Raw genomic sequence first — 144,179 nt, 5'->3', positions numbered from 1 at the left:
ACCTCCTTAGTGGCAAAAACAATTTCTCTTAACACTGTCTCCTCAAGGAGGGGAGGCTGGGACACTTATCTCCAGGCTCACATCCTCCTGGGTGGAAGGCAACTGCTGGAAGCAGTAACTTCCCCTGCACTTCCTGATCCTGTGAGTGTGAACTAAGGAGACTTGTCAGCATGAGGAAGGGCCCGGGGCAGAAGCAGAAAGGGACAGGGTGTGTATCAGTGAGGTGTGAATCTGTTCTTGCTCACCGAACAGTCTACTGTAGCTGCAGCTAAAATTCATGGTGGCAGGAAGAAAGTTGATATTCACCAGAGCTGCCTGTTACAATAGTTTACCTGAGCTTTCTCTAATGAAATTTGAAAAGCATCTTGCTAAGTTTCATTCTTTTCATGTTCTTTCTCAGCCCTTTCTCAGAAGCTTCTCTTCCACACACATGAAGATTTAACAAATAAATATTGAGCATCCAATACATGTGAGATTTCACTGATGGTCCCTCTGATAGAGCAGAGATCAGATCTCACTCTTGCCCTCTACTGAGCTTCATCAGGTCCTGACCCAGTGCTACCAGAATCCAAAATGGCTTCAGAGCATGACTTAGGGCTTGAAATTTAGTTTCATAGAACACTGGGTGGCATAATGGAGACTAGGGACTCTTAATCTAACTCTTAACCTTGATCTTTCTTATCCATCCTATACCTGGGTTTCCTCCCATCTTAAATGGAAGTTATGCCACCTACCTTTCCCTCCTTCAGCACTATGCTGAGAGGGCAAAGGGAGGCAATGCCCGTGTAAGCAATACAGCCAATCTGAGTTAAAAGAAGCACTGTCAAAGCACTCTTTTTGAAAATATGAATAAACAGATGAAATAAAAAACAATTGAAATGTGTTATAATGTCTAAAACCTTCACTCTCCTCTCTCCAATTTCGAGACTTACAGGAAATAAAGTGTTATGAGGTGTCAATCTCCAACTACAAAACAAGGAAGTCCAGCTCAGGTTTAATGTGATGGAAACCAATCCCATAGACTAGACTCTATCCTTGAAGAATAAAAAAGAGAAGAAAGACTGCTTATTGAGCATCTGCTGTGCATGAGTGTGAAGTGTGTCCCAGGTAACTTCACACAGGTGATCTCCAGGCTAAGCTCTATGTGGGTGCATCTTGTCATTGGTGACTACTTTCTACCTATGATGTCCATGGAGCCTCTTATTGTTGCTCAGTCATGTTCAGCTCTTTGTGACCATGGGCTGCAGCATACCAGGCTTCCCTTCCTTCCCTGTCTCCTGGGGTTTGCTCAGACTCATGTCCATTGATTCGGTGATGCCATTGCATCCTCTGTTGCCCCTCCTGCCCTTCTAGGTGTTTCTTTTCCTTTAGCTCTTTCTCACCACTCAGTGCTCAGTGGATGCAAGACGTTGCACCTCCTGTGTTGCCACCTGCATCCCACACCTTCATACCCTGCAATGAGTCAGGCTCATCTGCTGACAGCTGTGTGCTGTGTGTGTGCTCAGTTACTCGCCGCGCCCGACTCTTTGCGACCCCATGGACTGTAGTGTAGCCCACCAAGCTCCTTTGTCCGTGGGATTCTCCAGGCAACAATTCTGAAATGCGTTGCCATTTTCTCCTCCAGGGGATCTTCCTGACCCAGGGATCAGACCTGTGTCTCTTGCATCTCCTGCATTAGCAGCTTGTGAAGGATACTGAGAATACAAGGACTTTCTATCTTAATTTAAATAGTGATTTCAAGGCTGAAGATTTCAGAGGGAGAGAAATTGGGAGGACACAATGGACATGTTGCTACTTCTCAAGAGACATCACCTGTAATACCTCTCCACGGGGCTAACCCTGCTTCCACCAGAATGTCAAGCAGCTTGTGTCATAGTTTGACTCTGTGGGGAAGGCAGAATTTCCATCATCATTATCAATTCTCTCGCGTCTGACTGCATAAGACAATGACCTTTTCAAGTGTTAAAATGGGGTATTAGCAAAAGTAAGAAGAGTAAGGGAGAGAAAAGGTCACCTGAAATCAACAACATTTTACTTATGAGTGCTCTAGGTTTGCAGGCAAGCGGAGATAGGCTCAATAATAGTAGCTTTTTTTTTTTTTCCCTGACTCTACTATTGGCTTTGGATTTCCAGTCTACCGAGGCAGTCTTCAGCAAAAGGGTAATGAATGATAATTCTGACCTCAAATATTGACAGTGCTATCCCTGTCTCAGAGTCATTCATTTAGTTTTCAAGAACGTTTTCTCTTTTAAAAGGATTTTAAAGCTGAATATTCCATTTCATCTATTGTGATTGTTCACATTTCAATTACAGTTATCACTACTGAAGTGTCTTTTGCATGTGTGTATAGCACAAGTTTCCACCTTTCTTCAAAACCACTGTGAAGACTGACAAGTGGAAAGAACTTTCCTATATGTTTAAGTTCTGGTTAAAACATGTTGCTGTAGGAAGTATTCATTTTTATCACCTGAAACTACATTCAAGTAATTTGTTTTCTGTTTCCACAACAGTGTCAAAGTACAACATCAACAGAATTTATTTGCTTTTTTTTTTTTTTTTTTAAGAACTCTTCCACCAGCTCAAACCTGGAGTTGAATTTTACAGTCAATCTTTTCTCCTAGACAGGGGCACATTTCTTAAAACTGCACTTTATGATTTTATAATTTAACATTTCTGATGAGGAACAGAACCTTAGGTGAAACACCAGCAGCTCTTAAGAAAACTTTTATTTGACTTTTATATGACAAAACAGGCTCAGAATCAGAAAAGATATAGAATCTGACACATTGCTAGGTACAAAGAAGTCAACTCAAAATGTGATTGATTGATCCAAAATGATTGGAGGAGAGAGTAAAATCAGCTTAGTTGAAACTCACATGACCACGTGGGATGGTATAGAATGCTGCTACTTCCAGGATAGGAGACTCAAATTTATATAAAGAAACTCAAGTGCAAGCAAGCGCTGCACATTTTTTTCTTCTCTTCTTCTAGCTTTTGCTTTGGTTGGACTTGGCAGGTGTAAGTAGAGAACAGTCACCAGGCAGCTCTTTTATCATGCCTTCCTAACCTGCCTCATCTTCCACATCCTCATGTACCAAACTCAATTATTCACTCACTTGGGGTATGTTTACCACTTTGTGTTCAGAGAGCAGAATTCAAACTGCCTCTTTGACATTGAATGCAGCTGATTTCCCTCTTACAGTTAAACTAGGGTAAGTGATCAAATGGATTTGGAAAACAAAGCAGCATTTTTCAACACATATTTCCTTAAACATTAGACCCATTAGATTATCTGCATCAAATACTGGTGATCAAATACAGGTGGCAAATGCTGTATGCACTGTGGCTCGAACTGTGATCCGTTAAATGATGCCTGTTTACAACTTGTTTCCTGTCCATCTGTTAAGAGACACGTACAAAAACCAAGACTAAACTTTTAGAAACTTGAGAAATTTGACTTCATTATTTTACATCTGTTAAATCTGTTCATAAAAATAGATTGTATCGTGTATTTATTTTTTTATTCCTGTTTTTCTAAGAAATCACTTTTATTATATTTTAGTAATGTACAGCTCCTCTGAATTGGGGAAAACCTGAAACCTGATCCTCCACCACAGGGAGAGAAATATCAACATACTGTTGCCCTTCCTTGCTGCTGCTGCTAAGTCGCTTCAGTCGTGTCCGACTCTGTGCGACCCTATAGACGGCAGCCCACCAGGCTCCTCTGTCCCTGGGATTCTCCAGGCAAGAGTACTGGAGTGGGTTGCCATCGCCTTCTCCAAAGATACAAACTGCTGCTGCTGCTGCTGCTAAGTCGCTTCAGTCGTGTCCGACTCTGCGACCCCATAGATGGCAGCCCACCAGGCTGCACTGTCCCTGGGATTCTCCAGGCAAGAACACTGGAGTGGATTTCCATTTCCTTCTCCAGTGCATGAAAGGGAAAAGTGAAAGTGAAGTCGCTCAGTCGTGTCCGACTCTTAGCGACCCCATGGACTACAGCCCACCAGGCTCCTCCGTCCATGGGATTTTCCAGGCAAGAGTACTGGAGTGGGGTGCCATTGCCTTCTCCGGTTGCCCTTCCTTAGAGATTCACAATATGTGTGTGTGTGTGTGAGTGTGTGTGTGTGCTCAGTCCTGTCTGACTCTTTGTGGCCCCATGGACTGTAGTGTACCCCACCAGACTCGTCTATCCATGGCATTCTCCAGACAAGAATACTGGAGTGGATTGCCATTTCCTACTCCAGGGGGTCTTTCCCACCCAGGGATTGAACCCATGTCTCTTTCCTCTCCTCCACTGGCAGGCAAATTCTTTACAAGTGTGCCACCTGGGAAGTCCTTTCACAATATATAATACATAATAAGTTGAAAGCTCTGAGAAACCCTGCAGGAGAGAGACCCACTGCACACATTGTTTCTAATATTTACTAGGCCTTAGAAACTGCATTTTTTCCCTTCTGGGGTCACTTCTATTAATATTCTATATAATGAATGTTCTACAGAACTCATTGCGGGAAATGTTGAATTATGATGAACAGTGTTTGTAAAGCACTTTATATTTTAAAGAGCACAATAATATATTACCTTATAAAAAACATATTTAAAATGGAATCAGTAGGCAAATACCACACTCTAACATGATCACATATTCCATATTCACAAATGTATGTTTTAATGATTTAATTGGGACATGAAACCTGGTAGCACCTGCTCATGTACCTTCAGGATATTTGAGAGAGTTAATCCATGTAGGGATAAACCAATTTTATTTAGACTAAGGAATAAGAAATGATGGTGATGGGAGAGGGAGATTTTGACTGTTTATTCATATCAAAAATAGAGGGACGCTGAGCCCAGTTTCCATGCCTGGTTTCCAGGTTGGAGCCAGTGATCACACTGTGAATTCCCATGATGTTCCTGTCCATGTCTTTAACTCTTTACAATTTGGATGGTATTTGGAGAACCTCAAAGCAGAGCCTAGAGATTTGGTTTACACAGCCAGGAGGCTAGGTTACTGACTTCTGAACTAACCTGTACAAGAAATCCGATTTCTCGGATTCCAAGTGACAAAGGGGATTATACTATTTTACTAAAGCAGCAAATAATCCGAACACAGTCAAATCAAAACTGCAACACGGAAAACAAGAGAATACTTAATTTCTCCAAGTGAGGAATTTAAAATCAAGGTGCATTGGATAGCGGTGTGTGGAAATGTTTTCTGGGAACCACGGGTTGGCAGCTCACCCAGTAGGGTGCTGTGTCATTGGGGAATTGTCTATGGTCCTGGGTTAGCTGTAGTCCTTTAGTGTTAGAGATATGATATTATTGGTGCTTCACAAATGACGGGTGTTAAGATGCTAATTAGTGATGTCAAAGCTCACAGCAATGCTTTGACTACACTCAGATTATTGGTAGCACAAGGATGAAGGCTACACACTCCAGATGTAAAAGTGTGTAAAGGATACACACTCCAGACTTATTCTTTTTTCTCCCTTAAGAATTGGTCATTCTTTCCAGATGTAGGTTTCCTAGGCTCACATCCTGGCTTCTCTACTAACAAGCTGTGTGACCTTGGGCAAGTGACTTAGCTCTCAGTCCAGTTGAGAGGACTGAACAACGTAATAGATGTAAAGTGCTTAGAACACTGTCTGGCATCCAGTAAGCAATGCATCGTGGTTAGCTGTTATGATTTGCATTGATCAATTCAATGTCGAGTGGACTATGTATTTAAATTGGCTTAATTAGCTTATTTCACCCTGTAGACAAACTACATAAGAAGCCAAATTATCAGCAGCTGCTTAGCAATTATGGCAGTGGAAGGAGTTACTTCTGTCTGTGTGCTTTATAGCAGTATATAGCCTATATAGCACTATACAGCTGATGACCACATGATGTATCCATTTCAGCGTCCTTAGAATCAGGAAGCAGAGACAGTCCTTGTCAAGTTCACGATGCAGCTGGCTATTTACTTCCAGTAGATTATGGACAAGAGTTGCTGTCCTGAGAGATAGTCTGGTTCTTTATGGTGACTGTATATGCTTATGTTTTGACCCCGTTTGCTAATTCTAAAGTGCATAGCTCAGAAGACAACCTTATTTCCATGCTTACACAGATCATTTTACGGTTTCCCTCCCACACATGCCTATGAGACACTCATGTATCCAGACTCAACGTGTGTCTGTGAATTGAACAGTAAAGACTAAGAATTTTTTTATTTAGCAAAACAGCCCATGCTTAAAAGAATCACTCAGATCACTTAAAAATTTGCAGAAACAAAGTCACAATTTCAGAACAGATTTATGGATTTCACGGAGTGCATTAAATTCCTGCTGTTGCCTATTAAATCAAAACCTTAGGATTTATCCAAATGATAAGTGTCTGCTTTTTCAATTTGGTCGAGTTTCTAAAGAAATGGATTGAAATGGAAGAAATTCATGCCCACCAAACAAGCAGTTTTAGAACAACCCTGAAAAGTTTGGGTCTTTTGTCCCACTCCAGCCAATTATTGAGTGTGAGGCTCCTGGAATTGGATGCTAGGAGCCCTTGTCAGTGATGTGAACCTGTGTGAGATAGGACTTGTGCACAACAATTCTCACTCATGGTTCATAAGCTGCTCTTTTTATAAATAAAGTGAAAAAGCTGGGATGGCTTTTGTTTTACTATTTAATATTGAAAGTCAATATCCATGATTGGCTGCTATGTGGCCGTGAAAAATCAGTAGATTCATTTGTGTCTGGATTGCTGCAGAGCCAAATATCAAGGAGGGTGAATATTTTTATTCTTAATTATCCCTATTTAACAGGCAGATAGATTTTGTGCATCATTCATGTCCCCTGAATCCTAAGATTAGACTATATGAAAATAAACTTTTAATTAGCAATCTAGTGAAGAAAATAGACTTATATTCAAATATTGCCTTATGTCTTTCTTCCCCCCTCTTCTATTGCCTTTTAAAAATAATCTCTATCATTTTTACTTGGCAATGAACCTCCAGCATCACACTCAAAATTAACTTATAGTTTTCATTAAGTGCAGTCTAGACTGTCTGTCTTTACCCCAATCCAAAGCACAAACAACTTGATTTGCCATTTAGCCCAAACTTCTTCCTGAAGAGAAAAAGCGAAAGTATGTATGATCGCTTTTAAACCTTAGATAGGGTAAGCACAGCGTTCAATAACTTCATCAAATCAGGTCTAAATTTTATGGTGCAAATGCCAGGCTTCACAGGTCAGTGAGCTTTTTCAAATGGTGCACAGGCTGCCTATATCAAATTTGTACAGAAGAATTGATTTTGGTGGTTGGAATAAGGCCATTTTCGTCTTGCTGCAAGCTTTCCAGAAATAATAGTGTTATGTTAGAAGATAAATTATAAATAGATGACCGTTTTTAAGTATTATTCAGAATGCTAACAACTACCTTAATGGACTTTCTATAGCAAAGCTAAATAGCAGGTGTCAGCTTAATTTCTAGGGCTTCCCTGGTGTCTCAGCGATAAAGAATCCACCTGCGAATGCAGGAAACACAGGTTCAATCCCTGGGTCAGGAAGATTTGCTGGAGGAGGGCATGGCAATGCACTCCAGTGTTCTTGCCTGGATAACCCCATGGACAGGGGAGCCTGATGGTCTACAGTCCATGGGGTCTCAAAGAGTCGGACAGGACTGAAGTGATTGAGCGTGCAAGTACAGCTTGATTTCTCGTCCTCTGGTACTTTTCAGGGGTTGTGTGGATTCATGAAGAAACAGTCATGTTTTATGTATAGCCTTGTTTTCTTTCTGATGTGCCAGTGTTACTGACAGGACAGTCAGAGGAGCAGGCAGGGTCTTTGGGACCCCGGCAGTTAGCACCCCTGGGAGGTGAGGAGAAATACGTTTCCAGAATGGGGGTTCTTGGTGTATTCTGCTCTTGTGTGAGGATTAACTGATGGAAAGATGTGATTGGTGGTGGCTTTTCAGGTGGCCCAGGGGTAAAGAATCCGCTTGTTAATGCAGGAGACGCAAGAGATGTGGATTAGAGCCCTGGGTCAGGAAGATCCCCTGGAGAAGGGAATGACAACCCACTCCAGGATTCTTGCCTGGAAAATCTCATGGACAGAGGAGCTGGTGGGCTACACTCCATGGGGTCACACAGAGTCGGACACAGCTCAGTGACTGAGCGCACGCAGTCGTGACTGATAACGCACCGTCCTCACCCTCCCCAATGGGTTATGTGCCCTGTGTCTCTTCTAAGAGGGCTCTCATCCTCTGCAGGGTTTAGGAACTGAAGGCGTGGGCTGCTGTGTGAAAACAGAGCTCTGTGGAAAGAAGCCTTCTCCAGGGGCTTCAAGCAAACTTAGCCATTTCTGACTCTGTCTCCCCATTGTCCTTTCAACAATCCTCTGATATTTGTTTGCATGTTTGTTTCTCTGACTAGGACAGGAATTTCTGCCATCTTTGTTTTCCTCCTGGTTTCTAGCATAGAGTTTGGCACATAATAGGTGGTTTTGCTTGTTAAATACCTCTCAACCCATGCACCTTGGAGCTGAGGATTAAAATCTGGCAAAATCTGATAAAATCTCAAGCATGGAATATCTGCTAATATGAACACAGAACTCAGATGAGTCCATCTAAGCTCCAGTTGAAAGCAATTCAGAAATGGTGTTTATTTTCATAAAAAAGTGAAACAAACTTTACTTCCATCCCTAATAAGAAAGACACTCATGGCTGATTAAAAGTTTATTTTCTGTTCCCACAGCATAAACTCTTGCTACTGACTTTTGCTTTATCAACGAGAGAGCTACATGGATCTCAATAATCCTTGAACCTTTGGCATATTCATTTATTTTGCTTTATTCTTTATATTTCAGAGTGTCCGTGTTTTTACTCTTCAGATACTCAACAATATAGATTCAAACTAGAAGGGGGTTAGTGCTATGAAACTTACAACAGATTTAAATTCCAACCAGGACACTACAGAAAAAACTTCCAAGCATCACCTTGTCTTCTCAGTGTCTGAGTAATAAAACATGTACAACTGGGACATCAATGACCACTGCATCTGAAATGTGAATAAGGATATTTAGGAGAATCATCTCATACTACCTCCCATCCCACTATTAAAATGATCTCTGTAGGTTCATGGTAGGTTATTTCATTGTTAGGTAGATACTGTTTCTTCTTTCTCAGGGCCCATCGTGCCTTCTCAGGGAGTTGTCTGACAGTCGGCTCTTAAGGATGGCATAAAATTCACTGGCCTCAGTTGAACCTCCACTGCAACCTTGAGGCTTCGTCTCATCACTTAGATAATAGCAGTTCTCAGATATTTAATACATCCCTCAGCATTGAGGTGTTCAGTGCCTCTGCAGGCAAGGCAGTCCCTTATTACAAAAGGGGGCTCAGACCCTTCCTCACACCACTCACGTGGCCAAGGGCTTCCTTTCTCCTGCTCATCTTCTTCTGTCCCACTTCCACTCCTTCGAGGAGCAAGTGTTCCTCTGCCTGATCTTTATTATAAAAATGTGGAGCCGAAAGGGACCTCAAAGATCATCTGTAAGTGGGAGGGAGGCTCAAGATGGAGGGGATATATGTATACGTATGGCTGATTCATGTTGAGGTTTGACAGAAAACAACAAAATTCTGTAAAACAGTTATCCTTCCATTAAAAGTAAAAAAAGATCATTTGTAAGTTGATGGATGAGAAAGCTGAGGCCTGGAGAGGTCACGTGACCTGCCTGAGGTCACGTAGCCAGTTAGAGGCAGGACTGGACTTGAACTGGACCAGGTCTTCCGACTTTCACACCAGGGACTTTTCCCTTCCACTGGGCTTAGGAAGACGCAGGGGCAGTAGAAGCATTGGACAGTCCATGTTGCATTTTACAATAGCAAGACTTTCCTTTAAGGTTTTTTGTCTCTTGTTTTAAAAAGGTGCTTGTTTAAATTTTCCCAGTTCTCCCACTTTTATACATGGAAGGCTAACCCGGTATCTTGTGCAGAAAACTGACAAACTATTTTCGACAAAATAAACGGTGTAAAGCAAGTAGCACAAGTATTTAGGGACATCCAAGGGTCCTTTGTGTTTCAAGCATCCAACAGCTCAGTGAACACGCTTGTCGTGATTGTCGAGGGAGAGGAAGATAAGGGGAGAGACCTGGGCACCAGAGGAGGAGCAACGTTGCAGTGAGCGCGTGAGTGAGGCTTGCTGTTGTGCTAGGCTTATTTTCCCTGGAAGTGTAAAAATGCAGAATCTCCATCCCTGACGCTCGGAGAGCCAGGCAGCCAGCAAGACTCATTTCTCTTCCTTTTTTGTTAAGTTTTTTTTTAATTAGAGGATACTTGCCTTATAAGGTTGTGTTAATTTCTGCCATACAACAATGTGAATCAGCTATGTGTGTGTGTGTGTGTGTGTGAATCAGCTATATATATATGTGAATCTGCCATATATATATATGTGTATATATATATATATATATATATGTTCTGTATGTCTGCATCTTTATCCCTGCTCTGAAAGTAGGTTCATCAGTGCCATTTTTCTAGATTCCATATATGTGTGCTAATATGTGATAATTGCTTTTCTCCTTCTGATTTACTTCACTCCATATGACAGACTCTAGGTTCATCCACACCACTACAAATGACCCAGTTTTGTTCCTTTTTACGACTAAGTAATATTCCATTGTATATATGTACTACATCTTCTTTAGCTATTCATCTGTTGATGGACATCTAGGTTGCCTCCATGTCCTGGCTATTGTCAATAGTGCTGCAGTGAGCATTGGGATACATGTGTTTTTTTGAGTTATGGTTTTCTCAGGGTATATGGCCCAGTAGTGGGATTCCTGGGTCATATGGTAGTTTTATTCCTAGTTTCTTAAGGACCATCCATATTGTTCTTCATAGTGATTGTATCAATTTACATTCCTATCACCAATGGAAGGGAGTTCCCTTTTCTCCATACCCTGCCCAGCATTTATTGCTTGTAGCTTTTTTTCTGATGGCCATTCTGACCAGTGTGAGATAGTATCTTGTTATAGTTTTGATTTTCATTTCTCTTCTAGAAAGAAATGACTTTGAGCGATGTTAAACATCTTTTCATGTGTTTGTGGGCTATCAGTATGTCTTCTTTGGAGAAATGTCTGTTTAGATCTTCCACCCATGTTTTGATTATGTTGTTTGTTTTTTGATATTGAGCTGCATGAACTGCTTGTATATTTTGGAGACGAACCCTTTGTCAACTGCTTCATTTGCAAACATTTTCTTCCTTTCAGAAGGTTGTCTCCACAACACTCATTTCTAAGCCTCCAAGTAAAATGTCAACAAGACCCTGCATGTCTCAGCAAAGATCCCAGAAGACAAGCCATGCGTCTCTTTGCTCCATGCAGACCCACGGGGAGTGGGACTCTGGGTCTTGGGTCTCACTATGGAAGGTCTAGTCCACACAGTGATGCTGCTGCCTATATGCCTGCTTGGAGGAGGCAGGTGGTGTGCAGCTTACTGGGGGGAACTACCTCACTTCTAAATGTCCAGATGTTGCGCTCTATAAGTAGGGAATTTGAGACTAAACCAGGCTCGATAGAAGGGAACACTGTTTCTCTTACCTTTGAACCTTGTCTCCTTCCCTTTTCTCTCTCTTTTCCCCTTTTTGCTACCTTTCCCACCTCCAAACCCTACAGACTGAAAGGCTGGCACAAACATCTCTTAGAAGCTCTGTTCTGACAGCTGTTGGGATGGGATTGTGCCAGTGATCCTCAGCCACATTGCAAGTATGAATTTCAGATCATTTAAAGGTGAAAACAGCTACCTGAGTAAAAGACCACAAAGACACTCTTCTCTTTTCCTTCTCACTTTGCAAAACTCCAGTCCTGCTTTTCTTCTGCTCAGCAATTCTCTGGTCTTTGGATGTGTCCTGATGTGCATGGAATGAATAAAGCCATTAATCTCTATTCAAGTCATTTCTTTTGACAGAGGGAGTAGTGATCATAAATTAAAGGTTTTTGTCTTTGACTTTTTAGGGTGAACCTGGAAAAGACACGTCTCAGGACACTATATGAAATGTTACAATGAGGCTGAGTTAGAAAGTGAGAAAGATAGGAGGTGTGATTCAGAGCCAGTAGAAGAACCAAGGGAAACTAGATTGAAACAACTACTTTCAGAAAGTGGGTTTGTATCCAGAGCCAGTCAACCTCAAAATGAGGACACAGTCCTGTCTGCTTCCAGGTATGCCTCGAGTCTGGGAGTCCCCCGGGCTACCCTCATTTTAGACCAGCTGGCTACAAATTTGGGGGTCCTTAGAGAATTACTGATGGGGAAGGAAATGGCAACCTACTCCAGCATTCTTACCTGGAGAATCCCAGGGACGGTGGAGCCTGGTGGGCTGCTGTCTATGGGCTCGCATAGAACCGGACACGACTGAAGCGACTTAGCAACAGCAGCAGCAGAGAATTACTGAAGTTTGATCCTTCACTAGGACAACTCCCAGAACTCAGGGAAGTGCTGTACATTTAACCCATGAACTGCACAGATTTGCTACGCAGATATTTTTTCAATAAATATATGGTTGGCCCTCTGTGTCTATGGGTTCTGCATCAATTAACCAAGCATAGGTCTTCTACTATGGTTATGATCTGCAGTTGGTTGAATCCATAAATGTGAAATCCAAGAATATGGAGGGTCATCTATGGGACTTGAGCATCCATGGATTTTGATATTTATGGCAGGTCCTATATCCAATCCCCCAGAGATACCAAGCGAGAACTATACTCACAGTTGCAGTTTTATTAAAGTAGGGGGATACAAATCAGAACGAGCCAAAGGAAAAGATGCCTAGGGTAAAATCTGAGACTGGTAGGGTTCCTAATATGAAACTCCAAGGTCCTCAGCAACACAGCATTTTCCTGATATCAGTGCATGGCAATATGCAGAGAATTTTCCACCTAGCAACGTCAGTTAGCTCTGATGTCCAGAGTTTTTACTGAAATTCATTACATAGGCATGATTGACTGAGAAATTGTCCATGTGACTGAACTTCGTTCTTCCCCAGGGGTCAGCTGATTTCATGTGACCCCAAAACTGCCACTCTAATCACAGGGTTGGTCTCTCTGGTACAGGCAGCCCCCACCCTAAGCCTATCCCCCGAATTGTGGTCTCACCTGACATCATTTTAGCATGTACTACTGGGTGTGCATCACAGGTCGCCTAGTTAGCATGCACTATTATGTGTGTTTAAGGGAGCCATCACCACCAACAGAGACACCCCTGTCACTCAGGAAATTCCAAGAGCTTAGAGGTTGCCTCCCCACAGCTGGGACGAGGCTAGACCTCTCCCTGAGGAAAGTTCATTCTTCACAGTGCAGCTTGGCAGCGGGGGTTGACCCAGGCTCCTACATGTGTAAACCTGCTGGGTTGTGAAAGGGTAGGGCACAGAGGGAAGGGGTGGGTGGTGGGACCACATTGCTGTCAAGAGACTCTCGTTCACCTGCCACGGCCCAGATCTGCGTGTGCTGAGCTGTGCTCACCATGAACCCTGGTGGAGATGCCATTTGAGTGGAAATGAAAGTATTAAGCGTATTTGGTCAAGATAGTCCAATCTGTGGGCTTGTCCTAGTTTTTATGATCAAGTAGGTCACCAGTGGCTGGGAACCCATAATCTAAGTTTTCATCCTCATGCAGATGAAAACAGAAATACCTAACAGTGTCTGAGTAAGAAATATTGTTAAAACTAACTCTCAAAACTCTCAGTGCTTTACAGTAAGGTTGAGAGAGGATGGGTTTGGAAACCTTGTCAGGTTATCTCCAGATAATTAGCATTTGTGTTTCCATGTGCTCTGAGGTTTGCGTTTGCTGAGACGCTCTCATTTGGGGAGTAGTCAGCAGTCTTGTTCTGCTTTTCCTTAAAAGTGGGAACAGGCAGTTTGTTTTTGAGACCAATGCAAAGCAAGAGGCCATGCTTGCTTTAGCCTCATTACCCCACCCGGTGATGGGGACCGGGTGAGTTACTGGGTTTCAAAGAGCTTTTCTTCCTGAGAAGTCAGTGCGGGGAGCTCACAGTCACCCTGAATAGGAAAACAAGTAGGCTCCACTTCCCTCAAATCACCTAGAGGGAAGGTGGGACGCAGATGCGTAGTGCGGAGTGTAGCAGGGTAAGGCCAGGACGCTCTGGGCGTTGTCTGTCCCCCGTTCCTTCTCAGGACTTACAGCCAGAGAGACTATAATACTAGATGATTAGTCTTCAGTTAACAAGCAACTGCTTTTAAACTATCTCTGGGATGGTTTAACACAATAAACACTGTGTATGAATTCAGAAGAGCCATTCAGAACACTGTCTCACTTCCTAGCTGTGTATCCTGACTCAATCCACTGACTTTTCTCTTTTTCTCTCATCTCTAAAATAGGAATAAACCTATCTACCTTACTTGGTTATGATTAGAATGAATGAGCCCATGCATATCAAATGTCGAGCACACAGTTTCTAAATGGTGGGTGTTCAGGAAGCATCTTTGCCTTGTCTCTGCTTCTTTTGACCCCAGCGTGTCGTGTTCTGAGATCTCTTGCTACTCAAAGGTTTCTGAGCAGCGTTTTTGACAGCCTCTTATATTCTGTATTGTCTCTAAAAATCTCATGCAGTCTTGCAAACCCAACTTCTGCTTAATTGCTTCCTCCTACCACAGCTTTTGGTAAGTTCTGTATAACTCAGTTTGAAGTTTAACCCTGTTTGCCCCTTTTCAAGGGAACTGTACTTGGTAGGGGGGTGGTGGGGGAGAGCTGTTCCTGAAGAATTGTGCAATTTAGGAAAATTAAGTTTCAGACCAGCCATGTGGCTTTGACAGCTTCAACTGCTCAGTACTTAGCAATAATGGAGAAAACGCCAGTAAAAATGACAAAACGACAGAGCCTTGACCCACCAGGTAATTGTATATTGAATATGTCTTGGCTCAAACGAGGGAGGATTTTGCTTAAATGAACTAAGGGCAAAACTGCATGTTGTAAGTCATACAAAACGAGACCGGTGCCCTTGATAATTAAAGATGCAAAAGAGCAGCTCAAGATGTTTGAAAATGGAAAGTGAATATCACTGGCTTTAAAGGGGCAAGCTGACGGTGATAGGAAGGGCAGACGGTTTTTGTTTAATGAATAGATTTCGGGCGTGTGTATGGGTACGAACAAAGACAGGCAGTCATTCAAGCCTAGCACTATTTTTTATATTGGGGGGAAAAGATGAGAGATGTTGGTTGTCCAGAGCCCACAATGGCTCTTATCATCCTCCAGATGCACAGAGGGGGTAAAGAAGGTAAAGAGTTTGAGGGCGATAAGTACAAAACCAGAGAGTGAATTTGTGCAGGAATGAGGATTAGAGCCTTAAGTGCTTTAGTCACTTGATCCTGCTAATCTTTGTTCTCTAATGTGAAAAATTCTTGGGCTTTAGGAAGAGACTACTGTAGGTTCTTATATGAAAGCAGGATTGACTGTCACTGTGTAATCTCCATATATTTGCACCCTATCTCTTCGCTAATCAAAAGGAGACAGCTGGAGAAGGCGGGCAGAGAGATTACCTCCCGTTTCACAGCACGCTGTGTTTTTGTGTTGTAGCATCTTTAATTACTGAGAAGTAATTCACTGAATAGCACCCAAGTGGCTTGAAAGAGTTAATGCAGTTTCCAGAAGTGTCTAACCTTCTCCCCGGGAGTAGCTTAAGTACAGAGCAAATCTCTCTCAATAAATACTAAACAATAAGAATCAACTGATAAGGGTCAAACTCCACAAAACAAAATTGAACTAGTGACCCATTTAATCCAGCACCTTTTCAATAAATCCTTTTTCAACATAAAAGTGCTATTGGCCGGCAATTTCCACGAACTGACGATCATTCTTCCTCACTCCTTTGAGGTTGGTCAGTATTCATTTATTCCCTTCACTCATTTCATTCACCATTAATCCATTCATCCACACCCCCACCCATCTATCCATCTTTTTTTTTCTTTGCTCTCACATATTTTTTTTTAAAGTTTCCTTTATTTAGATTTGCTTTTAAGAGAGACTTTTAATTTCAGAATAGATTTAGATTTACAGAAATGTAAAAATAGTACAGGGTTTCCATATGCTCCATATACTATAATTAAGAATATTTTTCCTATAATTAACATTGTACTCTTACATGATACGTTTGTCACAACTAATGATCAAATATTGATACATTGCTATTAACTAAAGTCCACATTGTATTCAGGTCTCCCTAGTGGGTTTTTTTTTTTTGGCATACCACAGGGCATATGAGATCTTGGTTTCCTAACTAGGGATCGATCGAGTGTCCCCTGCATTGGAAACACAATCTTAACCACTGGATGGCCAGAGGAGTCCCTTAGTTTTTAACCTACATCCTTTCCTCTGTTCCAGGATCCTATCCAGAATACATTACATTTTGTTGTCACGTTTCCTTGGGCTCCTGCATCCATTTTACTATGTCTATTAGGCAAAGTTTTGTGATAAATAAGACATAGTCCTTCTCGATCTCCCTCATTAGAAAGAGATGGTGTGAACTGAAAATCCATAACACATTCTAAGAGAAGTCTGTAGAGGGTCAATGCGCATCGTCTCTTCCAGAAGCCCTCACGGACCAACGTTCACCCGTGGCTTCATGTGCTCCCGCATGAAGGATCAGTTGAGTTCCAATTTTTGCCCAAACTAGGTTTTTCATAATTTGGCTTCATTTCCTGTGAATTTTTGGTACATTGTCATTGATAGCAAATGGGAAATAAACGACACAACATTCCAAACATCTTTGGTGAACTAAGTCCTTGTTTCTGATACTTCATTAAAATTTTGCAAACTAGGATGACCAGTTGCCCTGGTTTGCCTGGGACTGTCCCAGGTTCGATCCCTGGGTTGGGAAGATCCCCTGGAGGAGGGCATAGCAACCCACTCCAGTATTCTTGCTTGGAGAATCCCATGGACAGAGGAGCCTGGTGGGCTATAGCCCATGGGGTCGCAGAGTGGGACACGACCGAGCAACTTAGCACGTACCTATGTCCTGGTTTTTATACTTAAAGACCTAGTTCTTTGGAGAACCCTTGTTCCTGCCCTCAGCCCAGAAAGTGCTGCATGCCTGGGGAACCCCCTCAGCCGCCAGTGCTAACTGGGCCCACTGGGACAAGAATTCTCATGCCTTGCAAGCTGTCATTCCAGGACTCCTGCCCTACTTAGTTATAGAACCTCCAGCAGTACAGCAACTGCATGGAAAAATTACAAAAGGTGAAGTGTGAGGGGAGGGTCTCTGAGATCACACCAGCTTTCTGTAAAATGAGAAGACAGCGCAAGTCTGCTAAGTCATGTCAGTCGTGTCTGACTCTGTGCGACCCCATGAACTGTAGCCCACCAGGCTCCTCTGTCCATGGGATTCTCCAGGTGAGAATACTGGAGTGGTGTGCCATTGCCCTCCTTCAGGGGATCTTCCTGACCCGGAGATCAAACCTGCATCTCTTTCGTCTCCTACATTGGCAGGTGGGTACTTAACCTCTAGTACCACCTGGGGAGCCCTGAAGAGGTAGAGGTCTTGGCAGTATCTTCTCAGGAGCCTGGAGAGGTAACCGATGGAACAGAATGCAAACACAGGACTGAGCATCTGCAGAGCCCCCTCTTCTGGCAATTGTTAGGGGTGGAGTCCTGGCGCCGGGGTCTGGGGATAAGGGGTGGGTGGCTGGAAGACCTACCACCCCTTAGAGATGACTTGGGTTGGCTGTTTAACCTCTCTGTGCCTCAGTGTCTTCATCTGTAAAATGGATCAGAGCCTTTCCTATACACATCTCAGTGTTGTTGGACACTCAGTAGGCTAGTGTGTGAGAATCATTTGAAATCCAGGAATGGTCTGCAAATGTGACTGACTTCCAATATCCGGTAGCAATGTTATGTGAATACCGGCAGTAGTTTTCCACTAATGGTTATAGTTGGTAAGTTCTAGAAGTGTCTGCGCTTAGGCATATAAAAAAGACTTGTGCAGAAACAGCAAAGCAAATCTGCAAGTGCATGATGCATGGCTGCAATTCTTGGACACTCCTGGCTGTGACGAAAGGCCGACTGGTCATTACAAGCAATGTCTTCCTGTGATACCACCGGGGACCATCTCTTGTACAGAGCTGAATTGTGCAAATTACACAAGAGCAAACTGATCATTATTTTTTGTGACATTTGCCCAACTCGGCCTTAGACCACAGACAGCATGAGTTGAATTTTGAAAACTGTACCGAAATTTAACATCCACCTTTTTGCTACTTTAATGGGGTTGGGTTTTTTTTTTTTTTGGTGTTTTTGTTTGTTTGAGGAGCATGATGTTGCATTTCTATTTTGTTCTCTTTCTGCAAAATCACAGGGAAACTCTCAGTTCTGATACCTTTCTACTCTTATAGCCCTTTTGAAATCTAAGAATATAAAATACTTTTTGGATAGAACATAATATACTACCTTTTGCAGAAAATCTATGTCATGCCTTCCCACCACTTCCTCCCCCAGCAAACACTCGGTTACACTGTAATGTGTTTGCACCAAAGAAAATTACTGACCCCATGATCTGAACAACAAAATGTTCTCAGAATATATTACCTCATCTGTTAGGTTTGATTAAACCATTTATCAGCAAAAAATAAAAATTGCTTTTCTTTGCTTAGCATGTCTGGAGATTCAGGAGTACTTTGTGGCATTATTGTTATCTCAGCATTTGTAGGTGAACTGCATACTATTACTAGTTTATGAGAATATGGAGGCAAGCTTAAATTAGGAGGAAGATTGTCTTATTCTATTTGTACTGCTTGTCACATCTAAGTGTGATTCTGACTGCATTGTTGGCTAGACTAGATCATCTCTAAGCATTCAGTTGTAATGTTTATTTATGTATTTACTTCTATTAACAAAATCATATCATCCTTCCTCCACCCTGATATATAGGTATTGAATTCTTTTTCCAACCATGGAGATGAATGTATGGTGTGAGCTTTCTTACCTTAGTGAAATACTTGGCTAAAATTCAGAATGTGGCCAGACACTAAGCAGCAGACTTTTTTCCTGTCTAAAGCTCATTAATTCCGAAGGCCTCTGAATTGCTATCTTCATCTTTTTACCTCTATTCCCTACTCGTGGAGTTAGTTACTGCAGTGAATGTGAATTAGATGGTTGCACAGTTTGATCCGCTACAACTCTATCAAGGTTATGTGGACCTCACATGCGTGGTCAATTTTGATAAGTTTCTAGATGAAGTTGCATTTAGTGTAGGACGATTTGAGCAAATTGTTATTCAGCCCTCATAATAGACATAGTGCCTGAAGAGTGTTTGAGACCAATGGTACATTTTTTAAAAATTGAAGTGTAGCTGATTTATAATGTTGTGTTAGTTTCAAGTGTATAGCAAAGTGATTCAGTTTCATATATATATAATATATATATATACACACATACACATATATATTAATATGCATTTTCTGATTCTTTTCCTTAATAGGTTATTACAAAATATTGAGCACATTTCCTTGTGCCCTCCTCTGTTCATGGAATTCACCAGGCAAGACTACTAGAGTGAGTTGCCATTTCCATCTCCACGGGATCTTCCTGACCCAGGGATGGAACACATGTCTCCTGCATTGCAGGCAGATTCTTTACCATCTGAGACACCTAGGAAGACGATGCCATGTTGAGAGAGCCACCATACTGAACACTTGTTTGTTACTTGTTTGTTACTTCTGTTTGAAGTTTTTGGAGAGGGTCTATAGAACAGTTTGTTAATATTCATTTATTCTTCTAGCATTTATTGAGCATCTACAGTGTGGTGGGTACTATGTACATCCTGGAATGAGATCAAGAGACACAGTACCTGAAGGAGTTTACTATCTAAAGGGTGCTAGACTTGCAAATGAACACCAAGACAACTGCCCTAACTGAGTGTCTAAACTGCGGAGACCCCGTGGCTGCGGGACAACTGTAGTTTGCCTGGGGGTGTCAGGGGAGTTTTCTTAATGAGGATAGAATTTGAGTTGAGACTTGAAGGTTGATGAAAAGTTTAAACAAACAACAAAATAAAAATACTTCAAGGGTGTGTTGGGGGAAAATGGACTAAAGTCTGTCTGCAGGCAAGAGACAGCTTGGTTAGTTCCGTATTGCTGGGGATTGAAGTGTGTGTTTGTGTGTGTGTGGGGGGTATGGAAGGATTGTGTTTGGGGGAAGCTGTGGGCTGGGTGGGCACCAGGAGTCAGAGTGAGGCTGATCGCAATGGGCCTTGAATACTAAGCAATGGAACTTAGCTTATATTCTGTACAAGAGCCTTTTTCTGAATCGATGCAGAGGTTGCAACAAGCATGAGTGGGGAGGGTAGCAACTGTGTATCTCCAGCAGTCTAGCTGCCACCTCTTCTAAATGCATGGGCTTTCCAGGTGGTGCTGGAAGTAAAGAACCCACCTGCCAATGCCGGAGATGTAAGAGAGGCAGGATCGATCCCTGGGTTGGGAAGATCCCCTGGAGGGGGGCATGGCCGCCCACTTCAGTGTTGTTCCCTGGAGAATCCCGTGGACAGAGGCGCGTGGTGGGCTATAGTGACTGAGCGACTTGGCATGCACGCACCTCCCCTGAGTGACTATCAAAGCACAGTGTGCCCCTGAGAATACATCAGACAGGAGTGGAAGAGTGCTTAGCTGACCTGAGCCAGTCAGCAGCTGTGAACTATCGAACATGAACTGAGCAGGGACCTGGATTAGATTTCCATGCTCATTTTACTAACTAGGCTCAGAGAGGTTAAGCGATTTCCTCCCAGGGTAAAGATCTATTGATGTTGGAGGCAGGATCTATTCAGGGTGACTAAATCTCTGGTGTTGCTTTTTCTGTGTCACTGAAAGAGAAGACAGAAGAGGGACAGGGTAGGGAAGGAGCTGAGCACAGAGCCTAGAGTGAGACGCTGAGCGCCGGGTGCTTGGAAAGAGAGAAACTGGCAAGTTTGAAGGGAAGGCAAAGGACTCCCAAAAGGCTGGAGAAAATGAAAGGTGGTAGAAGGCCTCAGATTCCTGGTTAAAGAACCGAAGGAAGTTTCTAGAGACTTACTGCCAAGTTCAGAAGGGAGTGGTGATAGGGCTGTAACGTAGCACAGCAATGACAGTACCCTAGCCTGTGGATTTTTTTCCTTCAGATATCAACATGAATCAGCCATGTGCTGTTCTTAGTCACTCAGTCATGTCCAACTCTTTGCAACCCTAAGGACTGCAGCCCGCCAGGATCCTCCATTCATGGGGACTCTCCAGGCAAGAATACTGGCGTGGGTTGCATGCCCTCCTCTAGGGGATCTTCCCAACCCAGGGATCGAACCCAGGTCTCCCGCATTGTGGGTGGATTCTTTACCAGCATTGTAGGTGGATTCTTTACCATCTGAGCCACCAGGGAAGCCCATGAATCAGCCATGGGTATACATATATCCTCTCCTTCTTGAACCTCTCTCCCACCTCCGACACAATCTCACCCCTCTAGGCTCTCATAGACCGCCAGATTTGACACAGCACACAGGACACAGCACTCCTGTGACCTACAGTAAATTTCCTCTGGTTATCCAGTTTTACATATGATAATGCATATGTTTCAATATACTCTCTCAATTTATCCCACCCTCTCCAGCACCTGCGGATTTTAAACTGAGTGATCTAGTTGGGGGATTGGGAACCCAGACCCATTGTAGGGGAATTCAGTGTACCATAGTTCCTGCTTTTTCTCCAAACAATGGCATCAGTTACTAGAAACTTGAGAAGTCTCAAGGGTACAGACTCTGAGAAAGGTGCTGCTGTGTAGATGGGTCACAACTCAGTTATCTCACTCACTTGGATGCACAGTCCTTCGTAATTCATAAGTGATGCTGCTGTAAAATATGCAGAGAAAGATGCACGCTGCTATATGTGAAATAGATAAACAATAAGGACATACTGCATAGCACAGGGAACTATATTCCGCCTATAATGGAAAAGAATCTGAAAATATATATATATGCATGTCTGGTCTTTGACCTTCCATGTCATAGGAGCTTATGAACAAGTTTCATCATGACTGAAACCAAACAAAACGGAATAGCATTAACGATGAACATGTTAAAAGAATGGAGTAGTTGGGATCGTCAATATTTTAATATATAACTGAAACACTTTACACCTTAAACTAATACAACACTGTAAATCAACTGTATTTCAATACAAATGAATAAAACACGTAGAGGATATGGCCACAAAAGAGGAAATATTTCACAGTTAAAATAAAAGCTGGCTGAGGAGGACTGCAACTTCTTGTCCCCTGGGCTTTATCTTAGCCCTTTCTCACATGGCTTCCTTAATTCAGAAACGACTCTGACCCAGGAGGTTTGTGATCTTTTTTTTTTCCACTTTATTTTTTTAATTGAAGGATAATTGCTTTACAGAATTTTGTGGTTTTCTGTCAAACGTCAACAAGAATCAGCCATACGAACACCCACGTCCCCTTTGTCAATGGACTTATTCTTCATTGCGCTGATATTTTGACAAAGCTCTTACGGTGGCCTTCAGTTTTTAATCCTTGCCCCACACCTCAGCTTGACACACTCTAGAAACTTCTCCTTTCTATTCCTTGATATTCTTGAAGCCTCCAACGCACAAGAACCGGTATTAGGAGATACAACGTATCACTCCATTTATCACATGCCAAAAAGAGGAAAACAGTTTCTTTTACACAGTTTACTGAGATTTTTTTAGTGTTTGGCATATTAAGAATATGGGCTCTGCAGTGCCCTGTAGGTTAAAACATGTACTTCTTTTTTTGGTGTTTATATTAGTATTTTCCTTGGACGTGTTCTCTGCCTTAGACAGCATCTGTGAAGACTAACATCTTTTTACTTGACCTTTGAAATCACGAAGACATGGCCTAATGCTTGGCTAAAGTGCTCTGAGTTCTTGAAATCTTTGCCTAAAGATAAATGTGACAACCTCAGTGGAAGAGACTGGGCTTCCCAGGTTGCTCAGTGGTCAAGAATCCACCTGCAATGCAGGAGCCACAGGAGACACAGGTTTGATCCCTGGATTGGGAAGATTCTCTGGAAGAGGAAATGGCAAACGAACCCCTCCAGTATTCTTGCCTGGGAAGTCCCATGGACAGAGGAGCCTGGCAGGCTACAGTCTACGGGGTCGCAAAGAGCTGGACATGAGTGAGCATTCATGCAGGAAGAAGAGTCTCGTCTTTCACTGACTGTGTCATAGGAGCTTATGGGCAGGCTTCTTCATTATAACCCAAAACAGAACAGAACAGAGCATCATTAATGCTGATAACATGTTAGAAGAATGGAATAATTGGAATTACCACTATTTTAATTGCATTTTGCCATTTATATTTTCAAAGGAGGCAAACAGTACTCTGTTGCATCTTTTAAAAAAAAAATCTCTCTCATTTATTTTGATTTATTTTCTGAAAAACAATCTGGCTGTATAGCTTTGATTAGAGGTTAGGCATGCTTTAAATGCTGAGACAAGATATTAGAGCACAAGATAATGCCTGAAACCACACTTTTAACATTTAATTTCACCACTGTCCAGAACAACTATAAGACTGGGGAAAGGTGAGTAATAGCTTTGACAGCTGTACTCTAAAATGGACCTTATTAGTGAAACATAAATTATAAGCAGGCTTTTCCTATCAGCACCCTGCACAGTTAATGATAAGCAGTCAATGAGATTTATATACCCTTAGCATTTTTATAATGAGTCTGTTGCTTTGATGACAGTTTACTGTCAAACATTATGCTTAGAAATTTATAGCATTTGATTCAAATGAATAGACAGTTCAGCTTCACTGCAATTTGTTCTGATTTCCCCTTTGCATGAGGCTCCCACTTTTGCTTCTCTCTTTTTCTTTTCTTTTTTTCCTTCCTTAGACTAAGCTCTCAAATCCTCCCCTGGAAATGAAGTGGGCACACATTGACTAACTGAAAGTGTGTGTTAACTTCAAGGGATAGGTTTCAATGAATCACAAGAATAGGCAAGAGGAGTCTAAAGAGAAAGCATGTTAAGCTGAAGTATTACAGATTCACAGATGCACCAGGATGGGGGCTGCAGGGAAGTAGTGAAGTGTGATCAAAAGAGACTGGGTGTAGAGAAGGGCCTTTAAGTCTGAGAGGGGAGTGGCCGATCCACACTCTTGGAGGGGAGATATCACATTTCTTCTTGGAATGCGCCTAGTGTCTGAGCACCCATGCCTGGCGCTGCCTGCAGCCGGGAGGACAGGTGTCCAGTAAAGGCTGCTGACAGATTGACTTCAGCTGGAGAGGGCCACCGACCCCACCCAGAGGGGCGCTCTGCACAGGGCCAGTTCACCATGTAGTTCACGTGGACACAGCTGTTGCATCAGCTGGCTGTCCCTGCACAGCAGGGCGTGTGACTTCAGGTAGCAGGTGCCTGGTTTTCAGGAAATATAACTGCTGCTTGGAAAATGTGGTCCTTCAGATAGACCACCATTGAACACAGGTGTCTTCCAAAAGTGGTGTTCCTTGAATAATATTTATGCAGCATCTTCACAACAGCTCAGATGGGCCCAAAGCATTCCTCTCTCTTACATCCTAGGCTCTCTGTCCTGGTTCAGACCCTTTCCACCCACTTCACCTTCCCAAGAGGGCTTCTCTGGTGGCTCAGACGGTAAAGAATCTGCCTGCATTGTGGGAGACCAGGGGTTCAATTCCTGTGTCTGGAAGATCCCCTGGAGAAGGAACTGTCAAACCACTCCAGTATTCTTGCCTGAGAATTCCATGGACAAAGAAGCCTGGAGAGCTATAGTCCATGGTTGGAAAGAATCGGATATGACTGAGCGACTAACACACACACACACACACACACACACACACACACCCCTTCCCAAGAACCACGTGACCTCTGACTGAAAGAACACACCTGTGTTTGAGGTCCGGGGTGGCTGCCATCTGCTGCCCACCTTTTCTTGATCTGACCAACCTTGCATCTCAACTTGGACATCTTGGACCTAAAATTCCCTGAGCCTGGACTTTTGGACTCCGCATCAAATGATTACCTTGCTTTTTGAGTCCTGCCTTTTCTGAAGGAAATCGGAGTTGGCTTATCTCTTTGCTTCTTCATAGATCATGCTGTTTCTGGTCAGAACCCCTCTAGAGTTTCAGCCTCAGACTGTGCCAGTGACTGATTCACTGGTGGTTAACCCCAGGGCCCCAGCAAGGACCCGGGTTGATGTTCAGACACATGCCAGTATTTTTAGGAAAATAAAATTTTGCTTTCATAAAAATAAAAAATGAAACTTTAAAATTTATTTTTTATGACAACGAAACATAATTTTTTATGGTTAATAGTTTTGGGAGAGAATTAGCTTAAAATTCTTTCCCGACATAAATCATAAAGATATATATTTTCTTTTAAAATTAAAAAAATTTGATTTTCTAATTATCAGTGTTTAGTCTAATGGATCCAGTTTTGGTGCATGTATTAATTAGGGCCCCAATTTCCATTTTTTCCCTCAATGTGGCTAACCCAGTGCTGATAGACATGCTATTTTAATAATGATTTCAATTATAGTGACATCACTGCTTATTTAGGCCAGGCTCTGAGCTAGGTATGTTACATATGTTATTGTTTAGTGTGTACTACAGCTTTATGAGGTAGTAGTATTATCCACATTTTATAAATAATGGAACTGAGGTCCCTAAGATGTGTCAGAGCACAGATTTAAATGAAAAGTTCAAGATTCTTTCAGGAACATTAGAACCATCAGTGGGAGGTGATATAATTCAGAAAAACAAGGAACTCTGATTTCTCATCCATCCCCCCATTCTGTCTTGCTGTCTTGTTTTGAGGTCTCAGCTGGTAAATTTATCTTTCTCTTCCATTGGGACACCAGTTCATGCAATTATTCTTGCTTCCAACTTGATTGATGACAAGAGTTACATTTAAATAATGCCACGTTTAGGAAAGAAAGGGAGAGGGAGCTTTAGAATTCTCCAAGGCCTGAGTCAGGCGAAGCGGTAAACTAGATGCCAGGCTTAGAGGGCTATCCTTAAGGAAGAAGGAAGTTGGGAGTTTCGATGTATTCACAGGAAAAACGGCAGTGTAGCTCCTGTTAGGGAGAAGGGCGCTGACGGTGGCAGGCTCCGCGCTTAAATCAGAGCACCATGGTGGAGGCGGGCGCGGAAGAGGAGTGGTTGTCAGGGAGAATTCTGAAAGCAAGGGGGTGCCATGGTGACAGCTTCGGAAGACATGAAAGGGTCTTAAAGGGTCATGGGCAGAAGGCACCATTTGCCCAGCGTGCCCCAGATGTCCTGTAGCTGAAGGCCCACAACCCTGGTGACTGCGTGGGATGCTGAGCAGAGAGCTTGGAGCCAACAAGTGAGAGGCACATGTTCCGTCATCGAGAAGCTTAGGTGCAGGCGAGATGTGTGATCAAGTTGTTATTGTTCAGATTGGGCTAGAAACTCCTTTCTAGTCAAGGACCAATATCCTGTAATATAGCACAGTGTGCATGCTTGCCAGTTTTGGGGTTTTTTAAATCCAATATTACCAAAGTCACTGACATTTTACTTATAGAAGATGAAAAATAATGCATTGGTTTTCAAATGCTTTTTCATAAACATATCCATGCATCTCATACAGCCTTTCACCAAGGTTTCAAAAAATAAACAACTTTTCCTGAGAAAGTGAGTACATGGAATGGTTCTCAACGAAAATATTAATATTCACATTAGAGCTAAAGCTCACTAATTTGCATTAATAACTGGGAAATTGCAAATTGCCAAATTAGTGAGAAAGCCAACAACCAGGAATCCAAAAAAACCTAAAGATAGCACCAGAAAATGAACCTTTCCCCATAACTTCATTAGTGTTATTGAATTTTAACTACTAAGGGTAATTTCTTGCCTCTAGTTTGTCTATCTTGTAAATCTCTGTGCATTTAAAAAAAGCAGTATTGGGGTTATTAAACTAGAATTCATTTTTTTTTTACATATGATTTTGCTTAAGAAATGCATATAAGACAAATAAAACAAAAACGCTTAGAAAAAAGAAATGAGATTTGTCTAAAAGATTTTTGTTTTTTAATCATTTTCGATTTTAATGCAATACATAACTGGGCTCATTTCCCCTTTTAGTTATCAACCGGAATATACAAATGCTTAACAAAAATATTGCACAAAGACTCACAAGCATCAGTGACATCTCTCAACTAATCAAGGGTCTTATTTGTGAAAGAGGAAATTTTCCAAAGCACTATTACATGAGAAACTGAAGTGGGAGTAAGGAGAGGAGTGGCCATTTGTCTGAGGTGACAGCTGCAGAAGGGATCTGATGGATAGCACCTGAGACCAGTTAGGACCTAGCCACTGATATGCTGGGCATTTCCCTTATTTTTAAACATTCACTTTCATATCTGATTTTGTATCTGAAGTTTTGTATTCTTTTTCTTAACTGTATAAATTTCTGCCCTCATGATATCTGAGTTTTCCCTGGAAGTTTGAGCCAAGATGGTTACCAAGGAGGGTTAGTGGAGGGAGAAGAGAGTAGACCGAGATAGGATCTGAGACCATGAATGTTTAGAGAGGAAGAAGGCTCTGTAAAACATCGAAGGGATGAAAGTTGGCTTCAGAGACTTCCAAGGAGGCAACACTTCTTCTCATCCTCCCTGTCTCTCTTCCCTCTGCAGAGTTCTCCTCTTCTGGGAGGCAAGAGGGCCTCCACCTCCCTTGCCCTTGCAAAAGATCAGAGCTTCACCTGCCTGGATCTCATGGGGAATGAGCAGAAAATGGAGCCAAATGCATCATATCTCAATTTGTACTGGTTTTGTAATAGATACTCAGAACCGCTTGCGACACAGACCTTTGGAAGCAGCCCTCATCTTGTTTCACTCAAGAGTCTTGTGTCTCTTACTATGCAATGGTGAAGGGGAGGGAAACCTGGCAGGCTGCAGTCCAGGGGCTTGCAAAGACAGAGTGACTGAACAATGTTGGTTAAGCTTGGTTTTCTTACCTCACTCAGAAAGTCAGGTAAGGATGTACAAACCAGGGGCAATTAGTCAGCTGTGACTAGACCTGGAATTACACAGACTTGGCCAACTCTGTGAAATACAGAGGGCAACACAGCAGATGTTGGGAAATGCCGGATCTGGAGAACGTAGGCTAGGGTCTGCTCCACTTCCCCTGGCAACCTCTAGACTTCAATAGTAGGTTTAGAGAGTGCTCTCTCGCCTCACTGAACGGGGGTTATAAAGCAGGAGAGTGACTCTTGCAAATGAAGCTAGACTGAGGACTGGGAAGTCTAGAGAAAAGTCTACCAGATGTAACTACTCATCACATTGTTGTTGTTCAGTTGCTCAGTCCTGTCCGACTCTTTGTGACCCCATAAAGTGCACCACAGCAGGCCTCCCTGTCTATAACCAACTTCCAGAGCTCAACCAAACTCACATCCATTGAGTTGGTGATGCCATCCAACCATCTCATCCTCTGTCATCCCCTTCTCCTCCCACCTTCAATCTTTGCCAGCATCAGGGTCTTTTCTAATGAGTCAGTTTTTCACATCAGGTGGCCAAAGTATTGGAGCTTCAGCATCAGTCTTTCCAATGAATATTCAGGGTTGATTTCCTTTATGATTGACTGGGTTGATCTCTTTGCAGTCCAAGGAGATCTGGAGGAGACTCTCAAGAGTCTTCTCCAACACCACAGTTCAAAAGCATCGATTCTTTGGCACTCAGCCTCTTTTTGGTCCAACTCTCATATCCATATGTGACTACTGGAAGTGCCATAGCTTTGATGGACCTGTGGGCAGAGTAATGTCTCTGCTTTTTAATACACTGTCTAGGTTGGTCATAGCTTTTCTTTCAAGGAGTAAGTGTCTTTTAATTTCATGGCTGCAGTCACTGTCTGCAGTGATTTTGGAGCATATGACAGCTCGGGAGCAGAAGGAAAATGTACATTCCAGGTGTAGAGGTTGGGAATGGAGGTTTTGCATCACATATAAAGGTTTTCTATAAAATATCGTGACATTGTGTGATTTAGCCACAAAATTACACTCTATGATTTAGCCACACACTTTTGAAAGCTAAAACAGAACTAAGAAAGAGATGCAAATAATTATTATATTTAAAGAACTTCTGATAGAAGAATTATTTGTGTTCATGGCTAATTTTAACTTTACCTACACCTTAAAATGCACTGTTCTTGACAATTTTATGGAGACTATATTCTCTGAAGAAAATAGGAATAAGAATAATACTTTTCAAGGGAAATGGGCTGTTTTCAAATAAAATAAATCGGTAGAAAAGGAAATGAAGACTTTTTTGCTCATGACTATTTAAGCCAAATTGTATGAGCTTGTTATTTATTTTAAAACTCCAAGTATTTGAAGTGTTGATCTTGTTGGCAATGTCTTATGATTGCCTCCTCTACTTTTACAGCTTTGACAACTTCCTTGGGCTGTTTCCCTCGAGACCATGATGGTAATGGTCAGAACAGGTACACCTAGTCTTCATCACTCTTATAAGGATGCAGTTGGTGTGAGTGGGTAAAAACTTCTTGTAATGAAATCCCGTTCCAATTACTACCGTGTAGAACTTAAAGCATCAGCAGAATACAGTGGGAACAATTCAGCATCTTCTTTTTTTTCACTCAGCTCAGATATTATTACTTTTTAAACTTTTGTCTGCAGGAATCCATCAATGTCCTTTTTCAAACTCCCTAAAACACTCTCCAAAGAGGATTCAGAGATAGGTAATTTTCTCTTATCTGAGTTTTCATGGAATTTTAGTTCGAGTTTTATTGTATTTTTAAGAGCCCTCTAGATGCCCATACAGAGAGTCAAGTTAAGATACACATGCTACAATGCATTCATAACCTTAACATATTCTTTTCAAAGAATAATAGGAGTAATCATTCCTTTGTTCGGAAGAGAAGCAGCCCAGGCTCTTCTCAATACCTCTAAAGGTTTGGGGAAAAAAATGCCCTTAGCTTGTTACATGGTGTTTCAACAAAAGTCATTGCAAGTGTTTATAATATGCATTAACAAATAGACATGGTGAATTTTCTATGATGTTGACAATGGAACATCAGTTTTTTAAATCTGTCTGGAAAATTTAAATGGGAAGACAATGGAAACAGTGACAGACTTTATTTTCTTGGGCTCCAAAATCACTGTGAATGGTGACTGCAGGCATGAAATTAAAAGATGCTTGCTCCTTGGAAGAAAAGCCATGAGAAACCTAGACTGTATATTATAAAGCAGAGACATTACTTTGCCTGCAAATGTCCATATGGTCAAAGCTATGTTTTTTCTAGTTGTCATGTACAGATGTGAGAGCTGGACAATATAAAAGGATGAGTGCCGAAGAATTGATGCCTTTGAACTGTGGTGCTGGAGAAGACTCTTGAGAGTCCCTTGGACAGCAGGGAGATCAAACCAGTCAATCCTAAAGGAAATCAACCCTGAATATTCATTAGAAGGACTGATGTTGAAGCTGAAGCTCCAATACTTTGGCCACCTGATGTGAAAAACTGACTCATTGAAAAAGATCCTGATGCTGGGAACGATTGAAGGCAGGAGAAGGGGACGACAGAGGATGAGATGGTTGGATGGCATCACTGACTCAATGGACATGAGTTTGAGCAAACTCTGGGAGATAGTGAAGGATAGGGAAGCCTGGCGTGCCACAGTCCATAGGGTCGCAAAGAGTTGGACATGACTTAGTGACTGAACAACAACAACAAAATGCCTTGATTCTGTTAGGACAGTAAAAGGAAGGCTTTCTTTGTCTTTGTTGACTTGAAATGTCCTTTCATGAAGCAACACTCTGGCAGTCCAGTCACAGATTGAAGGAGAGAAGAGACCAATATTTGTTTCCAGAAATGTTTTCTGACATTTAGCAACTGAAGTTATTTGTTTCTTTATGCTTTATAGTCATTTTGGGAATCTTAAAGCCTGAGACAGCTTCCTCTTGTTTCTTCATTTTTCCCTTCTCATTTCCAGATATGTTTTTAAAATAAAGGCAAGAATGGTTTCTCTGCAGTTATATTTCATTGAAATACTTTGTTCAGCTTCCGTCTTCATCTTCTCCTCTTTCTCAACAGCTTTTCTAGAAAGCAATGACCGAAAATTTGTAACAATGAACAACGAAAGGAAAGTTCATCTGCACTTACTGTTTTCTTGATCATGAAATTTCCAAATTGAAAATAATTACCCTAATAAGGGTATTTCTTAATAGGTAAGGTAATTCTTAACTATCATGTTGAAAATTGTTTCCTACATTTTGTTTTTTACATGGTTCACTCAACGAAGATGAATTCTTTCACCTAGTGAAAGCATGATGTAGAATTTTGGCATGGATGCTACCATCAACATAAATTTATCTAGTTTGCTTATATGAATGCCATCTGCTTATAGGCAAGTTCACCTGCATAAAATCTAGAAAAAACACTTAGGGCCATTTAAACTCATTCCTTGAATCAAAATGTTGTTTAAGCACCTACAATATAGAAGATCGGATGTTATCCTTTTTAAGGACATGAAGATACGTTCGGCTCTGTTCTGCTTTTAAGCAATGTGTAGCAATTATTAAAGACAAATGATTGCAAGAGGCAGTAAGAAGATGTCAGTTCTGACAGTGTGAACTGCCAGAGGACAGAGAGCTCATGGAGCTCTGTTCAGAGAAGGCTTCCTCGGTTGCACTTGATAAATGAGGTATAAATAAGCTACCTCTGAATAGAGGTATGTACAGGTCTGGAAGAGATACATACGGGGTAGAAGGGAGGGTTCATGCTGCAGATGGAGAGCAGCACACAATTAAAAACTTCATCAGCAGAATGTTGCAAGGAGTATCTGGGTTGAGTGGGAAGGGTGGTGAACAGGTCAGTCAACCTGGAGGAGAGAGAGCCCAGACAGGAGACTACGGAAAAACACCCGAGGAATTCATTTAAATGCTATTCAAATGAGGATTTTCAGCTGTGACTTCAGCAAGTCAGAATAAATAAATTCCTCTCCAAGTGGAATTAACCCTGTTGTCTCAGTAACTGCTTCAAGTTTCTGTATCAAGACTGGATGGCTAAACAGTCCCAGCCGATGGGCTTTATTTTGTTTGCCATGCTTTTGACAACAGCAGGGAAACGCATATTTTCTTTTCAAGGTGTGTCTATCTATCAGCCGGGAGAAGGAAATGGAACCCACTCCAGTACTCTTGCCTGGAAAATCCCATGGACAGAGAAGCCTGGTAGGCTATAGTTCATGGGGTTGCACAGAGTCTGACACAAGTGAAGTGACTTAGCAGCAGCAGCTATCTATCAGCCAGTGTCAAGGTTCTCAGAGGGACCCCTCAGTGGAGGGGGAGCACGTGGCCTTACATGCGAGCCCCTTGATACACACCCACACATACGCAAATCCATTTGTATGGATCCCTTCTACCCTGTATCTATTTTGGACGGAATTTACATAGGGATTGCTGAACAGCCGGTGTATGGTAAATAGTCCTGGCTTCACCAGACCCAGGGGAAGGGTTTGCTTTGATCTGCATCTCTTCCTGTTATTTACAGGCATCTTTGATGATGACAATAAACGGATCAACCCTTCCGCAGTCTATTCATTTCTTACAAACGTGCATGGTCTTTGATCACAGCTCTAGGCTATAATCTATAATTAACCTATATTCAGAGACTGTCTGTGAAAACCACCCAGGTGTTTTTTTCTCCTGTTGTTTTTTTCAGGTGAACTCTGTGAGCAGGTGTCACTACACATCACCAACTTTTCTAAGACCAAAGTCAAGAGCACACATTAAAATAGTACTCCAGTAAATTGTTCTGCAAGGGTTCTTAATGTATAGTTAGAACAATGGCATACAATCTTGCTTTTCACAATGTACTCCCGAACAAAATTATTTAAAGTCATTTGTCTGGTAAATTACTGAACATTTCATAACAAATCATCCTTGCTAGAAAATAATTCATTGGGAGACATATTGATGATAGGTTTGGATTTTGGAAAATGGTAATTTATAGGATAGGCTCCGCTGTCTTGATGACCTTCTCTAGACTGTACTAGTAGTTTACTTATTCTTTCCTCTTCTTTGCTTTCCAACATATCAGAGAATAATTCATATCTTCGCTAACCTTTGCAAATGATTTCCCCAAAGGTTTTCCTTCATCAATATCAGTGAAAACTAACCCTTCGTCACCATCTTTTAAAAAGTAATTAGCCATGAATAATTGTTCCATCCTGACATCTGAATTGATTTTCTTTTTCTTTTTTTTTGAAGTTAAATCTGTGGATTGTGACTATGCGAGAATGCTGTCACCCTTTTATTTTTCTGTTTCTTATTCTGCTTTTCTGCGAAGGCTCTGGATTTGTTTTGTAGAGTTTAACACCATGCTGAACATTTTCCTAGTTTTATTATATGTTCCCTTCCAAAGTAGAAGGATGGATTTTCCTAACTAGCTTTATTAGGTTCAACTCTGGAATATTTTACTTAATGGGTTATTTTCCTGACAGTTCCTATGCAACATTTATATGGGAAAAGTGTGTTGCTTGATTAAAAATATCCCCATTAAGATATTTTTTCCCCCAGGATTTTTCTTGAAGTTACCTTCTGGCTGCATAAAAGTAAAATTCAAAAAATTACCTTTGTACAGGGAGTGAGCTGGTCACCCTGTAACAAACTCAAGACCCTTGAACACCGCCATGGAAGAGGGCCAGGACAGAGGATAAAGGAAAATTAAACAGACCCTGCCTGCTTAGCTCCTGTTTCTAACACTCAGCTGGGATTTAGTCTCTCTGCTCCACTAGAGAGCTACCCTGGAAAATTATTCAACAACTTTGGCTGTTACAGGCGCCAAGAGGTTAGTTATGCCTCTGCTTGCTGGTCTCCATTAGTCACTGATTTGCTTCTGGGCATAATTCGAGGGATTAATTTTTATCTACAAATCCCTGTAAGGTTGGGCCCTGGTTATCTTGGCAATAACGTTTCTACTCACTCCAAAGGCAACTAAGATTCATGAGGGAGATTCCTTGATAGAATTATATATGCCGAGCAGCCAGGGCTCTGTGCTTAAACAGGTAACCTTACTGTTGTGTGACTAGCATTGGCAGTAAACAGGTATTTTATGTTCTGCCAAGATTTTACTATCAGATACCCTCTCCTGTTAGCTCTTTAATGAGACAAGGTCTTTTCCCCCCATTTGCTATATTGGAGCCTTGCTTAGATTTATGTCTAATTCAGAAGCAGCTGTTCCCAGTGGCGTCCTGGTACTTAAAGCCTGAACCATGTCTGGTGTTAGCAATTTGAAAAGCCTTTGTAGCTCGGATACTGATCTTATATGATGCTGGTGGCTTGGTAAATACTCATGGAAGCAAACAGAAGTGAAAATAGTGCACAGCATTAACAGAGTGTTGAAAGCCTGGGATACACCTCAAATTTGAAGCCAACTCAGCCATCAAACCACTCTCTTTCTTGGCAAAGGTAATCTCTCTCTGTTTCAATTTCCAAAGTTAGAATATAGGGATTATACAATTTTCTAAACTTTAGCTTCTATGGAGAATGATAACGATTACTCATTGGAAGTGAGGTTGCAATTAGAAAGTTTGCAACCAGAACACGAAAGGAAGTAATACTAATTAAAACCATATATACAGAAGAGGGTCTATTTTCTAGTAATCTGAAAATCTCCTCAATAATACAAATGCAGCTGAATTTGACCTTTTGCTGTTTTGGTCACCTGGTTAAATGAGGTCGACTTTTCGCTGTCCTGGCAACTTTTAAGAAAATGAAACAAAATATGGATCTAGCAAACGCAGCCAAAAGAAGACAATTTTGCAAACTCTTTGCCTTGTCTGGGAGTTTCTAGGCCAATGGCTCTAACTTGTTACCTTCTGAAAAAAATTTGGCCACCTGATTAGAAGAGCCGACCCATTGGAAAAGACCCTGAGGCTGGGAAAGATTGAGGCCAAAAGGAGAAGCGGGCAGCAGATGATGAGATGGTTAGATGGCATCACTGACTCAATGGACATGAATCTGAGCAAACTCCAGGAGATAGTGAGGGACAGGAGAGCCTGGTGTGCTGCAGCCCATGAGGTCACAAAGGGTCAGACACAGCCTAGCAACTCAACAACAACAACAATAAGGAGAAAGGAGAAATAAAGAGAAAGCTGACATGTAGCTTCTTGATCTAAAAAAAAGTGACTTTTTTTCCTTTTGACCAAATCTGGTCCTTGGAGAAGGTCACTACCACCCAGCCCCGGTGCTTGCCTGAACCTTGGCACTTCTTGAGCTGTCTGGGTGGACTGATTTGCTAATGTGGTGAGTGCTTATCGAGGGGTGACCACCTGGGACTGTAGAAGCGGACAGATAGGACCCCCACTCTCACAGGTCTCAGATTCCTCATGAGGAGACCAACAAAATTCAGTAAAATGAAAAATAAAGAAAATGGCAGGCTACTCTAAGGCCAGGGAAAGAGACCATGAGGTGCTGAGGGAGATAATGGTGCGACTCTTCTTCCTAGGATATCTGCTCTGAGGAGGAGACATTTCAGCTGATGCTTAAAAACCAGAGAGGATCCTCCCTATGGAAGTTGCTGGAAAAGTGACTCAGGCAGAAGAAACAGCCTGTGAGAAAGCCTGAGGCCAGAACAAAGAGGGCCTGGGGCTGGAGGGTAGGGCATCTGAGAGGAGCCCGGCTTGCTGAAAAGGATTCTGGGATCATCCCAAGGGCAGCGGAAGCCTCTGAAGAGCTGTAAGTGGAGGGCTAACACGAGCTGACCCTCCAAATCTTGCTCCTTTGTGGAGGACGGGCCAAGATTTCCACCACTTGAGGAGCTCTTACACGCGCTCTCTGCCCTGCAGGGCCAAGGTCACCTCTCACCTCGCCAACCCAACAGCCTCTCGACTAGCGTCTCCAGTCCAGCCTTCCTCTGTTTAATCTACTCTCCACACTGCAGTCGGAGTGATCCCTGCACAGCACAGACGTGATGTTTCTCCACTCCAGCTTACGCACCTATGGCGGCTGCCCGTTGCTCATGGGAAGACCACACCTTCTCTGACCAATGCCTGCACCAGCCCGGCCCCCGCTGCCGCCTGGGGCAGGAGAGCTGAGCACTCCCTCCCGCCTTTCTGGACTCCAGCCACACAAGCGCTTCTGCTCGTTTCCTGAATGTGTGATCACGCGGCTCCTTGCTTCAGTGCCTTTGCACATTCTGTCACCCTAAACATCTATTCCCCTCACCTTTACAACTCCTAGTTCCCCTAGTTCAGGGGTTCTTTAATGTGCATCAGAATCAGCTTCTCCATTTCCAAAATAGGAAAAGAATACATATCTCTCTAGGGACATAGTGAGAAGTGTGTAGCCAGTTCCTAAAAAGTAGGAAAAAAAAAAATGCTCCTCAAGTCCACACCTCCTACCTCTGTTGCCATCAGGAAGTCTGGAGCTGGGATCTGGTACTCAGGCAATGAGTAGCATCTAAGCATGTGATGGGGCTTCCCTGGTTGCTCAGATGGTAAAGAAGTCTGCCTGCAACGCAGGAGACCTGGGTTTGATCCGTGTGTCAGGAAGATACCCTGGAGAAGCAAATGGCAACCCACTCCAGTATTCTTGCCTGGAGAATCCCATGGACAGAGGAGCCTGGCAGGCTACAGTCCTTGGCATCACAAAGAGTCGGACATGACTGAGTGACTTACACACACAAGCATATAATTCTGGAATTGTTGTTCAGTCACCAAGTCATGTCCAACTCTTCGAGACCCCAAGGACTATAGCACGCCAGGCTTCCCTGTCCCTCATCATCTCCTGGAGTTTGTTCAAGCTGGTGTCTGTTGAATTCGTGATGCCATCCAACCTCAGCTCAAAGCAGGGAAAAGGCTGCGTGCCCTTGGACTGGAAGGTTGGCCTGGAACTCGGTGCTGTGAGTAAATACCCCCCTCACTAGCGCCATCTCTCTGTGAGTCACTCTGCGACCCTGTGGACTGGAGCCCGCCAGGCTCCTCTCTCGTAGGATTCCCCAGGCAAGAAGAGTGGACTGGGTTGCCATGCCCTCCTCCAGGGGATCTTCCCGACCCAGGGATTGAACCCACCTCTCCTGCATTGCAGGTGGATTCTCTACTGCTGAGCCACCACCTACCTACTAACTGTGAGGATTCAGAGATAAAACATGTAAGTTGTATCAGCAGTGTCTGACACAGTATTCAGGGATGCTATTATTTTTTCATTATTCTGTTTTCTATCTCTTGTATGTGGCTCATTCAGAGAACTCAAATGACTCTGAAGAGTGGGCTCCCCTTTACCTTAATCTGTGGGGGTACAGCATGGAAAGACTGGGGCATCTCCAGAAGTACAGGTGACCCACTGGGATGTCGGGGTGACTGAAGTCAGGCCTGGGCATCTGGTCTGCCTGCGGTGTGTGGACCTCAGACTCCCAGGCCAGAATCCAGGCCCTGAGCTTGCCCTCCCTGCCTGGCTTTGAGAGAACTCATTTATCTCGGGAGGGGTGATACACGTGATGGCCATTGCCTTTCTCATCTCAGTGATTGTACACCTGTGCGTGTGCCATTTTTGTTTTGAGGCCACCGATTTTTCCTCCAAGACTAAGTCCAGTTGTCACCAACTCCAGGCAGCTTTCCGCACAGTTGAGTAACTGACGCCCCATGTGCTTCGTACTGCAACCCAGACTTCCTTCTATTGGAAGACTGATGGTTATCGGTTACAACTGTTGAGGGTACATTTCCATCTCCCTCACTAGACTACAGCCAATTTGAGAGGAGCAATCCTCCCTGTTCCCACTGCTTAGGACAGATTAGACATTTAAAATAAGCTCCGTGGAGTGTTTGAATGTATCAGAGCAGCTTTCTTCTGTGACCAGCTTTCTTCTGTGACTCAGGAAGTATCAGTTATCCCTCTGGAGCAGGAACCCAGAACACCAGAAACTAATAGAGAAAGAGGATTTAGAGCAGGAAGGTAAAACATGAGCCTTCTTTACAATTCTGCTTAGAGTCGGTATGTTTTGAAGAACTTTGTTGCCACACATTTTCAAGGAGGTACTCCGAGGATTCAAGTGGTTGACTTCAACACACTTAAATATTACACTGAGTTCTTAACAGGTGATGAACACACACTCTTAATTCTGCAGTGCATCTTTGTAGGTGTATGCAGAAACCTGCTTATGGGATCTTCTTGACAGGCCCTTTTCCCATATTTCACCCTTTACTTATGCAGCATATGCTGATCAAGTTCATATTTCAGACAGTGACAAACAAGAGAACCCCAGCAAAAAGGAACACATCTAGCAATGCAAGGAAAGCATTAACTCCCTGGTGTCTGCCTAGCAGAGTCGCGCATTCCCCCAGGTCCAAGAACTGAGAAGGAAATTTGTCCTACAAACATATGCAACCACAATCTGCCCTCAGATTGGCAGTTTTTCTCTGTATGAGAATACTGAACTTTTCTAAAGCTGTCACCACAGTAGTGAAAATAGGTAGCCTCTGTGGAGAGGTAAGATATAGAATAATGGACGATTCCATCAGCATCATACTGCAACCTGGGCTTCCTTCTTTTGGAAGTGTGATGGTTATGGGTTGTAACTGTAGAGTGTATAGTTCTATCACTCACACTAGACTACAGCCAACTTCAGAGGTGCCTGCCTTCCAGTGGCTGCTTAGCCATCTTTCTGCCTACTCGAATGGGGTGCTCATGAATCTTCTAGTCCCCCACGTTCCAGGCACAGGGCAGGATTGTACTTTTCCACTCTCTTCCAACAGCAGGCTTTGACTTGTGACTTGCTTTTGCCAATGGAATGTGGACAGAAGTGATATATGTGGCTTCCTTTTTCTGCTTTGGTGAGGTGTGGACTCTGCTCCCTTGGGTCCCTGACTGAATGCATCGGGCAGAGCCCTCACTGTTGGCTGACATCAGGCACAAGCACGAGTGAGAAATAAACTTTGCAGTGTAAGCCGCTGAGATTTGTGAGACTATCCTTTCCTGAATGGTATAATGGAAAAGAGCAAAGTCATTCAGTCTATAGATGTATACGTGAATCTATATTCTTTCTGCAAGCACAGCAAATTCTAAATTATTGTATTGGTTTTATGTTGTCATCACAAAGCTTCCCCCAAACAGAAAGACAAAAAAATTGTAAGATTTTCAAATTTTTATTTCTGGTACATTTTCACTGCTTCATTAAACATCACCATATAAAGCTGTTAGTTCAGTTCAGTTCAGTTCAGCTCAGTCACTCAGTCATGTCCGACTCTTTGCGACCCCATGAACCGCAGCACACCAGGCCTCCCTGTCCATCACCAACTCCCTGAGTCCACCCAAACCCATGTCCATCGAGTCGATGATACCATCGAGCCATCTCATCCTCTGTTGTCCCCTTCTCCTCCTGCCCTCAATCTTCCCAGCATCAGGGTCTTTTCCAATGAGTCAGCTCTTCGCATCAGGTGGCCAAAGTATTGGAGTTTCAGCTTCAGCATCAGTCCTTCCAATGAACACCCAGGACTGATCTCCTTTAGGATGGACTGGTTGGATCTCCTTGCAGTCCAAGGGCCTCTCAAGAGTCTTCTCCAACACCACCAATTTCAAAAGCAGAAATTCTTCAGTGTGCAGCTTTCTTTATAATCCAACTCTTACATCCATACATGACCACTGGAAAAACCATAGCCTTGACTAGACGGACCTTTGTTGGCAAAGCAATGTCTCTGCTTTTTAATATGCTGTCTAGGTTGGCCATAAGTTTCCTTCCAAAGAGTAAGTGTCTTTTAATTTCATGGCTGCAGTCAACATCTGCAGTGATTTTGGAGCCCAGAAAAATAAAGTCAGCCACTGTTTCCACTGTTTCCCCATCTATTTGCCATGAAGTGATGGGACCAGATGCATGATCTTAGTTTTCTGAATGTTGAGCTTTAAGTACTAATTATTTGTTAAAGTTTTAAAGTTATAATTATCACAATAACCATGACTAATGCACTAATAAGGATTTGGGGTTGCATTGCAGATGATTAAATTGGTACATTTTGTGAGCAGGTGACAGAGGATGATTAAAAAGAAATCCAGGGCTCCTGTACCAGAAAGAGCGATTTATTATCTTGTTTTGACAAGTGCAGTTTAGCTTTAATTGTAAGTGATAACAGTTCATAAGGGGAGTGGAAATGTTCTGGGATTCATTTGAGAAAGGTGATCCAAACACCTCCAGACTGCACACTGTTCTTAAGTCTGCTGAGAAATTAGGTGTGACATTGCCAAGTTTCCATGGGAAAATGATTATGTTTGTAGATTGAGAGAGAATGAACCTAAATCATTCTATTGTATATTCTGCTTGACGGACACACAGATTTGCCTAATCAAGGACGTGGAATGCCAATAATTGAATGTCTTCTATTTTCCAATTTTCAGAAAACTACTTGATAATTCAAGTTTCTTTGTCTCCCCCCAGCAAGAATCACTCACATGCCCTGTGTTCATTTACATTCTTCTGTTATGGTCTGGTGGTAATCCAAGGTTTTCTAATTGATTAGCTATGCACAGTTTGTTTCAAACCAGTGCAAACTCCCACCTTCTCCTGGTCTTCTTGCTTCTTTTTCATGTGCAATATTGGGAGATTTCTCAACTTCTGGAAATGTGATGGCTATTGTTTGAAAAACTCTAGTTGAGCTGTTCCAGAACCAAACTTGGGTCCACTTGCTGGCTAACAGTAAAGCCAATCTACTGACACCAGGCTGTGGTGGAGGAAAGTGCAGTGTTTATAGCAGGGCACCCAGCAAGGAGTCTAGGGAAGCTAGTGCTCAAAACACGCAAACTCCCTGATGGGTTTCAGGAAAGCAGTTTTTAAAAGCCAAGTGAGGGAAGGGCATTCTAGGGTGTGTGATTAGCTGTGCACAGTTCTCTGATTGGTTGATGATAACAGGACAGCATCACAGGGGTTAACATTATCTGTCCTTAGGCAATAGGAGGTCTGGGGACTACCTGCTTATGGTCAGCGAGTAGTTAATTTATTCTATTTGGTGGTGGTTTTAGCATCTGCAAAGAACCTCAGAAAATGTGCATCAGATACTATTAGCAGGGTTTGATCCCTGGGTTGGGAAGATCTCTTGGAGAAGGAAATGGCAACCCACTCCAGTATTCTTGCCTGGACAATCCCATAAACAGAGGAGCCTGGAAGGATACAGTCCATGGAGTTGCAAGAGTTGGACACGACTTAGCGATTAAAGCTAAGGTACTTCAGAGAGGTGCTAAAGCAGGGGATATGGGGAGGGGTCTGCCCCCATAGGATCCTATCTGTGTCTCTTATCTAGCCCAGGAAAAAAGAAAATATGCAAAATTAGAAACTGAAAACTGAATTATGCATTAACTATTTGATATCAAAACCTTTCCAAATGTCTTGAGACATTTTTGTTTAATCTTAGATTTTTTTTTTCTTTCTTAAACATAATCTCATCTATTTTTTTTTCCCAACACAAGTAGGCTTAATTGTTATTACAATAATATAAACATTTGCATATAAATTATACATCAGAATGAAAGATATCCCAGAAAGCAATTGGATATAGTTTCCTGCCTTCCCTTATTCTATTACTTTAAATTCAGGTGATATAATCTCTCTTTAAACTTCTCTCAGGATTACTTTGCATTACTCCTTATTTGGTCCTTGGAAAGCTTCTGCAGATGAAAGGTTATTTACTATAGCCCTTGCACTCGCTAAAACTTAATAGGAAAAATACTTATAAGCGGCACAGTGGTATCTGTCAGAAAAGCCATAATTTGGTTTCAGAAAGCTGTCTGATCCTTTTTATTTTCCTTAGACTCTGCCAACTGACACAAAATTGTGTATTGGTGACTGAAATGGACAAAAAGCAAATGTCTCCAGGAACGGGGAGCTCAGAGGTTCTCAGCTTTCTTTCTTCCTTTTATGGATGCATCCATCTCAGGCTAGAGAGTCCCACCTCAGAAGTGTGTGTTGGGGTCAGCCAGCATGTCAGCGATTCTGGGAGGTAGATGTGTGGTTGGAGTGGCTCCAGAGGTCATTTTGACACTTCCTTGTGGTGAAAAAGAGGTGTGGGGTGGGGGGCCCTTCACCCCTTGAAAATCCCTGTTCTGGTTTTGATGGAGAAAATATCTAGTGTGGAGGAGGAAATTAGCTAAACCCCTAAGTTCTCCTTAAACTGAAATATTTTAGGTGCATTTTGTCAAGTTATTGAGAATTTCAAATAACTTATTTTTTATAGCCATCTAAAGCTTCTGGATCACAAATACCAGAGTCAGGAAGGGACCCTTTATTCTGTCGATCTTAAATAAGTGGGCCCCCATCCTCCTGCTGTGCAGAGCAACTTCTGAGGAAATGGCAACATAAAATGGGCCTCCAAGGGTTCTGAGAAGGCTGTGGTAGTTCTTGATGGTTTCCAGGTACCCTGTGTGCGCTGTCTATGTGGTTTACCAGTTGCTCACTTGGTCCCTTTGGTTTCTGGATTTACTAAAGCAACAGCTAAGTCTGTGCATGAGCCTTTTCATTTTTTGTTATTTTTTTAAGGATTTTTCTTTTGATGTGGACCATTTTTTTTTAAGTCTTGATTGAACTTGTTACAATATTGCTTCTTTTTTATGTTTTGGATTTTTTTTGTCTGTGAGGCATTTGGGATCTTAACTCCCCAACCAGGAATCAAACTGGTACTCCCTGTGTTGGAAGGCAAAGTCTTAACCACTGAGCCACCAGGGAAGTCCCTTCAGTGTTCCTTTTTTTCTTAATATTTGTATTATCTGTGCCTCCCTCATCTAATACATCTTTCTCCCTCCCCCACAGCATTCCTGTCCCTAGCTATTTTAAGGCCTCAATAGAAGATTGACTTTTACAGCCTCAGGGCCTCTCAGCTTTCTGATGTGTTCACAGCCTTCCAGCCAAATGTTTCCTGAGGCTTTTGCTTCCAACCTTGATTCTGCCTTGTCTATGCTCCTCCCCTTGTCTGGAATGTGCTTCTGGCTTCCTCTGCACCTGTGATCATCAGTGTGTCCTGAGAGGCTTCCCAGCTCAGGGAATGGCATCACCTCCGCTGCGTTGCCTGAGACAAAAATACAGTAGGGGGCAGTCTTACTGCTTCTTTTCCCTCCTTCCACCACCTATCCGCCGGCAACCTCTGTCAATTCTATTACCAAATACATTCCCCACCTTCTAAGGACTCCTACCACCTCCCCAGTGATGAGTGTCTCCAAGTTACCACCTGCCCTGAATGACTACAGAAGATCCTTACCCAGTCTCCCTATTTCCATGAATGACTCACAGGAACCATTTTCCATTTAGCAGCCAAGATGATCTTTGCAAAGTATAAATCAGGTGATGCTATTATCATCTCCTGCTGAAACCTCCCTGGTGGCTTCCAATGGCTCTGGGTAGCTGGTCTTAGGTACCTCCTAACCTCCCTACCTGCTTCTCCGGTTTATTATGTTCTTGCTTCACAGGCCTTCCTTCTGTTCCTTAACAACGGAAACATCTTCTCCTCCAGGACTTGGTATTTGTGGTTCCATCTTCCTGGAATCTACTTAGCCCCACATCTTTGCTTCTTAAAATTCAAGTGTAAGCTCAAATGTCACCACCTCAGAGAGGATGTCCTCACTCACCCTGCAGAAAATAATCCCTCCTACCTAGTCTCTCTGTATCCCATTAGTGTGTTTTCTTTTCACTGACATTCTTATTTATAATCATTTGCTTATTGTCAAGCTCCCCTACACACAAAGAGGGATACTATTGCTATTAACCACTCAGTGGATTCCTTGTGCCCAGATCAAGGCCAGCCTATAAATATTGGCTGTCTGAGAGAAGACTTCTGAAATACTGCTTCCTTCACGAATGCCCAGGGTCTTTGCTCCTCTATGAGCATCTGCCCTGCATTTCTGTACTGGTTGCTCCTGTTAGAGTTGAAGCTTTTCAAAGGCCTGGGCTCTCTTCAGGCTTCCCAGCTGGCTCAGCTGGTAAAGAACCTGCCTGCCACTGTAGGAGATGTAAGAGCCACAGGTTCGATCCCTGGACCAGGAATATGCCCTGGCAGAAGGGGTGGCAACCCACTCCAGTATTCTTGCCTGGAGAATGCCATGGACAGAGGAGCCAGGCAGGCTACAGTCCATGGGGTTGCAGAGAGTCAGACACAACTGAGGTGACTTAGCACATGCTCTATTCAACTTTTTCTCCTCCAGAGTGCTTTTTGTGGGGTATACCTTTAATATATATTTACTGGATTCAATTATACTTTGTGTTGTTAAAGGAAATTGAGTCAAAACTTTAAGTAGCACTTTGTAGTGTCTGAGGGAAATAGGAAACAGTTAGCAACAGCCTCCAACAGTTACTACACAGTGTGTTCATTTCCAGATATTAATTCTCCAGTATGCCTTATTTCAGATTTTCCTATACAAGAGCTCTCACTACAGAACCTGCTACCAGTTGATTGGTTCTAAAGGGGAGGAAGCAAGACTGGTAAAGAGATGAGCAAAGGGAAATGCTTATGTCTTCAAAGGTTTCGCCAGTACTTACCATGTGTCCTGAATTTCTGACCATGTGTAGGCAGGGAGGTGGATTGGAGGTCATAGGAAGACAGATAACTGTCTATAAGCAGAGGCAAGAGAAACAAGCAGAAAAAAGGAATGATAAAAAGAAGCCTGATATTCAAACTTCAACTTTGGAGTCAGACTAGGGAGGATATGGGCTTCCCAGGTAGCTCAGCTTGTAAAGAATCCGCCTGCAATGTGGGAGACTCCAGTTCGATCCCTGGATTGGGCAGATCCCCTGGAGAAGGGATAGACTATCCACTCCAGTATTCTTGGGCTTCCCTGGTGGCTCAGATGGTAAAGAATCCACCTGCAATGTGAGAGACCTGGGTCTGATCCCTGGGTTGGGAAGATCCCCTGGAGGAGGGCGTGGCAAACCACTCCAGTATTCTTGCCTGGAGAATCCCAGGGACAGAGGGGCCTGGCGGGCTGCAATCCACGGGGTTGCAAAGAGTCAGACACGACTGAGCAGCTAAGCACAGCACCGCACAGGGGGGATATAGAAAAGGCTTCCTAAATATCTGCAGTGGCATTGGTTACTGAGCTCTCCATAGCAGGTAAAGAAAAGGCACTCTCAACCCTCCATAACGTGTAAATTGCTTTTAGTCACTCTCCCCAGGACAGCAAGGCATGTCAGCTTGCAAGTTGTTAGGCTGCCAATCCTATTGTCAGGCAACTCGGACATTTGAATTCAGATGTGCTGAAATTCCATTTGGGGGTTTTCTGCCACAAATCCCTAACATCTAAAGAGACCTCTGCCTAGAAAACGAGTAAGCTTCACACATCAAATCTCTTCAAATATATTTAAATAGCTCTGCTCAAAAGATCCTGGAAACAAGTTAAAAATTGAGGTATTCAACAAGGGTGAGGACAGGTGAGAGGAAGGGTAGGCGGTGATTGCAGGAAGAACATCAGTCATGCTTTCAGAGCAGAGCCGTTCTTCCATTTATATTCGTTTCACAAATATTGGTGGCAAGGCAGTGGATCACAATGCTTTAGAATTTAGGCTTGGAGTCAGAAGGCTTAGTTTAAATCCTGGCCATCTTGTCTATTGGGATAGTTCATCCTTTGTGTCCACTGGACTAGGCTAGGTTATTCAATCACACATGAAACTAGGTGTTGCAGTGAAGATATTTCACATATGTGGATAATTTTTATAGTCAGTCGACTTTACATAAAGGAGATTAACCTTGATAATCTGGGTGGGCCTCAGCTAATCAGCGGAAGGCCTTAAGAGCAAAACTGTGGTTTCCCTAAGGAAAAAGAAATTTCACCTGTGGACTCCACCATAACCTCCCGCCTGAGGGCTCCCAGTCTGGCGCCGGTCTGCCTTACAGATTACAGACTTCTCAGCCAGACTCCATAATTGCATAAGCCAGTTCCTAGAACTCTCTCTCCCATAACTATATCTATATCTGTATATATACACACATATACATGTATAGGGGACTTTCCTGGTGCCCCAGATGATAAAGAATCCACGTGCAATTCAGGAGAAATGGGTTTGATCCCTGGGTTGAGAAGATCCCCTGGAGAAGGGAATGGCTACCCACTCCAGTATTCTTGCCTGGAGAATTCTATGGACAGAGGAGCCTGGTGGGCTACAGTCCATGGGATTGCAGAGTCAAGTCAGACATAACTGGGGTGACTTAGCATGTACACACATGTACGCATACATATATATGTGTATTATATACACACACGGGTGTGTGTGTGCTAAGTCACTTCAGTCCTGTCTGACTCTTTGTGACCCCATGGACTGCAGTCCACCAGGCTCCTCTGTCCATGGGATTCTCCAGGCAAGAATACTAGGCGGGGTTGCCATGTCCTCTTCCAGGGGATCTTCCTGACCCAGGAATTGAACCTGCATCTCTTATATCTCCAGCATTGGCAGGCAGGTTTTTTATCACTAGCACCACCTGGGAAGCCCCTACACACTCTGGCAGTTTTCCACATAAGCTAGTAGGTTTATATATAAACTAGAATGTATGTGTGTGTGTATATATATACACATACATATATATATATATATCTGTATATAAAGTTTATTAGTTTCAGTGCTCTAGTAGAGCCCTGGCTGGTTCATCTAGTAACTGTGCCAACCTTGGGAAAGTTACCTTACCCTCTCTGTGTCTTAGTCTCTTCATCTATAAAATAAGGATATAAACAGTGCCCATCTCACACACCTGTGGAGCGGACTAGGTGACTGAACAAATGCAAGGTCCTTAGATTGGGGACCGACACACGGTAAGCACTCTTCTTAATTATTAAGCACCTGTTGTTTGCTTATGGTCTTGCTGGGACGAAGTAAGAATAAGGAAGAGGAGAGGCCTGACATTAAGAAGCAGGCCATTCCTCAGAGGGTGATAAGGCATGATCACAAGTACAATCAGTCAGAGTGTAACCCTAGCGCGTACTCCTAACTGGGGAAAGGTCGGCTTATAACGCTAATAATACTACTGATGAAGGTAGATAGTATCATCTACTGTGTGCTAAGGATGGCACAATTTCATTTGTTTTCTTCATTTTCCTTTACTTACGTGTTATTTCATCTAACAATCATTCACTGGGCTCTGATCACCGTTCAGTGACAATGACGTGCATGCTCTAGTTGTGTCTGACTCTTTGTGATCCCATGGACTGTAACCCGCCAGGCTCCTCTGTCCATGGGATTCTCCAGGCAGGAATACTGGAGCCAGTTGCCATTTCCTCCTCAAGGGTTAGATATCAATATAAACAGAATTCTAGATGCTAAGGATATAGTAAAAAATTAGATACAAGTGGTCCCTCTCTCCTTGTAATATATATTCTAGTAAAAACTACAAATACTACATAAGTAAAACAAATATATATTAATAATGCAGTTAAGTATGGATAAGTTCTATGAAGAAAGATGAAGCATGGTAAGCACGGTGAGGGGGCACCTGGGGACGTTTAACCTGAGACCCGGAATCATGAGAAGTGGCAGCTTTTGCAGATATCTTGGGGAAGATGATTTTAAGAGAGCCAGTGGAAGGGCCTTTAGATGAGAATAGTCTCGACACACTGGAGGGAAATAAAGAAGACCCTTGTGGCCACAGCAAAGCGAACAGTGGGGAGACAAGGAAGCAAATGAAGTAGGCAAGGGAATTAGAGCCTACATCTTATAGGGCCTGTAGGCAATGTCAAGTCATGTTACTTTGATAAGTATGATGGGAATATATTGCTGTGTCTGGAGTAGGGAAGGCCATCATTTCCTGTCAGTGCTGGGTTAAGTGGGGGCTGTGGTGGAGGGGGCCTTGGGGGCTAGTGCGGCAGGGAGACTGCTTGTGCGGCCAGCAGGGCAGAACAGGTGGGGGCGATGCTGGCTGTTACTCAGGGGGGAGAGATGGAGGAGATCACAAGGGGACGGTATTCGGGGTGGGTTTGGGCCTGAAATGAGGGTGCAGTTGCTGTCTTGCCATCTCCAAGCTTCGCAGAGCCCCGGAGGCCTATGTCTGAGTTCCCTCATTGCTGCCAGATATGCCCCCAGCGGCTGCTGCTGCTGCTAAGTCGTGTCCGACTCTGTGCGACCCCATAGATGGCAGCCCACCAGGCTCCCCCATCCCTGGGATTCTCCAGGCAAGAACACTGGAGTGGGCTGCCATTTCCTCCTCCAGTGCATGCATGCATGCTAAGTCTCTTCAGTCGTGTCCGACTCTGTGCGACCCTATGGACAGCAGCCCACCAGCCTCCTCTGTCCACAGGATTATCTAGGCAAGGATACTGGAGTGGACTGCCATTTTCTTCTCCATATATGCCCCCAACCCAGCAGCACAGGCTCCCTCTCTGGCCAGTTCCTGTAGCAATCAGACCAGTCCTCCACCGAGCAGGTTTCCCTGTCCTGCCAGCCTGTAAGATGCTTCAAACAGCCAGTCACTTAAGGGAAGGGCCACTGCACCCTCTCGGTGCTGCAAGCCTGTCCCCCATGCTCCCCTCTGCTTGTTCATTCCATCCCTGAGCGTGACCCCCCCGTGGCCCTGCATGGCAGGTGATGTACTGCCCTGGGCGGTTGAGTATCTGTACCAGGAATCTGCTGCTCACTTCCTCTGGCCGGTTGGGTATCCTGTGCTTGGCCATCTCTTCTGTTTAAGGCAAAGGGTCCATTCTTGCCAATGGAGTGAAGAGGAGACGATCAGAACAACTGATGTCAGAAACGGAACAGCCCAGCCGCGGCCAAGGGCCTCCATCAGCTTGCATAACTGCTCTCTGCCAGCAGACTGACTCCTGACGTGGCCAGAAGGTCTGCGCCGTGAGTCATTGAATTGAGATGGAACCTGAACACTGTGACTCTATGCAGCCAGAGAGCTCAAATGCTCTGTGGGAATTTGTACAGAGAGGAAAAAAAAAAAAAAAAAAAGAGGGAGGCAAGCACTGCAGGAAAAGGCAGGGCTTTAACAGAAGATGGTTGCCGTCCACTGGCTTCTGCGCTGTGGGCCCAGGTTCCGCTGCACCACTCACTGCCTCTGTCACAGCAGAGGGCCTAATTCTCAGGGTTATACAACAGAACAGAAAGACAAAGATACCCATGACACCCCTATGGCCTGGCAGAGGGCTTCCTTCAAACCTGATTGAAGCCCAGGGTTGTACAGTTAAGGAAAGTGAAAGTGCAAGTCGCTCAGTCGTGTCCGACTCTTTGTGGCCCCATGGACTATACAGTCCATGGAATTCTCCAGGCCAGAATACTGGAGTGGGTAGCCTTTCCCTTCTCCAGGGCATCTTCCCAACCAGGGATCGAACCCAGGTCTCCTGCATTGTGGGTGGATTCTTTACCAGCTGAGCCGCAAGGGAAGCCCACAGTTAAGGACACTGCCTTAATGGTTTCGAGCCTTAAGGGAGGGCCTTTAACATCTTCATCCTGGAGGAGGGCCCTCATGCTGGCCGAGAAAGAGGCTGTGAGGAGGCCATCTGCTGTCCTGAGTCCTGCCAGCTCCTCGAAGCAGGCTGATGTGGGGGGGGGGAAGAGAGGATGGCTGTCTGGCCCGGGTCTTCTCAGGGTGAGATGGCAACAGGAGCCACTTCCGGAAGGTGAGACATTGAGACATTTTTATAACAGTTTTTAATTTTTTTTCCACTTTTCCAATAAACATATCTAATTGGAATTACATGTAAACATTTAAATGGGTTTGTATTTATACACACATCGCTGTAACCTTAAAGCTGCGGATCCATGCACTTAGGTCTCCATACTCAACACTCAATATCATTCAGATTACTGACTTTGTCCCATCGGCCACCAGTAAGTATTATAGATTATAATATAATAGCAAAATCTTTGCTATTATGGATTTGGTTAATACGTTCTGTTCGGTGCCTTTGTCAAAGACTCTGAGTGGTAGGTTGTCTTCACCTCTGAAGGAATATGTTCACCTTTACCAGGCTGCCCAGGAGCACTTCAACTGCCTTCACTGTGCCATCTTTGCAGGGAAGCCCTCTTGTTTTTTGTTTTTAATATAATTGTTTTACACTGCTGTGTCCGTTTCTGCTGTATAGCAAAGTGAATCAGTCATACATATACACATGCTCCTCCTTTTGGATTTCCTTCCCCGTTTAGGTCACCACGGAGTACTGAGTTCCCTATGCTCTACAGTATGTCTGCAGTCAGTTGTCTATTTTATACGTGCATGTGTGTGTGCTAAGCCACTTCAGTCATGCCTGACTCTTTGTGATCCTGTGGACCATAGCCCACCAGGCTCCTCTGTCCATGGGATTCTCCAGGCAAGAATACTGTAGTGGAGGAAGATCTCCTCCAGGGATCTTCCCTATCCAGGGATTGAACCCGCATCTCTTACATTGCCTGCATTGGCAGGCAGGTTCTTTACCACTAGCACCACCTGGGAAGCCCCTGTTTTATACATAGTTATATGTCAATCCTTATCTCCCAATTCATCCCACCCACTCTCCTTGCTTTTTCCCCTTGGTTTCCATACATTTGTTCTCTACATCTGTGCCTCTATTTCTACTTTGCAGATAAGATTATCAATACAGTTTTTCTAGTTCTACATATACACATTAATGCATATATATGTTTTTCTTCTTCTGACTTAATTCACTCCATATGACAGTCTCTAGGTCCATCCACATCTCTGCAAATGATACAATCTTGCTCCTTTTTATGACTGAGTAATATTCCATTGTGTATATGTGCCACATCTTCTTTATCCATTCATCTGTCAATGGACATTTAGGTTGCTTCCATGTGCTGGCTATTGTAAATAGTATACCAGTGAAGACAGGAGTGTATGTATCCTTTTGAATTATGATTTTCTCTGAATAGAGGAAGGTCTTAGTTGCATCTGCCATTCTTAGAAACATGGGTTTGACATTATGTTGGTGACATTCTCCTCTGAAGACATTCATTTGACACATTAATTAAGGAATATACACACAACATAATGTACAAAAAGGTGATGGGCAATTGCCTTATACATAATGTAAGATGCTGTCACCTTGGTGAAATTTTTAAAAATTATTCAGTAAATCAAAAGATGATCCATTCTTAAGACGATCAAGAAACAGCTACTCAACTTTTTAGCACCCAAATGTTAACAGAAGCCCAACATCTTTTAGTCATTTGGGGCCTCTGAAGGTCACAGAGTTCACTTTCAAAAATGTTACTTAACCCATTTATGCTGTTACATGCAAATCTGTCCACCTTGAATGTGCCCCCTCCAACCAAAGGCTCTAGAATCTGTTCAGATTAAAATCAACAGGAGTTCCTATTAGTGCTCTCAGAAAGTTCCTTCACTGCAGAGGTTTTAGAAACCTCCTTTCAGGGCGTCTCTGGACTGCCTGTCATCATGGGCCGTAAGTTATCCCTGGGCTCTCATGCGAGAAACTGCCTTTCCTTGGCCCAGGGCTGAAAACCATCAGGATGGGATTCACTCGCCACTCATTGGGCTGTCTTGGAAATAGAAGCTCCAACAAACCCTGAGCCCATGACCCTCTGGGCTCATATACCAGTTGCTCACTGTGCCTTGGGTCATGAAAGCAGCAGCCCACAAGCTTAGCACCGCTACCGAGTCTGCCTTCCTGGAAGACAAAGCCAAATGTGGACCCTCTAGCACATTCCACTTGTAAGAGGAGATGGCCTTCCCTGTCATGAATCCCTTGCCCTATACCAGGGTGCTGGAGAAAGACAGCAATTCCCCAGATTCCTTGCCTACTTGAGGGCCCTTTGGGATTAATGGAGTTAGTAGCAATAGGACTTCATGGACTTTACAGATGAAATCACACCATCTATATGATGGAATTCAGTGGAATATTACTGTTTTCTACTTCCTAACCAGGATGTCCCTGATAAAGGCTGGGATCCAAGTCTCAGCACAACTGTCCAAATTTCTGGCAGTCGTCTTAGCAGTGGATGCCCCAGCCAAAAGATGACCTCATCTGCACCTTTTATAAATGCTTAGGCTGTTGCCTAAGGGTTGCCCCATTCTGAGAATCTCTTGCCTAATAGACACCCAAAACATACATCAAGATAGCAGATGTCCCTACCCATGCTAAAACCACCACATAAGGCTTCAGCAGACACTCCTTGCCCTCTTGGGAGTAGTTCCAGAAGTTATTGAGAGTGACCAGGGCAATTTTTTCACTTCAGAATACACAGTGCTTTGGAGAAAGTTCAATGGAATGTCTACCTTCCCATAGACTCAGGAAGCTGGTTTAATTGAAAGACCCAACTGGCTCCTCAAAAACTCCCATTTAAGTTAAAAACTGGCAAGTGACTTAATCCTGGGTCACCACCCTATCCACTGTTAGCCCACGGCTCAAGTGACCTTCAGTCTGCTCCCAGCTCTGTGTGGGATGTGACTCAGGTCTAGCTAGTCAGGGTATCAAGTTCAAGGTTGCTGCAGGAATACAACACCTGATCCACTCCCATCCACAGATGTCAGGCTGAAGTCAGCCCAGCGTAGTGATCAGGACCCAGACTCTGGGTCCTGACTTCTGCATCCAAATGCTGCCTCTGCCACTAATGAGATGAATGGCCTGGGCAACTTACCTCACTCCTCTGTGTCTGAAATAATGAGAAACTGTGGTATAATCAATGAGTTAACATAAGGAGAGGCCTTGATCAGGGTCTGGCTGGGAGTAACTTTGTCAGTTCTCATCATCTAGTGCGGAAAGAGAAGCACTCTTTCCTATTGAAATTGGAGCCAAGATGCTGTAGCCTTGGACCTGTTGATGGCCACCTGGCTGCCATTTGGAATCTGAGAATAAAGCCACCCGAGGAGAGGGGCAGATGGAGAGATACTGACTCTAGGAGACAGCTCTGATCGTTGTGAGTAAATCTGAGTTAATGCCTCCGTCAGTTGTAATGAAAGATTCACAGTCAGTACACCTTCTAGTAATGTTTCCCATCGGTTTGATGTGAATCTCTTATTTCCTTGCTTTAGGTCTATGACTTGTCTATGTCATTTCTCTTTGTTGTTGTCGTTGTTCAGTCGCTAACTCATGTCTGACTCTTGTGACCCCAAGGACCGCAGCACGCCAGGCTTCCCTGTGCTTCACTGTCTCCCGGAGCTTGCTCAAACTCATGTCCATTGATTTGGTGATACGACCCAACCATCTCACCCTCTGTCATCCCCTTCTCCTTCTGCCTTCAATCTTTCTTAGCATCAGGGTCTTTTCCAATGAGTCGGCTCGTCACATTAGGTGGCCAAAGTAGCTTCAGCTTCAGCGCCAGTCCTTCCAACGGATATTCAAGGTTGATTTCCTTTAAGATGGATTAGTTTAAGCGAATAACTGATGCTTTCAAACTGTGGTGCTGGAGAAGACTCTTGACTCTGGAGAGTCCCTCGGACAGCAAGGAGATCAAACCAGTCAAGTCATGTCCTTTATTATGTCACAATTGCTGCCAGCGCCAAGCAAGCCGCCTGGCTTGTTTCCCCGTTTTCGGTTCCTGCACTCCCCTACTTTTGCGATGGACGGGAGGGACCACCGAGTCCACACTCTCCCGGTCCTCCGCGTGAGAGGAGGTTAGGCCTTCAGCGCTCTGTCCCAGGCCTCCCTCTTGTTTTTCTATTTTATTGGCTTTCAGGCCGAAAACACAGCGCTGTATACACGTTATTGCGCGTCTCCTCACTCCCCGGCCAACTGCTGCTTCAGAAGGGGGGAGAAGACGGGATGGGAAAGCGTGAAACGGGTGTGTGTGGCCAAGAGACCGCGCAGCTCGGGAACAGGGCACCGAGCCCTCCACGCAGCTTCCTCCCAACGCGCCTTCCTTCTGTGCTTCCGTGTGAGCCGGAGCCACTGGCCCACGCGCTCTCCCGGGGCGGTGCCCTCTCAGCTCCGCACGGGGTGTGAACCTGCAGACACGCAGGCACGGCTTGGGGCGCGGGTTGACCAGCTCTTCCTCCCCGGCCCCGGGGACGAGGAAGCCGGGCTGAACGAACACACTCAGCCGTTGGGGAGGCGAGCGCCTTCTCTGAGAGTGAACGGAGGCTGGGACACGGGGAAGGCTGTGGAGCACGTGGGACGGGAAATGGGGAAGCATGTCAACTGGGGTCGTGAGCGGACTGACCGGCTGCAGGACGGCGCCTCCCGTGGAGACGTCCCCCCCGCACCAGCCGCCCGCCGACCTCCCCAGCTTCTTGGCGCCTCGCCTTCCTTCACGCTCCTGGTCCAGCCACGCTAGGTTTCTCGGGGCCAGGATTCACCCAGCCCTCTGACCTCTGCGCCTTCACAGCTCTTTCCTTTGTGCCTAGCAAACTCTTATGTCAAGTCCCAGCGTGGGTGTCGTTTCTGCTGGGACTCTCCGCCCACCTCAGGCCTTGGTTAACTCCCTGCCATTTGTACCTGGAACCCCCTCAACTGCCTGTCACAACACATGTGTGCGTGCTAAGTCGCTTCAGTCATGTCTGACTCTGTGTGACCCGATGGACTACAGCCCACCAGGCTCCTCTGTCCATGGGATTCTCCAGGCGAGAATACTGGGGTGGGTGTCTGTGCCCTCTTCCAGGGGGATTCGTGCCAACCCAGGGATTGAAACTGCATCTCTTGTTCTTTACCACTAGCACCACCTGGGAAGCCTCTCCATCACAACACACATCACACTTGATCTTTGTCATATATGAGGTCGTCTTGTCTTTCTCCACTGCTAGACTGTGTGCCCAGGAGGATGAGGATGGTGTTTATTCCACATGAATAACTGCTGTAGCCAAGGACCCAGCACACTTTCTAGCCATATTAGGCTCTCAGTAAATGTTTGTTGAATAACAAACTCTGGTGTGAGTCTTAAACTATTCTTAGGGCCCGAGACGATAGTTCTAGATCTTTCCTTTTGCATAGTTCTAGATCTTTCCTTTTGCAGTGAATTCTACCTGTTGAATCAGGTGACTTCTTCCCACCCTGACACGTAATGCCAGGTGAGGGCACTGGTCCATTTTTATATGGATGCACAGCATATCTGAACAAGGGCAATCAGCATAGAGTCACCCAAAGGGAATGCTGTCAATACAGAGTCTTGCCTTGTAACACAGACAATTGGGATAATAATCCATATAATCCGTCAAATGTAATATTTTTGTCTAATATTAAAAGATTTTTTTTTTTTTTTTACCTCCAAAGGGCAACTGCATTATCCAGAAAGTTACTTCAACCCCTGGCTTCACATTAGGTGATGCTGCCTGGACCTTTACCAGCCTCTCTTGAATGGATCCAGTGGCTGATTTTGAGGCAGCTACTCGATAATTCCTTACCTATCTTTTGAGCTGCCTAGTCTCAGAAATTCACTTCTTTTTAAAAAAATTTATTTATTTATTTTATTTTTGACTACACTGGGTCTTTATTGCTGTGTGTGGGCTTTCTCTCATTGTGGCAAGCAGGGACCACCCTTCATTGTCATTTATGAGGTCGCTGGTGGCTACTCTTTTGCTGAGCACAGGCTCTAGGGTGTTGCAGCTCATGGTCTCTAGAGCACAGGCTCAGTAGTTGTGGCACACGGGCTTGGTTGCTCTGCAGCATGTGGGATCGTCCTGGACTAGGGATCAAACTCGTGTCCATTGACATTGCATTGACATGTGGAGTCTTAACCACTGAGCCACCAGGGAAGTCCCAGAAATTCACTTTCTGTTAGAGTTGAGGCGCCGTGTTCTCTCTCCTTGACCTCTGCAGTCTCACTGAGAAGAGGCGTTGTTGTTGCTGTTCAGTTGCCAAGTTGTGTTCACGACCCCATGGACTGTAGCCCTCCAGGCTTCCCTGTCCCTCACCGTCTCCCAGAGTTTGCCCAAGTTCATGTCCTTGTCCTAAAGACTGAAGGAAGAAGGAGAAGAGGGTGGCAGGGGGATGAGATGATTGGAGGTGTCACCGATTCAATGGGAAGAGGAGAAGGGGTATCTATTGAAAGTCAAGTAAGTAAGCAGAGGGGAGAGAGGGACAGAGGCTTCTATAAAAGGAAGAAAGGGGCTTTACTGTGACAAGTTACACTGCATCAAAATGAAGCGTGTGTGCATGATGGCTTTCTTTCTCATCGCCTTCTGACACTTGGGAGTTTCCTTTTACATAGCCAACCATCTCCCCTAACCAAGACATTACAAGTGAAGCAGAGAGAAAATAGCAAGTGAGTAAGTGAGAGAGTTTCTGAGTTTGACAAGCCAAGGCGAAGTTAAAACAATGATGATTGGTGATTATATAACAGTCTTCAAAGTTGGCATGTGAGGTTTATGGTACTGTTGTTAATGAGATGTTTGAGTGGAGAAACAATAGCTTTCAAGTTAAGTTCAACCAAAGACTAAAAATACCTTTATAGCTTTTTGTTTTTCCCTTGTCTTCTCGAGACAGGCAAAGAGAAATCTGTTTCTTGTGGCAGTGCCTATGACAACAAACTCATTTCACTTTCTTATTTCTATGTACAGGATAGACAACAGCGAGGGAATTTTGATATCTTTTCTACCTACATAATTAAGCTCCTGGAGGCTGTCTCCCACTCCTGAAATGATTTGAACTCATGCTTGGGATGTAAGGGCGAGAGTGTGGGTGGGGACTGGACATAGTTAATAAACCAGAGACCGAGAAAGGGTCATGTTGGCTTAATCTTGGGTATCCCATCATCCATCTTCATGGACAGTAACTCTAGTCTTTGATGGGAGAAGCTGTGGATTCAGGAGGATGAATTCCAAGGGAAGCAAGAGAGGGTGAAGTTCTAAATGCAGAGGTGTTTTTTAGTGCTTGTCATAGTCAGGACAAGACTGGAGACGCTGGGAAGGAAGGAAAAAGATGGAAAAGGCACCTCGCTCTCCTTGTTGGCTGACATATGAGCATGGGTACCTGTGTGAATATAACTCAAGGCAGAATCTTGCCCTTATAGACTGTCGTAAAGTTAATTTCAGTCTCGGACACCCAAACTCAGCAGGAGAATCTCAGGGGAAACTCATTTAGGAAAAGTCCCATGCGATGAGCCTATACCTTTTAATTTTTATAACAAAAAATAGGTCAACTATTTTCATAGCTTAAGAGCTATTATTTTCAGTAATATTCTGGTTACCACATTGTCTAGGGGGACTTATTTTCCATCTTAAATACTTTGATTAATCAAGATGTTTTAGGATTCTAGACTTGTGTGTGTGTATTTGTTTTCAATTAAGTTTTGTGTGTTAGTCACTCAGTCATGTTCGACTCTTTTGTGACCCCATGGACTGTAGCCCATCAGGCTCCTTCGTCCATGGGATTCTCCAGACAAGAATGCTGGAATGGGTTGTCATTTCCTTCTACAATTAAGTGTTTAAAAGATCCTAAATAGTGAGGATATTTTCTAGCACTTCTACTCATTGGTCTGTGGAGACTCTGTCTCCACAGCTCTTAAAGCAATGACTTCTGAACTTGAATGACCAGTAGAACTGGGTGGATGACTTTATAAAACTACAGATTTGCAAGCCCAGTCCAGATCTATCAAGTAAAGATCTCTCGAAGGAGTTAAGCTCAGGTATGTATGTTTTTACAAATCTTCTCAGATAATTCTCATAATCAGCTGGCTTAAAATCTGCATTATACTCTATTACAGACTCTCTTGTGCAGTATTTTCAAAACTGGAAATACATGAGGGATAAGTATGTTCTTTATGATGTTGGTTAGATAGTACTGGGTTTGAATAGTAGTTTCCCCACATTTTAGCTGCAGTGTAGCTTTTAGACTATTTCTTATGGCCTCATCTGTAAGACGGAGTTAACACTACTATGTAAGGAATGGAATGGCTGTGCAGCTCAGTTGGTAAAATGAACGCAGCCCAATCACACCAAAGAATCGGACTCTTAATAAAAGTGAGTTATTATAAAAAGTGTTTGAATGAATGCTTGTTTTCATGTTCTATATTTGCATTGTGTAGTCTAAATATTTGTATTAAATGTCAATCTCTTATAAGCATAGCATATTCAAAATTTTCTGTGAATAACTTTTATCGAAATCTAACTGGAGGATAATTGCTTTACAATGTTGTGTTAGTTTCTGCTGTTCAACAGTGTGAATCAGCCATAAGCATACATTTGTCCCCTTCCTCTTAAGCCTCCCTCCCACTCAACCCACATCCCACCCATCTAGGTCATCACAGAGCACCAGGCTGGGCTCTGTGTGTAATACAGCAGCTTCCTCTAGCTATCTACTGTTTTACACACGGTGTATATTAACACATACATATGAAATCTATAAACTTGGTACCGTAAAGAACGTTTAAGGGCAGGTGTTACATCGTTCTCCATCATTTTCCATGATGTTGGCCTTGAGGATAGTTCATGGCACATACTGACTGCTCAACAAAGCGATCAGATCCATCTATTGAAAAATCTCCACATCTACACAAACATCCCAGATCTCGCAAGTGTTGGGCAGTGATGAAAGTTAAAGAGAACCTCTCAGAAGTCTGTTCCCAGCCTTCAGGGATGGCTTCTGAAGGATATGTAGGTACACCCACTTAGCCTGCCTCAGTTTGTAAGATAGAAACACTGGCTAAAAGAATCAGCTAGGAAACTAAGGAAGCAAAACGCTCTAATATTAGAGGAGTAATGAGGAGACAAACACTTAGGGAGCATTTGTTTCAGTGCAAGGTCACTGTTCATTAATACTCGTACAGATAGCTTATTAACCACCCAGAAAATTCACTTCAAGTTTTCAAGCTACATAATACTCAAAATCACTAGCTGAATATAGATTAGGAGATGCAGGCTTGCTGCACAGAGAGCTCAGACAGCGCTGGAAACCATAAGCTTCATCGATTCTGAAAGCAGAGATTATCCCATGTAAGATTTATCCTACTCTCCTGCCCTCCACCCCCACCCCAGGACATAAGCCTTCTTTCTCCAGCCTATTATGGAAGGCGTGGGTGAGGAATTGTGCACTCTGAACAGAGCTCTGCCTCAGCGGTGCGGGGTGGAGGATGAAGAAAAATGCCATCCCTCTGCAGCAGGAACCTTCACCCTGGGACCCATTGAACAGCAGTGACCTTCGGGCTTGGCCAGCCTTCCAGGTCTGCTCCTTTAGGCATCTTTCACCCCTTATAGAGCCCAGTGTGACATCTCCTTGCCGCCGTGTAACACTACGTGGAATGAATGAATGGAGTCACTCATTCTAATGCGAATTTTTTTTTTTTTTTTAATTTAAGTTACCTGCATCTCACCCCTAACTCATTATCTCATGGGGTATGTGTTTTGTGCTGCCAGTTGCTCCTCAACTTAGGGGCGATCCCCACTGGTCATGAGTCTCCGTGCCCTAGTTTCTGCCCTGACCCAGGCCTCTCCTGCTCCACAACTTTGCCCCACACTCCCATATGGCCCATGGGAGCATGTGGGGGGTTCCAAACGCTGGACTGTGCAGAATCAGGAGTGCTAAGTGCCACCCGTCCACCCAGACAGCCACCCTAGTCATTTCCACTTCTCCTCCCGTGCCATTGGGACCATAGTGCACTGGCCTCATGAGCAACTCAGGACTTCTCTCGAGGACTTGCAAGTTTCCAGAGATGTGGGAAGCAGTGCTTTTAAAGGGGAGTCTCACTGCATTCCTTCCTCTGAGGTTCAGTTTGGAGTTAGGGATGGTAGAATGTAAGACCGTTCTGATTCTTTTCTCCTCGCTTGTTTTCTCTTCCCTGTCTCTCTACATCAATTCAGCTCATTCCCGTGACTCTTGAGGGGTCCTCTCCCTGTTGCCAGCCTGACCAGAGGCATGGGGAAAAGGCTGTCAGGAAGGAACCTGGATGACTGTGTAGTTTGCTGGGGCTGCTGGAGTGAAGTACTTCAGGCTAAGAGGTTTAAACCATAGAAATATGTGGTCACACAATTCTAGAGGCAGAAATCTGCAATCGAGATGTTGGCTGGGCTGATACTATTTGAGGGTTGAGAGGGAGGATCTACCCCAGGCCTCTCTCCTTGGCTTACAGAGGGCCATTTTCTCCCCGTAACTTCACATCACCTTCCCTCTGTGTGTGTCTGCGCCCCAATTCCCTCCTCTTATTGGGATGCCTGTCCTGTTGCATTGAGGCCCACCTGAATGACCTCATTCTAACTTGATTACCTCTGTAAAGACCCAGTCTCCAGATAAGTTCACATTCTGAGATTCTAGGGATTAAGGTGTCAACAAATGAATTCAACCCCAAACAATTACCAAGGAGGGAAAATACACTGATACACTTTTCAAAATATTCCTGTTACCCCACCACTCTATACCAGTGTCCTAGGATGCTCTGTGGATGGCTCTTTTTTTATGGCTTTAAGTGAACTTGAAAGTTGCTTTATAGTTTCTTGCACTAAGGGGCATTTTACAGGAATAGCTCAATCAGTGAAATTTTGTACTGGGACTATAGAGATTCCTGAGTTTTTAGAGGATGAGAAAAAGTGAACAAAAGAGAAGTAGATGTTGCACTTTTCCTTGGAAGCCCTTGGCATCATATAAGAACCTACTCCATCATGGTATGAGACTAGATATGTCAAGAAGACAGTTTTGACAGCATTTACAGGTCCAGTTAAATATGGAAACTGAGGGAGAAGGGAGAGTCAGGGATGGCTCCTGTGATTTCCATTTGAGTAACTGGGATGGGGCTGGAGTGGTGATGGAGGAAAAGGAGCTGTGGGCTCACTTTGCACACATGTTGGGTCTTTATTGCCTGAGGAGCATTCAAGGAAAAGATGCCCTATGGGATAATCCATGGCTCTGTGCCTTAAACACAGCATGTTTAGTGCTTAACTGACAGTGCAAGCAGACATTATGATCTCCATTTTACAGATAAGGAGCTGAAATTCCCAGCAGTTAAGTAGTCTACTCAAGGTCAATGTAAGAACAATTCAGTTCCAAGTGGAAGGACCTAAGATGGTTCCAGTCACTTTCTCAAAGAAGCAAGACAAAAGCAGCCTGGGGAGCACTGCTTGGCTCTCAGGACACACATTCTCTGCTTTGACTTGCTTCCTCTGAGATCTGGAACCTCTGCACATTATGCCCTTAACATGGTGTTAATGTTTGAAATAACTCAGGAGCCCGGGGTTGCTACTTGTTAGTCATCCATTAGGAAATACACTCACAATTTAATACAATCTTAAATGTATTCTGAATGGCCATAATAATTAGGTTAGAATTCACCAGAATCTTGGAGAACTCTCTGCTTCAAGAGTGTTCCATTTGGCAAGGTTTGTTAAAATTCTTTTAAATTTGTTCCTATTTTCTGCTTGGAAGATAATCAACATATTACATGGCAAAAATGATATAATGTCAATTTTGTATAATTTAAATTATAGAAGAGCAAAGATAAATCTAGTGGCTTCAAACTCAAGCAGTTTCAAGTCAAGACAAGAAATTTTGTGGGCCACTATGGTGGCTCAGATGGTAAAGCATCTGCCCGCAATGCGGGAGACCCAGGTTTGATCCCTGGGTCAGGAAGATCTCCTGGAGAAGGAAATGGCAACCCACTCCAGTACTCTTGCCTGAAAAATTCCATGGACAGAGGAGCCTGTTGGGCTACAGTCCATGGGGTCGCAAAAAGTTGGACACGACTGAGAGACTTTATACTTACCTAGCTCCTGATGGACATTAGGACTCTGGCCATCTTTTTATAAAAGTGTAAACTGGCAAGATGCTGAGATTTAAACAATGATGCAGTTATCTCCAGTCTGTGTCCAGAGGCATTGTTTACAATGAATGACTTAATACAGGAATTCTAGGGAATGCTGAAACTCACCAGCTGCTTGTTGATGGAACCCAAGCTACTTGCCCTCTGAGGATGGGATACAAAATACAATGAAGGGCTGGCTCTAGATTTTGGCTGGAGCATTAATTTAGGAGGTTGGTACCACAATCTGGATGTTCCTTTGTAACAATAAATCTGAAAGAAAGAAAGGAATGAGAATAGACTCGTACAATGTTTTCTGCTTGAGGAAGTCAGGCAGTGAAACGCTTTCCCTGCAGACACAGATGTATGTGGGTGAGTGCAAAAGGCAGAAAAACAAAGAGATGGAATGACATCCTATCTGCAGCTGAAAGTGAGCAAAACTCCAAGTGGAGATTATTTGCTTCTAATTTGAGTTAGAGTTGAGTATTTTTTTTTAAATAGTTGGTTCTACGATGTATTTTGTTTTCGGAAAGACTACCCTAAAAATTCTTCCAATAACCATCTCCATGACCTTGGGCATATTTCTTAACTTTTCTGGGCCTGAATTTTCTCAACTTGTAAAATGGAAATATTGTTTATACCTACTTCAACGTTCTGTGACCATTGAATCCAATTATATTGGCAAGGTGCTTAGCCGAACATCTGGTCCATGACACACACTCGTTTGCATAAGCAATTAATATTCTTATCATTTGGGCAATGTAGTAAAATGCAGCAGACATTACATTCTGCCCTGCCTTCTGCTGGAAAGTCAGTGGTAGCTCCTGGGGTCTGGCTTACCCAGGAGTCCTACTTCATGAATAAATTTTTCCACTCAATCATTATATATTATAAACTTAAAAGTTGTTAATAAAGTAGATCTTAAATGCTATCACTGCTTGCATGCATGCACACACACACACACACACAGTAATTATATGAGGTGATGGAAGTGTTATCTAACCTTATTGTGGTGATCATTTTGCAGTATAAACTTGTATCCAATCATTACATCATACACTTTAAACTTACACATTTTATATGTCAGTAATATCTCAGGAAAGCTGGGGGAATGAAACAAAAACTAGGATGATGAAGCGTGCTTTTCTGGATTTGCATCTCAGCTGCAACACTTATTACCTGTGTGTCTGTGAGTAACAGTCTTAACCTCTGTAAACTCAGTGATCTCACCTGTGAAATGGGGATAATGTTAGTATTGGCCCTGCAGAATTATTGTAAGAATTAAGTAAATAATAGATGTAAATTATTTAACTGATTCATACTGAGGGCTCAATAATGTTGGCAGTTGTTCTATATATTTTGCTGTATAGATGCAACACAGAAGAGAGGCCACACTCCTTGGGCCTGTGAGGCAAATCTAAGAGAAAAATTATATTCTGACTCTCCATAGACTGTAAATACCCCCGTATAGTAGGTGGTGAATACTCCAGTACGGCTAAGTTCCATAATATGCCAAACAAGTGACTGAACAATGCTTTAAGTGATAGGATTTAGATAAACAGGAGAATGAAGGAGACAGGTCATTGGGGATTATTGCACAAACAGAGAGGCATGGATTCTGCCAGAAGATGCATGCCCATAACAGCAGCAATTTTCAGACCATTTCCTTAGAACACAATAAAATGGACCATAGGCTGAAGCCACCAAATCAACTTTTGCTTATTTTTGTAAAGTAACCATTTTTTGCTAAAGTGTCCATGGACCAAATTAAGTCCATGGTTAAAATTTTCTCAGCTTACAAGTTTTTATGCCAGTTTTTAATTTTTTAAACAGAGACTGGTCCCCACTGCTCTGTTAACAAATCCTAGCATGTGATGGAACCAAACAATGCTTAACCAATGAATTTTCAACAGAAAATTATGCGAACTGTAGCAGATCCTGTTATTTGGCTGGCAAAATCATGCTTCTTTTTTATTGTCTTTTGTGAAAAACAAGGTTAAAAGACAATCGCTCCTTGGAAGAAAAGCTATGACAAACCTAGACAGCATATTAAAAAGCAGAGACATCACTTTGCCAACAAAAGTCCATATAGTCAAAGCTATGGTTTTTTCAGTAGTCATATATGGATGTGAGAGTTGGATCATAAAGAAGGCTGAGCACCAAAGAACAGATGCTTTCAAACTGTGGTGTTAGAAAAGACTCTTCAAAGTCCCTTGGACTTCAAGGAGATCCAACTAGTCCATCCTAAAGGAGATCAGTCCTGAATATTCATTGGAAGGGTTAATGCTGAAGTTGAAGCTCTAACACTTTGGCCACCCGATGTGAAGAACTGACTCATTGGAAAAGACCCTGATGCTGGAAAAGATTGAAGGTGGGAGGAGAGGGGGACAACAGAGGATGAGGTGGTTGGATGGCATCACTGACTCAATGGACATGAGTTTGAGCAAGCTCTGGGAGATAGTGAAGGACAGGGAAGCCTGGTGTGCTGCAGTTCATGGGGTCGCAAAGAGTCAGACGTGACTTAGAAATTAAACAACACTGAAAGACCATAAACTAAATGTTTATATCAACTTCCGCTGACAAAGTCCTATAGGTGAAATTTTACTGGGGATTTTCTGAGAAAGCTGTTGCTCTCCTGCTGTGGATAGACGGGGCTTGTGAAAAATATATTCTCCTCCTCTTCCTACTGCCTTGAATGCAGACATACTGCCTGGAGCTGGAGCTGTAATCTTGGGACCAGGAGGGGAAGATCAAGAGAAATACAGAGATACTGGCACTGGCATCAGAGATCCACCCAAATAATGCCATCAACCAACAGATTAGAGAAAAAACAAAACAAAACAAAGCACCATCTTTCTCAATACTTATGTTTAGTATCAGTTGAGGTGTTATGTTTTGAAACAGACAACTTTTATACCATTTAAGATTTCCCTTATGCACTAAACAGTAAGTCAGGGACTTGGAGTCTTTTATCTAAATTATCTGTGTGACCTTGGCTAAGTTGCTTAACCTCTATTTTCTCATTTATAAGAAAACCATTATACCAACCTAACTTATAGGGATATCATGAGCTCTAGTAAATAAGTTTAAAGTGCTTCATAAATGCTTAACGATGATAATGATCAGGCAAGCAGAACCACTTCTGTAGGACACAGAAATGAGCTCCCCTGAAGAAGGTAACAACAAAACATAGATAGGAAATAGTATTCCTTTCAGAGAGAGAGTATGCATCTTCAGAAAGGTGATCATTTAAACCCTGAGCATCTAATTGAAGACTAAATGGAGAAGACGATGGTGTCATGATTGGGTTTATTCAGAGTGCAATTGAAGACTCATCTGCGAAAGAGGAGACTCATTTTATTCTCTCTTCAAATAACACAGCACAGGGAGTCATGGCCAGGGGAATGTGAACTTATTTATCTCTGCAATACAGTTCACCTTTTAACCTTCTTCTTCAAATTTTGCTAACCTTTTTTTTTTTTCTACAATAGAGAGAAAGAATTGAGAGGTAAGCAGGTAGAGATAGGATGAATGCATTAAAAAAAAAACCTGTAATTTCAGAAAGCATTTAAATTATGTCCTAAATCAGTTTCAAAATGTAGTTATGCCTGCTGAGAGTCTGTTTTGTTTTTGATGTGAATGCTTAGGCGTGGGATGGTGGATTATCCAGCAGGGGCTTTGCCGTGTAAATTCTCTAGAAAGTTGTCAACAGCCTGTTCTTCTTCAGTGGTGAGACTTGGATGAATTCAGGTAAAATTTTCAAATTCTCTAATTTCCTTTTGCCATTTTTTTTCCTTTTTCTTGTTAGCAGTAATCTTTTCCCCTGAGATATCCTCTTACCTATTTTAATATCTATTCCTGAGCAGAGAAGCCAAGGTATATGTTTCCACGAATCCTCAGAATTGTTCTGCTCATGTTACTTGCATTTCGTTGTCTTTGGGACTGGATATTTCAGTTGAATAGACATGAACCTAATGAAGCTGAGTGTATGGTTCGATCCTAGTTAATGAAGTAGCTGGATTTTCACCGAGAAGAATTCCACTCATTAGGTGAACACTGTGGTTTCAAATTGCTAGTATGTTCTGTTGATTCCCAAGAGTGAGTGAGTGTGTTTCCATCACTGAGGAGACAACTCACAGCAACGACTTCTACTGCAGGAAGGAAAGGATTAGCATCGACAATATCACCTTTAATTAAAGAAGAGTGAGCGTGAGAAGTGAAGATCACTGGAGTCTGGGCTTTAGTCCATCTTACCAAGCTTCCATCTGACCCTTCTCTTCATTTCTGACTTGTGAGGCAGTCTGGATTGACTTAGACTAATCATCCCTTTGGGACTCACTGCATTCAGTACCCTGAAAAAGAAAGTCTCCGTGATGAATTCAGGGTGGTTTGAAAAGCAGATGCCTCCTCTGGTGGGTGCCCTCGCTTCCCCCATCCCTTCCCCACTCTTTTCTCTAGCCCAGGCAGTGTTTAAGGGATCTGCTGACCCCATAGTTGGAGTTCCCTGCATTTCAGCTGGCTTACCCCTACTTTATTCCTTTCTCTCTGGATGTAGATAAGTCTCTTTTCTTTCTTTCTTTTTTTTAAAAAGATATATAGATAGATAGATAGATAGATAGATGTGGACCATTTTTAAAGTCTTTATTGAATTTATTACAATATTATTTCTGTTTAATGTTTTGGATTTTGGGCCAAAACATCATGGATCTTAGGTCCCTGACTAGGGACCGAACCAGCATCTCCTGCATTAGAAGATGAAATTTTAACCAGTGTACCTCCAGGGAAATCCCCAAAGGTCTTTTTTCTTTTCTTTGAAAACATATGACTGTCTTCTCACTATTAGTGACCCGAAGCTTTCTGGCCCATCAGAATAAATCCCCTGAGGAGGAATGTGGGACTCTCTAACAGTCTCAGAAATGCCTTTAGCAGACATACTATATGTATATTATAAAGGTATGTATATATATATATATGTATAAGGTATGTATATTATAAAGAATTGTCTTCCAGTATCAAATGGCAAACTTTCCCTCACTTCTACTTTTTTATGTCATTAAAAATTGTTAAAATGCTATATAAAGTACAGACAGGGTCCGTCCAACTTATGATTTTTCGTCTTTATAATGGTATGAAAATGATGTGCATTCAGTAGAAACTGTTCCTTGAATTTTAATCCTTCCCCAGCATAGTGGTATGTGATCTGATACTTATTCATGGTGCTGGACAGCGGTAGCCTCGCCTGGTCAGCCACACAATCTTGAGGGCGAACAGCTGACACAATTACCACCATTCTGCACCCATGCAACCAATTCTGTTTTCCACTTTTAGTTCAGTATTCAATAAAGTATGTGAGACATTCACCACTTTCTTGTAACATAGACTTGGTGTGTTTGCCAACTGTAGGCTAATGTAAGTGTTCTGAACATGTTTAGAAAGGCAAAGCTATGATGTTTGGGAGATTAGATGTATTCAATGCATCTTCAATTTATGGTTATTTCAGTTTATTATGGATTATTGAGATGTAGCTTCCCTGGTGGCTCACATGGTAGAGACCTGCTTAAAATGCAGGAGACCTGGGTTTGATCCCTGGGTCAGGAAGATCCCCTGGAGAAGGAAATGGCAACCCACTCCAGTGTTCTTGCCTGGAGAATTCCATGGACAGAGGAGCCTGGAGGTCTACGGTCCATGCGGTCACAGAGTTGGACCCGACTCAGTGTAAAAAAAGAACCACATTGTAGGTCAAGGAAGACTTGTATTTGTTTACTATTTATTTCTTTTTAATGTACAGCTAGTTCTATAAGTACATGAAGTAGCTTTGACTGTTCAGACTGTTTCCCTTTTCCTAGCTAAAACATGGATACACACACTCACACTTTTTTTTCTAACATTCATTTTTCCTTTAAATTAGCTTCTTAGGTGGGAGCCAGTGTTTAGAAATATTCAGCATATTGTTTGTTATGTTTTCACTAAAATAATTTTCTTGCTTATGTGAGTTCTTAAAAATGCAAGGGTAATGAATGTCAACATGTTTCATATTAACAATTCAGTGCTTCATAAAGTGATGGTGTACTTCTGTAAAGTCTTTAGACTTACACCTTAATGAGTTTCTTATTCTAATGGATCTGATTTTTGTAAAACATTATGCATCTTGAATGACATATTTAATACCTATCCTTTAAAAAGTTATTGGCAAGATTGTAAGTATAAGTATTAAAGGTCTTTCCTCACCTACTAGAAAAAAGAAAAAGGTAATGGAAGAACTGCATCAATTATCATGAAAAGAGGAGCAGATAATGTCCTTTTGCAAGAAACATTCTTAAAAGATAATGAACATGAAAAATTAATTAGATTTCAAGTTGGAAATATCTTTCTCTACTTGATGAATTTGATTATGCTGCTATTGCTACCTTAATGTATAAAAGAAAAAATGTCAAAATTAATAAGATAGTCAGGAATAAAGGGAGTGGAATGGTTATCTTTGAGGGGGCTGAGTACTCCTTAGAAATAATAGCTAATTGGTAGAAAGGTAACTTCGGAAGAGAATCAGGGGACATTGTTTCAGACATCTTAAATTGGCATGGTTTCCAAAAACTATCTAGTTTGCAGAGATTTAAATACATTGTAATGGAAATTGGATATCTCTGGACTGAGAAATTAGTATTTGTGTCTGGCTTGTAACTTATAAACATGTAGTTGAAAGATTTTTATTTCTTGGAGGAAATGAGCCAGGCATGCAGGATTCTCATGCTTTTCATATTCCAACTTGTTCTTTCATAAAATTAAAAAAAATTTATTTTGGAGTTCAAAAAAGATTTTTCAGGGGCAGATGTGTGAAGAAAACTAAATGAGAGTTTTTATTTTAACCTCCCACGTTCTACTCCTCAGTGATTCTTTGAAACCCATTTATGTCTGGTGATAAATAAAAGCTGGAAAGCTGTCATCTTGCAGCTTAATTAAAAAGTTTACAAAAGATATTTGATACCTTACTTGGAAGAGCCTAGACCAAATGGCCTCTTGAGGCCCCTTCCAATTTTCTGTTGTTTTTCTAGAAATACTTTGATTCCAGGATTAATATCCAAATGATTTAAACAATTTCACTGGCTCTCAACAGCCATGAACACTGACATGGAGCTGTAGTTTTTTATTACATGTCAAAAACACAATGAATGGTATATTGGTGATGTTTCTCAGTTATGTCCTGGACATAGGAGTCTTTTTTTTTTTTAATTTCTTTATTTTAAATTGAAGAATAATTGCTTTACATTATTGGTTTGATTTCTGCAGTACATCAACATGAATTTGCCATAGTTGTACAGATGTCTCCTCCCTCTTAAACCTCCCTCCCACCTGCCACCCTTTCCACCTCTCTAGGTGGTTACAGAGCCCCAGTGTAAGCTCCCTGAGTCATACAGCAAATTCCCGTCGGCTGCCTATTTTACATATGATGGTGTATATGCCTGGGCTTCCCAGTGGCACCAGTGGTGAAGAACCCGCCTGGCAGTGCAGGAGACATAAGAGACACGGGTTCAGTCCCTGGGTAGGGAAGATCCCCTGGAGGAGGGCATGTCAACCCACTCCAGTATTCTTTCCTGGAGGAACCCATGGACAGAGGAGCCTGGTGGCCTACAGTCCATGGGGTCACAAAGAGTCGGACACAACTGCAGTGACTTAGCACATGCATGGTGTGTCTGCTTCCACGCTACCCGCTACTCTGTCCGTTCACCTCACCCTCTGTTCACCCTCCTGTGCCCCTGCTCTTGTCCACAGGCCTGTTATCTACGTCTGCGTCTCCACTGCTGCCCTGCAAACTGGACATAAGCGTTTAGTTAATCCATGCAAAAAGGATCTACATCAAAATTAACTTTCGAAATATTGCGAAACATTGTTTAGAGAACATAGGTTTGTCTGGATCCAACTGCTTACATAGAGCCAAGCAAAATATCTGATTGAGTAGCAAGCACCATGTTATTAGAAAGCAATATCCTTCTGAATTTAGAGGAAACACAGTCTCACATAATCTGAAACACCATAAACCCAGACTACTTCCTTTAGAAAATGAAACAAAACAAGTCTCAAAGGTGAATTGAATTCAGAAATCCATGAGACCACTAAGTGCCAGGAACACAGGGCTCCCAGCTGGGAAAGTGTCTGCCCTCAAACGTCCCCTGTGACGGCCGCTCCCATGCTTCCTCTCACACTGCTGCCAGGCTAGCTGGAATCTGTGACTCTGTGCTCGGAGTTTCATCTGGATTTTATTTATTATTAGATTAGCTTAATTGTATTTCTAGATTATGAGCTTATTGTTTATTTTTTGAATAAAATAATGCATGCTTATGTTGACTATAGGCAAAAAAGTCAATGGTCTGTAACGGGATGTATAATAGCATGGCTAGAAAAATACCACTTTTTTGTTCTCCTCTCTTGTAACACAACCGTGGTGAGTGTTGCCAGCTGTTCAGTGCCTCCGCTCCGCATACTTTTTCAGGGATATGGCCTCACGTGTCTGCCATCTACAATACATGCTTTCTAAGTTGGCTCTGATCACCAGGCAGGAAAGAGAAGAAAGAAATCCAAGGTCATGCCAGGTGGAAGTTGAATGTTACTTCTGCTCACATTCTGCCTATGAGAACTTAGGTACATGGTTACGCGTAGTTGCAAGAGAGTTTGGCAAATGTAGTTTAGCTGTGGCTACAGACAGGAAATATGAAAACATTTTGATGGGCTCCCAGCAGTTCTACATATTGCTTGTTAAAAAATATGAATGAATAAAATACAAAGAGGAAATCAAGAATCAGCCTAAATTGAACCACCTAAAAATAATTTGGGGAATATCATTCTGAACATCTTTTTCTGGACATATACAATGTAGTTGGGCAAATAGGTGAATGCATAAATAAGAAATTTTTTTAAAATAATGCAATCTTCCTCTGTATAAAATACGGCATATAATTTTATTAAAATGTATTTTCATTTTAGAAGAAAGAGAAGCTAAAGTGAAACTTAAGGAATTGCCAGTGTTTCTAATCAATAAAAAATAATAAGTCTGATGTCATCCCACTAATGGTAGGAAAGCTTTTGTAAAATAGGAATCATAATCTTAAATTACATCTTTCAACTTTAAATAGTATTTGATGGGAAAAGACGAAGTGACAAGGACTCTTCTTGTTTTCATTTTCCCATCCTTCCCTCTACCTCCTGATCTTTGTTTCAAATTACTTTTCTTTGTCAGTGTTGTAGCATTACATCTTGTTCTGCAAACATGATTCCCTCTGTTAATCATTCTGAGTTCCCTGTTTAAATGGAAGCAGTGCTCGGCACTGGTTCTTTCACCATGACTTTTCCATTACTGAGTTTGCTTTTTAATTTATCACTTGGTTGGTTGGATTTTACTGTCATTTAGTTTTAAAATTTTTATTTACTTTATTTTTTAACAAAGGGATTATAAATTCCTCCTTCTCCGAGTTCTTTCGTATTCGAGAATACTGCCTGTTGCTTTCATGCCTGAGCCGCTTGGCTGGGTGTATGCTCCTGGTTACACACGTTTCTTCCTCCTGTGCTACAGACACTGTTCTGTCACCTTCTAGAATTAAATGTTACTGTGAAGAAGCGTGAAGACAGCCTGACTTCCCCCACTCTGGGTAACTTTTTCTGCTTTAATACCTGCATGAGTTTTTTTTCTCTTTATCTTTGAAGTTCCATAACTTAATTGGGGTGTGTCTTGATATTGCTGATAGTAACTGCCAATTAGTGTGGGCAGACCCGATTCTAAACACTTTGTGACTGTTAATATATTACACATATAATCTTTTACAACAGACATAAATAGCTGTGACAGAAACTGTGTGGCCCAAAGCTTAACATACTTACTACCAGACCTTTAACAGAAAAGTCTGAAGACCCCAACTCTGAGCGATTTATTTGATTTTTAATTATGAACACTTTCTTTTTTCCCTGTTTTTAATTTATGTACTACGATACTTCTAGTTTCATTTCGTGGTTGCTGTTTATCACTGTAGTTTGGGCTCTCATTTTACGGATGTTTTAGTACTTTTTAAACAATGCCTTTTTCCAGCAGCTCCTGATTTTAGTGCAATCTTTTTTTTCTTCTAGATTGCCAGTCTCACTTCTGATTTTGCCTTTGACCTTATAATCTCTTCTCCTTCTTTCTGTCCTTTTGACCCTAGTATGTTTGCGTTGTTACCAGCTCTTCCTGCCCACCCTACTTGTGTATACCTAATGGGCTCTACCCAGATCTTTTATTTATCCATCATCTCCTTCCCAGAACCAGTTACCTTCCATCAGCTCCAGTTTGCTGCCTGTGTGTTGCTTTTACACAGGCCTTGCCGTCTGAGGACACAGACAGGTAGAGGGTTCTTGTGGGACTAAGTGAAACCCCAAATGGGCTTTGTAACTCTTTTTTTAAGATTTCATTAAATTTTCTGTACAAAGTCCCCTCTCTGCAGAGCAGGATTCTTCCCATCGTGTGGGCTTTAATGTGTTTCTTGGGAATAATGCTGTTCTGAAGCAATGGTCTCCCTAATGTAGCTGAGTCCCCTGGTGGTGTAGTGGGGCTTCTTCTGTTGCCTGTTTTCTATCTAGAAGCTTCTCTGCACCCTGGAGGACACTAGCAGGACTCCTTCGAACGTTGCCAACTTACCTTTGTTCAAAACTTCTTGGAGGTATGCATGAGATGAAGAGTCCATTCAGCTAACACACCACAAACGGTGCTTTAATGATCAAGCAGTGTTCTGAAATCTAACCATGAATTTTCATTATAACTGCAAGCAAATGCCTCTGACCCGTAATTTTGAATTCTCTCTTTGGTTTGCAAACAATTTCCTCTAGAGTGCATTGCTTTCTACTTCGCAGAGATCTTGGATATAAACATGGATCTAAGAAAAATGAAGCAAAACAAAAGACCCTCTTTGAAATGTATATCTCGTGGAGCATTTAAGACCGCCTGTTACTCTGTTTAAACCCTGTAGATCCTGGAGGAGATAGAGGGGTGGCTGCCCATCAAGAAATAACAAACACTGAAAAGTTTTGCCAAGTCTCTTATAAACTACTCCACCTGCTCATTTCATTTTTAAAAAGTGCTGTTAAGTAGCAATTATGAAATACCTGTTTCAGGGGTTATATATGGCTTCTCTTTCTGTTCCTCTATCCCAGGCCAAGGAGAAGAGATTGTGTATTTAACAGATTCCACACTCATCTCTCCCGCCTTGGGTTTGTACCATCTATTAGTGTCATTGCTGAAACTGGAGTGAAGAAGTCATGACTTTACCATTGTGCACGTGCGCATGCTCAGTTGTGTCCAACTCTTTGCGACCCCATGGACTGTGACCCGCCAGGCTCCTCTGTCCATGGGATTCTCCAGGAAAGAATACTGGAGTGGGTTGCCATGCCCTCCTGGAGGGGATCTTCCTGACCTATGGATCGAATTTGAGTCTCCTGTGTCTCCTGCATTGGCAGGTGGATTCTTTACCACTGTGCCACCTGGCTTATTCCTAAACTCCTTTAATCAACTGTTTCCTGGGAGGAACTTGGAAGATTAGGAGTGCTACTTTAAACAAAACTAGTTTCCAGTACTTGTTACAGATGAATATTTGGGTCTTCTGAGTAGGTATTTGGAAATGGCTAATATGTGACGTGTGGGCAGTTGTCATCACTTCACTTCCTCCAGCTTGGTCCTGAGCCAACCAACCTTGGAATCCTTTCTCCCTTGGCACTCCAGGGAGCTGCTGCAAGTCCTCAAATGTTATCATGTGACTTGAAACTCATCTGCCATCCTTGATTAGTGTAACTAATAAATTTTAAAAATTAGGAGAGACGAAATTAATATGAAAGCTCCCTTTCTCTTTCAAGTCTGAAAGTATTACAGAATCTTAGAATATCAGGGATTTCTCATCTTTTTTAAAAAACTTTTTATTTTATCTTGGAGTATAGTTAATGAACAAACTTTGTGTTAGTCTCAGGTGTACAGCAAAGTGACTCAGTTACACATATACATGTATCTGTTCTTTTTCAGATTTGTCTCCCACTTAGGTTGTTACACAATGTTGATCAGAGTTCCCTGTGCTTTATAGTACATCCTGGTTGGTTCAGTTCAGATCATTTGCTTTGTCATGTCCGACTCTTTGCGACCCCATGGACTGCAACACGCCAGGCTCCCCTGTCCATCACCAGCTCCGGGAGCTTGCTCAAACTCGTGTCTATCGAGTTGGTTATGGCATCCAACCATCTCATCCTCTGTCGTCCCCTTCTCCTCCTGCCCCTAATCTTTCCCAGCATCAGGGTCTTTTCCAATGAGTCAGCTCTTCGAATCAGCTGGTCAAAGTATTGGAGTTACAGCTTCAACATCAGTCCTTCTAATGAACACCCTGGACTGATCTCCTTTAGGATGGACTGGCTGGATCTCCTCGCAGTCCGAGGGACTCTCAAGAGTCTTCTCCAGCACCACAGTTCAAAAGCATCAATTCTTCGGTGCTCAGCTTTTTTTATAGTCCAACTCTCACATCCATACATGACTACTGCAAAAACCATAGCCTTGACTAGACGGACCTTTGTTGGCAAAGTAATGTCTCTGCTTTTTAATATGCTGTCTAGGTTGGTCATAACTTTCCTTCCAAGGAGTAAGCATCTTTTAATTTCATGGCTGCAATCACCATCTGCAGTGATTTTGGGGCCCAAAAAAATAAAGTCTGACACTGTTTCCACTGTTTCCCCATCTGTTTGCCATGAAGTGATAGGACAAGATGCCACAATCTTAGTTTTCTGAACGTTGAGTTTTAAGCCAGCTTTTTCACTCTCCTCTTTCACTTTCATCAAGAGGCTCTTTAGTTCTTCTTGACTTTCTGCCATAATGGTGGTGTCATCTGCGTATCTGAAGTTATTGATATTTCTCCTGGCCATCTTGATTCCAGCTTGTGTTTCATCCAGCCCTGCATATTTGGCATTATGTACTCTGCATATAAGTTAAATAAGCAAGGTGACAATATACAGCCTTGACGTACTCCTTTCCCAATTTGGAACCAGTCTGTTGTTCCATGTCCAGTTCTAACTGTTGCTTCGTGACCTGCATACAGATTTCTCAGGAGGCAGGTCAGGTGGTCTGGTATTCTCATCTCTTGAAGAACTTTCCACAGTTTGTTTTGATCCACACAGTCAAAGGCTTTGGCGTAATCAATAAAGCAGAAGTAGATGTTTTTCTGGAACTCCCTTGCTGTTTTGATGATCCAATGGATGTTGGAAATTTCATCTCTGGTTCTTCTGCCTTTTCTAAATCCAGCTTGAACATCTGGAAGTTTGTGATTCACATACTGTTGAAGCCTGGCTTGGAGAATTTTGAGCATTACTTTGCTAGCATGTGAGATGAGTGCAATTGTGTGGTAGTTTGAGCATTCTTGGGCATTGCCCTTCTTTGGGATTGGAATGAAAACTGACCTTTTCCAGTCCTGTGGCCACTGCTGAGTTTTCCAAATTTGCTGCCATATTGAGTGCAGCACTTTCACAGCATCATATTTGAGGATTTGAAATAGCTCAACTGGAATTCCATCACCTCCACTAGCTTTGTTCATAGTGACACTTAAGTCCCACTTGACTTCACATTCTAGGATGTCTGGCTCTAGGTGAGTGATCACACCATCACAGTTGTCTGGGTAATGATGATCTCTTTTTGTATAGTTCTTCTCTGTATTCTTGCCACCTCTTCTTAGTATTTTCTTCTGTTAGGTCCATACCATTTCAGTCCTTTATTGAGCCCATCTTTGCATGAAATGTTCCCTTGGTATCTCCAATTTTCTTGAAGAGATCTCTAGTCTTTCCCTTATTGTTTTCCCCTATTTCTCTATTTCCTCTATTTTTTTGCATTGATCACTGAGGAAGGTTTTCTTATCTCTCTTTCCTATTCTTTGGAACTCTGCATTCAAATAGGTATATCTTTCCTTTTCTCCTTTACCTTTAGCTTCTCTTCTTTTCCCAGCTATTTGTAAGGCCTCCTCAGACAAGTATTTTGCCTTTTTGCATTACTTTTTCTTGGGGATGGTCTTGATCCTTGTCTCCTCTACAATGTCGTGAACCTCCATCCATAGTTCTTCAGGCACTCTATCAGATCTAATCCCTTAAATCTATTTGTCACTTCCACTGTATAATCATAAGGGATTTGATTTAGGTCATCCTGTTGGTTATCCATTTTAAATACAACAATATGTACATGTCAACCCGAGCTCCCTAACTATCCCTTCGTCTCACCCATCCCCAGGTATTTTTATCTGAAAACAAATACAGGAGTGACCACGCCTATCCAATGACTCATTCAAGCCTTCACACCCTCCACAAATATGCTCTGAGTGTTTACAAAGTGCCAGGCAGTATGACTGCTGCTGGAAAAGCACAATGCCTGTCTTTGAAGGTTCTCAATCTAGTGAGGGAGATGGATGTGCATAAGAGAATGTTTTCAGGGTCCTAGTGGAAGTGTGGAGAATGGTTTAGGGGAAGCTGATTGTGCCTGGGAAGGTTGGAGGTGAGCAGTTAACCAGTTCCAGTTTCTCCTGACCTGGGCTCTGAGGTGTCAGTATTATCACTGACTTGTGATTTAAAAATAACTTTAATATCTCTTATCTTCTCTTCTTAATACTACTAGTTAAAATTCATCAAAAATAATAGCAAGAGAGCAGTTGAAGGTAACTGTCTTTCGGGACTCATGGCAGCTGTGAAGCCTCCTTCAGAACCCTCCAGAGAACCTGCCTCCTCTACGTAGAGCTGCCTTCCTCACTGAGCAAGACTCAGAAGCACACACCTCACTCCCTCATCTCAGTTCTGCTCATTTTTCATCTCTGTTTTCCTGTTGTTGCTCAGTGAAGGGGAAGAGACTTCATTGGACCAGCTCAGGGGCTTTCAACATTTTTTTGACTGTAACCCATAATAAGAAAGAAATTAAAATCTTTCACAACCCTGTCCATACATACACACACATAATTAAAACAAAAATGTCATGAAACAATAATCATCCAACGTGTAATCCTTTTTAATAATTTCTGTTCAAAAACAGTTGTTGGGCACAACCCAAAACTTGATTTTATAACATATTATTGGGTAATCCAAAATTTGAATCACGCTGGTCTTCTTTTACTGGGAAAGTAAATCCAGTGGAGAATGTAAATCACAAGGTGCCTTTCTAAAGCAGATAGAATTAATTTGGTAGCCATCCACCTGCTTACCAGAAACTGCTGTGCTTCTGGACAGGGGCATCCTGCGTTGCCTTTGTGTCACTGCCAAGCTCAGGCCACAGTTAGACTTCACGATGTGCCTTCTGTGTGTTGATTTCATATCTGACTTCATTTGATTTTTCTCCTTTTTTTTCCTGGAGTTCTGAAGTTGCTTTTAAAAGATCCTGTTGTATCATTTTATTTGGGGAGGTGCATTTGCAGTGTTTGGATCCGGATGCAAATGAATAAATAACATTGATATTGCTCTTTCTGCTTTCAGTGCAGACAAGTGAGCACTGAAAGTCTCTGAATCCTGTATTGTGCTTTGAATTGCTTTGTCTGAATTATGTGGAACGCTCCTTGCTTTATATGTGTTTGTGCCATCGTTGCACTGTGATGAGTTCAGGCTCATGCACTTGAACTTCTTTAGTTACAGTGTGAACAGAAACTCAGGAAATGCATGAGAGCTTGGAAATCTGCATCCGTCTCCCTAGTTAATGCTGTAGAGACATACCTCCGTATTTCAACACTTTCCTATTGAACACTGTGTTCCATTTACCTTCCATTGTAATTCACAGGTTGTTATGGTGGAGACTTTGACAAGAACAGAAGTCTCTAGTGAAAATTTGATGCATTTATACATTTTTTAAAAAGCCCTAATCATGCTAATTACATCAACGATGACACATCAAGTGTATCCCAGCAAAGAGAATTTGGTGCTTGGGAACATGGATGATGCTGTGACTATCCAATGGAAGGGTAGATATTTGCTTATATGCGATTACCTATGGTAATTTGTACTCCCGTGTGAAAACAAGCTTCATGCAGTCGAGTGGAATAATTACCAAAGCTGGAGAAAGCATGTTAACATCAAGATCCTGGCTCGGAATAATTCACAGGCAGGAACAGGCACCAGCCTTTCTGGGAGGCTTTAGGGCTTCTGTGTTTTACCCATGTTGGTTGCAACAGATGTTTTCCAAGTGAACAGGTGCCTAAGATTGAAACATTGTATAGGCTGTGTTGGGTTTTACATTGTACCTTCTTATCCTGTGGGTGGACATCTGTACAGTCTTCAAATTTTTAAGCAGGTGTTATAAGTTTAAAAGCATAGGTCCTGACAAACAACTCAGTGATAAACACTGCATTCTGATATTCATCATTGTGTTTGATCGCTTATGAATTTTTCCAAAATCCACAGATTCCCCAGCAGACGGTTGACACCTAAGCCAAATCACGCAAATATGATACTTTATTAAAGGTCAAAGTAAACCTGGGAAACGGATCTGCCTTCTCTCATCTTAGGCCGTTCTTACTACCTTTACTATCATGAGGGTTTTCTTTTTTTTTTTGAATTTTTGGTTTTGCTTCTGTTTTCTTGAAAGAGGTGAAAGGCAAGCCTAAGGAGCAGTCAGAGAGGAGCGGAGATTTCTTCTCTACTTTTTCTTTACTGCTGCTCTCTCAGCCCTCCTCGTCGTCCGTTGAGATTTGCCATCTTGTTCATTTCCTCCATTTCTTGCTGTGTCTAGAAAGAAGTTTCCAGGAGAAACTTCACAAATATACACTGGCTCCCTCCTGAGTACTAGCCACCCTAGGAACTCTTGGGAAAGAGCGACGACCAAATCAACACTACCAGGTCCTTCCTGGAGCTTGTTGTTCATGAGGGGATTGCCATTAAGCAGAGACTTGCAAAGGAAATCTGTGCTTCAAAAGATTATCATCTAGGATTTATTCTGATCCACCCCAAGACATTGAAATTCTACCCTTTTCTGTTTTGTAAGTCGATATCTTCCAGGGGGTTTGATTTCTGATGAGTGGCATTTCAATTTTAGGACTTAAGGAAATGTTTTAAACAAATGCTCAAATCGTCTTAGGAAAATTCTGCAGGGAGGCCCTTCTAATGTATGCCACATATAAATTCATATTTTCCTTCCAAATTCCTTAGGAACGTTAGTCAGATTTTTTTTTTTTTTTGATATCTGAAAAGAAAATGAGAGTTGGTTAATTAGAATTCCACATAAAACTCCCACTGAGACCATGATGACAGTATTGCCTGCTTTTTGTTTCAGCCTAGTGGCTGATGGTCAAAGGCTCAAAGTTTTTGATATGTTCTGGATGGCTGGATGGATACCTTGGTGTTTTTTTTTTTTCCTAAAGAATGCATCAATGTAGGAGCAGACATTAATATACCTGAGAAGTATAGAGGTGTCTTGCTGGACATGTAAAGAGTGGGGAAAAGGAGTATACATGGTTTTATAAAAGAATCATTTTCCTTTTAGCTACAGATACACAATGAGCTAATTTAATTTTAATGAGTTTTAATCTGCCATTGTCCTTTCTTACACTTATATTTTCCAAATCAGCATTCCATTGTCTGTGCATAAGCTTGGAATGTTTTTCATATATTTTTAAAGAGTTATTTTTCCAGGGGTTCTTTTGTTTTGGAAACACCCCTTTGTCCTCTTTCCACCTGCAAGTTACTTTGCAGGAGTCTCAAAGCACCTACAGCTTCAACTACCCGCAATTTTAATCAGAAATCTCAGAGTCTCAGAATAATATTTCTTTGGTAGGTCGAGTTTATGCTGTAGCTTTATGAATTACACTGTATTTGATATATTAAAAACAGTTTCTTATATACACAGGTACTTTAAAAATAAGTAGTACTAAATAGTAATTAGCAGACTTTAAAACTGTTAATAATTTAATCCAATTTATTTTTGGAGTTGTTGTTGTTCCGTTGCTAAGTCGTGTCCAACTTTTTGGGACCCCATTGACTATAACCAGCCAGGCTCCTCTGTCCATGGGGATACTGGAGTGGGTTGCCATTTCCTTCTCCAGGGGATCTTCCTGACCCAGGGATCGAACCTGCATCTACCAGCATCTCCTGCACTAGTAGGCAGATTCTTTACCGCTGAGCCGCCATGGAAGCCCCTTATTTTTGGTGTCCTGAGTGGTAAAAACTGTAAGAAAATAATGATGCCATGATATCCTCTTTGCTTTTTACCATTGCTTATTTTTATCCACAGATCTTGTAAAGTATGTTTTTTTCACAGCATGCTTTCGTGTATGTATGTGTCTGTAATCGGAGAAGGCAATGGCACCCCACTCCAGTACTCTTGCCTGGAGAATCCCCTGGACGGAGGAGCCTGGTAGGCTGCAGTCCATGGGGTTGCAAAGAGTCAGACATGACTGAGCAACTTCACTTTCACTTTTCACTTTAATGCATTGGAGAAAGAAATGGCAACCCACTCCAGTGTTCTTGCCTGGAGAATCCCAGGGACAGAGGAGCCTGGTAGGCTGCCGTCTATGGGGTCGCACAGAGTTGGACACGACTGAAGCGACTTAGCAGCAGCTGCAGCAGCAGTGTCTGTAATATCTACATACACCTCCCACATGAACACAGACATTTATATAAAGTTCTCTCTCTTTTATTATGTTTATTAAGAAGACTTCTGAATAATATTATAGTAACAAGGCAGTTCGAGCATGTGTAATCTCAGATATTCCTAAAATTGAAGACCTAAGAAAAATAGCTTTTTTGACTGTGTCCTTTGTTTTGATGATATTAAAGAAGGGGCAAACCATCAGTATTTGGTGTCTGAAGAACATTTGATTTAGAAGGGGATGGCAGTAGAGTTTATTATAGAAATCAGAGTAATCCAGATCAAGTCTTTTATTTATAGATGTTGAACAGTGTTCAAGAATTGAAGAAACAATTGTGAAAGAATCAAAAGTGATGAATGCTGGGCAGAAGGTCAGACCCTTCCATATTGATCGACGCTAGGTTTCTTTTTGATTTTGCCAGAGATATGCTTAAAATGGAGGGTAAAGAGTAGAAAGGAGGAAAAGCAGGGGGTATAAAACTAGGGACTCAGAACACAAGCTGTCAATTCTAATCTTAACTTTGCGGTCTGGCAGTTTTATGAACCCAAGCCCTTTGGCCTTTCTTCTCTATAACTTAAGAATGATTGAGCCCAGAATGGCTTTCTTCCAGTTGTTTTAGACACGATTTCTTTACCAGGTTCTCTCTGGATATCGTTCCCTTCTTGATGGAGCATGGGAGGGCCCTTGATGCAGGCAAATTCATTTTTATTTCTAAGCCCCTTCTGGATCCACCAAGCTTTTATATGTCTGTTCTTGGTCTTGAGGAGTAAGACTTACTTTGTCCGTGAAACAGACACAATACACTTCTCTGAGGTGGGGAGTGACACTTGGATCTTCCACAAAGGACTTTAAATCTTTCTGTTAAAGTTACATATTTCCAGGTTAAGTGTCTCTTATGCCAGGAAAGATTTTCTAGGCCTATCTCCTAGGACCAGAAGTAGTGGCAAAGGCTCTAAAACCATGCGGTGTAGGGTAAGGGCTGGCACTCATCTGGAGAAACATGGTGTTTGCCCCTGGGGGAATTGCATAGAGACACTTGGCTGGCTTGTCAATCGAGGAAGCCCTTAGAAGGTGTGGGATTGGGGGTGGGGGGCTGGGGAGAGGGAGGGAGAGGAAGGAGGATTTTGTTGCCTCTAGCCCCATTTGAGAGAGAAACTTGATTTTTTGAAAGCTATGGTTTTTAGAATCACCATCAGAGACTACTTGAAAGTAATAAAAATGTTTGCGACAGAGGGGTGTACAATAAACAAATGGATGATTAAGGGATGAAAAGAATCAAGAAATGAAAAAGCCCAGAAGTGGTCCAATTTCACTTTATAGATAAAGCCATCTCTGACCTATGTATGGGTATTTCTTTATTTTATTTTATTTTAATTAATTGATTTATTTTAGTTGGAGGTTAATTACTTTACAGTATTGTAGTGGTTTTTGCCATACATTGACACGAATCAGCCATGGGTTTGCATGTGTTCCCCATCCTGAACCCCCCTCCCACCTCCCTCCCTATCCCATCCCTCTAGTTGGATGTACGGTTCAAGCACCTTTGAAACCAAGGGTTATGTGAAGTAAGTGCTAAGGAATACATTGAAAGGATTTTACTACCAGAACTTAAATCAGCCAAAATATGGTGACTGTTGGAGGGTGTCACTGATGGCTGAGGGGATCAGAAAACCTCTGACGGTCACCACGCGCTAGGATACTTTTGGCTCCAGTGCCGATCAGAGATGTCACATCATCTTGTGCTTATTTCTAGGGGACCAGTAGATGGTGAGCTCTACCTGAGGCCTCCCATCACCTCCAACAGCCCTCCCCTGAGGCCTCCCATCACCTCCAACAGCCCTGCCCTGAGGCCTCCCATCACCTCCAACAGCCCTCCCCTGGAGGCAGTCTTGGCCTGAATCCTATCCCATCTTGCCAATAGGACAGTTTCCTTAGGCCCCTGCTGGAGCAGGCAGGGGACCTGGGATGGGAGGGGCTGGTGGAGTCCCTGGGAGGCCGAGGAGAGAGGAGGAGGCTGCTGGTGACTGGCAGCAAAACAAACAAAATGCCTTGTGCAGTCTAGCCATAACATAGCACAAAGCAAAGCAAAAGCAGGGCAACAGCAAGCCCAGTCAGGGGAGCCCCCCGCTCAGGAAGCATTCATGATAAGAGAATATACTCCCACTGACCTTATGGTGGGGGCTTCCCAGGTGGTGCTAGTGGCAAAGGACTCACCTGCCAATGCAGGAGATGTAAGAGACTTGGGTGTGATCCCTGGGTCGGGAAGACCCCTGGAGGAGGGCCCAGCCTCCCATTCCAGTACTATTGCCTGGAGAATCCCCATGGACAAAGGAGCCTGGTGGGCTATAGCCCATGGGTTCACAAAGAGTTGGACTGAAGTGACTTAGCATGCACGCACCAGCTTATTGAGAAAGCTCCCAGGTTCTAGCAAAAGTTCAGGGAAAGTAGTCAGGCATGCTTAGTGTGGATACAGGATTTGAGAGTGATGCTGACAAGGCTGGAGGCAGCAAAAAAGAGCAAGATCACCACATAGCCTGCCCTCTAGCATCACCTGCGTGGGCTCAGGCGTTATGTGAGACCTTGGAAATCCATCAAGGAGATGCAGCAACGTCTTAGGGAGCTGGAAAGGAGACAGGCCATGTTTAACCTTGTCTTTGAAGCTGTGATCGAGACACATTCACTGCAGGAATGAAAACCAAGGCACCCCAGTCTGCACCAGCCCCTGCTATGGAAGGCTAATACGGGACACTCTCTTGCCCAGAGGTGGGCAAGACATGTGTGATATTGGGCAACCCATTTCTGGTCTGTGGGACACTGACGAATCCTGAATAATGAATGGATATGGGGAAAGACCCAAGACAAAGAGGGAGCTCGAGAAACCCAAAGGTTATCCCAATCTGCTATAAAATGTCCGGTAGATGTGACCTGGAAGCAAATGTGGTTTGACCTCATTGCTGCAGGACCCCACCTGCAAAGACAGACCTGCTACCTAACACTTGGTGAGCCCACAGAGAACCTTACAACCCGCACAGAAGTTCAGACCTGGCCCACATGTGCCTACCATCGCCAGGGCCCTCTGCCCTAGCAGGGGCCTTGGGGACACAGTTCTATTCAGGCTGAGTGCCTCCCAGCCTCTGGATATAAGATGTAGGCCCAGAATCCTCCAGGTGAGTCCCGTAGGGGTGATGGAGGGCCCCATGTTGAGCCCACTATTCGCTGACTCCCCCATAAATAAACAACAGGTGATGCCTCCGCTTGACATTGGAGCTTTAATACATGGTGACCCGAGGTTCTCTGTAGCCATCAGCGTTATTGATGGTTATGAAGGGCAAACAGTTATGGTCATGAAGGTCTCTTTGAGACTCCACTTGCTAATGCAGGAGTTGCAGAAGATGCAGTTTCGATCCCTGGGTCAGGAAGATCCCCTGGAGGAGGACCTGGCAACCCACTCACTCTCTTGCCTGGGAAATCCCATGGACAGAGGAGCCTGGCAGGTTTCAGTCCACGGGGTCACAAAGAGCCAGGCACAACGTAACAACTAAACAACAACAACAACAAAACTGGACGTAGCAAATGCTTTTATTTTGCCCCTCACAAGATCAACTTGCCTTCACATGGGAGGAGCAACAGTGTACCTTTCAAGTGAATCCCAAGGCTACCTGCACAGCCTCATGGCATGTCATGGGGTGGGAGCCTGGATCTGTCCTGTCCCCACATGAGTGAAATGGACCCATTACACTGATGACCTAATGTGAACATTTGGGTACTGGATATTGCAACAGCAAGCAGCCTTTGAGAAGCAAAAATCCTCATGAAGCAGTTTAGGGCTCTGGAATCCCCCAGACAGAGCCGCTGTTTTACCTAGCTGTGTTTCTGACTCTAGAAGGTTTGGGTTGGGCACTGTGGCAGAGACGATGAAGGGAGAGAGTACCCCTAGGATCTTGGTCCCCTGTTGGAAGGGGCAGGTGTGCCCTCCTGGGGCAGGACTTCCTCACAGTGCACACAGCCACGCTACTTGAGCAGAACGTCTCCCTCACAAAGGACGAACGTGTCACAACCCGAACTTCACTTCTCATCAAGGGGTGGGTTGAGAATATGTTTGGTCAACTCCCTCTCTGTCAGGGCTCAACCCCTCATTTTGGTGAAATGACTCACCTCCCTGCAGCAGAGGAGAACCCTGTCCACTAACCCACTGACCACAGAAATGCAGGTGCCACTAGGCCCTGTAGAATATGGGCGTGCATGCTCAGTCATTTCAGTCGTGTTCGACTCTTTGTGACCCCATGGACTGTAGCCCACCAGGCTCCTCTGCCCATGCGATTTTCCTGGCAAGAATACTGGACAGGATTGCCATTTCCTTCTGCAGGGGATCTTCCTGACCCAGGGATTGAACCCGGGTCTCCTGCATCACCTGCATTGCAGGTATGGATTCTTTACCCACTGAGCCACCCGGGAAACGCCCTTACCCCTATTGCTGTGGCAGCTTACTGATGCCTGGTGTACAGATGGGTCAGGTCTCCAGGAACCGCATCACTACTGAGCCCAATACTGACACCATCTGCATGGAAACAGGAATGAACCCCAGCGGCCAGTGCATTGAAGTCAAAGAGGTTCGCCTGGTGATCACTCACGAGGTCTGATCGTTAACTCTCTGCGCTGACAGTTGGGCTGTTCCAATGGGATTAACACTGAGACTTGGGCAAAGGGAAGACAAGGAAGGGGCGGATGATCATGAAGAAGGTTCAGAATATGTGGACAGACCTTGGGCTGATCTGCAGGAGCCGGAGGCGTGTTCTTCCACTTCCCAGGTCATAAGGCACTGACGCTCTCTAGCAACAGGAAGCTGATGTCCTGGCTCAGGTACAGGCTCCATAACTTATCCTTCAGTAGATACAGCCGACTGGGTGCATGGAAAGAGCACACACATGTTCTCTGAATGAGACGGCCTATTGCCAAGGATGCTGGGTCGCCCTTGAAATGCAGTGAATTGGTACAAGATCATAGCATGTCCTGTGTGTTCTAAACAACATCCAAGGCAACTGCCAAAAGAGTCTGGTGCCCTGAACTGGAGTTTGATCATATTGGCCTCCTGTGTGCATGTGAAGGTGATAAACAGACCTTGGTTTGTGTGGACACTGTATCTGGCCTGTCCCCAGGCTTCCTCCATTGCCACACAAACCAAACCACCACCATGTAGGGATCAGAGAGGCTGAGTACCATGTACAGATACCCTCATCGAATACACAATGGTGGGGCTCACATTTCAAAGGTCATGACCTACAAGACTGGGCAAAATAACATGGCACTGAATGGAGGTTCCATTTGTCTGTAGCCACAAGCGGTGCAGCTGGTAGAAAGGAGAATTGAAACATCAAAGCAGCAGGTGGGAAGAAGTGCTCACGACAGAGGAACCAGCTCCTGGGGCTGCTCCTGCAGCAGTCAAGGGGGGCAAAGGGCCGGTGAGTGGGCAGGGAGGGGGCTTTGCTTGCTGCAGCTACCCCCCCACTGCAGTCGTCCCCATGGAGCCGCTTGGAACCTTTTTATTTATTTAGTTTTTGAATAGCCGGTTAAATTACTAACAGGCAAAACTGTCTTGTCTGGGTGGTATTCTTCCAGGCTTTAACACATGTGGATGATCAACCAGTATGCTCTGTTGCCCCATATGGCAGACTGGGGTCCCCTGCTGAGACACCCAGCACTGTAAAGACAGCCACTGCCCTGACTCTCCCCATGGATTAGTGCTAGGCTGCTGAGAGCATGCATCATGCCTGGGATTTGTGATGGGGCGTCTCACTGGGAAGAGTGAATTATTTGCACCCCTGGGTGAGGAGGAACTAATCAGTTTCCACTGGAATCCCATTGTCCTGCTGCAAGCCCGCCCTGTTGAAATGTACTGTGCCTGGAATGGCACCGGTGCCATCGGCAGAGGGGAAGAGATGGGGGTCCTGGTCTGGCGTCTCTCACCCCCAGAGCATCTCCCGTCCCCAGAGCGTCTCCTCATGTCTGAGAGTGCAGCTTCCTCCGCTAACATGTGTAATATATGCAACTAGATCAAGTTCCTAAAGCTGTAGCCACGTTAACATCTAAGGATCAGACCACAACTGCAATTTTTATAAAAGGGGGAGACCTTCCTCTATAAGTTTCTACCAAATATCTGTCTTCTGACCTTATAATTCTGCCACTCCTGTGCATCTAGTCAGAGATTGGCACCTGATAGGAATACTTTCTAAGTGTGGGTGTCCACTTAGATTCCCAGCAAAGAAATCAGTCCAGCTGTTGGGTATGTGGGCAGCCGCCCCTCTCAAGCTTATTAGAACTGCCACGCTGGGTGTGTATGCTCCAAGGAGGGGATTCAAAGTTTCTGAAACAGTAAATTAGGGAAGAGCAAACTAGGACTAACACTCTTAATTAGTCTGACATTACCAACACTGATCCGGAAGCCTGGCCTGTAATGCACACTATCAATCACTCTAGGTATGGTTATTCTTTTCCTGTCAATCAAGTTACATGAACCTCTATCATACTGCTGACAAGGAGGGTCCTAAAAATACCATCAGAGCCATGAGTGGTTATGCTCGGATTTGGGACGGGTTCATGTGGCTCACCCTGGGTTATCAATATTTGAGCACCTGGGCATGCCTATGTTGGGAACAGGAAAATGACTCTAAACTGAACCAAACCAATTGCAAAGGGATGTAGGATGGATGTCCCCAGATCTGGATGTCATCATCCTGTCCTATGAAAGGGTAGTGACTGGGGTGGCACTGACTGTTCCCACCACCCGTATTACTGGGGGTCCCTGAGTGGGACCTCACGGTTGTGTGGCACCAATCCTTGGCTATGGCTTCCATCTGGGTGGTTGGGCCCCTGCACCCTGGGCAAGGGGGAGAATCCACCCCACCGTAACGAAGCTGCCAACCTCCCTTCCTTCACGAGCAGTCAGATGGCCACACCCCCTTTTCCATGGGTAGGATCGCTTGCTTGCAGCCTTTGTCCCCTTCACTGGACTGTAGGACGTTATAGCACACATAGAAGTCCTTACAACACTCACCCAGCAAGGCTTCAACAATAACCGCCAGAGCCCATCTCATCAAACATGGAAGCCTCTATTGAGAAAAACTGTCCTCCAAAACAGGATGCCCTTGTGTGCTATTTCTGCCTCCCAAGAAGGTACCCGACCATGATCCACATGCAAGGTAGTGTGTTCATACCTGATTATCTGTGCAGGTACGAACAGTACACAGTCAACGTCCTGAGTGGTCTCACCGTGCCAGGCTGGGAGACTTCATAAACCAGGCATTTGGAACACAGGGCTCTTGCTGGACAAGGTTGCTGTTTATTTTGGGAATTGTTATCTTAGTCTGTGTCTTCTCTAGCACATGCTTACATTGTTGCTGTGATGTCTGCCTCCAGGGCAGCCAAAGAGCCTCCAAACCAGCTGCATTCACACTAATGAACCCCCCTGCTGAGCACTCAGAAGAAGGGGGCGTGTGAGATTGTCAGAGCTGGTCACGGGGTGAGAGGGTGTTGCAGGAGGTCATCAACAGGACATGACCTATGGACTTGCGGGCTGGACCGGCCATTTGGGGGCTCCCCACCCCTCCTCTGTCCTTAGAATGTATGTTTTGCTCATCATACACACAGTAGAAGCTGTTTCAAGGACACAGCCTTGAGATGTGTGTGTTAGTCGTTAAAGTTGTGTCCAATTCTTTGTGACCCCATGGACTGTAGCCCGCCAGGCTTCTCTGTCCATGGGATTCTCCAGGCCAGAATACTGGAGTGGGTTGCCGTGCCCTTCTCCAGGGGATCTTCCCAACTCAGGGATCCTACCCAGGTCTCCTGCATTGCAGGCAGATTCTTTACCATCTGAGCCACCAGGGAAGACCTCAGCCTTGAGACAGTTAGGTTGCTGTTGAGACTGTATACTTGGGAGGTATACAAGGCTGAACCCAGGACCCTGTATAAACTTTGCAGATTCTGGAGGGTGGTTGCAGAGATCAACTCGTCTTACAACACCCAAAGCAACTTAGGTATGTAAGCTCCCTTGTTTACGGAAAGTGCCACCTACCGATCTGACCTGCCTCTTTGTCTCTCCTTGCTCTCAGTATATGGGGACCAGTTTCAGATTTCACCGAGAAACTCCGAGTTTTCGAACCAACAGGCTTGAGGTAATGTGTATTCTCCACTTGTCCTTCTTTAGAATCCTGGCATTCTCCTTTTTTTTTTTTTTTGTAGAAAGATGGGATTGAAACAATACAACATCTTTAAACTCTCCTTTCTATAAATGAGCAGATGTCTCATCAGGACAGACGGCAGGTTCCCAAAGAGCATGCAGGACAGAAAACACTGGCTGAATTTCTTGGATGTAGATGAGAAGATAGTTACTGGAGGGAAGTGTGTGCAAACAGCCAAGCTTGCATTTGCTGTGATTCTCTCTTGTTTTTCACCTGCTCTTCCCTGAACAGGCACCCAGGGCTGCGAGATGAATTCTTCCGGGATCAGAAGCAAAGTGTGAATTTGATGCTTGAAGAGGATCAAATTCTTAATGAACCTGATCCACCTTGTTTACAAGAAACATGTGCTGTGGTTCTTGGGGACTTGGTGATGAACTCGAGTTGACTCAAGGGTGCCTTTGCTAGGAGAAGTTAACTCCCAGAAATCAGCAGATTTTATTTCCAGACAGTGTAACATAGGGTGGTGTGCTATGTGCTCAGTCACTCAGTCATATCTGACTCTTTTCGAGCCCGTGGACTGTTCCCCAGCAGGCTCCTCTGTCTATGGTACCCCGGCAGGCTCCTGTGTCCATGGGACTCTCCCGGCAAGAACACTGTAGCAGGTTGCCATGCCCTCCTCCAGGGGATCTTTCTGACTCGGGGATCAAACCTGCGTCTCCTGCGGCTCCTGCACTGGCAGATGGATTCTTGACCACTGAGCCACCTGGGAAGCCAGCATAGGGTAGAGGTGTGTCCATATACAGGTGACTCCTCCCAGGCTCCCAGGTGTCAGAATTACCAGCAGGAGTGGGATCACTGTGGTGCCCTGAGGCTCTGTCTTCTATGGCCTAGAAGTTATTTTTCTCCCTTGTTGGAATTCTCAAATATTACTAACCACAAATATTTCTCTAATATGCAGATATCTCTATCATTAGTAATTATTTCTCCAAATCAAAACAATCCCATCACTAAGCAATTGTTCTAATTGACTCAGCTCTGTGTCAGGCCTCACTGCTTTCAGGTTTATCAAGCACCTTACAACCAGCATGGGACAAAGGGAACGTTCCACTAGGCAGTCTTCTGGCAAATAGAATTGTTATAGCCTCCAATCTGCTTAATCTTTTTTTTTGCTGTGCCATGCAGCTTGTGGGATCTTAGTTCCCTTACCAGGGATCGAACCTGGGCCCCTGTCACTGGAAGCATTGAGTGCTAACTGCCCCAGTCTGTTTAATTCAGTGCAATAGCCCTAGTTTCTTCTCAATGTGACTCAAATTTTCTGTAAGTTATCAAAGTAAGTAATTCACCACTTCTTTGTTTTTAACATTAAAAAATATATAAATATATATTAGTAAACTACAACAAAGGACGAAAATTATATGCATATTTTCTTGATTAATCAATTGCTAATATTAATCAGTTGTTAAGATAGCTTTGTTTACCTTTCTCTATCTATAAATACACATATTTTTTGATGAACTCTTTCAAAGAAATTGCAGATATGACATTTCACTCATAAATATTTACCATTAATCTCCTAAGGATAAAGATATTTTGCTATTAACCACCCTATCATTATCACACTCAAAGAATCACATGTTATTCACTGTCCAGTTCAGTTTCAAATTTCCTGAGTTATCCTAAAAATTCCATTCATAGTTTTTTTTTTAAAGATTGATTTAGTTTTGGTTGTGCTGGGTCTTCACTGCTGCCTGGGGGCTTTCTCTAGTTGGGGCCTGTGTGGGCTCCTCTTCATTGCAGTGCAAGGGCTTCTGATTGCAGTGGCCTCTCTTGTGGGGGTGCACAGGCTGCAGGTCCGTGGGCTTCCGTAGATGCAGAGAGAAGGTTCGGGAACTGTGGCTCATAGGCTCTAGAGCACCGGCTCAGCGGTTGTGGTCCATGGGGCTTAGTTGATTGGCACCATGTGTGAACATCCTGGACCGGGGTAGAACCCTGCATTGGCAAGCAGATTGTCAACCGCCAGACCACCAGAGCAGCCCCCCCACTCATAGTTTTTTAAAAAACCTAATTCCAAGATCCAATTAAGTTTCAGGCTTTCCATTTTGTCTTTTTTAATTTGCAAAACTTTCCCTCATTTTAAAATTTTGTTTGTTTTCTATGTCAAAGATTCTTTTTTTGAGACTCCAAGCTAGATGTCTTGTAAAAGATTGTTTACTATGGATTCATCTGATTGTTTACTGATGAATTAGAATAAATTTAGATCTTTGTTTGGCAGAAATATGGCAAAAAAGATGAGTGTGGAAAATTAATTTATTAACCAGAAAATTTCACTACTCCTCTCCTCCCCCTTACCAATATATCTTAGCTAATAAAGTTTATTTCCTACCCCAATCCTAAAGTTTAGCCATGTAATTTGTTGAGGAAATGGGGTGTAAGTAAATATGAACAATTGGGCTTTTCCTCTGGTGTTTCTGACATTAGCATGAGGAGACTCTTTCTTGGATCTCAGAAACTGAGTAATACAGAGATCTAGCCTAAATCAAAACCACCGCCTGACCAAGCATTGCCTAGATCAGCAGAAACCCAGCCAATCAAAGATGTGTGAGCAACAGGTATATTTGTTGCCTGTCACTGAGATTTTATGGTTCAGTGTTACACAAAAGAGCTACGTGAGACAGCAATTGTGCCTACCTTTTTTTTCTATGCGGTAAAAGACACGTGACATGAAATTTACCCCTTTAAATTTTTAAGTGTAGAGGACAGACTGCAAGGAGATCCAACCAGTCCATCCTAAAGGAGCTCAGTCCTGGGTGTTCACTGGAAGGACTGATGTTGAAGCTGAAACTCCAATACTTTGGCCACCTCATGTGAAGAGTTGACTCATTGGAAAAGACCCTAATGCTGGGAAGGATTGGGAGCAGGAGGAGAAGGGGACGACAGAGGATGAGATGGCTGGATGGCATCACCGACTCAATGGGCATGGGTTTGGGTAAACTCCGGGAGTTGGTGACGGACAGGGAGGCCTGGTGTGCTGCCGTCCGTGGGGTCACAAAGAGTCGGACACGACTGAGCGACTGAACTGAACAGTATTGTTAACTATTCACATTGCTGAATAGATTTCTAGAACTTTTGGGTCTTGCATAACTGAAACTCTCTCGCCATTGAACAGCAACTCATTTCTCCCTCCCCAGCTCCTGTCAGCCACCATTCATCCTGCGTTCTGCTTCCGAGTCAGACTGCTTCAGGGACTGCATGTAAGTGGAATCAGTAAGTGGAATCATGTAAGTGCTCAGTATCTGTCTTTAATGGGTACCCTATAACCCACTCCAGTATTCTTGCCTGGAAAATCCAAAGGATGGAGGAGCCTGGCAGGCTACAGTCCATGGGGGTCACAAAGAGTTGGACACAACTGAGTGCCTTCACTTCACTTCTATTTCACTTAGAATAATTTTTTCAAAGATTACCCATGTTGTAGCATATAAAAGGATTTCCTTTTTTAAGATTGAATAATATTCCACTGTAAGTATATGCCATGTTATCTTTATCTGCTCATCTGTTGATTGATGTGGGCTTCCCTTTTAGCTCTGCTGGTGAAGAATCCGCCTGCCATGGGTGACACCTAGGTTCAATCCCTGGGTTGGGAAAACCCCCTGGAGAAGGGAAAGGCTACCCATTCCAGTGTTCTTGCCCAGAGAATTCCATGGACTACAGTCCATGGGGTTGTAAAGAGTTGGACACGACTGAGCGGCTTTCACTTTCACTTTCTACTGATTGACATTGGTTTGTTTCTACATCTTGGTTATTCTTAATAATGCTGCAATAAACCCAGTAGCGCAAATACCTCTTTGAGATTTTGTTTCCAATTCTTTTGGATAAATACCCACAAGTGGAATTGCTGGATCATAAGGTACTTTTTTTTTTTTTTTTTTAATTTTTTGAAGAACGTCTGTACCTTTTTCATAGCAGTTGCATCACTTTAGACTTCTACCAAAAGTGCACAAGGGTTCCAGTTTCTTCATGTTCTCACTAACCCTTGTTATTTTCTGTTTTCCTGTTTTGTTTCGTTTTGTTTTTGTTTTTGGTAATGGTCATCCTAACAGGTATGAGGTGATCTCTCATTATTGTGGTTTTGATTTGCATTTCTCTGGTGATTAGAGTTGTCGAATGTCTTTTCATATACCTGTTGGCTCTTTGTAAGTCTTCCTTAGAGAAATGTCTATTCAAGTCCTTTGCCCATTTTTAAAACATGCTATTTGTTTTTTTTTGCTGTTGAATTGCAGAAGTCTTTTATACATTTCGGATATTAACTCCTTGTCACATACATGCTTTACAAATACTCAGTTTCATCAGCTGCCTTTTCATTCTATCAATTGTGTCCTTTACTGTGCTTTTTAGTTTCACGTGGTGTCTCTTGTCTACTTTTGCTTTTATTGCCTGTGCTTGTAGTGTTATAGCCCAGAAATCATTGCCAAGACCAGTGTTATGAAGCATTTGACCTATATTTACTGCTAGGAGTTTTATAGTTTCAGGTCTTACGCTTAAGTCTTTAATTCATTGTAAGTTGATTTTTTTTTAAAGATAGGATCCAATTTAATTCTTTTGCTTGTGAGTGTCCAGTCTTTTTAAAGAGATTTTCCTATCCCCACTGTGTAGTCCTGGCACCCTTGCTGAAGATAATTTGACTGTATATGTTTAGGTTTATTTCTGGCTCTCCATTCTATTCCTCTGGCTTATATGTCTACCTTTATGTTAGTACCATACTGTTTTCATTACTGTAGCTTTGTGATATGTCTTGAAGTCAGGAAATGTGAGGCCTCCAGCTTTGTTCTTTCTCAAAATTGTTTTGGCTATTAGAATTCCTTTGTGAGTCCACATGAATTTATATGAATTTTGGGATTGTTTTTCCTATTACTGTAAAAGATGCCATTATGATTTTTGACAGGGATTACATGGAGTCTGTAGATGGTTTTGGGTATTATGGACATTTTAACAGTATTAAATCTTTTGATTCATAAATATGGGATATCTCCCTATATGTGTGTCTTCCTTAATTTCTTTCAGCAATGTTTTATCATTTTCAGTGTAGAAGTGTCTCACCTTGGTTAAGTTTATTCTAAGTACTTTATTCTTTTTGATGCTGTTGTAATGGGGCTGTTTTTTTAATTTCTTCTTTGAACTGTCCATTGTTGATGGTCTTTGATTGAATCATTGGTCATTGAATCAATGATTACATTAGGACTCTGCTATGGACTGGTATTCATATATGTGTATATGTATATACATATTTATCTATATATATGTGTGTGTTGTGCTGTGATTAGTCGCTCAGTCATGTCCGACTCTTGGTGACCCCATGGTCTATAGCCCACCAGGCTCCTCTGTCCATGGGGATTCTGCAGGCAAGAATACTGGAGTGGGTTGCCATGCCCTCCTCCAGGGGATCTTCCCAACCCAGGGATTGAACCCAGGTTTCCCACATTGCAGGTGATTCTTTACCATCTCAGCCACCAGGGAAGCCCAAGAATACTGGCTTGGGTAGTCTATCCCTTCATCAGGGATCTTCCAGACCTAGGAATTGAACTGGGGTCTCCTACATCACAGGTGGATTCTTTACCAGTTGAGCTGCCAGGGAAGCTGATATAAATATATATAAATGTATATATTGATTTTGAGTCATTTTAGGTTCACAGGAAAACTGAGTGGAAGGTACAGAGATTCCGTATATGTCCCTGAGCTCGCTCATGCATAGTCTGCTTCCTTATCGATTTCTCCCACTAGAGTGGCTCATTTGTTTAAATTGATAAAATTTATTGGCACATTATTATCACTCAAAGTCCATAATTTACATTGGGGCTTATGGTTAAATCTTGGTGCTGTAACATAGTTTTTAAAGAAAACAGATGACTGTGATTTTTTTAAATCAAAGTTTCAGTCCTGAGTGGATCTAGGCAGTCAGTAGGCCTTAGGACAGAAAAAAAGAAATTTTCTCTTTTGAGTCTGAAGAAGAGGACTCACAGATCATGTGTTCACAGGCTGTGCGCAGGTTGCCTTGGGTGAAGGGAACCTGGGTCCTTGGATAACTTGTCTTTACCTAGGGCAGTACCTGACATTGTCCTGTAAGGAAAGGGCAAAAGGAATAAACTAATCCAGATTAAATACTATTGTTTCCACCTTGCTTCATACTACACAAATAATCGCAAGGACGGTGATGCTTTCTACTCTCCAAGCTGAGTCTAAATTTACACTTTAACTATAGCTGAATCAGAAGCTTCTGTACTCTGGCTGAAGTTCCCCAAGAAGAGTCAAAATGTGATATAATTTATCAGGATTTCCAGGCTAGGTTTCACGTGTCAGTTACTAAAAGATCCCAGTTTGTGGTCCAGCTTGTGGGTTGCCTCTTCACATTAAAGATCTTGCTTCTCTTTTAGCCCTTGGCCTTATAATTATTATGATTTTCAACATATATTCAAAACACACATGTGGATATAAAATAATATGATAACAGTAACAAAATAATTCTGTAGGTAAAATAGTACCAAGAATCCTTTCTGTAAGTGGTAAATAAGTCATAATTTAAATTAGAACATGGATTAGATTCTACACACTTACAATAAATACCACTGGGTACCAGTTATGCACCTGACATTATGTTAGTTGCTTTGCATCTCAATTAATTCTTTAATTAATCCTACACCATAGGTAGCTTTTCATATTCCAATTTTATAGATGAGGAAACTGAGGCTTAGAGAATTAGTGACTTGGCCGAGAGTATTAAGCTAATAAATGATAGGACCAGGATTCTAACATTCACAATCCTTCTGTTCTTAATATATAATCTTCCATTATTAGAGAACTACTAGGATGTGGGGAGGCCCAGATACATGCATTTGGGGAGTTATTTTAGTGAGGAAATCAAACAATGAGATGTGTGTTTCAATCTCCTAAACACGGAAGGAAGAAGCAGCAAGATGGCAGCAGTAAAGGAAAAGGTCAGAAAATGAACTGGAAGGAAAAGCAGGTAAACAGAGGGCAGGAACAGAACATGAAGGGGATTTCCTTCAGTAGGAGTTTCCTAAACACTTAGGAAGCAGAAGTGAGGGGCAGCCAGAACGTTATTTAAGGAAGCCAGTGATGGAGGGCAGACAGAAGCTATATAAAGTCTAGATTGGTGGTTATGAGGGAATTTATTGATGGAAGTAAAATCTTAAATTGCATGCTTAATGCCAATCTAGTTTACAGTTTTAGGTAATGTAAACTAAGGGTGATGAATTCAGAACAGATGGCAAGAAGCAAGTTTTGCAGAGAGCAAATCACAAACGCCTATGGAACGGACATCCTGCAGGGACAACGCTCAAATGTACTTGCAGGGGACTCCGGAGCCCTTGTCAGTGATTTAGGGGTGACAGTCACAGGCAGAAAGGCCTCACTTAACAAAATTCTCTCCCGTTTCCAGTAGAGGTGTCCATTACCTCGTTTAGCGTGATTTGCTGATTGCATTTTAGGAGAAGCACACCAGTTTCCTGATAGGAACATTGTGGCAATGACTTTACAAAACAGATGTACTGTGATAATCTAATGGCAAATTCCTCTTTTCAATTTTCTCTCCAAATGTTTGTGTCTGCTTTGGAGAACCATTTGGAAAGATTTGGGCAAGCGCCGTGTTAGGCATGCAGGGTTGGGAACCCACTGTTTGACTGAAATAGGCATGGCAGGTGGAATCAGATTTGAAGTTCTCCTTCACATCAACATTTTAAGGTAGCTGTTTGCTTTATAAGGTTTACAGAGTCTTTCAATGATGGGACAGAGGTCTGCTGCTGCTGCTAAGTCGCTTCAGTCGTGTCCGACTCTGTGCGACCCCATAGATAGCAGCCCATTAGGCTCCCTCATCCCTGGGATTCTCCAGGCAAGAACACTGGAGTGGGTTGCCATTTCCTTCTCCAATGCATGAAAGTGAAAAGTGAAAGTGAAGTCGCTCAGTCGTGTCTGACTCTTTGCGACCCCATGGACTGCAGCCTACCAGGCTCCTCCGTCCATGGGATTTTCCAGGCAAGCCAGAGACACTCAGATCAATGACAGGCAGAACTCTTGTTATCTACAGCTCTAGAGGAAAGAAGTCTAACACACGAACAGCTGCACCTAGGGACGAGATCACAGCAGGCTGCAAATGTAAAGGTGGCTTATGTACAGCCAGTGGGGGTGGGTGGATAGCTGGGTTTCCTGGGACACCTGGGATCCCTGGGAATGAGTTACTTTGAATATTCTGCCAAGTCTGACCCACGGATGCTGTCCCTAGCTGTTTGGTAGCCGTGGCTTTGGGGAACTGGGGTGTTTGCCAGTGGTCCTGGAGAGTATGACTTCATACTGTCTTGATGACTGTGGCTTTGTAGTAGAGCCTGAAGTCAGGCAGGTTGATTCCTCCAGTTCCATTCTTCTTCCTCAAGATTGCTTTGGCTATTCGAGGTTTCTTATATTTCCATACAAAGTGAGATGATTTGTTCTAGTTCTGTGAAAAATACCATTGGTAGCTTGATAGGGATTGCATTGAATCTATAGATTGCTTTGGGTAGTATACTCATTTTCACTATATTAATTCTTCCAATCCATGAACACGGTATATTTCTCCATCTGTTTGTGTCCTCTTTGATTTCTTTCATCAGTGTTTTATAGTTTTCTATATAAGTCTTTTGTTTCTTTAGGTAGAAATATTCCTAAGCATTTTATTCTTTTTGTTGCAATGGTGAATGGTATTGTTTCCTTAATTTCTCTTTCTGTTTTCTCATTATTGGAGTATAGGAATGCAAGGGATTTCTGTGTGTTAATTTTATATCCTGCAACTTTACTATATTCATTGATCAACTCTAGTAATTTTCTAGTAGAGTCTTTAGGGTTTTCTATGTAGAGGATCATGTCATCTGCAAACAGTGAGAGTTTTACTTCTTCTTTTCCTATCTGTATTCCTTTTATTTCTTTTTCAGCTCTGATTGCTGTGGCCAAAACTTCCAAAACTATGTTGAATAGTAGTGGTGAAAGTGGGCATCCTTGCCTTGTTCCTGACTTTAGGGGAAATGCTTTCAATTTTTCACCATTGAGGATAATGTTTGCTGTGGGTTTGTCATATATAGCTTTTATTATGTTGAGATATGTTCCTTCTATTCCTGCTTTCTGGAGGGTTTTTATCATAAATGGATGCTGAATTTTGTCAAAGGCTTTTTCTGCATCTATTGAGATAACCATATGTTTTTTTTCTTTCAATTTGTTAATGTGGTGTATTACATTGATTGATTTGCGGATGTTAAAAAAACCTTGCATCCCTGGGATAAAGCCCACTTGGTCATGATGTATGATCTTTTTAATATGATGTTGGATTCTGTTTGCTAGAATTTTATTAAGGATTTTTGCATCTATGTTCATCAGTGATATTGGCCTGTAGTTTTCCTTTTTTGTGACATCTTTGTCTGGTTTTGGAATTAGGGTGATGGTGGCCTCATAGAATGAGTTTGGAAGTTTACCATCTTCTGCAATTTTCTGGAAGAGTTTGAGTAGGATAGGTGTTAGCTCTTCTCTAAATTTTTGGTAGAATTCAATAAAGCAAGTGGTTGGGGTGGGACCTAGCAAGTTGTTCCAAAAAGGAAACTGAGACATTTTAGCCATGATTCTCCCATTGAGTCAAGACAGCATTATGAAATACTGTGTTCCACCTTTGTGACTGTTGAAATGTTGGAGCTTGATTCTGCAGGAACTGCCATCTTTTTAGGCCCTTTCTGCCTCTGAATTTTACATATGTGTGGGGGCATCAAGACTGTCTTCTCTGATGCTCTGGGATTTACAGAAAATGTGATAAACCCCTTACTTGGTCCTGGGGTTACAGGACCTCCTACAGGTTACAGAGCCTCATCTGTCTCCATGTTTGTGTAGGTACAGCAATGCTTCCAGTGTTTCTTGGCCAACAGAGTCACAGGAGGTCAGTGAAGCTGTATAAGACCCTTTCTGCTCTGGACATACTTCTTAACTATGTCTCCACAGGGGTCTTGTTGCTTCCTGAGAAGTGAGGCACAGGCCTCCTTTGGTCTCAAATCCCAGAAACCTCTGCAATGAACCACCCCATGCTTCCCAGAATACAGGCCAGGGTAGGTCCCTGTGGCGGGCTCTCCTTTGGAGCGACAGCATCCAATTTGTGTCCCCCTTTACTGGTCCTCCAGGTGGCGCTAGTGGCAAAGAACTCACCTCCCAGGGCAGGAGATGTAAGAGATGCAGACTGACACATGAATTTTGCACCAAAGAAACCCTAACTTCTTTATTCTATTCTTCTTCCCTGTTTAAAGTCCACTCTGTAGGTTCCTCATCTTACTACTTTCTTTGGAGGTAATGATTTTATATATACATGGAACATGCATGCGTGCGTGCTCTGTCATGCCCGAGTCTTTGAGACCCCGTGGACTGTAACCCGCCAGCCACATTTGTCCATGGAATTTTGCAGGCAAGAATATTGGAGTGGGTTGCCGTTTCCTCCTCCAGGAGATCTTCTCTACCTATCCAAGGATCAAACCCAAGACTCTTGCCTCTCCTGCATTGGCAGCCAGGTTTTTTACCTGGGAAACCCAGTGATTTTATATTAATAGCTTATTGGACTCTATAACTGCCACTCTAACTTGTGGCATCACAAGTTAAAAATGTAAGCTAAACAACTGTGTCTTTTCATTTACTCATGGAACCAGTATTTATGGGCCCATTAAGTACAAAGTAGTATGCTAAGCACTGTGACTCAAGGATATAGATCCTGACCATGGAAGATGTGTAAAACAGAAAGGGATAAAGATATTCAAAGAATCTATTAGTAAATCTATGTACAAGAAATCTGTGATTTCACAGGAGAACATTTAATTTGCTTGGGAGGTAGAGAGAAGGTTTCATGGAAGAGGCATCCTCTGAGTTAGGTCTTAGAGGACATGTAGAACTTTGAATGTGTGAGTAAGAAATGAAAAAAAAAAAAAAAAAACCTTTCAACCTCAAGGTACTGCTTAAGCAAAGACGCTGAGTGGAAGAACGTGGTACCTGGGTCAGCAAACAGATGGATTGGCATGTCAAGTCACAGAGCGAATGGAGGGAGGTGGCTGTATACACGTCTCTAAATATAAATTGGAATCTGAACACGAAGCACTTTTAATGTCTTGCTAAGACGTATGAACTTTATTTCTAGGTAACAGGAAACCTTTGATGAATTCTAAAGAGAGGAGTCCCATTGTCCAACCTGAAATCGACATTCAACATACTTTGCCATTTTGGTGTGTAATTTACGAGGGGAGAGAAGGAAGTACAAATCTTTGCTTAAAATTCACCATTAGAATTATTTGTACATTAGAGTTCATTGTCCACATTGCTCATCTTCACTATTACCATGGACGGACAAAAAAAAAAAAAACTTGGAAAGAAAGTTGACTTGTGGGTGTGAGACTGTGATGAAATACAGATCCTGCCTTATGCCTGGTTACGTGTCCTCTGGAGATGCTGTGCTCATTAGTCTGGAGGTGTTAGTTCTTCAGTGTCTTTTATAAGCACTCTGTTATTTTGTCATTGGATAATAATGGATGTGTCACAGTAAATATGTCTCAACTGCCTAGGAAATGCTTATCTGCCGTAGAATATAGTGACATAATTTTTGAGATGATATACACCTTTCTTGTGAAGCCTAAGCTTGTTATGAAGTTCTGGCCTTTGACTACAATTATTTTCTTTCGAGTAAACATTGGAACACATCCTGTTAACTCTTAACTTGCTCTCCAGGCAAGGTTTTTCAAAATCTTCTGCCATTTTAACTATACAGCTCAGGAACAATCAGTTTGTTCTGGAACATAGCTACAAATCCAGGTTTCCCTGGTAGCTCAGTCAGTAGAGAATCCACTTGCAATGCTGGAGACAGGGGTTTGATCCCTGGGCCAGGAAGATCCCCTAGAGAAGGAAATGGCTACCCACTCCAGTATTCCTAACTGGAGAATTCCATGGACAGAGGAGCCTGGTGGGCTACTGTTTTCATTGTAGAAGTAAGAGAGGGAAAAGGTAAACGAGGTTAAATGTAAAAAAGATCAATTTTCACCCCTAATATCATCATTTGAAGTTGCAAGGAGTACGGTTCCTTACACTGTACTGTGTAGAACATTTGGACTTATTTGCTGATTCATTTGATTGACAGATTTATGAAAAAAACACTTGCCATATACTGCATGCTATGTTGGGATGGATGATAAGATGAGGAAAGATTATAAGGCTCAATCCAAGGGACATATAATTGAACTTTAAAATCAGACTTGGGCAGTGTACTGCAGTTATCAGTTAATAAACAAACATTTTTTCCACAAGCTTAATTTTTGTAATCTCAGTACTAGGTGCTATGGAGCATGCAAAAATACATCAAACAAGACATATACAATTTTTTAAATTATTTGTTTATTTGGCTGGGCCAGGTATTAGTTGTGGCATGCAGGATCTAGTTCCCTGACCATTGATCAAACCCAGGCCCCTCGCATTATGAGCATGGGGTCTTAACCACTGGGCTACCAGGGAAGTCCCAAGATAAATACAATTGAATGAAAAAAAGGTTCAGTAAATATTCATTAATCACATAAGTAGAAACTGAGAGTAGGTATAATTGAAGAGGCATTTAAAAGATCAGAAGATGGGAAATGTCTATGGACTTGACTGATTAGGGAATGCCTCTGAAAGGAGGTGGAAGAACTTGGCTCATGTTGGCATGACACTTGCCCCTTCACTCCCATGTCTTAGTCATAAGCTATTTCAATTCACTTAAACTATTCTTTGAATAGCGATCTGAGTCTGCTAAAAATATAAGAAATATTTTGATTTGTACAAGAGTTATACTCTGAAATTAGTTATTCAGTTCAGTTCAGTTGCTCAGTTGTGTCTGACTCTTTGGGACCCCATGAATTGCAGCACACCAGGCCTCCCTGTCCATCACCAACTCCCAGAGTTTACCCAAACTCATGTCCATCGAGTCAATGATGCCATCCAGCCATCTCATCCTCTGTCACCCGCTTCTCCTCCTGCCCCTAATCCTTCCCAGCATTAGGGGCTTTTCCAATAAGTCAGCTCTTCACATCAGGTAAGCCAAAGTATTGGAGGTTCAGCTTCAACATGAGTCCTTCCAATGAACACCCAGGACTGATCTCCTTTAGGATGGACTGGTTGGATCTCCTCGCAGTCCAAGGGACTCTCAAGAGTCTTCTCCAACACCACAGTTCAAAAGCATCAATTCTTCGGTGCTCAGCCTTCTTTATAGTCCAACTCTCACACCCATACATGATCAGTGGAAAAACAATAGCCTTGATTAGACGGACTTTTGTTGGCAAAATAATGTCTCCTCTTTTTAATATGCTAACTAGGTTGGTCATAACCTTCCTTCCAAGGAGTAATCATCTTTTAATTTCATGGCTGCAATCACCATCTGCAGTGATTTTGGAGCCCAAAAAATAAAGTCTGACACTGTTTCCACTGTATCCCCATCTATTTCCCATGAAGTGATGGGACCAGATGCCATGATCTTAGTTTTCTGAAAGTTGAGCTTTAAGCCAACTTTTTCACTCTCCTCTTTCACTTTCATCAAGAGGCTCTTTAGTTCTTCTTCACTTTGTGCCATAAGGGTGGTGTCATCTGCGTATCTGAGGTTATTGATATTTCTCCCAGCAATCTTGATTACAGCTTGTGTTTCTTCCAGCCCAGCGTTTCTCATGATGTACTCTGCATATAAGTTAAATAAGCAGGGTGACAATATACAGCCTTGACGGACTCCTTTTCCTATTTGGAATCAGTCTGTTGTTCCATGTCCAGTTCTAACAGTTGCTTCCTGACCTGCATACAGGTTCTCAAAAGGTAGGTCAGGTGGTCTGGTATTCCCATCTCTTTCAGAATTTTCCACAGTTTATTGTGATCCACACAGTCAAAGGCTTTGGCATAATTAATAAAGCAGAAATAGATGTTTTTCTGGACTCTCTTGCTTTTTCGATGATCCAGCGGATGTTGCAATTTGATCTCTGGTTCCTCTGCCTTTTCTAAAACCAGCTTGAACATCTGGAAGTTCACGGTTCACATATTGCTAAAGCCTGGCTTGGAGAATTTTGAGCATTACTTTACTAGCATGTGAGATGAATGCAATTGTGTGGTAGTTTGAGCATTCTTTGGCATTGCCTTTCTTTGGAATTGGAATGAAAGCTGACCTTTTCCAGTCCTGTGGTCACTGCTGAAATTAGTTATTACATGAAGACAATTTTCCATAAGTTCTTCTAGAGAAAAGAAAATTAGTTATGGGTGAGCATAGTCCATTAATTATTTCATGTACCTGAAGACCTCCAGGGAATGCCATGGCATCATGGCATAGCCCCAGAGTGTTAAATTTTGCATTTGATTCCTTGCATTTGCTGAAAATGAATGAAATTGGGTGACTTCCTGTTGACTATGAATCTAAAACAGCTACTGTGCATTGTTTATTTCCCTAGAGTGCAAGAATTCTGTAAGAATACTATAACATCCTGCTTTTAGTCAAATTATGCCTCTTTCTCCCCAAAGATTTTCACATGTGAATAAATTAAATAAGTGGCAGGAGTTCACAGTGACAGACCTTTGGGGACAGAGTAGTGCTCCTATAAGTATTCCTATATTTATATTGAAAGGATTATTTTTAATTATGAAATATTTCAAGCATGCTGAAAAGCATAGAAAATAATCTAATAAAGACCATGCACCCTTTATCTAGATGTAATAGATGTTAATATTTTGCACATTTTTGTCTTCAGATGTCTTTCCCCTTTAAAAATATTAGCAATACAGTAGATGCTTGCTCACTGCATCACTTCCTCCTTGTCTCCAGAAGTAGGTGTTATTCTGAAGTTGATCTGTACCATTTCTATGAATAAAATGTCTGCACAGATATCAAGAACCAACACATCCTTTAATGTGGTATAGGTATAAGATTCTACACAAATGTCATCAGAGTGTATGCCACCTTGCTTTTATAGTCAGCGGTTTTGAGACTGCTGTCATAAATGTACATTTAGAAACCTCACATTAATTGCTGTAGAATATACTCACTTTGTTGCTTAGCATTTCATTGTGAGTCAATCATGGTTTACTTTGACTTTTTCCGTTTGTTTTCTATCAGTAAACCTGCTTTGGGACATGTGCTTGCTTCTTTGTGAGGAACGCTTGAAAGTGGGATTGCTGAGTCATCATTTCGTGTCCGTTCTGCTGCTGAAGGTCAGCAAAGGTGTGAAGGTGCCAAGACAGAAGTTCATTTCTTTGCCACTTAGCAGCCCAGATGCATGTGTGAGTGCTGTCGTGTCCAACGCTTTGCAACCCCGTGGACTGTAGCCCGCCAAGCTCCTCTGTCCATGGGATTCTCCAGGCAAGAACACTGGTGGGATGCCATTTCCTTCTCCAGGGGATCTTCCCAACTCAGGGATTGAAGCCGTGTCTCCTGCATCTCCTGCATTGGCAGGAGGATTCTTTTTTTTTTTTTAATTATTTTTTAATTGAAAGATAGTTGCTTTACAGTGTTGGTTGGTTTCTGCCATACATCCACATGAATCAGTCATAGGTATACATATATCCTCTCCCTCTCAAACCTCGCTCTCACCTCCTACCCCATCCCCCCCTTCTAGGTTGTCATGGAACAGCGGTTTGAGCTCACTGAGTCACTCAGCAGATTTCCACTGGCTACCTGTTTTATATCTGATGTGTGTGTGTGTATGTTAGTCACTCAGTCGTGTCCGACTCTCTGTGCCCCATGGACTGCAGCCTGCCAGGCTCCTCCGTCCATGGGATTCTCCGGGCAAGAATCCCGGAGTGGGGTGCCATTTTCTTCTCCATTTATATCTGGCAGCGTATGTGCATCCATTCTCCTCTCTCCATTCGTCTCAGCCTCTATCCCCCCACCACTCCAGGGTTCTGCTCCACCTGGGAAACCCATGTAACAGCTCAGAGCGGGCGCTTATGTCTGAGGGTGGCTCAGAGCAGGTGCTTATGTTCGTGGGTGGTTCTCACTGAGGGAACTTGGAGACTCAGCCTCCTTCCAGCTGTGTCTCCGCTTTGCCCTGGGCCCTTCATGGATGGCATATACCTGAGGGAAGTGGAAAGAACATAGGGAGGTGCATTCACCCTCCTGATATCTCTTGGTTGGAATCGGCACAAACCACTTCTACTCTTAACTGACTTGCTATTTAAGTTCTCCTGTGGGCAGTTAGGGCTTCCCTTGTGGCTCAGCTGGTAAAGAATTTGCCCACAATGCAGGAAACCTGAGTTTGATCCCTGGGTTGGGAAGATCCCCTGGAGAAGGGAACGGCTACCCACTCCAGTATTCTGGCCTAGAAAATTATTTTTTGGGGCTCCAAAATCACTGCAGATGGTGATTGCAGCCAGGGAATTAAAAGACACTTGCTCCTTGGAAGGAAAGCTATGACCAAACTAGACAGCATATTAAAAAGCAGAGACATTACTTTGCCAACAAAGGACCATCTAGTCAAAGCTATGGTTTTTCCAGTAGTCATGTATGGATGTGAGAGTTGTACTATAAAGAAAGCTGAGCACCGAAGAATTGAAGCTTTTAAACTGTGGTGTTGGAGAAGACTCTTGAGAGTCCCTTGGACTGCAAGGAGATCCAACCAGTCCATCTTAAAGGAAATCAGTCCTGGGTGTTCATTGGAAGGACTGATGTTGAAGCTGAAACTCCAGTACTTTGGCCTCCTAATGCTAAGGACTGACTCCTTGGAAAAGTACCTTGATGCTGGGAAAGATTGAGGGCATGAGGAGAAGGGGACGACAGAGGATAAGATGGTTGGATGGCATCAGGGACTCAATGGACGTAAGTTTGAGCAAGCTCCAGGAGTTGGTGATGGACAGGCAAGCCTGGTGTGCCACAGTCCATGGGGTCACAAAGAGTCGGACACGACTGAGCGACTGAACTGAACTGTGGGCAGTTATCCTTACAGTGGAAGTGACTCATAGTAGGAGTTGGTCTTTAGCCTCATTATGCTGGGAACTTTCAGATCAGCTTCCACACTCTGGCCTGGATTATTATGGATGATCGGATTGCCCTAAAGTTCTTTTTTGTGGACCAAGATGGAGTCTGTACAATCACAAATACATTGCACTGTACTTGAACTAAAACATTAGTGTTAGTTTGGGGGGAGTTGGTGGTGGTCATACAAAAATTAGGGAGCAATCAACCTTGTTTCCTAAGGTAGATTCTAATGGTTTATGGTACTTTTTGCATTGGTTGGTCTTCAACCTGGAGGTGGGGAGGCATGGCCGAGGGAAACACTGCTGGCTGGCCTCATTCCGCTGCTTAGAGTCCTACTGATAGTAGCCTTAATATGTTGCTGTGTGTGCGTGTGACTCCAGTCATGCCCAACTCTTTGTGACCATAGCCTGCCAGGCTCCTCTGTCCATGGGATTATCCAGGCAAGAGTACTGGGGCAGGTTCTTCACGCCCTCCTCCAGGGGATCTTCCTAACCCAAGGATGGAATCTGTGTCTCTTACATCTCCTGTTTTAGCATATGGGTTCTTTATGACTAGCGCCACCTGGGAAGTCCTAATATGATGCTGCATGAGGCAAACTGACAGATTTTGTCCCAGCCCTGGCTGGTAAGATTTATCAGTGACTGGCTGAGTGGTGTACTCAGAGAAATGTGCCAAAAGCTAAGATGATGTAGAAAGGATGTTGTTGTAAGTAAATCCTAGGAGTCTCTGATGTTTCTTCACAACCTGCAACCAGAGGTGCTGAGTCTCCTTTCTGGACTAACTTGACCAGAATTTCCTGAAAATCAGGACTCTGTCCATTGAACAAAGGGTAGTCATGTTTATGGCTGGTTATAAAAGAGTTCGATTCCCTAAACTCGGTGTTTCTCTGCTGCACGTGGAGCTGTCATCTTGGCCTCTTTAAATCTCCTCATAGAGACTGGAGCTTAGGGAACTAGTACAAGAAAATGCTGATCCTCTGGCTACTGTTACTGCCATGAGAAATGAAGACCTTTGTTTCTGAACCAGCAGTCTCATGTCTTCTGCCAGCATCCCTGATGCTGGGACACGCTGACTTGTTAGCTTGCACGGAGGGTAAAAATCTCAGTTTCTGCAAAGTTCTTGCTGATGAGAAGATAAAAAGACCACAACTTGGGTGGTTTTGGCCAATGCAGCCACCCACTGTGGGTCTGTTGTTCCACATATTTTTCAAGAAATAGGTTGTGGTAGACAGACTACTTTTAATGCTCTTTGAGAGTCTGAAGAGCTGTGGTTTTATGATTCTACGGGGCAACGTCTTAGTGCCTTCCTCAGCATTGTTGCTGTTGTTCAGTCACGTCTGACCCTTTGTGACTCCACGGACGGAAGCACACCAGGCTTTCCTGCCCTTCCCTGTCCCCCAGAGCTGGCTCAAACTCATGTCTATTGAGTTCATGATGCCATCCAACCATCTCATCCTCTGTCATCCATCTCTGCTGCCCTCAATCTTTCCCAGCATCAGGGTCTCTTCTAATGAATAGACTTTTTGCATCAGGTGGCCAAAGTGTTGGAGTTTCAGCTTCAACATCAGTACTTCCAATGAATATTTAGGGTTGATTTCCTTTAGGATTGATTGGTTTGATCTCCTTGCTGTCCAAGGGACTCTCAAGAGTCTTCTCCAGCACCACTGCTTGAAAGCATCAATGCTTTGGCATTCAGCCTTCTTTATGATCCAACTCTCACATCCGTACATGACTTCTGGAAAAACAAATGCTTTGACCAGATGGACCTTTGTCGGCAAAGTAATGTCTCTGCTTTTTAATACACTGTCTATGTATGTCATAGCTTTTCTTCCAAGGAGCAAGTGTCTTTTAGTTTCATGGCTGCAGTCACCGTCCACAGTGATTTTGGAGCCCAAAAATAAAGTCTGTCACTGTTTCCATCTTTTCCCCATCTATTTGCCATGAAGTGATATGTTCTGATGCCATGATCTTAGTTTTTTGAATGTTGAGCTTTAAGCCAGTTTTTTCACTCTCCTCTTTCACCCAGATGGTGTCCATGTTAAAGAATCTGCCTGCCAATGCAGGAGACACAAGAGACTTGGGTTTGATCCCTGGGTCAGGAAGATCCCCTGGAGGAGGAGATGGCATCCCACTCCAGTATTCTTGCTGGGAAAATTCCATGGACAGAGGAGCCTGGTGGGCTACAGTCCATGGGGTCACAAAGAGTCGGACACAAGTGAGCACAGTTTAGTTAGTGGTTTAAGGAAAATCCGTCTTTGCTGTGGCCTCTATTTCAGCAAATAGCAGAGCATGTTCTGCGCATGCTGGCTTGTCTGGGGAGTATCATGACAGCAGCCATCTGCATCTGATGGTTCACCGAAGACACGGCGAGATCAGGTACTGAGCACAGGGCGCTGACTTACGAGACCTGACTCCGGATGCCCTTACTTGTTTTGAATATCAAATCAGTTGTCTTTTGTCGTCCTGACGGTTTTGCACTGGCGAGCTTGGTTGCTGGTGATGTTCTGCCCTTTGAGACACTGTAAGTCTTGACTGGAGGGGGGAGGGCAGGGACAGTCCAACAAAAAATGATCAGGGACCCTCTGGGGTTTGCAGAGTCCTGAGGCATGACTGACTGAGACGTTGGCTCTTTGCACCTCAAATTATTCTTTAAGTCAAATGCTCTTGCTCATATCCATGACAGGAGGTGATGGGTCAAATGTTGGTGAAGGTTTGATTGACAGGGCCTGCAGGAAGCTGCTGCTCAGGCAGAGGCGGCCCCAGCGCCCTGAGCTGGCTGCCCTAGCTCCCTTCTCTAGTCTCTGTGCTGAAGTCCTTGACCTCAGGACTCGGGATCTACACGCTCGCTTCTTTACCGCTCCTTTTCTGGAACACAGAGGAGCGCTGGTTGCTCTTAGAGACTTTTCCTGTCTCTAAGGCCAATGCTAAGAAGGGATGACTGCCCTCCCTTGTCATCCAGCCTTCCACACTAGAGCTTTGCATGCACGTCTTCTAATATAAGATGCTTCACAGCTTTCATGAGCCTCAGTGTTAGTCACTTAGTCATGTCCGGTTCTGTGTGACCCCATGGACTGTAGCCTGCTAAGCTCCTCTGTCCATGGGATTCTCTAGGCAAGAATACTGGAGTGGGTTGCCATTTCCTTCTGCAGGGGATCTTCCTGACCTGGGGATTGAACCCACGTCTCCTGCATTGCAGGCAGATTCTTTACCATCCAAAGAATTCCCACCAGATTCCTACCAGGGAAGCCCTTCTCATAAGCCCCATGATCTCTTAAATATTCTCCAATATTTCATATAGCATTCTTTCCCCCTCAGGGTGCATTTCTGTCTGTGTTTTTCTGGCCCTCAATTCTCTAACTTTTTTTTTTTAAGGGACGATCCATTATCAAGGGAACTTGCTTTTTTGTTATTAAGACCCTGAACCACCAGGGTGTCTGATTAAATTAACTGCAAGTTTCAGAGCCCAAGCAGTACTCTGCTTAATCTTCAATTTCCTTATTCATACAGGAGTGATAGAAACAATTTTCTCCCATCCTATTACATCAGGTTCCCCTGGTACAGGAGACACTTCCCGATGCTGGCTCTGAAAAGGCGTGAGTCTCATAACCCGGAGTCAGGAGAGATCAGTGTTGTATATCTTTGAGGGCATTTGTTATCTACAAAATAAGATCTGAGAGCCAGAAGGAATATATTCTGCAGAGAAGCAAATATTTTATATTTCCACAATCACATTTTCTCAGAAATATATTGTATCCAAATATTCAGTACATGAAAAGGGAGCATTACGCCTGCTTATTTTCCCTTCCTTCCTGATCTGACTGTGTTTTACCTTACCTATCTTATCTTTTAATTTTAGTTTGGAGCTTCACCTTGTCCTTCCCTCAGATCCCTTTCTCTCTGAATTTATTCATCAAATAATCCATCTTGACCATGTAGGCAGTGCCATCACCAAAAAGCCTGCCGCTTCTCTGACTGTAAAGTAAATCTCTTTGAGAAACCTCTGAATGGTGACTGGTTGCATAAAGTAGATTATGTGTGTCTGGAAGACTTTGGAAATTGTTGTGTTCCACCTATTGCCTGTTTCTGAAATGAAATATCAAGATAGTTTATCTTTGAAATGCTCCTCTCCAGACTATGAGGTTGAAAACTTAATAGTATCATGAATTCAGTGTAAAACAACAATCTATTTATTCAAGATTCTCTCTCCAATACTCTACCTCGGAAATATCCTCGATAACACTATATATTTTAGTATTGTTTTATTACCCAAACTTGTTGAGCCTGCTTCAGGCTGGGAGGGGCAGGAAGGCAGGGAGGGAGAGAGGGAGAGGCAAAAGGAGAGAGAAAGAGAGAAATTACTTCCTAATGCAGTTATGATTTAAAAGTCTGCCCGAAGATGGAGGCCTTTCAGAGATGTGATTTGCTCTTTGTCTTTGTCTTTCTTACATAAACACTACCTTAGTGAAAGAGTCATCTGTTACTTTGATGGTTGCACTTCACGTCCTGTAACACTAAGGCTTAAAGACAGATTTCAGGCTGTTTGGCCACTTATTTCTCCCCTCTCACAGGAGTGGTCAGATGCATGGGCAAAAGTCGGGTCTCCTTTTTAGAGCTTCCCTGCATCTACACTGGTGGATCTCACCTGGGCACGATTCCCTCCTACTCTCAAGAGGCCTTTGGCGATGTCTGGTGACTTTCTTGGTTGTCACCTTGCGTGTGAGGGGCTGTTACTGGCACCTAGGTGGAAGAGATGGAGATGTTACCAAAGAGCTTGCAATGTATACTGCAGTTCCCGGGACAGAGAATGTTCTGGTCCAAAGGTCACTTGGGCTTCCCAGGTGGCACGCTGGTAAAGAACTCGCCTGCCAACGTAGGAGACACAGGAGACTCAGGTTCAATCCCTGGCTTGGGAAGATCCCCTGGAGGAGGAAATGGCAACCCACTCCAGTATTCTTGCCTGGGAAATTCCAAGGACAGAGGAGCCTGGAAGGCTATAGCCCATGGGTCGCAAAGAGTGAGATACGACTGAGCATGCACGCACACATCAGTTGGCTTTCTTGGGGCTTCCCTGGTGGCTCAGATGGTAAAGAATCTGCCTGCAATGCAGGAGATACAGGTTTGATCTCTGGAGACGGGAATGGCTCCCCACTGCAGAATTCTTGCCTGGATAACTCCTGGACAGAGGATCCTGGTGGGCTACAGTCTGTGGGGTTGCAAAGAGTCGGACAGGACTGAGTGATTAACACTAAGGTCACTAGTACACAGACTGAGAAGGCCTGATTTACACTAATCAGACTCAGAAGCAAAAGGTGAAGGTGAATGACAGAAGACAGAAAAGAAATAAAAATAAATTGGGAAATTACTGCTGGCTTCATATCCCTATTCATTTATGTCATTTCTTTCACTTAATCCCTCACAAAACTTCCAGTAAGTAAGTATAATTGTTCTTGCTTTTATTTTTTCTTCAGTCAAAGGATGACTCTAAGATGCACAAAAGTTAAGTGATGTGTTAAAAAATCACTTGACTCACTAAGATTCTAAAGCCTGTGATTTTCATCTTTCCTGTCACTGGGGGCAGGGAGATAATTGTATTAGTTCTTCCCTTATCCATCAGAGGGCATGTTCCAAGACTCTCTTTGGATGCTTGATGCCATGATGCATGGTTGTTTAGTTTCCAAGTTTTGCAATCCCATGGACTGTAGCTCACCAGGCTCTTAAGCCCAAGGGATTTCTCAGGCTAGCATACTGGAGTGGATTATCATTTCCTTCTCCAGAAGATCGTCTCGACCCAGAGATCAAATCTGTGCCTACTTGCATTGCAGGAGGATTCTTTGCCATTGAGCCACCAGTCAGTTCGCTGCTCAGTCGCTTCCAACTCTTTGTGACCCCATGGACCGCAGTACGCCAGGCCTCCCTGTCCATCACCAACTCCCAGAATTTACTCAAACTCATGTCCATAGAGTCAGTAATGCCATCCAACCATCTCATCCTCTGTCGTCCTCTTCTTCTCCTGCCCTCAATCTTTCTCAACATCGGGGTTTTTTCAAATGAGTCAGCTCTTTGCATCAGGTGGCCAAAGTATTGGAGTTTCAGCTTCAACATCAGACCTTCCAATGAATATTCAGGACTGATCTCCTTTAGGATGGACTGGTTGGATCTCCTTGCAGTCCAAAGGACTCTCAAGAGTCTTCTCCAACACCACAGTTCAAAAGCATGGATTCTTTGGTGCTCAGCTTTCTTTATAGTCCAACTCTCACATCCATACATGACCACTGGAAAAACCATAGCTTTGATTAGACAGACCTTTGTTGGCAAAGTACTGTCTCTGCTTTTTAATATGCTGCGTAGGCTGGTCATAACTTTTCTTCCAAGGAGCAAGCATCTTTTAATTTCATGGCTGCAGTCACCATCTGCAGTAATTTTGGAGCCCCAAAAATAAAGTCAGCCAGTTTCCATTGTTTACCCACCTATTTGTCACGAAGTGATGGGGCCAGATGCCATGATCTTAGTTTTCTGAATGTTGAGTTTTAAGCCAGCTTTTCACTCTCTTCTTTCACTTTCATCAAGAGGCTCTTTAGTTCTTCTTGACTTTCTGCCATAAAGGTGATGCCATCTGTATATCTGAGGTTATTGATATTTCTTCCAGCAATCTTGATTCCAGCTTGTGCTTCATCCAGCCCAGCATTTCTCATGATGTACTCTGCATATAAGTTTAACAAGAAGGATGACAATATACAGCCTTGATGTACTCCTTTCCCAATTTGGAACCAGTCTGTTGTTCCATGTCCATTTCTAAGTTTTGCTTCTTGACCTGCATACAGATTTCTCAGGAGGCAGGTAAGGTGGTCTGGTATTACCATCTCTTGAAGAATTTTCCACAGTTTCTTGTGATCTACACAGTAAAAGATTGGTGTAGTCAATAAAGCAGAAGTAGATGTTTTTCTGGAACTCTCTTGCTTTTTCGATGATCCAACGGATGTTGGCAATTTGTTCTCTGGTTCCTCTGCCTTTTCTAAATCCAGCTTGAACATCTGGAAATTCGTGGTTCATATACTGTTGAAGCCTGGCTTGGAGAATTTTGAGCATTACTTTACTAGTGTGTGAGATGAGTACAATTGCGCGGCAGTTTGAGCATTCTTTGGCATTACCTTTCTTTGGAATTGGAATGATAACTGACCTTTTCCAGTCCCGTGGCCACTGCTGAGTTTTCCAAATTTGCTGACATATTGAGTGCAGCACTTTCACAGCATCATCTTTTAGGATTTGAAATAGTTCAACTGGAATTCCATCACCTCCATTAGCTTTATTCATAGGGATGCTTCCTAAGGCCCACTTGACTTTGCATTCTAGGATGTCTGGCTCTAACTGAGTGATCACATCATCGTGGTTATCTGTGTCATGAAGATCTTTTTTGTATAGTTCCTCTGTGTATTCTTGCTGCCTGTTCTTATTATCTTTTGCTTCTGTTAGGTCCATACCATTTCTGTCCTTTATTGAGCCCATCTTTGCATGAAATATTCCCTTGGTATCTCTGATTTTCTTGAAGATATCTCTAGTCTTTCCCATTCTATTCTTTCCCTCTATTTCTTTGCATTGATCACTGAAGAAGAATTTCTTATCTCTCCTTGCTATTCTTTGGAACTCTGCATTCAGATGGGTATAGCTTTCATTTTCTCCTTTGTCTTTAGCGTCTCTTCTTTTCTCAGCTATTTGTAAGGCCTCCTCAGACAACCATTTTGCATTTTTGCATTTCTTTTTCTTGGGGATGGTCTTGATCACTGCCTCCAGTACAATGTCATGAACTTCTATCCATAGTTCTTCAGGCACTGTATCAGATCTTTAATATGTTTGTCACCTCCACTGTATAATCATAAGGGATTTGATTTAGGTTATTTCTGATTGGTCTAGTGGTTTTCCCTACTTTATTGAATTTAAGTCTGAATTTGACTTTAAGGAGTTCATGACCTGAGTCACAGTCAGCTCCTGAACCAACTGAGCCACCAGAGAGCCCCAAAATATTGAGTAGTACCAAATCCTATATATACTATGTTTTATTTTTTTTCCTATAGTAATAGGAGTGTAGCAGGTACAGCCTGGGTATGGTGGACAAGGAGATGATTCACATTCCTGATGGGATGGAGCAGGATGGTATGAAATGTCATGACACTATTCAGAATCACATGAGACTTAAAACTTATGAACTATTTGTTTCTGGATTTTTTTTTTTTTAATATTTTCAGACTGTGGTTGACCTTGGGCAACTGAAACTGTGAAAAGTGAAACCACAGGTATAAGGTGATGACTGCATTCCACTGAAACCTCATACTGGGGAGAATTGAGGCTGTGCTGGTGTATGTTATCAATCATTTTATATATATGGGTGCTCATATTTATATCAAACAACTAGATGACTTTGCATTTCCAGGGTGGTTTTAAGTAGTTGGAAAACTTATTTCTATCCTTATGCTTTGTTTGGAAAAATACGTCCATTCCTCTTTTTCTGTGCTTTTCTGTTTCATTTTGGTATTTCTTCTGATTATACTTAAGAAACTTATCACCTGGACCTTGGGCTGTGGTATGCACTGTATTACAGAAAGGGTCTAGGTTAAGGGCAGTGTGCCATCGATCATGAGTTAAGAACACAGAGATGGCAGATGCTCCAGACTGAAGACTTTAGCAAGGAAAAAATGAGCTCCTGAGCTGCAAATTATTAGATAGAAAATGTCTTATTGAAAGAACAGAATCACCTCTTTTTTCCAGCTATTAAAGAAGAAAATAGATTTTCATTTATTGGATCAATTTAGTACTTTCTTCCTTGAATATCTTTATAATGATTTAGCTTTTCTGTTTATGGTCACATTTTTATAAAAAAAAAAAAGAACTGGGTAAAAAAAAAATCAATTAAAATTCAGCCTCTTGGAGAACAATTAGGCATTAAGTATAAAGTGATAGTGAAAAGTCATCCCTTCCCGTTGACCCCTGACATTCCAGAATAGAATACTCAGGACTAGAGCTTGGGCATTTATATTTTCTCTAAGTTGCATGGATTTTACTTTAGTAAGCACAGTACTTTGAATTTGTGCTCAGTTGCTTAGCCACGTCCAACTCTTTTTGACCCTTTGGACTGTAGCCCTCTAGGCTCCTCTGTCCACGGGATTCTCTGGGCAAGAATATTGGAGCAGGTTGCCATTTCCTCCTCCAGGGAATCTTCCTAACCCAGGGACTGAACCCCTGTCTCCTGCTTCTGCCTGTACCGCAGGTGGTTTCTTTACCGGTGAGCCATCAGGGAAGACTATTTTGAATTTAGTATTGTTCATAATTACTCCTTGTTGATGATGGTTCCCTTGGTGGTTGCCCAACCTTCCTGCTCTTGAACCAGCATAGATCCCAACTCCAATCTACACTTAGACTTTTTTATAAAAGAGTTATTTTTCCAAAAGTTATATGTAGACAAGGCTGTGAATAAATTTTAAAAGTATCAAGCTATGGAAAGCAGTACAAGTGTTTTACAATAGGATTTAAAGATTCTGAACTTTCAACCTCTTTTGAGCGTCAGATTTTTAACCTGGAAAATAGATATGGCAACAAATCCTTTACTTTCTTTTATAAATTTAAGGATAAAATGTGGCTACACATTAAAATATTTAGGACAATGCAAAAAAGTAACATATTATTGGTATATGTTTTACTGTTTGACACTTTGGGATACTTTGTTCCTGTTCTTGACAACTTTGGCCTTTGAATTTCACTTTTAGTTTTGAAGAGTCATGCTGAATCTATATGTTTTTAAAATAAAATTGCTTACCTGCTTCAGGAATTCCTATACTACAGACTTTAAACTCTGAATACACAGGCTTCATGAGACTCATGGATACATGTTATTTAGCTCACTTACTTTTCAAAATTTTTTAGAAAATCAGTTGCTAGCACTTAAAAATCAAGAGCTTTCTTAAAGAAATCTATTATTCTGACTTATATGGAAAAACCTGTATACCCCCAGGCCAACAATCAGTCCCTACAGAGACACCTTCTCTGGATGCTGTAGGCATGTGAATTTGTCACCCATACTCTACAAGGGAAGATTCTCAAAGCGTTGCTCCAGATCAATGGAGTTTGCATCACCTGGAAATATTAGAAAAGCAAATTCTAGGGCCTCATTCCAGATCCGCTGAATCAGAAACTCTGGAACTACAGATCAGCAAATTGTTTATCCATGGTTTCTCAGTGATTCAGACACACTCCAGAGTTCAAGACCCTCTGCTCTACAACCATGGACAAGGAATGTCATTTCAGTAAACAAAGAATGTTGTGGCCACCAAGCCACCAGTGGCGTACCCTGAGGGTGGAGAAAACCAACGGTACTGGCCTCGGAGAGTTAAGGTGCATATCTAAGGAATGATTCCAGTAAGCCCAGATTCCTGCATCTTCCCGTTCATAGAGGAGAAGGCAATGGCACCCCACTCCAGTACTCTTGCCTGGAAAATCCCATGGATGGAGGAGCCTGGTGGGCTACAGTCCATAGGGTCGCTACGAGTCAGACACGACTGAGCGACTTCACTTTCACTTTTCCCTTTCACGCACTGGAGAAGGAAATGGCAACCCACTCCAGTGTTCTTGCCTGGAGAATCCCAGGGACGGGGGAGCCTGGTGGGCTGCCGTCTATGGGGTCGCACAGAGTCGGACACGACTGAAGCGGCTTAGCAGCAGCAGCCCATTCATAGAAGAGGGCTAAATTCATTAAGTTGCAATGTCTTGTTTTCTTTAATTAGCAGAAGTCTTTCAATGTTTGAGTATCAATTTTTTGTTTGTTTTTTAAAAAGTTCCTATATATCCTGGCCCCTTCCTCACCTCTTGGGAATGGTCGTTCAGAGCTATCTGGGAGGATGTATTGGGTTTAAGTCCTCCGTAAGTCCACTGAATAAAACAGAATCCTCAGCTTTTAGGTTAGCTTTTTTTTTAATTTTTTTAATTCGACACAGTCAAATGATGTCTTCTTTCTGTATTTGTCTACACTCAGGTAACTCACTTTGGCTTCTGGTTGTCACAGAGTTCTTCCTTCTACTGAGTCACATTTTATTTTCCTGTCCCTTTCACCGCTGTTGGTATTTCCTTTCCTTGCTCTTCCTGGACTTGAGGTGACTAAGGAAAATGGCGTCCCTGTGGTCCTAAGCAGGTTCAGCGGGCAGCCGCAGCTTGTGTGGGAAGCCCTCCCCGCCCCGAGCTGAGAGCTCTCGCTGTCACCCCGCGAAGCCACCCTTCTCTCCCTCTGGCCCACTGAGCACATGTTTTTTAAAAAAAAAACCTCAACTCCTCTGCTTTCAAAGCTCAGCAATTGTAAGCAGCCCCAGAAGGAAGGCAAACTTGTGCTTTTATTTTGACATTTCTTCCAACATGGATTAGATAACTTCTGATCTGTTTTACTGTTTTGTATTAGAGTGTGAACGTTTCTAGAGATTACTCTCCATTGGTGCTTCCTCCTTGAGGGAAAATTCATAGTTGTAAGAACTAACTGTTATCATATGAAACCAATATTCCTGTGAGGTTTGTAAATTAAATTTTCTTTCCAACTTTTGTTTAATGTATTCAGTGTCAGCTTGTAAGGCAACTGAGATAATTTTGTGTATCCTATCAATTTGTTTCTTATTTGACATCTGTGTTTGTTTATATAGCTTTCAGAAGTGGAGAATTCTGTCACCAATTAATGTTGATGGTTTCGAGTTAGAGAGAAGAGAGTATGCTTATAAATGAAAGTTGTTTTTTTTTTTTAAGTTGTGTTTTACTGTAGCTGAGTGTTTTCCAAACAAATATCCACAAACTTTATTGAATACACCAATTGGGTAATAGAATCACAGGCTTTCAGGGAAGTGAGGCTCAAATATAATATTTATTTATAGGAAAGCCCTGTCATTAAACAGGGGAGACAATTGAAAACACATTAAAAAAATATCTTCAAGTAATTGACCAAATATATATTTCCCTGTGAAAATGGAATCTGGAGCTAAAGCAGCTGCTCAGATAACTTTAACAAGAACATTGTTAAGGATGCTGTCTATCAAAACAGGAATTTCTGATTTCTGATCTTCCAGATTGGTTGAGGAATCATCTAGGGACCTTATTAAAAATATTAATTCAGTAACTCTGTGGCAGGGTCAGGGAAGGTGTATTTTACGAATCTTTCCAATTGACTATTAATAAATAGCTGGGTTTGGACCCCCTGTGGTTTTTGTTGTGTTGTTAAACTCTGGTTTTATTTTAACATTCTTCCCATTTTTTTTTCCCCACTTTGATTTCACCTTGCATTTAATTTCTGTTTTTTGGTATTTTAAAATATCTTTGAAGTCATAATAGATTCTTTTAGTATAAGGTATAGTATAAATAAATGTAATGACCACAGCAAAAATGCTGTCATACTGGTCATTAATGAGGCAGATTTAGGGAGTGTTGCTTAGTAATTCTGAGTTAACTCCTAGAAGTGAAAGTCGCTCAGTCGTGTCTGACTCTGTTACCCCATGGACCAAACAGTCTATGGAATTCTCCAGGCCAGAATACTGGAGTGGGTAACCTTTCCCTTCTCCAGGGGATCTTCCCAACCCAGGGATCGAACCCACGTCTCCCGCATTGCAGGCAGATTTTTTTTTACCAGTTTAGCCACCAGGGAAGAATTAACTGCTGCTGAACTTAATACTCTATTCTCCATATGCAATGCTTCTCTGATAGTAACGTTGAGAAAAAGAACCGGATCACACAGTACATGGAGTTACAGATTCTCTGTCCCACTTTAGGGATACAGTGTACATTAGAGCTTAAAAACTCTAAAAAGATCTGAGCAGAGACATTTAAAAATCTTCAACACTTCAACACCCAGCACTCTGCAAACTTTTAAAAAACCAAACACTCCTTTCCTCCCCCAGAACACATGCTAACATTTTCAGAGCAGTATTTTATTTGGGGAAATAGTGTATTAACTGCTATGTTTGCAACCAGTGAATGTCAATATGGGTGAAACGCGAAAAGCTGTTGTGTTGCGTAAGCAGAAATGATCAAGCAGAGCCGGTAGAAATAAATTGAGCAAAGGGGGTCAACTTCAGGAAAAGTGCTTGTCCAATGGCATGTGGGAAGAAATAGATTTAATAAGGAGAAGAAAAAGTCTATAGGATATTTATACTCTTGCAATTGCAGACGGAAAAGCATTAGAAGCACACATTTGAAGTACATCCAGACTGAGATCTGGCTGATATGAACTGTGGTTCTTCTGGGTTGTTCCTGGCACTATACTAAGATGTTGTGCAAATAAAGTAAGTAGTTGTTTGAAACTGAGCAACTTCAATGATGAGGGATAATGGGGATGGGTCTGGGGAGTAATTTGGGTGAGTTTTTGTGTCAGTCACAGATAAGATCATAAAGGGAAGAATTTGTGTTTATATGAAAGAATAAACTTGGTTTGATAGCATGGTATCTCCTTAGGTTTTGCAGATAAGATGTATCTATCTCCTAAAAACTCTCATCAGAGTATGAATAAATTAAAGTAGGGTATCCATTACCTCACTTTTCCTATCTGTATTGCCAGGGCCACAGGGAGAAATAGATTTATTCTAGGGAAATTTTATTCTGTTGAATAAAATTCTGTGGAAATTTAATTCTGTTTGTTTTATGTGACATTCTATTAATTGGTCACGTAAGTCACTGCAATTCACAGTCTACATTAAATCATGTTAAACGTTATCTTTATCTTTGAATGAATAAAAATTAAAGAGAAGTGGTCAGAAATTAATTTAATATAATTCAGTTTGGCAACACTTAATGTGTGAAGGTATAATCTAAATTATCCATGAAAGTAAACCTTGATGTGCAACCCCTGAATTATTCAAAGTGGACCTAATGAGAGGTGGGTATGAGCTTAGAAAGCCCAATGCAGTCTGTCCACTAGGAAACTGCTCATGGGGCAAACTCAACAGTTACTGTAAGAAGATGCTAGGAGTTCCCTGGTGCTCCAGTGATTGGGACTTCACCTTCCAGCGTGCGAGATGTGGGTTCAAGCCCTGGTTGGGGAACTAGGATTTCATATGCCTTGTTCCCAGAGGACCAGAACATAGAACAGAAGCAATATCGTAACAAGTTCAATAAAGACTTTAAAAATGGTCCATAAAAAAGATGCTATATTCTTGTCATATCAATAATAGCAAGATTGATCAAGACAAATTCTCGGGCCCAAAGAAGTGAGTGGGCTGAAGAAGTGTTAGTAACCACTGGCAATGCACACTGCTCTAGTAACATCTCAGGAAAATCAATTCCATAATTTCTATTTCATCATTAAGTTGATCACCTGAGTGTATCCTTTTTCTGAATGATCATGTTTACTAGCTGGGAATCTTCTCTGTCAGTCCTTTGTTTCTGATTGAGAAAATCTGCCTCTTTTGAACTCTCTTTATCAACTAATCTCTTTAAATTTGATTAATTCAAATTTCTGGAAAATAATCCAAATTGTAATACAGACAAGAAATAATTAGAAAAAATCAAGGATCCTCTGACTTTTAAAATTTCCCAGTGATTTAGTAAGCACTTAAAGCAAGCCACTTCATTTCATATATATATATATATATATGTATATGTATATGTATATATATGTAAGTATATTGATTTTAGAGAAGTCGTTCAGTGGTTATCTTCAAAGTTCGGTCATAGGATCCATTTTGAGATATCAACAAAATCCATGAAGGCTTTTGTTTTATGGTTTGTACAGTATGATCATTGTTGCTGCAAATGTCTTTCATCTACAGCCACGGTAACCAAACTACAGTGTGAGATTTTTGAAAGCTGAATGACCTCCCGTCTATTGAGTTAGAAAAACTATAGAAATAAGTGGCAATGCTTGTCTTAGTAAGACATATTTGTAAAAATTCAGACAGTTCTCATTGTTCTAACCTGTGTTTTTATTATTTATTTATTTTGATGTGAACTTTTTTTTTAAGCTTTTATCAAATTTTTTTTTAAAATTTATTTATTTTAGTTGGAGGCTAAATTACTTTACAATATTGTAGTGGTTTTTGCCATACATTGACATGAATCAGCGGTGGGTTTACCTGTGTTCCCCATCCTGAACCCCCCTCCCACCTCCCTCCCCATCCCATCCCTCTGGGTCATCCCATTGCCCCAGCCCTGAGCATTTGTCTCATGCATCGAACCTGGAATGGTGTTCTGTTTCACATACGGTAATATACATGTTTCAATGCTATTGTCCCAGAACGTCCCACCCTCACCTTCTCCCTCAGAGTCCATAAGACTGTTCTATGCATCTGTGTCTCTTATTCTGTCTCGCATACAGGGTTATCGTTACCATCTTTCAAATTCCATATATATGCATTAGTATACTGTATTGGTGTTTTTCTTTCTGGCTTACTTCACTCTGTAAAATGGGCTCCAGTTGCTTCTGTTTTGGTTTTTTTGCCGGCAAGTCTGGTGGGATCTTAGCTCCCTAACCAGGAATTGAACCTACGCTCTTTGCACTGGTAGGCAGTCTTAGCCACTGGCCTGTCAGGGAAGTCCCTCTAGCCTACATTTTTAAACTATGGATATCCTTCTCAAATGATGACTTCCTGAAATACACACAGTGGTTCATACGCCCATGTATATGGATTTAGTGAAACCAGGAAAGACTAGAGCAAACGCATGGTCTAATATAACACAACCAGGGTGATGCACTTCAGGCAAAATCCTGTCTTTATTACAATGATAGAAGTCAAGTGGGGAATAGTCACTGGGCCCTGCCATGGTTAAGACACGAGCCAAAAAAAAAAAAGGTTCCACTGATGCATCTTTATCTGTGTAGATCTCCACACTGGCCTCCCTCATCAACCTCCTTACATAGTAATTTTACCATCAGTCACCACTTACAAGAAACTGCCTGAAAGGAAAGCTTGGGTAAATACACCAGAGGTGAGGGATGGAGAGAGATACTTGTTGAAATAGATGGCCTGAGAGTCTGGGCCTAGGTTTGTGCTAAGGCCTGAAGCTGTTTTGTACTTCCTTTTCAAAATTACTTTTTTCCCCTATTTCTCTCCTATGTTTGCTTATTTGCAAAGTCCAAGCAAAATTTTAATGTTTTTAGATGGATTGATAGCCTGATGTTAGGAGGGAAACACTCATATAAGCTCTTTGAAGGTTACTTTTCTATGTTAACTGAGCTAGGCTATATAGCTCGCAATTATTTAATCAAATCTTAATGTAGATGTTGCTGTGAGAGTCTTTTGTAGATGTGGTTAGCATCTACTACCAACACAGTCAGTGACCTCGGTAAAGGAGATTACCCTAGATAATGTGGGTGTGCCTCCTATAATCAGTTGAAAGTCTGTAAGAGCAAAAACAGGTTTTCTGGAGGAGGAAGAAATTCTGCCTTGAGATCATGACATCAACTCCTGATGAGTTTCTAGCCTGCTGGCCTGTCCCACAGGTTTTGTACTTGCTTGTCCCCCTAAAGCACATAAATCATTTTTTGTTTCTCTTTTTCTCTCTCCAGTTCAGTGTTTCTAGGGAAACCTACCGATACAAACTCTCTCAAGTCATTTACATGGTGATATGATTGACTCATAGCTAAGCTAAAATGGGGGTTTCAACACCATTTGTGCAGTAGTACCAACTTTTTTGAAGAGAAACTTAGCTTTGCCTTCATGTTGTAGCTTAAAAGATAATGCTGCCTAGTACCAGTTGCTCAAACTGGCTGTCACCTGGCATAAAGTTTGCACAATTAGAATTAGTCGCAACTATTGATGCAGCAGTCTTCTCAGGTAGCACTGATGGCAGACAACCCACCTGCCAGTGTAGAAGGCTTAAGAGACGTGGATTGGATCCCTGGGTTGGGAAGACCCCTGGAGGAGGGCATAACCATCCACTCCAGTTATTCTGGCTTGGTGAATCGCTTGGACAAAGGACCCTGGTGGGCTACAGTCCAAAGTGTCGCAAAAAGTCAACATGACTGAAGTGACTTAGCTCCCACACACACATTGATGGAGCAACTGGAGTAGTCATAGAGCTGATTTAGAGCTGACAGTGCCAGAAACTATTGACTGCCTCTTAAATACAGGGGAAAACTTTCCAGGTCAAAACCAAAACATTTTGATTCTTAGAATCGGAAATCCAGTTATCATTTTGGAAAAGAGATCCAGTTATCATTCAGTTCAACTTTCTCTTGTCAAAAGTAATGACATAGATGCCCAGGGAAAGTTAAGGGTGCTAGGCAATGCCACGCTCACTAGAATTACATATTTTTTAAGTGTATTGCTTGAGAATGCTTTAATATTTTTCTCTTTTGCTAAATATTTGTTGAAGCACATTGTTCAGCCTGTAGAGTATTCCGTCATGTGGATGTGCCCTAATTAAACTGAATCTCTTTTTGACACATTCATTTATATTCATATTGTCACTTCTATAAATACTGTGAAAAATATTCTTATACATAAGTCTTGGTACACATATTTATCATTCCTGTGGATTAGTTTCAAGAAAAGGGATTTCTGCATCAAAGGCTATGCACATTATAGAAAGGTTTAATTTCAGTTACCAAATGGTCCACCAGCGAGGTCTTGTGCAAAGTCACTTCAGTCGTGTCTCACACAATCCTGTGGACCATAACCTCCCAGGCTCCTCTGTCTGTGGGGATTCTCCAGGCAAGAATACTTGAGTGAGTTGCCATGACCTCCTCCAGGGGATCTTCCTGACCTAGAGATGGAAACTACATCTCTTGTCTCTTGCATTGGCAGGCAGATTCTTTACCACTAGTACCACCTGGAAGCTCAAAATATTAGTTACTCAGTTGTGTCCAACTCTTTATGACCCCATGGACTGTAGCCCACTAAGCTCCTCTGTCTATAGGATTCTCCAGGCAAAAATACTAAAGTGGGTAGCCATTCCCTTCTCCAGGGGATCTTTTGCATCCAGGGATCGAACCCAGGTCTCCTGCATTGCAGGCAGATTCTTTACTGTCTAAGCCACCAGGGAAGCCCCAATAGAGGTCTTAGCAGCTCCCAATAGCCAGTGATGGATGAAATCACCTGTTCCTCTGCACAGTCACCCATCTTGGATGTTTTTAATAACAAATACAAGGAAAATGGAGGCTTGTCTTTATTTACTTTACAGTATTAGCAAGGTTGAACACTCTTTATCTAATTTTATTGCCAATTTTGTTTTCTTTATGCATTTTTAATGTTCTTTCCTCACTTTTTAGCTGGAGTTTATGTTTTACTGCTTTGTAGAAATTTTAAGACTATGAAATAGAGTCCACAAGAAATCCCTCAATAAATGTGTTGTTGTGTGTTGTTTAGTCACTAAATCACATCCCACTCTTTGTGACCCCATGGACTATGGCTCACCAGGCTCCTCTGTCCGTGGGAATTCCAGGCAAGAATTCTGGAGTGGGTTGCCATTTCCTTCTCCAGGGGATCTTTCCAAACTAGGAATTGAACCCATGTCTCAGGCATCGGCAGGCGAAATCTTTACCACTAAGCCACCAGAGATAGTTGGATGGCATCACTGACTCGATGGACATGAGTTTGGGTGGACTCTGGGAGCTGGTGATGGACAGGGAGGCCTGGCATGCTGCCGTCCATGGGGTTACAAAGAGTCGGACACGACTGAGCGACTGAACTGAACTGAGGCCACCAGAGAAGTCACCCTTAATAAGTTGTAGTTGTTATTATTGTTACTGATATTGTTATTATTTTGTTGTAGCCGATGGTATTTTGTGTCTGTTGCTAGTTGCTGTCTTATACTTAGGAAAAAAAATTACAAAGGTGGCACTGCCTCGGGTCAAATAGCCTGTGTTAGGGAAAATGTATCTCTGTTTCACTGGGAAAAATTCAACAAAACATATCCCAATTATGCTGTTGATTTTTACAGTCCTTCATCTGCATCCTTTCTCCAGGCTCTATTCTCCCTGGAATAAAGCCAAATGTGGTTTACGCTTCAGGCACATATGTAACAGTATGCACACCACACCATCTCTTTAGTTTCTTCTCTAACTAAACACTGAAAGTCTTTCTTTTCTTGGAAATAATAGGAATTGACCTCAGAGAATACATAAATTGCAAACTGCCTCCTTTTTTTTATTTAGCATTTTACATTATTCCTATTTTTCCCTCTAGAAAGTATAAAATTACGCTTCCTAAAATGGAATCTGTGTGGCCGTTTTTCATCTTTTTAAATATTTAGCAGTGCACAGTGTTTACTTTTTATGTTTCACTCCTGAATGTTGTGTTTTATTGGAGACTACTGGGGAGCTGTCTTTTTCATTTTTATAGATGGTCTCAAACTTTTGTGGGCTTGTGTTTGTTCATCTGCCTGCTGCTGTGTTTGAGTTCCTCCCCCAGGGCAGGAACAGCATTCATGATTGGTCACCTCCTCACGCATGGATGGGGATATTTGGAGTAATCCCTTATGAGTGGCAACTGAAAAATATGTATCAGGAGCTTTTGCACGGTTGTTATGGAATGTTGTGCTTCCACAAATAAGCTAATATATATAGCTTGATGAACTTGACCAGCATAGTAGATGCTCCAAATATGTTAGCTGTCTTCTCTGTCAATCAAAGAAATAGAACCAGGAGGACAGACACCCACACACAAAGTAAAGAGACTTATTTCAAAAACTGAGAATTGGCTTACCGGTTTGTTGGGGCTGGCTAATTTGGAACAGGCCAGCAGGCTAGAAATTCAAGAAGTAAGCGTTGACGTTACAGTTGTGAGTCCAACAGTAGATGGACTTAGATGAAAACTCGGTCAGAGTTCCTGTGCAACCCAATTTTGAGTCAGAATTCCCTCTTCACCTGGTAGCTCAGTTGGTAAAGAATCCGCCTGCAATGCAGGAGATGCCAGTTCGATTCCTGGTTTCAGGAAGATCCGCTGGAGAAGGGACAGGCTACCCACTCCAGTATTCTTGGGCTTCTTTTGTGGCTTAGCTGGTAAAGAATCTGCCTGCAACGCAGGAGACCTGGGTTCGATCCCTGGGTTGGGAAGACTGCCTGGAGAAGGGAAAGGCTACCCACTCCAGTATTCTGGCCTGGAGAATTCCATGGACTGTATAGTCCATGGGGTTGCAAAGAGTTGGACACGCCTGAGCGATTTTCACTTTCCCTCTTCACCAGGACACCTCGGTTTTTGTTCATAAGGTCTTCAATGCGTTAGATGAGACTCACCTGCATTTTTTTTTAATTAGTTTATTTTCTATTTTTTAACTTTGCAATATTGTATTTGTTTTGCCATACATTGACATGAATCCACCATGGGTGTACATGTTTTCCCCTTCCAGAACCCCCCTCCCACCTCCCTCCCCATCCCACCCCTCCGGGCCATCCCAGTGCACCAGTCCTGAGCACCCTGTACCATGCATTGAACCTGGACTGGCGATTCGTTTCACATATGATAATTTACATGCTTCCATGCCATTCTCCCATATCATCCCGCCCTCGCCCTCTCCCATAGAGTCCATAATACTGTTCTATTTATCTGTGTCTCTTTTGATGTCTCGCATACAGGGTTATCTTTACCGATTGACTAAATACCATATATATGTGTTAGTATACTGTATTGGTGTTTTTTTTCTGGCTTACTTCACTCTGTATAATAGGCTCCAGTTTCATCCACCTCATTAGAACTGATTCGAATGTATTCTTTTTAATGGCTGAGTAATATTCCACTGTGTATATGTACCTCAGCTTCCTTATCCATTCATCTGCTGATGGGCATCTAGGCTGCTTCCATGTTCTGGCTATTATAAACAGTGCTGCGATGAACACTGGGGTACATGTGTCTCTTTCAAGTCTGGTTTCTTCAGTGTGTATGCCCAGCAGTGGGATTGCTGGCTCATATGGCAGTTCTATTTCCAATTTTTTGAGAAATCTCCACACTGTTCTCCATAGTGGCTGTACTAGTTTGCATTCCCACCAACAGTGTAAGAGGGTTCCCTTTTCTCCACACCCTCTCCAGCACTTATTTCTTGTAGTCTTTTGGAGAGCAGCCATTCTGACGGGCGTGAAATGGTACCTCATTGTGGTTTTGATTTGCATTTCTCTGATAATGAGTGATGTTGAGCATCTTTTCATGTGTCTGTTAGCCATCTGTATGTCTTCTTTGGAGAAGTGTCTGTTTAGTTCTTTGGCCCACTTTTTGATTGGGTCGTTTATTTTTCTGGAATTGAGCTGCAGGAGTTGCTTGTATATTTTTGAGGTTGTTTGTCCGTTGCTTCATTTGCTATTATTTTCTCCCATTCCGAGGGCTGTCTTTTCACCTTGCTTATAGTTTCCTTTGTTGTGCAAGAACTTTTAAGTTTAATTAGGTCCCATTTGTTTATTTTTGCTTTTATTTCCAATATTCTGGGAGGTGGGTCATAGAGGATAATACTGTGGTTTATGTCGGAGAGTTTTTTGCCTATGCTTTCCTCTAGGAGTTTTATAGTTTCTGGTCTTATGTTTAGATCTTTAATCCATTTTGAGTTTATTTTTGTGTGTGGTGTTAGAAAGTGTTCTAGTTTCATTCTTTTACAAGTGGTTGACCAATTTTCCCAACACCACTTGTTAAAGAGATTGTCTTTTCTCCATTGTATATTCTTGCCTCCTTTGTCAAAGATAAGGTGTCCATAGGTGCATGGATTTATCTCTGGGCTTTCTATTTTGTTCCATTGATCTATATTTCTGTCCTTGTGCCAGTACCATACTGTCTTGATGACTGTGGCTTTGTAGTAGAGCCTGAAGTCAGGCAGGGTGATTCCTCCAGTTCCATTCTTCTTTCTCAAGATTGCTTTGGCTATTTGAGGTTTTTTGTATTTTTAAAGGTAATCTCTTTTACTGAATGTCCACTGATTATGGATGTTAATCACATGTACAAAACTCCTTTCAGTAACGTCTGTACCAGTGCTTGACCAAACAGGTGAGCACTGTCCCTTCACCAAGCTGGCGTGTGGAGTTACCCATCATGCCTCCTCTCACACTCCTTCCCTGTGTGCAGAAGGGAGCAGGGCTCCCCTGGGGCATCAGGGATCCTTCCCTACACATCTCAGCGTCGTGAGCTCACCAAATCCAGTTCACAAACCCAGAGGGTAAGGAGCTTCAGAAACAGGATTGAGTGCATTTTTGAGTAAGGGAAAGAAAAGGTTTTGTTGGGAGAATAAGGGCAGCAGAAAGAAAGGCAAGAATATCCCAAAGGTGATGCTATCACCTCCTGGTCTGGACTCATTCTGGCGTCTCTATGAGTTTAGGACAGTAGTGGAAGTGGTGGATTGGAAGGAAAGCAGAAAAAGGATGGGTTCCCTCAAGGGAATATTAGAAGACCTTCCTGCTGCAAAATGCGGGTGTCATGGGTAGAGTGACAAAAAGCTTTCTGGATTCTCAGGCAACATCCACTCAAGTTCCCAAGAAATGCCCAGATTCTTCTTCAGTATGGCCACGGACCAGGATCCTCTTTGATTCCAGGTTGATGGTGGACATTGGAGACACAGTTACTACATAGAAGAAAGTGAAGTTCATTGTCCAGATGCAAGGAGAACAGGCTTGAATGAAACAAAAGAGTTGGTGGTGAAGTTACTTAACCTTTCAGCACCACCAAGTATTTAGACATGTAGGAGGATGATAATATCAACCCCCAACCTATTCAGTAGGGCAAGTAAGTTAAAATTGTGATATGAATTTGAATTTATGTCAATCAGCAAATTCAAAGCACAGTACTATAATTAGAGACTCACGATGAGCCATAGAATATCCTTGTGGGCAAAGTGAATGCATATTGAACATTTTTAGCAGTTATTTTAAGCCCAGATATAGCCTGGTTCAAATGAGTTGATTTCTCTATTCTGAGTTAGATGGGCTACTTACATATAAGGTAAACTTCCTTTACTGAGGGAATTTTCTGCTACTTTAGAAATTTGGTGGCGATCTTTCTAAGGTCACACTCAATGAATCAAATCAGAAAGCTTGGGAGTGACTTGTGGAGGTCTCCAAGGTACAATTTGTTAGGGAGAACACAGAAAACCCTCTTCTAGGGGACTTATTTGGCTTCCGGCTTTGTTAGATCATGCTTCTTTATCATATATTTTTAATGCCTCTTTATTATTAACTTTTTTTTTTAATGTGAGCAGTTTAATGGTTTTAAGTCACATAAACAGAAACAAATCCAATAGCTGATTTTCAAGAAGGATCTCTTAAGATTTGTATTTGGGTGGGAAGTGTATTTGCTAATTCATTGGATTCATTACCTTTTGAAACACTTCCTTTTAATGCTTATTCATTTTTGAGTAACACAACAAATGCACAGTAATCTCCTTCTTTTCAATAGTAACTACTCTCTTTTCAGGCCAGGAATCCCAAGACTCCTCTATGATTCCCTGTACTGCTGTTTACAAACAATGGTGCCAATGACTTCAATGTTTCCTGGATTATTTACACAGAAGGTGATGATACAGCGAGGCAATAAAGAGGGTAATGAATTTTGGAAGCTGGAAAGTCAGCTGCATAAGTCATCTATGAAAGACTGAGACAGACATCTTTGCATTGTTAGGCTGGTATTGTTTAATGTGATTTTGCAGAAAAAGTTATCAGAAAAGCTTCCCCTGTAAGCAGCCATATGACCTCCAGGAGGCAGTTAAGAGAAGTGTAATGGCACTCTTTGATAGAGTGTAGGTTATATTTTTTGGTGGTGATCCAACTTTTTCCAGTCTTTATTCACGAGGGAGTAAAATTATTGCCTCATAAAACAAGGGAAATGTCCAGTTATTTCTTAAGTAGGACCCTATTAACTTTAACACTGTCACCGGTTCCTTCCACAACATTAAAATCTCTCAGCCTTGTGGCAGGGAGGATGTTACGTACCCAGATTTAGTGATCCAAGGACAATTATTTTGAAAACATACATTTCCTTGAAAGATCCAATTTTGCAAGAACTAATTCTTAGAATGATGTTCCAGTGAATCACTGGACTCATAATAGCATTTTTCTCTGAAAATCTTTTGCCAACATCAAGACTATGAGCCAGGATATAAAAAAGTGAGTCTTAATGTTCAGGGAAATTTACAATCAAGAAAGAGAGTGTGATTATTGAAATGCATTATGATGCTTCACCCTGAAATCATTGAATTAAAGTTTCATTTATTTGGAAAATCTATATAATTGTCCTCAGTTTCTATCTGAATATTACTATCATGTAGAATACCCTTTTAGGCCATACGGAATCAATGGTCACACAGCATAAAAATGCTGTTCTCACCCATGTTATCTGGGTGAGAATGCACTGAACCTGTTTGAAGAGATTTGATCGTTCCTATAGGGTAGAAGCCATCTCCCTTGGTTATATATTATCAAGAACTGGCCAGGGATCAAGATCAAACTCAGTCAAGGGTGATGTTAGTCTCCCACATACATCATCTATTTCCTTTGGCTCTAAGACTGAGATTTTAATAACCAAACATTTGCATCAACTTCTCATTGTTCCTTAACTGGGATTCTTTTGTTCTGCCCACTTGGGTCTAATATTTTTCTAGCCATATTTGAGCTATTCTTGCTCAAGCTGTATCAATTAGAATTTGATTAGACTACAAGTCATAGTATGTTAGCTATCTTCCTCCAATAGTAGATCCCAGAATTTGGACTTCAGTGATTCCAGGAAGCATAAATGAAGTGGGAAAGAGAGTAAAACAGGTGTCAACTTAAAATAAAAAAAAGCACAACATGAGAATTGTGAGTCAAGTTTTGTTTGTGGCAAAACAAGGACCATAATCTGAGATACAGCACCTCAGATAGTTCTGAGAAACTCCTCTAAAGAGGTGGATTGGGGGAGGTCAGTGTATATGTGATTTTGGTGAAGGGGGAGTACATGCATTCAAGTACATTTTTTTTTTTTTTTTGCATTTTTTTTTTTTTTCTGCTAGTCACAAGGAGCGGTCATCATCATGAAGGATTTTAGTGCTTTTCTAAATATGAGGTGATGGGCTACCCTAGTGGCTCACCTGGGTCAGCAAGATCCCCTGGAGAAGGAAATAGCATCCACTCCAGGATTCTTGCCTGGGAAATCCCATGGACAGAGGAGCCTGGTGAGCTAGAGTCCACGGGGTTGCGTAAAGAGTAGGACACAACTTAGCGACTAAACAGCAACAACATGAGGAGATACAAGAACTGAGCTCATAAAATCAGCTCCCAAAACTATCTAACTCTCTGAAGACTCTTCCGCCAGCTTTTCCCAGAGCACAGAGTGCCTCGTTTCCTCTCTCCACCTTGAACTCTTTTCAGGGGAGTGTTGAAAGTCAGTGGCTGCAGTAGTACATGATTTAATCCTTGTAGACGCAGATGCAAGTGCCAGTGAGAAGTCCCAATTTGACGTTGACACGGGGAGGAGAGAAAAGCCAATGAAGTCTGTGTTAAAGAATATGTTACCTCTCTGGGCACCTGGAACTAAGTCCACAAGAGACCTTCAAGAAACCAGGGCGGCCAGTCCCCAAAGTGAAGGGACAGGGGCTGTTCCTCATCAGTGGAGGTTTCCCTCAAGAATGTGAACTCTCGTAGGGGCTGAATTGGACCCATGAGCAAACATCCATGGGGCTAGAGAAAGACATTAGATAGAGAGGCAGACACACAGGCTGCTGGGCGGCAAACTGCCTACCGAAGCTCTTCGTGCAAACATTAACCTAGAAAGTAACACTGCTGTGGAAGACCAGGGGACCACCTCTCACAGAAAAGAAGTTCAGAAGTCATTTTAGACCTTAGAAATTATTATTAAATCCTAGACAGCCCAGGATTTATTTTAGAATCCTCACAATCCCTGGATGCCCACGTTCTTCCCAGTCCACTGTTCTGCCATCTCTAGGGTGGGACCATCTCCAAATTCCACCGTGACTGCTAACACTTTAGTAATCACCTCTGTGTCCCATGGGCTAGAATTTAGGAAGCCATGAAGAAGGCTTTTCTTTTTTAAGAGAATAGTCAGGAAATACAAAAACATATTTCCATCTATGTCTAATTAGCCAGAGCTCAGTTACATGGCTACATCCTGCTATAAAACTTTTTAATTGCAGATGGCCATGTGTCTAATTAAAAAATAGTGATTATAATACTGTGAATGGAAGGGAAAATTGAGATATTGGCAACGGATCACCTCTGCTTGTGAAAGTTTTATCCATCTGGATCTGTAAGTGGGAGAAAAGGCAGAAAGGGTAGACGTATAGGACAGAATTATACTCACTACTTAAGGACCTCGAAATTACTATGTCATGTTCCTTTGGCAAGGCTGATTATCTTCACAAAATTTTAGATATTGACCTTGTTCACAAAAGTCATCATGGGTGATATGAATGGAAGAATTAGTTGGACTGTGTTTTGTCCAGTTGCTTTGATGGTGAATACAGAGTTCGAGTAACACCAATGGCAACAGTGACCAATGGCCCACTGCTTGGGCTGCCGTAACATAATGCAACAGAGGAGGGGCTTAAAAAGCAGACATTTATTTCTCACAGTTCTGGAAGCTGGAAGTCAAGGAACAAAGTATCGGCAGGTTTGGTTTCCCTGAGGTCTTTCTTCTTGGCTTGCAATTGGCCCTTTTCTTACTGTCTACATCACCCTGGTGTTCCCTATTCTTCTCATAAAGACACCAGTCCTGTTAAATTAGGGCCTCATCCTTGCGATCTCATTTAACTTTCGCTACCTCTTTAGGTCTTATAACCAAACACAGTTATATTGGGGCTTGAGACTTCAACACGTGAATTGCAGGGGCCAAAATTCAGACCATCTGTTGCTGTTGTTTTGTTGCTAAGTCATGTCAAGCTCTTTGCGACACCACTGACTGTAGCCCTCTGTCCATGGGATTTTCCAGGCAAGAATTTTGAAGTGGATTGTCATTTCCTTCTCCAGGGCCTCTTCCTGACCCAGGGATCAGACCCACATCTCCCGCACTGCAGGCAGATTCTTTACCTTTTTACTGCTGAGCCACCAGGGAAGCCAATTCAGACCATAGCAATGATAATAATAAATATTGCTTTAATGCTTCCTGTATAGAGAGCCTGAGGCTAAAGGTTTATATATAGGATAATTTATTTAACCTTAATGATTAAGAGACTATATTCCTCATTTGATATAGAAGGAGACATATTTAGGGAAAGTGAAAGATGGCCAAGCTTGTATGGGATGAAGTGAAGGCAGCAGACTGGCCCCAGGGCTTAGGGTCACAGACCACTGTGAGATGGTGCTTGTGATCTGATGCAGAAGACAGGTGGTACCACGTGTGAGGATGGACACGATGCAGGCGGGTGGTAGGTGATGTTGGGGGAGTGCTTTGAAGGGGCTCTTACTGAGCAGAATCCACATCTCCTCCTGAACAAGTGGAGATGTAAATCTAAGACTGGCAAGGAAGCACTAAAATATCTGTTTATTATTGGTGGCATCTGAAGGGTGTGACTTTAGGGCTATTTGCCAAATGGGTTAGCTTATGGAACTGGGCAGACTCAGCCGTCCAATCACAGCACACTGGTCCAGGGCAGGCCTCCCCACTCCAACAGTATGGAGTTCCCAAAGGGACTGTGGAACATCTGCGCCCTCTAAGTTGAAGCTCTTCCCAGGAGGAAGAATGTAGGGAGGAAGCAAGTTAAACAAGCTTATTTCTTCTCCCATATTAAACTATCAGGTCCCTTTATATCTTCTGTTGGTGAAGAGAACATAACGGGCAGATATCTTAGGAAAAACCCCCCTCCCTAGAAACCAGTGACAAGAAGAAGGTGTTCCCAGGTAAGGGGTATAAGGAAGTTGTCTTGAGCTTGCCTGGGGGAGCTGGGGCATCTTTACACAGGTATCAACTTTGAGGCTAAGGCAAGAAAAAGGAAGGTAAGGCAAAAGAAGATCTTTTTCGTTATTTGTGAATTTTTTTTAATGGGATTAGTTTTGTATTGTTGGGAGCAATACAAATCATTCAAATAATGTTGGGGGCAACCAGGTATGAGATTGTGTCAATGAATGGGTGTGGTTAGGAAATAAATTGATGTTTTGGTGGTACATTTATGATGTTACATTGTGAGCATTAAAAGAGACCAATATGTAAATACGTAGAATTTCCCCAGAGGAATTCAGGGAACTTCTCTTTAAAAAAAAAAAAAGTCTGCTTTCAATAAGAAAACCAATAGATTTAATCAAAGGAGTAAGTCTAAGCAAAGGAATCAGACCCAAATAGAGGAGAGTAGGATTTTTAATCATTCTGCTGGCATGTCCAGCCTATGATGAATATCATTAACAACTGATCAATAAGCTAGTTTTCCTATTTCTTCAACTAGACCTGAAACATAAAAATGAAAAAAAGTAAACATTTTTTAACTCTCCAAAAGAGTAAAACCCACCTTAAAAAATAATACATTTCAGCAGAATAGTTAGAATAGTTTCATGTGCCTTTAAGGGCCACCTTCCCCAATCCACCCCAGCCCTCCTCCCATCCCAGTCCCAAATTTGGGATCTACAAAGGCAAATCAGAGTGGAGACTTGAGACACCGATTCAGAAAAATGAGGTCAAAAATCTTGGTTCTCCTCAAAATTGGATATGTAAAGCCAACTTACATTTTTTGGCATTGCCTTAGAGAGTGACCTAACAGAGCATTCACTTCGTAGCTATTGAGTTGGCTGTGGTTTTCTCTGAAGAATGTAATGCTTATATCTCCCTGTTTTTGCATGCACAAAAGTAGAATTTTACATTTGTTGTGTGTCAAATTGAGTTTCTTAGATTTTTTTCAATTAATTCCTCTCCTCTGGCGTATTTTGCAAATAGAATGTAGTGATGATATTTAGTCATTTTGTTATGTGATAGTTCTAACTAACTAACTAAATCGTTCTGCTCCAGATAAACTTTGAGGGATCTTTAATTCTGCAAATGAAGTATTTGTTTGGGTAGTTAACAGAACTGAAGTAAATTCAGTGGCTAAAAAAATTCTCCTTTTCTCTGTATGACATAGATGCAGTGTTAGAGGTAAAGGATGGTTTAGGCCTCCAACCAGATTTTTGCTTGATTTGCTTTCTTTCATTTCCCTAAAGTTATCATTTATCCAGTAATTTAAGGGAAATTAAATATCTCTCTCTCTCTTTTTTTGTTTTTTAAGAAAAAGGCCATCTGGATTACCCTGATGAGTTGAAAATAGGTATAGGTATTGAACTCTTGCTTTCCAGGTGGCTCAGTGAAAAAGGATCTGCCTACCAGTGCAGGAGATATGAGTTTGATCCCTGGGTTGGGAAGATGCCCTGGAGGAGGAAATCACAACCCACTCCAGTATTCTTGCCTGAAGAATCCGATGGACAGAGGAGCCTGACAGCTACAGTCCATGCAGTTGCAAAGAGTCAGACATGACTTAGCAACTAAACAACAGCATTGAACTCAAAGTATTTCCAGAAAATCGTTCAAAATCAAAATACTAGGAAACTCTGAGTTTTAAAAATGTTTATTCTTTGTTTGAGATTCTTTAATAAATGTTTATTAATTTTTTCCTCTAAAATCTGTTTCCCTTAGAACTAGGCCATTAGAAAGACTATTTTGTTTGAAATTATGGTTTTTTGGTTACTTTGTTACCCATTCATTTATATAAGCTGGGGGTGTTCTATACATTTTTTCCCCCTTATGCTAAATAAAAGTAATCTTTTGCTTCAACTTGTGAAAATGAAATAGTGAATTCTTTGGCAGCAATATTACCAAAATAGTCTTTATGTAACTGCTTTTCTGCTTCCTTTTGGTATTATCAGGATTGGTGTCCTTGTGGATATCCACAAGGTTTAGCAGAATTTGAACTTTATAATTTAAATCCAATCTTTCTTTTACTCATGACCAATTTCTTTGTTCTTTGGATTTCTGATTTTGGGAACTTGAAGCAAAAAATGTTGTTAGAGTAGGGTTCCTTCAACTGGAAGTGTTGGTTTTTTGTATGCTATTTCTTAGCCTTTCCTGATGGTTTTCAACCGAGGATTTGAAAGCAGGTGAAAAGACTGAAGTGGATTTTACTTGTGTGATGTAGGCAGAGCATCTTCTGAACACAATTCTCCTTCCTCCTCTGAATGTGAACCCTGTGCTTATCAAAGGGGTCAGGCAGATAACAGCTGACCCTGTAAAGTGTTTTCTGGAACATAGATGGCATGGGGTAGAAATTCCACGTCTGATTTGTGACTTATCCCTGATTTAAAATATTCCCACTTCCTAGACCAAAGGAGTAGTTTTCTAGGAGTACCAGAGATTCTTGAAAGCCTCAGCTAAAGCTTTTAGAAAACATGTGCAGTACCTGGAAGTAACGATTGAAGCATCTTTCTGAAGTTTGGAAGGCTGAATTTTCTTATATATGTGAATAAATGCACTTCTTTTTAAATATATGCTCAATATTTTCAAAATATACTGTTCAACACACACACACACACACACACACATATATATGACCACTGACATGGTTCTATAAATATATATATATATATATATATATATATATATATATATATAGTTCTAAAATTAATTTTGAGTGAGCAAATAGGCAAGTATCTCTGATGAAGAACTTTGATTTAAAGTATTTTCTTGTTGGTAACAGTCTGCAAATCAGGATGACTTTAGCTTAGAAAGAGATGAAAAAACAGTCAAGAGCCCTTATATTCCCACCTTGAAAACATTTGTAGTTAAGCTATCTGACTATCTAGAATTGATGTTCTTAGAGTTTCCAATGGTATTTCCAGACACACGCATGTTTTCATTTTCTTCTGTGCATTCTTTTGTCTTCTGTACTGATGATGGAACTTCTTCCACATTGTTTATTATGCTTTTCTGCTGAGATTTGTATGACAAGTAATTATTTGTTTCCGAAAACAAAGGGATAGCTGCATCTGGAGAGTGGAGGACTAGTAAAATCCCTAGGGCATATCTTTTATATATTTCATTCCATGTCTGATTGAGTTGATAGCTGTTACTCTTTGTAGGATGGTGGTGGGTTAGTTGGTAAGTCGTGTCTGACTCTTGTGATCCCCCAGACTGTAGTCTACCAGGCTCCTCTGTCCATGGGATTTCCCAGGCAAGAATACTGGAGTGGGTTGCCATTTATATCTCCATCTTTGTAGTGTATCTGTGGATGTAAGGGTGAGTCAGAATCCCTGAATGGAAGTAGGGATGCTAAAGGTTTGGCCTGCAGTAAAAGGCATAATGTTTAAATGTTGGGTGATTTTTTTAATGTTTTCTGACTAGTCATTTATCCAAATTTTCTATTAAAAGAGCTATACAGACTATTTGAAAAGGTGAAATCCACAGTAGAATTAAGAACTAAGACTGACAATTGCCAAAACCTTGGGGAAAATTCTCCTAATGGGCAATACATTGAAACATGGTCAGTGACAGAATGGCTCAGTGGTTAAGGACAGGGACTTGGTTCCAAATCTGGCTTTGTCACTGACTCACCATGTGACGTGGAAAGTTTACTTAATCTCTTGATGCCTCAGTTTCTTTGCCTGTAAAATAGAGGTCATAACAGACTCCTAATTAGGAGCTTGGGCTTCCCCCGTGACTCAGCAGGAGAAGAATCTGTCTGCAATGCAAGAGATTGCAGGAGCTGTGGGTTTGACCCCTGGGTTGGGAGATCCCCTGGAGAAGGAAATGACCTCCCACTCCAGTATTCTTGCTTGGAGAATTCCGTGTACAGAGGAGCCTGGAAGGCTACAGTCCCTAGGGTGGCAAAGAGTCGGACACGACTGAAGCAGCTAAGCGCAGTACATGTAGAAAATTGATAAAACCAACAAGGACCTGCTGTATAGCACAGGGAACTGGACTCAGTATCTTGTAATAACCTATAAGGTAAAAGTGAAAGTGAAAGTTGCTCAGTTATGTCTGACTCTTTGTGACTGTAGCCCAAGGTTCCTCTGTCCATGAGGGTTCTCCAGAGAGGAATACTAAAGAGGGTTGCCAAGCCTACCTCCAGGGGATCTTCCCCCAACCCAGGGGTCAAACCCAGGTCTCCCACATTGCAGGTGGATTCTTTACCAGCCAAACTACCAGGGAAGCCCTATAAGGAAAAAGAATCTGAAAAAGAATACATCTGTATCTATAATTATATAGATACATATCTGAATATATATATGTGTATATATATGTCTGAATCACTGTGCTGTGCAAGTGAAACTAACACAACATTATAAGTCAACTGTACTTCAATAAGTAAATAAATAAAAACAGACTCTTCTACAGGAGGTTGCTGTGCAGTTTAAATGAATTACTACATGATCAGACTAATGCCTGGAACTTCGTAAGAAAATCCCATGGATGGAGGAGCCTGGTGGGCTGCAGTCCATGTGGTCGCTAAGAGTTGGACACTACTGAAGCGACTTAGCAGCAGCAGCAGCAGCAGCAGCAACTATCTTGTATCTGCTTGACATTAGGCCAGATACCCTTTATCACTCTGTCTCCTTATTCAGTAGGAAAGGGCCAAATCTACGAGAAACCCGAGAGGTCGTTTATGTAGCACACTGCCTTTCTGAAGCAGTCTCTGGGTTGCCTTCTCCCAAAGAGCTCAGCAAATCTCTTATTTGGCACGAGACAAAAGTGCACCTCTCTGACTGCATTGATTTTGGTTATTTTACTACTGGCTTCTTCTGCCCACTGGGACTCTTATGAATGTCTTTATTCTTGTTATCTCTTCATTATACAGGCAGTTTTTACAACAATTCCACAACCAAGCTCTGGTTAGTGCCCATCTTACCCAAGAGGAACTTGCAGTTCCTAACACAAAATGAATTGGTCCCAGAATTGGGAAAAAAACTTTGACTCAGGTTCAGATACCTTTTCAGTAATGGTGACCTTAAAAAGATGTCAATCTTCACCCTTCTTCTCTCCCTATCATTTTTGGTGCCTTTTAATACAATCAGGTTGAACATCTCTTTGGCCGAGTTAGTAATATGTCCGTTTAAACCAATCAATCAATGTATGTAAACTGTTGTTTTCACTTTTGTTTAGGAATGCAATAAGGCAAAAGTGTTCTAATTATGTGGGCTTCCCCAGTAGCTCAGCGGTAAAGAATCCTTGCTCAATGCAGGAGCCGCAGGAGACATGGGTTCATTCCCTGGGTGGGGAAGATTCCCTGGAGAAAGGAATGGCTGCCTACTCATGTTCTTGCCTGGAGAATTCCATGGACAGAGGAGGCTGGCAGGCCACAGTCCATAGGGTCGCAAGAATCGGACACGCCCGAAGGGACTTAACATGCAAGCAGATTCTACTTATGTAAAGGATACAAGTTATAAAGAAAAAGAAAACTCATTAAGAAATACAAATTCTGCTTCTGTGGTTTGACTGTCTTGAGCTTGATTTGTATTTACTACACCTGTGCTCATTTGTATCTCCTTGACATTCATATGCAGCTATGTTTTTTTTATTTATCCCCTTGACATAAAATACACACTGTCCATAAGGTGCAGCTTAGTAACGAGGTTAAAATTAAGATGGGAGTAGTTATGCACGCTTCGTTTTTTTTCCTATGGACAAATTTATTTTTGCCATCTATTTCTTAACTGACTCATTATATTTTATTTACTCTCTAGATAAAAAGTGAGTAGAATAAAGTATTTTTTTGCTTCCTGAACTATCCATCCAGTAGAATAAAGCTTGTTCTTGACAATAGAGTTATTAATACTCCCACGAATATGAGCTTAGAGCTTTTAACTCAAGAAGACCTATGTGACAATGATTTGTAACAAGTTAGGCATCAGTATGGATTTAAAACATCAGTATTAAATTAAATCAGATATTTAATTAATGATTAGTTAGCTGGACCCGGTTATAGTTGTCAACTGGGCACTATCTCTGCTGTTTTTCTGTGTTTGCTCTGCACGGCGGGCATCGAAAGCCAGTGAACTCCATTTCTTCAGAACCTCTTACCTGTAGGGTTCTAGGTTAGATTTTGCAAATGAGGCGCTATGAAAGAGTTTTAGAAACGAGACAGAGGCAGAAAACCTCCATTGCTCCTCAGGTAGCAGAGGACTGGCAGGTAGGGTTCAGAAGACGCCTCTGGACGTTTCCCTAAGATGGCTGCAGGGAGTGATACGTTGCTGGGATAACTGACCCTTGGCAATTGCAGGTTCTGCCTCCACGGGCTCCGCATTTGCGATAGGAAAGGTCCCCAGGAGGACACCATTTCCCATAAGGAGCTTGCGCACCGGAGCCTTTTGCTGTCCTCGGGGGCCCTAGACCGTGCGTCCCCGGATGCCCGATATGAGCACAGCCTCTTGCAGTGTCCTGATTCTGAAAGCCGGCAACAACCTGAGAACCAGAAGCGGTTTCCTCAGGTAGTCACTGTTTCACTCTTTTCATCACTCATTTCCCGGTGTTAAATCTTTTCTTTCTTGAAAAGCTTAAATCATTGTAGGCTTCCCTGACCAAATTCTCACTGCTACTCGGAAGCTAACCAAGTGAATCAACCAAGATTAATTCACCGTGACCCTTGTCAAGACGCCTCAGCCGTCTGGCTCCTCATTCTGAAAATGTGAAGATGGGGTGGCTGGGGCTCCTTGATAGCATTCTGACTCGGGCTGAAAGACACACTAGAGACATGTTTTCTTGAAAGTAGGAGACGAGAGAGGGGTCTGTACCGACGGATGTTAACCATCCAGACATACTTACGAGTTGCATTTAACCTACTGCGTCTTAGAAATATTGATGCAACATTGAAAGATTTTGTCTCCCATAAAAATCTGGAGTTCTGGACTGTCTTTAAAAGGCAGGAGATCCAACGACAGTGGGCCTTTCTCCAGGTCAGCAATATGCCAGGCGTGTGTTTTTCTTGTCTGCACAGTCTCATCTTGTCCTGTTGCTTCCAAGGTGGGGTCACTTGCCATGAACCACCACACAGGTGCATTTTCCCCCTCAGATATTTATTGTCTTGAACTCATGCTTCTTCCAAAAATGGTAAAACCAAAGACAGAGAGAAAGGGCAGTGCGTTTAAAAAAAATTAGAAAGAGTATAGCTATAGCAGACCTGAAAAGCACTGTAAACCAATTCAACATAATCAAGATTTATACAATTCTCACACAACAGTAGGGTACAAATTCTCTTCAAGTTCCCTTAGACTGGAACTAGGAGACCTGGGAACATATTCAGGGACATAAAATAGAAAAATTTCTTTCATTCTATTAATCTTTGAGAGTTTGATATTGCAACTCCAACTAAAAATCTTAATTTATCTACTGGTTTTTCCAGTGGTCATGTATGGAGGTGAGAGTTGGACTATAAAGAAAGCTGAGAGCCCAAGAATTGATGCTTTGAACTGTGGTGTTGGAGAAGACTCTTGAGAGTCCCTTGGACTGCAAGGAGATCCAACCAGTCCATCCTAAAGGAGATCAGTCCTGGGTGTTCATTGGAAGGACTGATGCTGAACTGAAACTCCAATACTTCGGCCACCTCATGCGAAGAGCTGACTCATTGGAAAAGACCCTGATGCTGGGAAGGATTGGGGGCAGGAGGAGAAGGGGACCACAGAGGATGAGATGGCTGGATGGCAACACCAACTCGATGGACATGGGTTTGGGTGGACTCTAGGAGTTGGTGATGGACAGGGAGGCCTGGCGTGCTGCGGTTCATGGGGTCACAAAGAGTCGGACATGACTGAGCGACTGAACTGAACTGAACTGAATCTACTTAAAAAGTAATAGTGTATGTAACCTTGGTCTGTATTTCCCAAGTCTTCTGTAATTGTTATTGTACTTCCCTAATTAAAAAAAATTAGAAAAGAAAGATTATGGCATTTTTGTGTGAAATATTTTTACATATTTATTTGACACTTCTGCACCCACTTCACTCCTGCTCCTTTTGGCCATCTCCCATCCGTGTTTAAGTTTATAAGTTTCTGGTTTAGGCTCTAGCATTGCTTTTGTTGTTTCATTTTATTTGGGTCACAAAACCTTTGAAGAATATTATGCAAACCATTGGATACTCTCCCTCTCCAGAAAAATGCAAGAACACAAACATAGTATTCTGATCACAGGTAACTTTGAAGTCTTGCATGTAACCAAGTTAATAAGCTCCTTTGCTCTGGAGTAGTACTTCTTGTAAAAATGAAGATTCAGATTTAGTAGGTCTATGAGGTGTTGATACTCTGCATTTCTAACAAGCTCTGAAGTTAGGGTTTGGATCTGGGCCCTATGCTTTCAGTAGCAAGATTCTAGTTGTTCTCACATTTTCTTTGGAGATTAAAATCCCCTGGAGAAATCTCTTAAAAAGATTGATGCCTAGGCAGTAGTATTTTTCAGAAGCACCCATCTATGGGATTTGGGAATCTGCTCTACATCAAAAATCATTTACTGAAATCAGTAGAGAGGCAAGAGGGGTCTAGGCATCAGCTGGATGTTGAAATAGAGAGAAATGGCACCAACAGAGAAGGCAGGACATTGCCAGCAACTAACACTTTGGTTTTTCAAAGACTGGCCAATTCCTTTTTTCTGTAGTGAAAGAAACAGTAATAACATAATGGCCCCAAGAAATTTTCTAATGACCTGTTGTATTAGAATCATACATATTGCTTAACAGAATCTATGAATTTTGGGCACGTCTATTGATCGATTTCAAAGCAGACCATGAGTTAGGGAAAGAAAGGAGAATTGGGGGGAAATGAATATTCTAGTCATTGTTGATCATTTCCAAGGCAACATTTTCCCCTTATGATGTGGCCTTGTCCAAAGCAACTAAAAAGTCACCAAAGTTGCCACAGTAGGTTTTATGTCAAGTGAGAAACTAGTTTGAAGGGATGTCCGCGGCCAACATCAGGGTGGATGCCTTCTTTCACAGGTAGTCCATAGCAATTTAGGAAAAAACATGAGTGTGTAACACAAAAGATATGTGTCCATGGCACTGCTTGATCTGGACTTCAAAGACAGAATTGAAAGCTGAACTTCAGTAGGTGTCAGATCAGTGGAAAGAAGTTCTCACAAATGATATCGCAGCCTGGGTCATTAATGTTCCTCTCCCTTCACCTGGTATCCCAGCCTCCGTGTGCAAGCCTCTAATTAGTGCAGCTGGAACACAGGAAGCTTCTGATACCAAATATGTGGAACATTTCCAAAGAAGCATTTCCATTTTAAAGAGATCTTAAAACATTATCTGAATCAGCTCCCCTTTAAAAATTCTATTCCTGCAGGGAAAAAGGTAATTATATGCATTTAGGTATGGATGGCTTTTGCAAAAAAAAAAAAAAAATCCTTAGTTGACACTGCCTAATCACAAGGAATTATTTCATAATCGTGAAATAATAATAGCCCTAAAAGTCTTAGGTTCAAAAGAAATCCTTCAGTCAAATTTAGCTCCTGATGCTGATATGCACTTACTAAAATGATGTTTTAAAAGATCTTTTGCGATAATTTTTTCTTCTTCTTAATTTCCCAATTAAACTTCTCTCTCAGGCACCGTTGAGTCATTAGTTCACAGTCGTCTTTTGTTCTTTGGTTTTGGAACATCTGGTAGAGTTATATAAAAATGGACACGAGATTTAAAACTCATCTCAAATATCTTTTGAAATGGTGCGCTTCCCGGTCTGACTCACCTTTCAGAGAGGAGGTAGCAGGAGACGGCTTCCCTCTGAGCAATGACAAATTGGGCTCCTAGGTGACAAGTGGAGCCTTGAGGAGGCTCAGCTGCTGCTGATCTGTGAGGTCATCATCTCTAATACACACCATTTTCTTCACATAATAGACTTGCACCTGTCATTCAGTCGGGAACGACAAAGGAAATATTTCTCCTCTCTCATCTTTTTTGTTGTCTTGTGATTTTCTCCTTTGTTCTGCCCTAGAGAACAGATGTTGTGTCTCTGCTAAGGTCGGTTGTACATTGTTTTGGTTTTCAAGGAGTGTTTTTTAACATTTCTGCTGATGATTAAGCATCAATTGTTCTCGTAATTACTGTGGTTAATGAATTCCCCACCTACCTTTTAGTAGGCAATCACAAAGCTGGCATGTATTAGCAAGAACTGTGCAAAGAGAAGAGGAGGGCTGGTGATTATGGATTCCAACTTCATGTCTCCAAGACCAGTTCCCAAATGGTTTAATCATCATCGGTGTCAATCTTTGTCATATCTTCATTCGACATGCCATATATTATGATGTTGCATTTATATTCCATCTTGACTTTGATATTTGCTCCTTCAGGATAGGGGTGCCCTGATTAGACAAGGGGACTGGCAGTTGAAAGAAATATTTTTAAAATATGCATGTACCATCACCAATTCCCTACTAGCCTTCCTGCCTACCTTCCACTGTCTGCATTTACCAGAGACTAGTTTTGTTAGATATCCCTGTGACTAGAAAAGATGACATCTATGGCAAAAATGACAATTCCCAACAACTTTTTGTACAAGATTTCTTCTTTTAGGTAAGGACAGGTAGATGAGGGGAAGAGGATCTCCCTATATAAAATGAGATGACATTAAGTGTTTCAAATGTATAAATATACTATATGTCTGTGTCTGTGTTCACATTTTACAAAATTCTATTATAGGAATTACCATCTGGCCTATAATTATTGCCATCCTTTTTCTATACTCCTCTTTGGTCATTTCATGTCAATTACCGCCTCAATCATTTTGGGTAGTCACTGATGTCAGAATCTTTTCTAAACCAATCAGTCATTGATTTTCAAATACTTATTACTCATCTACTATGTATGATAAAAGTCACTGTGCTAGCAGAGAGGGAAATACGAAAGCGGAGCAGCAAAGTATATAAATAAACATAAAATAATTGATTAGTCTCAAATTAGAAGAAACATTTTTTTACATTCAATTTACAGAAGAGTAGACACTTTTAGGAATCTTCACTCCTTATGGAAATCAACCCTGAATATTCATTGGAAGGACTGATGCTGAAACTGAAGCTCCAATACTTTGGCCACCTGACG

General features: G+C 42.4%; 2 long non-coding RNA genes across 2 annotated transcripts; one reads left to right on the top strand and one right to left on the bottom strand.

The window, feature by feature from the left end:
- The first annotated feature begins 26,194 nt into the window (after positions 1-26,194).
- On the top strand, positions 26,195-128,781 carry LOC145528793 (uncharacterized). Its single transcript, XR_014070653.1, has 6 exons — positions 26,195-26,374; positions 29,395-29,452; positions 37,054-37,116; positions 88,215-88,277; positions 91,472-91,534; positions 128,633-128,781. It is a non-coding gene; the product is annotated as an uncharacterized LOC145528793 (long non-coding RNA).
- On the bottom strand, positions 30,826-35,009 carry LOC145528794 (uncharacterized). The gene is made up of 2 exons (XR_014070654.1): positions 33,598-35,009; positions 30,826-31,065 (listed from the first exon to the last, which is right to left on the bottom strand). It is a non-coding gene; the product is annotated as an uncharacterized LOC145528794 (long non-coding RNA).
- Positions 128,782-144,179: the final 15,398 nt, after the last annotated feature.

The sequence above is a fragment of the Giraffa tippelskirchi genome, chromosome 12 (assembly GCF_054371585.1).
Source record: "Giraffa tippelskirchi isolate mGirTip1 chromosome 12, T2T-mGirTip1v1.2.pri, whole genome shotgun sequence".
Taxonomy (NCBI): Eukaryota; Metazoa; Chordata; class Mammalia; order Artiodactyla; family Giraffidae; genus Giraffa; species Giraffa tippelskirchi.
Note: the sequence above shows the minus strand (reverse complement) of the source record. Positions and strands in the feature narration are given on the sequence as shown.